Source organism: Amphibalanus amphitrite, unplaced genomic scaffold (assembly GCF_019059575.1).
Source record: "Amphibalanus amphitrite isolate SeventyFive unplaced genomic scaffold, NRLGWU_Aamphi_draft 000064F_arrow, whole genome shotgun sequence".
NCBI lineage: Eukaryota > Metazoa > Arthropoda > Thecostraca > Balanomorpha > Balanidae > Amphibalanus > Amphibalanus amphitrite.
The window spans coordinates 328,281-472,459 of record NW_024881560.1 but is presented as its reverse complement, the minus strand read 5'-3'; the positions used below and the strand labels follow the sequence as shown (position 1 = coordinate 472,459).

Sequence of the window (144,179 nt, the reverse complement as noted above, 5' to 3'; positions counted from 1 at the left end):
GAGGGGCGGGGGAGCACTGCCGACTTTCGGTCCCTTTCTTTCCATGCAACGCCCATAGGGCTAATGTTAACCCGCGCCCTGGTGGGGTCTGTTTATAACGCGACCTGGTGGGGGGGGGGGGGGCTATTTTTTGCCTCCCCTCGTATCTCCGAAACTACTGGACGGATCCACAAAATTCAAACGTCGTTCGAAAGTCCAGTCAAATCTGTCTTGGGAAATTTAATTTCATTGATCTCGGGTTCACTGATGAAGTCGCAGGTCAGGTCAAAGATAAGATGTTTTGCCGGTCACGGGTCTTGGGAATGCGCTATAACATCGAATAAAACGCATTTTATCGAAAATCAGCAATAGGGCGTCAGTTGCCTAGTGCATATGTTGCTATTAGAGGTCACTGATAACACCAGGTCAGGTCACAGGTCAGGTCACCAAGGGTCAGCACATGAACCCAACTTTACTAGGGCTGTGTGATGTATGTTTTATGGCCAATTTTTCATTTCAAACTAATCGATTATAAGACTATTAGGAATGGTTGGGGCATTTCCTGGTGGAGGTCAGGTCAATGCCAGGTCAAAAAAGGCCAAATTTCAAAGTTGATATTGCTGCATAAAATGGGTATTGATTCGATGCAGCTCGTCACGGTGAGCCTAATGGTGAACTTTGTTTTGCGCTACGTGGTCTAGAATTGCTAAAAAAAAAAATGAGTTTGAAAATTTGACGTCATCAATTTTGAACAGTTTTTTCGCTATATCTTGGCCAAAAGGAGAAATATCGATCTACAATTTGGCATGTGATTAGTAGTCGGTAAGGGCTATCACATATGTTCCGGGTTTTCGAAAGTCAAACAACTTTTTGGATTTTTTCGCTACACCTTGTAATTCTACACCTTGTATGTATTAAACGTTTTTCTGTATCTTCAACGCTATAGGCCTGACAGCTGACAGACAACAGCAAAACAGGCCTCAAGGTAGTGAAGGTTGCTCGTATATGAAGTCATGGATGGTATATAGGGAGTTGATTTTTCCCGCGTTGACTTATCCCTCGCCGGCCGAGTGGGTGGGCGGGTGCCGCCCCCATAGGTTTTTTTCGCGATAGCTCCAAACACGCTGGCGATAGAGAGCTGAAACATGGCATACCTGACCTTTGATTCAAGCAGGATCTTTTGACACCAACCGCATTTTTGGGTCAGGTCAGGTCACTGACCTATGACGTCATAAGTGAACCTCTGCACGGTCTTCAGATGTCGCAACTTCGCAACGCCCTCACTGCTAGAGGAGATGTCACAGGGAAATGAAACTTGCAGGATCTAGTATCCATTATAAGTCTCACAACTTGTTTATCTCAGATTTTTCCTAAAGGTCATATGAGGTCAGGTCATTTTCGTGACCTCACCATTACCTATAAGTCAATGGGGAAAAAATGAAAACTGCTATTCTGGCGCCGGGAACGATCTCCAACTATATCAAGCACACAGAATCGTGATTTGATGCACTCCTTGCAAGGTTAGATGCGTCACTTTTGCAATGCTGACCTTGTGTGACGTCATTTATGACGTCATCAAGGTCATATTAGTTTTTCGTCAATAACTCCCTCTCATATTGAGCAAGCGAGTCAGTCGGGAAGCCACCAATGGACTCAGGAAGACCTGCCGAATCGAATGATATGCGACATGACCTCTTTCGACCAACTTCGTGACCTGGGGGTGCTGACCTGACCTTAACCTGAGGTCAACACCCTAAGTTGATCTGGCCCGAACAAAAAGTATATCATTCGACGCGCCTGAGCAAGGCGAACACGATGCTGCCAAAATCGCGGCTCTGTGGCCGTTTTTTGCGAAGTTATTCACCAAAAACTGAACCATACCTTGGGGCACTTGACCTGACCTCAGAGGTCACCGGTTGACCTAGGACCTTAAAATTGGGTACCAATCTCTGCGTCTCGTAACGGCGCACACGCTCGTTTTTTTTCCGCGACGTGCTAGCTCCACCAGGGGCGAAACGGCGAGGGGGGTCGTACCCCTCCGGCCGGCGCGTATGTAGAAAACCAATAGGTCCGGCGAGGGTTATAATGAGGAAGTCGAGAAATTGACCTGAACTTAGGTCACCGATATCAAAATTCCGAGATATACAAATTATAACTACCAATGACCTAATAGCATCTTGCGACTTTCAAAGGCGTCCGTCACCTACTGTAGCTCTGGCACGGCGACAAAGTTGCAAAAAGTGACTTGAGGTTGGGTCATTCAAAGTGACCTGGTGACCTGACCTTAAAAGTTAGAAGGTTCAAACTTGCACACCATGTGTAAAATTTATTAAAAAAATAGTCATACTGAATTTCGTGACGCTACGCGCCGCGGTTTTCCCGCTATTCACGAAAAACCTCAGGGGGAGGGGGGCGATAACCGCCCCCCCCGTCGCGTCGGTGCGCGGGTTAAAATGGAAAAATCAAGGAGGGGCATGGTGCCTCGGTGCCCCCCCCGTTCCGCCGCCTATGCCCAAAACCCCCCTAAATATTGACTTAGAGTCACCAAATTTTCAAAAGGGCGACATCTCCTATCGATCTATGGATCGAGATATCTTATGGATACTATGGCGAGACCTACCCTGTAAATTTGGCGTTTCTAAGTGCCCTAGGAGCCAATCACCGAGGGGGTCGTACCCCCCCCCCCCCCTTCGCCGTCCGTGTTATGAAAGAGGCCCTCGCCTGGCGAGGGTTAAAAAGCCTTCTCTGCAAAAACATAAATGTTGACGGCAGTTCTGTCAGGCATACTCTAAAGGCATCATCCAGAGGACTCAGGATGCCTTTAGAGTATTGACCTTATAGGTCAGATATGCATTCTGCATATTCTGTGTTCTGTGTTATGTACTTGCACTAGCCTACTGCAGGCCTAGTAGCCCATTTACATCATGGAGTAAACCAGAAGACACAGCATATGCACACGACGATGAAGACAGCATATCACATTTACGTTCACTGAGAATGAGCGAGCCGTCGGATGTCCGATAAAGCAGAACACGATGGTGCCAACATGTCAACGGTTGGTGTATGCTGCAAGAAGCGGTTACAAAGCACAGGGGTACGGACAGTGAACCCTGACTTCACAATATTCACACGATCAGTTCTCTATATACCGTGACACGATCGAACGCTGCGGGTACATCTATGTCTGTCGAGAGATTCTATTTGGGACTGCTAGGGCAAGGCAATCTGTTGGGGGGCAGTCGATCCCACTGCAATGCACATACATTGAGTAGGAATGAAAGATCAGCCTGTACAAAACGGGACTTAATCGAGCACAGACCAAAGCGGTTCAGGAGACACGCGTTATCCAGACTGGAAAAATCTCCCTCGAAGTTCGATGCCACGACACATATAGAAGGATGCTCGATTCGATCGACTCTCGAGCCCCACATGAACGTGTTTTTTTTTTCTTCCTATGCTTCTGCGAGGTTTATATCTCCGCAGTATGCAACCACTGGATCGATTCATTGGCGCAGTTTTTTTTTTGTAGAGTAGTTTCGTCCTTTCTACCTAGTATTGAACTATTCCCGAAGCATGTGGGCGATCTCTAATACTTGTGCTACATGGAAAAAAGAAGAGGTGTCAGTTTTGTAACCATTGCATTACTTAGCCATAACTGGGCCGATTGCGCTGAAACTTGGCATGTGGGTAGGTACCCACCGGGAAATGCATTTCCATGTGCGTTTCCAAACTGTTACCTACCCATCGGTCACAGTTTGGGTGCTACTGCACGTGCGCACGTGCAGGAGTCGCTTCCAAATGTGGAGAACGACTGGGCTGATTGTGTTCAAGTTTGGCACGCGATAACGGACGGGCCGACAAGTAGGGTGCCGTGCAAAAGTCAGTTGCAAATGTTCCCTCGCAACACCACACGTGCAGTTTTCGCCCTCACGGTCGCTTGTTTGTCACCCTAAAAGGCGCCCTACTACTGGTTACGGTCATTTACATGACTTATCTGAGGAGTTACAACTTACAATGCCTCTAGCCATAGCGCAGGATATGTAACTTAAGTATATAGCCAATAGCCATAGACCCATACATACCGAAGTCTATGGTGTAACAGGATATAGTCAGTAATAAAACACTGAGCACAGCAAACGAGCTGTTGAATACAAAAGCGGACAAACCGACCCTCGCTTACCCCATCCAGTTTCGGGAAGTCCTCCGGATCCAAGTGGAACTCCCAGAAGTTGATGAACGGGTGCAAAAAGTGCTGCGGAAAGCCGCTCAGGGTGCGAGCCGACACACTACGCGAGTCTGCACCACCGGCCAGCACCAGCGGCACCACGGCGGCCACCGCCACCAGCCAGAGCGCCAGACGTGCCATGGTGACGGAGCTCCGCCTGCCGCACCTGCGCCACGACTGGCGACTGGTACGGGCGCGCCGCGCGCGGAAGGTGGCGCGGGGCGGGACTGTCCGTCAGCTTATCAGGACCGGAGAGACTGTCCGTCGGCCAGTCAGGACAGGCTGCCAGCCACTCAGGACCAACTGTCCGTCAGCTCAGCCACTCAGACAAACTGTCAGCCCTTTAGCTACTTAGGGGACCTAGCTGACATAACTCAGCTACTAAGAACCGACTGTCCGTCAGCTACTAAGAACTGACTGTTCGTCAGCAGCTTAGGACGAACTGTCAGACCTTATGCTACTTGTGACCGAGCTGACGGACCTCAGCTAAAGAAACGAATGTACATACGTCAGCCAGTCGGGGAAGACTGGCAACCTTAGCTGCTTAGGTTCGAAGTGACGTTTTGTCATTTTCGTTGCCAAGATCGTTTCGTCCGAGATTTACTCCATTTAAAAGAATGAACTGTCAAATGTCTTTTATCTTCTGTGCCATACTTGACACCATCACGTCTACTAAAGGGCACCGCTTGCTTGCACGTGCAGCGAGCGGGTATCTGCATTGTGCATACAGATTGCTGAACCCAGCTGACCAGCTAAAACACATACCTACAGTGGAATCTGTCGCGTTGAAAGTTGTCCGTCTTGACCTACTGACAGTGCGCGGGAGCTCAGTCAACCACCAGCGCGGCGGCCGGGACAGTACCGGATGGATGAAATCGAACAGCGCCAGCTCAGACAGGATGTCTTTATAAATGTGATTCATATCGGCCTGAGGTGGAGCCGAGATGCGTTATTTGTTCGGGCTCTGTTGTAAGAACCACTGACATACCAGCAGCTATAGTGTGAGGTAGAGGTGAACCATGAGCCTGATCACCTTATTGTGATATGCATCAGGGCAGAGTTCGAAGCGTTAGAGTTTGTTTGTCAAGTTCTCTGAGCGTCGGTTCCCTGCTGCCCTACATAAAGATCCCCGTGTCGCAGCTCATGAATATGCTAAGCGGATCTCTGTCCAAAAGTATTATCGGGCATCGGTGGGTCAGACGATGTGGGAGGAATTGTGACAATAATGACAGTGATGACGGTAGTGACAGCAGTGACAGTGGCAACACGCACGCTGCACCCCAGGAAGCGGGGGGGGGGGGGGGAAGCAAAACGGCCCCGCCGCGCCTTCTTCTTGGTACCTATCTATCTTCTGACGCAATGCCATTTTCGTATTCACCTCGAAGCTACCACACCTCGCGACGTCGTCTGCTCAATCTGTCCCACAGTCCTGTCGCAAACTGCAAAGCATGACTACGCCATCAACACCAAGATATCCGGTGTTGGTGCCGACCAGGTGCCGGTTCCATGGTGACAAAACGGGTCGGTACCAAGCATAGGTACCAAGTACTAACCACCTCCGCGACGCATCCCGGGAGCCGAGCTGCTCCGAACCAAACAAATTATCCACAGTGCTGTGGGAGGAGCCACAAGGAAAACACAGACCATCCCTGCATGACAATACACCGCTTCGTCCCTTCCATTTCGCTGAACCGTCTGTGTCGGATCGTCTCTCTCCTGGCTGGCGCCTGGACGGCTGGCTCCTGACACAGTTTCCCTGCGGCCTCACTAGGTATACGGAGTTCCGTCTGGCGGACAGCAGCTGCGGCCAGCAGGACACCTCGGCTGGGTGGGCGCGCCGGTCAGGTGTGCTGTGCGCGCTCCAGGACAGCCGTCACACTCCAATAACAGCTGGTGGCGCCGACCCACCGACCGACTGAAGCCTCTAACGGTGTCAGCGCAGAACCGACCGACCGGACACGGTGTGGGGATGCCAGTGAAATGAACACCGAGTCGCGGTGTAGAGGGCATGATAGCACTGACGGGGCGAGCAGCGGACACTGATCACGTGGAAAGCGCTGTCTACACTCTAAACAGTACCGGCCTCGGAAACCACCCGGGGACCTCCCGTCGTGGGTGACCAGGTCGGCGAGGCCCCAGACTCGGCCCGGCCGAAATGTCCTAAATAAGCACATAACATACATACATGGAGTCGGTACCCTGAATGCATAAATGATCACAACCGTTTTTTCCTTCGTATCATCACATTGGTTCTGAGGTCACAGAACTGTTGGTTATCGAAATTATTTTTATTTCAATATTTTTCGACGAATTGGAGCGTACCTAACTCGTAAACCAGAAGAGTTACTGCATCTCAGAAAAGCACAATCGAAATTGATAGGTGGCTTGAAGTTTTTTCATCTGCAGGTATGTCACCATTGTGTCCCAACCTAAGTTTTCGAACCAGCGTGTAAACGGTTTCACCTCCAGACTGCAAAAGGGGCATTCCACGTCAAATCGAACAAAAATGGGCTGTTTTGCACCTTACCATCAGCGATTTCATTACAAATTTGTGAGCGAGTTCCTGTGTCGCCCCGAACATTACATTGATTTTTTTTGCACATTCTGACCACAGGTCTTCTAAATATAGGGCATCGAATTTTTACAAAATGTTGCATCTTTATATTTTTGAACGACCATAACTTTGGTTGTACTTGTTTGATTTGAATGAAATAAACCTTACTGTTTAGGTAATTTCTTAAGCATTTGTTTAGAATTGCACCTACTTAAATATATGACCTTGAAATTTGCTTAACTCTGTTCTTAAGCACAAATATTGAAATAGCAAAAAACACGTCACCTTCGATTTGGCTAATTTTCATATATTTTATTGCCTACCATATTCTTAACAACCTGTGAAAAAATTAGAGTGGGCCATTCATAAGTTTTGAAGAAAATGGCACATATGCAAACGTATGTTAGCACGCGCAGTGGAGGGGGAAGAGTGAATTTCGCCCCACCCCTCCTGTTTTTCGCCAATATCTCATAGTATTAATGCGAAATTAATTATAGCTACCTGTCCAAAATTGAATTGCACATCTCATCGTGCAAGCAAGAAGAAAATCGGTTCACAACTGGTCTAGTAATAGCGGTGTAAAGTGAACATCCTGTCGCCGCGGCGACTCGGCAGCCGGCGCCGACCGCTAGCCGCCGCCTGAATTGTAGACTGTGCCGGGACGGAACGGAACGGTTCCGTCTTTACATCGCGCTCCTTACCGCTGATTACGTTCGATTCGCGTCAAATTTTGTGAGAAGACTAAGAAATGTACAGGAAATCTTATGGTGTAAGAATTTTGAAAATCGATTGGTAAACAATTGAAATATGAACGTGTAAACACAAAATTGTGATTGCTGCGTTTCCCGCGTCGGCCGATCCCGCCTCAGCCGGCGACATGTTACTCTTAGCAGGTCTCTAATTGCCATATTTATTATTGGATTAACTAGAAATTCCCCATACATACTCAAAAATGTATATTCTTTCGTATAGTCAAGATAAAAAGACGAAGGTATCGTTGCGTGATAATGTTTTCGTTGAATTTTTGGCTTCATGTCTCATGATGCATTTCCACACGGCTCAAAATTCACCGCAAAATAGTAAATACCGTTTGCCTGAGACACTTTTACTATGGAACTTGAATGCTTGACTACGATGACTATGTATTTCCATTCTCGCAGAGTTTAGGATATCACTAATCAGCAATCATTCATTTCAGAAAGTGTAGGGGAGAGTGGGGCACATTCGTGCATGGGGCACATTCGTTTTTTGCAGTTTATGGGAAGACGAGTGACTGCACGAGCTAAAGGTAAATTATGAAAATATGTCTATCATTGCCGCCCTTCGCTCACTGTAGAAGACAACACTGTACCTGCTGTCATGCTGGATAAAAACGCAAATTTGTAATATCCGTGCGCTTTCCAAACTTTTCTCATATCATCCATCGTGATCCTGACTCGGAAATGTGGGTTAACTTTTCAAAATTGAGAGCAAAGAAGCTCACTTTATTCACGGAACTGCTGCAAACTAGTTTGTTGAAAAACTGTCATTTTTTTCAATAAGAAATTTTGAAATATTTTACAAATAACGTTGTGGGGCAGGTTCGTGTACGCACTGCCTACGGCCACATTCCTCCATATTTTTTTTTTCGTTTTTGCGATTTATGACTTTATCTGTAGTAGTGACGCTCGCCTGACTCAGTCTCGGCTGCTTGCGACGTCGTGACAAGTAGTTCAGGTGTCCTTGGAAAGGTCACGGAGGCGGGTCCATGGCCGGCGGCTGGCACATTCTTGTTGGCCAGCCTATTCTTTCTACATATGTTGTGCAATGCATTCTTGTCGAAAGGAATCAAGTGAAAGGACCCCCTGCCAATTTCTGTTGATAAATTTTTGGCAATGCCCGGTAATTCCTCAAACTTTGCAGGGTGCACGGAAGTGCCCTACCCCTTGCACGAATGTGCCCCATAGGTGGGGCAGTTTCGTGCAAAAGTTCAGAGTTATTAACCCGCGCCCTGCTGGGGGTCCTGGATTTCCACGCCCTGCTGGGGGGGGGGGGGTGTTTGAACACCCCCCCCCCCTTGTAACTCGGCTCCTGGGCCACGTAGCGATACGCGGAAGGCGGCGTTCGAAAGAGCGTAAAAAATAATGACGAAATCACTTCGGTCAATTTTTTGGTCAGGTCAAAGGTCAGGTCACCAGAGGTCATTGAAGGCAAAATTTCGCCGATTTCCAGGTCGAATGTCGAAAATTTCCAAGAAGCCAACGCATAACTCGGGAACCAATAGAGCTACAGCGCCGCGGAAAAGCGCATTCGATAGCCCTATTAACGCCCTTTCTGAGTAATTCTCTCAGATTTGACCTAAGGTCAACGGTTTTGCCTGCAGGGGGCAAAAACTGCAAAAATAGCCGATATTTTCGAAAGTAGTTTTTCTGCAATAACTTTTGACCCAAGCCTTGTACGAGCTTACTTTTACCGGCATCGTGTTCCTCTCGTCAAGACGCATCGAATGAACTATGACTTGACCTTGAAAGGTCAACTTGAAAATTTGACCTCAGGTCAAGGTCATGACCTGACCGTAACGGGTCATGTTGCATATCAGTCGATCCGTATCGTCGAGCTGAACACATCTAAGGCGTTTTCATCGCTCTAGCATGCCTCTATCAAAAGTTATTTGCGAAAAACTGTTAGATACCATTCGTGACCTAAGATGACCTCAGGGCATAAACAAGGGTCACGGACACCATTTTCAAGTTCAGTGTGTCTAAAACACTTGTAATTCGGTGTTTGGGAGTGTGTATAATGTCTTTCATCCAAAAGAGGCGCATTTCAATTTTCTCCCATTGACTTATAATGGGGAGGTCGCAAAATTGACCTGACCTTAGGTCATCGATATCAAAATTCTGAGATATACATTTTGTACATGCTATTGCTCTTAGCAATCGCTGAAAGTTTCAAAGCGATCGGTCACTCGGTGTAGCTATGACAGACATTGAAAGTTTTTATGAGGTGAGGTCACTTCAAGTGACCTGGTGACCTGACCTTGAATGACCTTGGTCTGAAATTTTCACAACATGTGTAGAATTGATGTATGATAAGGTGTACCAAAAACGGCGGCGCTCCGCGCCGCCGTTTTTGAGATATTCGCGAAAAACCACAAGGGGGGGTGTTCAAACACCCCCCCCCCCAGCAGGGCGCGGGTTAAGTCATTTTTTCTAATAGAAGCGATAACTTTAGAGGATAACTTTAAAAGAGGAAAAATATCTGCAATAGTTCCTTTCCATACTACAATCAACAATTTTGCCATTGCACTAACCGACGAACAGATATATGGATTTATCCATTTTTTGCACGAATGTGCCCCACTCTCCCCTACACAAGCAAGCATGTCTTGACTCTGTCTTTCAAGGTTACGCGCGGTTGCGTGATGTTGATGCATGAAAACGGCGTTTGCCGCGAGAGTTATGAATGGCCCACTCCAATTTTTTCCACAGATGGTTAGGAACATTGTGACGGACATAATATGTAAAAATTACCCGAATCGAAGGTGACGTGTTTTTTGCTATTTAAATTTTTCTGTTTTAATTTAAGGTCAAATGCATTTCAAGGTCACTTCAATTTAATTTTATAATTAAAAATCAAAGCCTTATCAATTGCCTACAAGACCCTGTAAATATCATTTTGATACCAGAAAAGGAACCAGAGTTATAGACATTTAAAAAATTGATGTGTGGCATTTTTGGCTATATTCGATGACCTATATCTCAGCGATACTTTATCAAATTTCGAAAATATTATACGTAACTCAGTTTTGAACCATGTCCAGTCTGTCTACAAATTTTCAGAAAAATCGAAGGGGATGACGGATTTCGGTGTTTGATTTGACGTGGAATGCCCCAAAAGCCAATAGGTGTTGACATTTTATGGGAATATGTTTACTTACGTTACTACGTTACAACGAACTACGTGCCTACGTTACTATGTAAAAAAAAACACTATTCAAACGTTAACATTTCCAACGTTTATTTCAATTTATTTGTTTGTTTATTTCAAACAGCATGTGGTTACGAACCTACCTACGTTAAAGATTTCCTGCATTGGCATTTGACTCAAGCCTTGTACGACATCAAATAGGCACGTATAACCTATTGTTACCAACCATACTCGCTTAGTGCTTCCTCGCTTCCGAGAGGGTGTCGAATGTCGATAAAGTCATTCGAAACGCGTCCACCCGAATGTGCTGTGTAACCCGTCTCAATATATAGGTACATTTGTCTATTGCTACTCAACTTGCTCCAGAAAGTCAAACTCAGCATAAAAAACTACACCATTCCGTCTTTGGCTGCTTCCGAAATAATTGAACGTGCTCGTTGCGTCGTTATCGTTTTATCGTTTATCGTTTCGTTATCGCTGTTAAAAAACAATTATCGTTATCGTTTTATCGTTTTATCGCTATCGTTGTTAATTGTTTTGAATTTTTTTTATCTTTTATCGTTTATCGTTATCGCAAACCTTTTTTTATCGTTTTATCGTTATCGCAGGTCCGAATATTAGTTATCGCAGAAAGCACTGCCTAAATCCCATCCCCAATCCCCATAGGCCCATACCTAGGGGCATCTCTTTCAAAAGTAGGTGCTCAAGTTCTATGACTTAGCAAAGAATATGAAATAATATTTTCGGAGTTTCTTGAGTGATATATATTGAAAAATTGATAGCAAATATTTCGATACTCGTAGTGGTACCTTTTTCAATGCGAGTGATGCACAGTGCGAGCTTTGTTAAGCACAACAAAATAACACAATTCCCATGCAATCGGTGGAGCTGGGTCCTCCAGTGCAGATAAAATAACCTATACGATACCGCCTTCCTAAGAACTTATACAATATCACTGTCTATCACGGAATTTTAATTAAATATTTAGACAATCAGCGCTAATTTAATAAAAAGAGCGTCACTTCAGTTACAGGTAAGTCACACTTACACAAGGTGACCCCCCCCCCTCGCGTGTTCGTTCAGCGTGCCAACCACTATTTTTTTAGCACAATGTCCCATATTGGGCTCAGCTGGACGCCACCGCTGTCGAGATTCATTGACGGGCGCAGCTGTCGGATCTCGATGGCCTCCCTGATTTTACGTTTTTTCCAGTGGCGTTCGATGGCTAGGGTTCTCGCCTCGAACGGGTTCAAGTCACCGCCACAGGTACAAAAGTGTCTGGCCGTCGCAGACGTATCGCAGCGTCCGTGCTTGATATCGGCGGTGTGCTCCTTCAATCTGTCCTGTTTTGGTCGCCCTGACTCTCCGATATAGCTGGAGCCGCACGAGCACTTTATCTCATATACGGCCCCTTTCTTCTTGCTCTGCTCCACGGGATCTTTGACGTTAACCAGGTGACCCCTCAATCGCTTGGATTTGTGAGCTACCTTGATTCTGTGTGGCCTGAGAACCTTGGCTATCCTTTCGCTGAGACCTGGGACGTAGGGCACTGCCGCATAGGCTTCTTGGTCTCTGGCGGCTCGGCCCCCGCCGAAGTTAGTTGGTAGCACTGCTGCTCCACGGCGTACATTTCCTACCAGCCCATAGGGTTTACATGTTAAATGGCCTGTTTTCGGCGAGCGATATCTCGGTCAACCTTTGAAGGAATCAATGGTTCTTAGTCTCAAATGATAGATCGATGAATTTTCTTTCGACAATTCCTCTACCATTTTTCACGAAACCCAGCCGATCTTCTACGGCGTACAGGGTAAAGATTTCTCTGCACGCCAGCACCCGCGATCCGCCTCTCCGATCGTCGGTTCGCGGTCCTCGGTAGCGCAGTCGGTAGCGTATCGGGCTACGGATCCGAAGGTCGTGAGTTCGAATCCTGGGAGCGCCGCGTGATTTTGGCTAGAATTAAATGATGTAGATTCTTGAATGTTTGCATAATCAATTATTAATAGCTAATTGAATGTATCTGCCCACTAATCGGCCCTTAAAACCTGTTATTTAAGAAATTAAAGAAATGATTGTCACGTGCGCGTCACGACTGCCAACCATAAGCGCTACCATATTCTAGATTGAACTAACTTTTTGCTAGTCCCGACCACATATAGTAGGTTTTCTAGTAGTTATACTAGAAATTCCTACCAAAGTTCGTCCTACCCTTCACTCAATATACCCTGTCTGGCGGCGGCTTCCCCCTGTACGGTCTGGCTGGCGTCACGGCGTCTCATAGCCCTCTTGATAAACGGCTCCGGATAGCCATTGGCTACGAACACATCCCTTAGCAAAGTTTTCTGAGTCTGAGTGATTGCTGTAAGAAGCGCCTGGGGAGACTTTAAATTGAAAAAGATCATTTCTTCGCATATTTCTTATTTCTAATTCTATTAGATTTCACTTATTTTCACCTAAAACTTGGGCAGCTATTTTTATTTGCAGCTGAGAATATGACGTCATCGGTTCCAGAAACAATCAAGGTGGTTATCATGTATCAAACGTAATAAATTTGTGATGCCAAATGCGGCGAATGAAAGCGCGTTACAGACATTTTGCCACTGAACGCATTTTGCGCAGCGCGCTATAGTTTCCCTATTCTGCCTTAAAAAGCAAGGCCCTATATACCTGTTAAAAAGTGGCCACCGGTCTCGCTTCACGAGCCGGATAGCCTCCTCCTCGCCAGGCCGAGGATATATAAGGCCACTAAAAAAAAAGAAAAAAGTGTTGGCTGCTGCTGTTTCACATTATCACATACATGTCCGTGAAGTTAGCGTCAGCAACAGCAACGAATACAGCGTCGGATTCAGAATCGCTTAAAAAACTCAAATTAAGTCAATTGGGGGACGGGGAGCAAAAATATGACCTTTATTTGGCCCTAGCTCTTACCCCTTACCCCTTAATCGGCTCTTAAAGGAAGGGGCGCGTCAAAAGTGCCTCAAGGGTTCGTCTGATCGCCAAAATAAGGGTCGCAATCGATTCCTCGGGTCAATATCTAGCCGCAGCCTCGGGTTCCAGATGTGTGCAACTTACCCCTTACCCCTTAATCGGCCCTTAAAGGAAGGGGCGCGTCAAAAGTGCCTCAAGGGTTCGTCTGATCGCCAAAATAAGGGTCGCAATCGATTCCTCGGGTCAATATCTAGCCGCAGCCTCGGGTTCCAGATGTGTGCAACTTACCCCTTACCCCTTAATCGGCCCTTAAAGGAAGGGGCGCGTCAAAAGTGCCTCAAGGGTTCGTCTGATCGCCAAAATAAGGGTCGCAATCGATTTTTCGGGTCAATATCTAGCCGCAGCCTCGGGTTCCAGATGTGTGCAACTTACCCCTTACCCCTTAATCGGCCCTTAAAGGAAGGGGCGCGTCAAAAGTGCCTCAAGGATTCGTCTGATCGCCAAAATAAGGGTCGCAATCGATTCCTAGGGTCAATATCTAGCCGCAGCCTCGGGTTCCAGATGTGTGCAACTTACCCCTTACCCCTTAATCGGCCCTTAAAGGAAGGGGCGCGTCAAAAGTGCCTCAAGGGTTCGTCTGATCGCCAAAATAAGGGTCGCAATCGATTCCTCGGGTCAATATCTAGCCGCAGCCTCGGGTTCCAGATGTGTGCAACTTACCCCTTACCCCTTAATCGGCCCTTAAAGGAAGGGGCGCGTCAAAAGTGCCTCAAGGGTTCGTCTGATCGCCAAAAAAAGGGTCGCAATCGATTCCTCGGGTCAATATCTAGCCGCAGCCTCGGGTTCCAGATGTGTGCAACTTACCCCTTACCCCTTAATCGGCCCTTAAAGGAAGGGGTGCGTCAAAAGTGCCTCAAGGGTTCGTCTGATCGCCAAAATAAGGGTCGCACTCGATTCCTCGGGTCAATATCTAGCCGCAGCCTCGGGTTCCAGATGTGTGCAACTTACCCCTTACCCCTTAATCGGCCCTTAAAGGAAGGGGCGCGTCAAAAGTGCCTCAAGGGTTCGTCTGATCGCCAAAATAAGGGTCGCAATCGATTCCTCGGGTCAATATCTAGCCGCAGCCTCGGGTTCCAGATGTGTGCAACTTACCCCTTACCCCTTAATCGGCCCTTAAAGGAAGGGGCGCGTCAAAAGTGCCTCAAAGGTTCGTCTGATCGCCAAAATAAGGGTCGCAATCGATTCCTCGGGTCAATATCTAGCCGGAGCCTCGGGTTCCAGGTGTGTGCAACTTACCCCTTACCCCTTAATCGGCCCTTAAAGGAAGGGGCGCGTGAAAAGTGCCTCAAGGGTTCGTCTGATCGCCAAAATAAGGGTCGCAATCGATTCCTCGGGTCAATATCTAGCCGCAGCCTCGGGTTCCAGATGTGTGCAACTTACCCCTTACCCCTTAATCGGCCCTTAAAGGAAGGGGCGCGTCAAAAGTGCCTCAAGGGTTCGTCTGATCGCCAAAATAAGGGTCGCAATCGATTCCTCGGGTCAATATCTAGCCGCAGCCTCGGGTTCCAGATGTGTGCAACTTACCCCTTACCCCTTAATCGGCCCTTAAAGGAAGGGGCGCGTCAAAAGTGCCTCAAGGGTTCGTCTGATCGCCAAAATAAGGGTCGCAATCGATTCCTCGGGTCAATATCTAGCCGCAGCCTTGGGTTCCAGATGTGTGCAACTTACCCCTTACCCCTTAACCGGCCCTTAAAGGAAGGGGCGCGTCAAAAGTGCCTCAAGGGCTCGTCTGATCGCCAAAATAAGGGTCGCAATCGATTCCCCGGGTCAATATCTAGCCGCAGCCTCGGGTTCCAGATGTGTGCAACTTACCCCTTACCCCTTAATCGGCCCTTAAAGGAAGGGGCGCGTCAAAAGTGCCTCAAGGGTTCGTCTGATCGCCAAAATAAAGGTCGCAATCGATTCCTCGGGTCAATATCTAGCCGCAGCCTCGGGTTCCAGATGTGTGCGACTTACCCCTTACCCCTTAATCGGCCCTTAAAGGAAGAGGCGCGTCAAAAGTGCCTCAAGGGTTCGTCTGATCGCCAAAATAAGGGTCGCAATCGATTCCCCGGGTCAATATCTAGCCGCAGCCTCGGGTTCCACTTCCAGATGTGTGCAACTTACCCCTTACCCCTTAATCGGCCCTTAAAGGAAGGGGCGCGTCAAATGTGCCTCAAGGGTTCGTCTGATCGCCAAAATAAGGGTCGCAATCGATTCCCGAGGCTGCGGCTAGATATTGACCCGAGGAATCGATTGCGACCCTTATTTTGGCGATCAGACGAACCCTTGAGGCACTTTTGACGCGCCCCTTCCTTTAAGGGCCGATTAAGGGGTAAGGGGTAAGTTGCACACATCTGGAACCCGAGGCTGCGGCTAGATATTGACCCGGGGAATCGATTGCGACCCTTATTTTGGCGATCAGACGAACCCTTGAGGCACTTTTGACGCGCCCCTTCCCTTAAGGGCCGATTAAGGGGTAAGGGGTAAGTTGCACACATCTGGAACCCGAGGCTGCGGCTAGATATTGACCCGGGGAATCGATTGCGACCCTTATTTTGGCGATCAGACGAACCCTTGAGGCACTTTTGACGCGCCCCTTCCTTTAAGGGCCGATTAAGGGCTAAAGGGTAAGTTGCACACATCTGGAAACCGAAGCTGCGCCTAGATATTGACCCGGGGAATCGATTGCGACCCTTACTTTGGCGATCAGATGAACCCTTGAGGCACTTTTGACGCGCCCCTTCCTTTAAGGGCCGATTAAGGGGTAAGGGGTAAGATGCACACATCTCAAACCCGAGGCTGCGGCTAGATATTGACCCGGGGAATCGATTGCGACCCTTATTTTGGCGATCAGACGAACCCTTGAGGCACTTTTGACGCGCCCCTTCCTTTAAGGGCCGATTGAGGGGTAAGGGGTAAGTTGCACACATCTCGAACCCGAGGCTGCGGCTAGATATTGACCCGGGGAATCGATTGCGACCCTTATTTTGGCGATCAGACGAACCCTTGAGGCACTTTTGACGCGCCCCTTCCTTTAAGGGCCGATTAAGGGGTAAGGGGTAAGTTGCACACATCTGGAACCCGAGGCTGCGGCTAGATATTGACCCGAGGAATCGATTGCGACCCTTATTTTGGCGATCAGACGAACCCTTGAGGCACTTTTGACGCGCCCCTTCCTTTAAGGGCCGATTAAGGGGTAAGGGGTAAGTTGCACACATCTGGAACCCGAGGCTGCGGCTAGATATTGACCCGGGGAATCAATTGCGACCCTTATTTTAGCGATCAGACGAACCCTTGAGGCACTTTTGACGCGCCCCTTCCTTTAAGGGCCGATTAAGGGGTAAGGGGTAAGTTGCACACATCTGGAACCCGAGGCTGCGGCTAGATATTGACCCGGGGAATCAATTGCGACCCTTATTTTAGCGATCAGACGAACCCTTGAGGAACTTTTGACGCGCCCCTTCCTTTAAGGGCCGATTAAGGGGTAAGGGGTAAGTTGCACACATCTGGAACCCGTGGCTGCGGCTAGATATTGACCCGGGGAATCGATTGCGACCCTTACTTTGGCGATCAGACGAACCCTTGAGGCACTTTTGACGCGCCCCTTCCTTCAAGGGCCGATTAAGGGGTAAGGGGTAAGTTGCACACATCTGGAAACCGAGGCTGCGGCTAGATATTGACCCGGGAAATCCATTGCGACCCTTATTTTGGCGATCAGACGAACCCTTGAGGCACTTTTGACGCGCCCCTTCCTTTAAGGGCCGATTAAGGGGTAAGGGGTGAGTTGCACACATCTGGAACCCGAGGCTGCGGCTAGATATTGACCCGGGGAATCGATTGCGACCCTTATTTTGGCGATCAGACGAACCCTTAAGGCACTTTTGACGCGCCCCTTCCTTTAAGGGCCGATTAAGGGGTAAGGGGTAAGTTGCACACATCTGGAACCCGAGGCTGCGGCTAGATATTGACCCGAAAAATCGATTGCGACCCTTATTTTGGCGATGAGACGAACCCTTGAGGCACTTTTGACGCGCCCCTTCCTTTAAGGGCCGATTAAGGGGTAAGGGGTAAGTTGCACACATCTGGAACCCGAGGCTGCGGCTAGATATTGACCCGAGGAATCGATTGCGACCCTTATTTTGGCGATCAGACGAACCCTTGAGGCACTTTTGACGCGCCCTTTCCTTTAAGGGCCGATTAAGGGGTAAGGGGTAAGTTGCACACATCTGGAACCCGAGGCTGCGGCTAGATATTGACCCGAGGAATCGATTGCGACCCTTATTTTGGCAATCAGAGGAACCCTTGAGGCACTTTTGACGCGCCCCTTCTTTACGGGCCGATTAAGGGGTAAGGGGTAAGTTGCACACATCTGGAATGGAACCCGAGGCTGCGGCTAGATATTGACCCGAGGAATCGATTGCGACCCTTATTTTGGCGATCAGACGAACCCTTGAGGCACTTTTGACGCGCCCCTTCCTTTAAGGGCCGATTAAGGGGTAAGGGGTAAGTTGCACACATCTGGAACCCGAGGCTGCGGCTAGATATTGACCCTAGGAATCGATTGCGACCCTTATTTTGGCGATCAGACGAATCCTTGAGGCACTTTTGACGCGCCCCTTCCTTTAAGGGCCGATTAAGGGGTAAGGGGTAAGTTGCACACATCTGGAACCCGAGGCTGCGGCTAGATATTGACCCGAAAAATCGATTGCGACCCTTATTTTGGCGATCAGACGAACCCTTGAGGCACTTTTGACGCGCCCCTTCCTTTAAGGGCCGATTAAGGGGTAAGGGGTAAGTTGCACACATCTGGAACCCGAGGCTGCGTCTAGATATTGACCCGAGGAATCGACTGCGACCCTTATTTTGGCGATCAGACGCACCCTTGAGGCACTTTTGACGCGCCCCTTCCTTTAAGGGCCGATTAAGGGGTAAGGGGTAAGTTGCACACATCTGGAACCCGAGGCTGCGGCTAGATATTGACCCGGGGAATCGATTGCGACCCTTACTTTGGCGATCAGACGAACCCTTGAGGCACTTTTGACGCGCCCCTTCCTTTAAGGGCCGATTAAGGGGTAAGGGGTAAGTTGCACACATCTGGAACCCGAGGCTGCGGCTAGATATTGTCCCGGGGAATCGATTGCGACCCTTATTTTGGCGATCAGACGAACCCTTGAGGCACTTTTGACGCGCCCCTTCCTTTAAGGGCCGATTAAGGGGTAAGGGGTAAGTTGCACACATCTGGAACCCGAGGCTGCGGCTAGATATTGACCCGAGGAATCGATTGCGACCCTTATTTTGGCGATCAGACGAAACCTTGAGGCACTTTTGACGCGCTCCTTCCTTTAAGGGCCGATTAAGGGGTAAGGGGTAAGTTGCACACATCTGGAACCCGAGGCTGCGGCTAGATATTGACCCGAGGAATCGATTGCGACCCTTATTTTGGCGATCAGACGAACCCTTGAGGCACTTTTGACGCGCCCCTTCCTTTACGGGCCGATTAAGGGGTAAGGGGTAAGTTGCACACATCTGGAACCCGAGGCTGCGGCTAGATATTGACCCGAGGAATCGATTGCGACCCTTATTTTGGCGATCAGACGAACCCTTGAGGCACTTTTGACGCGCCCCTTCCTTTAAGGGCCGATTAAGGGGTAAGGGGTAAGTTGCACACATCTGGAACCCGAGGCTGCGGCTAGATATTGACCCGAAAAATCGATTGCGACCCTTATTTTGGCGATCAGACGAACCCTTGAGGCACTTTTGACGCGCCCCTTCCTTTAAGGGCCGATTAAGGGGTAAGGGGTAAGTTGCACACATCTGGAACCCGAGGCTGCGGCTAGATATTGACCCGAAAAATCGATTGCGACCCTTATTTTGGCGATCAGACGAACCCTTGAGGCACTTTTGACGCGCCCCTTCCTTTAAGGGCCGATTAAGGGGTATGGGGTAAGTTGCACACATCTGGAACCCGAGGCCGCGGCTAGATATTGACCCGAGGAATCGATTGCGACCCTTATTTTGGCGATGAGACGAACCCTTGAGGCACTTTTGACGCGCCCCTTCCTTTAAGGGCCGATTAAGGGGTAAGGGGTAAGTTGCACACATCTGGAACCCGAGGCTGCGGCTAGATATTGCCCCGGGGAATCGATTGCGACCCTTACTTTGGCGATCAGACGAACCCTTGAGGCACTTTTGACGCGCCCCTTCCTTTAAGGGCCGATTAAGGGGTAAGGGGTAAGTTGCACACATCTGGAACCCGAGGCTGCGGCTAGATATTGACCCGAAAAAATCGATTGCGACCCTTATTTTGGCGATCAGACGAACCCTTGAGGCACTTTTGACGCGCCCCTTCCTTTAAGGGCCGATTAACCCTCGCATGTGTAGGGGGGGGGGGTCGGATGGACCCCCCCCCATGGTTTTTCGCGAATAACTCGCGTAAAAAGCGGCCGATCGCGACGAAACTTTCAGTACCCTCGCATTGATCAATTTTACACCTACCCTGAAAATTTCATGACCCTGACCCAAATGACCTTTGACCTGTGACCTCTTTTCCGAGACCATGTTTGGCCGGAATCGCGATTTCGCGTATGTCGGCTCGCACTAGCCGCGTGTTTGCAAGCTTTTCGTGGTTTCAAACGTTCAAACATGTGATTTGATGTTACTCCCGTGTGTGTCAAGGTCACCTGAAGGTCAGGTCAGGTCATTGACCTTTGGTGACCTCGGGTGACCTCGGGTCACTTTTTCGAGTTTTACATGTTTCTAGGCTAGTTTTTGGAGCTGAATTCGAATTTAGCAACCATTTGAACATTTACGAAGTAGTTTTGGTGACTTCGTTACATGTTACGAAGCTGTCAGAGGCGGTTGACACGTATTACGAATACCCGTCACGACGCCTACTGGATGACCTGACCTGACCTGACCCGACCTGGTCTAAATGTTTCAAGACATCATCTGTGATCAAAACTAACACGATATTCGTGATCAGCACCCCGAAAAACCCCTTAGCAGCCACACTTTACGACTTTCTAATAGGTCCCGATTTTCCCGACTTTGGGTCATTGACCTGACCTGGAAGGTCAACCAATGACCTAGGACCTTAAAATTGGGTATCATCGGCTTCCTCTCGTCACGGGCAACACGCTCGTTTTTTCCGCGAAGCTCTAGCTCGATCAGGGGCCAAACGCAAGGGGGGGGGGTCCAACCGACCCCCCCCCCTACACATTAGAAGCTGGCAAACGCCGCACACATGCGAGGGTTAAGGGGTAAGGGGTAAGTTGCACACATCTGGAACCCGAGGCTGCGGCTAGATATTGACCCGAAAAATCGATTGCGACCCTTATTTTGGCGATCAGACGAACCCTTGAGGCACTTTTGACGCGCCCCTTCCTTTAAGGGCCGATTAAGGGGTAAGGGGTAAGTTGCACACATCTGAAACCCGAGGCTGCGGCTAGATATTGACCCGAGGAATCGATTGCGACCCTTATTTTGGCGATCAGACGCACCCTTGAGGCACTTTTGACGCGCCCCTTCCTTTAAGGGCCGATTAAGGGGTAAGGGGTAAGTTGCACACATCTGGAACCCGAGGCTGCGGCTAGATATTGACCCGGGGAATCGATTGCGACCCTTACTTTGGCGATCAGACGAACCCTTGAGGCACTTTTGACGCGCCCCTTCCTTTAAGGGCCGATTAAGGGGTAAGGGGTAAGTTGCACACATCTGGAACCCGAGGCTGCGGCTAGATATTGTCCCGGGGAATCGATTGCGACCCTTATTTTGGCGATCAGACGAACCCTTGAGGCACTTTTGACGCGCCCCTTCCTTTAAGGGCCGATTAAGGGGTAAGGGGTAAGTTGCACACATCTGGAACCCGAGGCTGCGGCTAGATATTGACCCGAGGAATCGATTGCGACCCTTATTTTGGCGATCAGACGAACCCTTGAGGCACTTTTGACGCGCTCCTTCCTTTAAGGGCCGATTAAGGGGTAAGGGGTAAGTTGCACACATCTGGAACCCGAGGCTGCGGCTAGATATTGACCCGATGAATCGATTGCGACCCTTATTTTGGCGATCAGACGAACCCTTGAGGCACTTTTGACGCGCCCCTTCCTTTAAGGGCCGATTAAGGGGTAAGGGGTAAGTTGCACACATCTGGAACCCGAGGCTGCGGCTAGATATTGACCCTAGGAATCGATTGCGACCCTTATTTTGGCGATCAGACGAACCCTTGAGGCACTTTTGACGCGCCCCTTCCTTTAAGGGCCGATTAAGGGGTAAGGGGTAAGTTGCACACATCTGGAACCCGAGGCTGCGGCTAGATATTGACCCGAAAAATCGATTGCGACCCTTATTTTGGCGATCAGACGAACCCTTGAGGCACTTTTGACGCGCCCCTTCCTTTAAGGGCCGATTAAGGGGTATGGGGTAAGTTGCACACATCTGGAACCCGAGGCCGCGGCTAGATATTGACCCGAGGAATCGATTGCGACCCTTATTTTGGCGATGAGACGAACCCTTGAGGCACTTTTGACGCGCCCCTTCCTTTAAGGGCCGATTAAGGGGTAAGGGGTAAGTTGCACACATCTGGAACCCGAGGCTGCGGCTAGATATTGACCCGGGGAATCGATTGCGACCCTTACTTTGGCGATCAGACGAACCCTTGAGGCACTTTTGACGCGCCCCTTCCTTTAAGGGCCGATTAAGGGGTAAGGGGTAAGTTGCACACATCTGGAACCCGAGGCTGCGGCTAGATATTGACCCGAAAAAATCGATTGCGACCCTTATTTTGGCGATCAGACGAACCCTTGAGGCACTTTTGACGCGCCCCTTCCTTTAAGGGCCGATTAAGGGGTAAGGGGTAAGTTGCACACATCTGGAACCCGAGGCTGCGGCTAGATATTGACCCGGGGAATCGATTGCGACCCTTACTTTGGCGATCAGACGAACCCTTGAGGCACTTTTGACGCGCTCCTTCCCTTAACCCTCGCCGGCCGAGGGGGGGGGGGGCGGGTGCCGCCCCCCCCATAGGGTTTTTTCGCGATAGCTCCAAACACGCTGGCGATAGAGAGCTGAAACTTGGCATACCTGACCTTTGATCCAAGCCGCATCTTTTGACACCAACCGCATTTTTGGGTCAGGTCAGGTCACTGACCTATGACGTCATAAGTGAACCTCTGCACGGTCTTCAGATGTCGCAACTTCGCAACGCCCTCACTGCCAGAGGAGATGTCACAGGGAAATGAAACTTGCAGGATCTAGTATCCATTATGAGTCCCACAACTTGTATATCTCGGATTTTTCCTAAAGGTCATATGAGGTCAGGTCATTTTCGTGACCTCACCATTAAAAGTCAATGGGGAAAAATGAAAACTGCTATTCTGGCGCCGGGAACGATCTCCAACCATCTCAAGCACACAGCATCGTGATTTTATGCACTCCTTGCAAGGTTAGATGCGTCACTTTTGCAATGTTGACCTTGCGTGACGTCATTTATGACGTCATCAAGGTCATATTAGTTTTTCGTCAATAACTCTTGATCAAATTGAGCTAGCGAGTCGGGAAAGCCACCAATGGACTCAGGAAGACCTGCCGAATCGAATGATATGCGACATGACCTCTTTCGACCAACTTCGTGACCTGGGGGTGCTGACCTGACCTTGACCTGAGGTCAACACCCCAAGTTGACCTGACCCGGACAAAAAGTATATCATTCGACGCGCCTGAGCGAGACGAACACGATGCTGCCAAAATCGGCGCTCTGCGGTCGTTTTTTGCGAAGTTATTCACCAAAAACTGAACCGTACCTTGGGGCACTTGACCTGAGCTCAGAGGTCACCGGTTGACCTAGGACCTTAAAATCGGGTACCAATCTCTGCGTCTCGTAACGGCGCACACGCTCGTTTTTTCCGCGACGCGCTAGCTCCACCAGGGGCGAAACGGCGAGGGGGGGTCGTACCCGCCCCCCCCTCGGCCGGGGCGTATGTAGAAAACCAATAGGTCCGGCGAGGGTTAAGGGCCGATTAAGGGGTAAGGGGTACCGGGTAAGTTGCACACATCTGGAACCCGAGGCTGCGGCTAGATATTGACCCGAGGAATCGATTGCGACCCTTATTTTGGCGATGAGACGAACCCTTGAGGCACTTTTGACGCGCCCCTTCCTTTAAGGGCCGATTAAGGGGTAAGGGGTAAGAGCTAGGGCCAAATAAAGGTCATATTCTTGCTCCCCGTCCCCCAATTGACCTAACATGAGTTTTTTTAAGCGATTCTGAATCCGACGCTGTATTCGTTGCTGTTGCTGACGCTAACTTCACGGACATATCACATACATTGTTTTAAATCTGAATCTATCAATATTTTTAATTTTATTCAGTTAAAGGGACCCTCCCACCTTCAAAAAAGTTAATGGATTGGCATGAAAGTGATGTCGCTCGGTTCAGAAAGAGCAAAAACGAATATCTACCAAATTTCATCGAAAAATATTCACCGGTTTTCAAGATATCAGTCCCACGCACAAGGGGGAAAAGCTCAAAAAATTGAGCGCTCAAAAAATTGAGCGGGCCCCATTATGAAGGAATAGGCGAAACGATGGTATTTTACAATGCCTTTAGCGTCACACTACGGCAAATATCGTATCCAAATAAGGTATCAATGGCAAGAGAGAGCAACAAGGTTTCTTCTCGAACACTCGCCGTGATAATTTATATCGGTGTTTTTGGAAAGAAAATGCCCTAAAGACGCTCAACTTTTTGAGCGCCACTTGTCGTTCGGGACCGCGATACTCAATAAATTGAGCGCCACGACAGACGACAGTCAGCTGGCACTAAAAAAATTGAGTGCCGGCCAGCATCTACACTCAATTTTTTGAGCGTTCTCCGTGACAGGTGAAGCCGGTACTGGCTGCCATTTTTGATGTTATGTTCGTTGAAATACGTTAAACTGAGTTGAAACAGAAATGCAGGAAGTTGAATGCTACGTGGTACCTAAACTTTTCACAAACCCATGGCATCATGTCACATTTTCCGCTAGTAGTTGTATCGGTCTTTCGGATTCGGTACACCTCAAATAATTATACAAGGCTTGAATAATCCGTATGAATACTGTAATTAATATCCTCTGACTGTACTGGGAGAAGGGAATACGTCAATACAGAGATATCCACCCACCCTTGAATATTGGAGAATTATAGCAGGAAAAACTGTATTGCCACGGTTACAACTTACAAGGCCATCGGCCGCAAACAAACAAAAATACTATACAATGTGGGTTAGATTCACAAATATCATCAAGTGTGGAACACAGAGACGAGCAAAACAACATCACATTATCGCATGCCAACCCGACCACATTGGAACCGGGTCCGGGTGACCTGCGACCGGAACCTGCGTCTTGCCAGCATACATCACAAAAGCAGGAGGCAGTGTCGTACTGCTTTGATCCAAAATATGCCATATAACAAATGATATAAACGACATAAGCTCGGACTAAGCTTATCATTATCAAATCCTTAACATGTAAAAGACGAATGGAAACATCGAGTCTCAGACCAGCAGTAGCAACGATCACAGTAGCAACATCACAAAGAACACGCGGCATTATCAGACAGCCGTTTTGTTATCGGGCTACAGGCGGCGACGGCGTGGTTGCAGACCAGCTGCGAGGTAGCGGCGTGCGTGCGGGCAAAAGGCGCGGGCACACCTCCATGTGGCCGTACGGACAGTGCGCGGTCGGCGTCGCATAGTGGGCGGCATCGGGCTGTCCCGGGCCGTCGAAGCCGCACAGGTTGTCGGCGCATGTGGGCGCGCGCGGTCACCACGGCCAGCTGCTCACCGCCAGCACAGACTGCGCAGCGTCGCCGCTCCGCCGGCCAGAACACGCAGACAACCCTTCTTGCAGTCGCACAACACGTCGCCAAACTCATTCACCTGCTCCACCATGTTGTTGATGTCACCGAGTCGTTCGAGTTGTGGCTCGTGCCGTCGAGCATGACCTGCCCGATCGGACACGGGTCAGCGGCTTCTGCTCCAGCGAAGTCTTCATCTTAGTGACGTCTTGCTGATCTCCACAAAGGCTGAGCAGATGACCTTACCCACAGAGACGGCCGACGTCCTCGCCAGCGACCGCTTGGTTGTGCAGACCTGCCAGAAAAAGAAAAGCTGTTTGGTGATCTCAAACGATTTTTTTCTTTATGCAGTGGAACAAAACGGAAAATGTCATACAACAGGAACTAAAAAAAAGATGCAGCCTAATCCGTCTAAGAAATGGGTGCAACATTGATAAAATTATTCATTGAATGACTTCTGCAAATGCTTTTGATAAAATGTGTGGTGATTATAAGGAGACCACTTTACTATAAAATTGCTCAGGATTCCCTATCTGGACCTGTCAAAAAATCCTGACTGCACACCAACAATGAGCATTAAATCCAAAACCTCTACCAGGTACCTAGGGATAATCAAATTCTGATTCAGGAAAATATTTCACATCATACAAATAAAAACCTTTACTATATTGAAACTGAAAATGTGATGCTGATCCAGTGACCTAAGGGTCTCAAAGTATAATAATGAATTAATTGATTATAAATTTGGTGGTGACTGCCGACTGGCGTCTGGCGGCCTAGACCTTGAGGCTTGAAAGTGGCCTTCATTTCCGTTGACTCCGATCCTCCAGATGGAAATGATATAAAGGATCATTTTTATCTTATTTCATATGAGCGAGCCAGTCAGCAAAGTGGCTATCCTGTTTCAGCATTCACCCACACAATAGTTGACTGTCAGTCTGTCATGCTGTCAGTGTTGTGAAGTAATGAAGGAGTTGAGTTTTGTTGATTATAAATTGTGATGTTATGTAAAGGACTGGAAAATGAATGTGAAAACTATGGAAACATATTGGCAGAGTGTTGTCACTTACTATCAGGACATATGGATAGAGAATACATTCAAATTAATAAGAAATGCCAAATATCAAGGTACTCAATCACTGATATCAGTGGACTATCATATGTTTTAATGTCATTTATATGAAAGTTAAGACTGAAACTACCTTTTACCTCATCATAACTAATGAAAAATTGTGTGAAGAAAACATTCACAGCCTCTTTGAAGCACTTAGACCACTAAAAAACAAAAATTTTCACGTAAATATGTTGTGTCTCCTTCCTTCAAAACATCATATCGGATGGCGCCACTTTCGTCGACAGTTACTTATCTGCACGCAAATCGAGGAAAACGTGAATTGATTGACGTTTACGTGTCTCCAAATTTAAAATCACAGCATATTCAAACTTTTCAGTGTACCTTTTAACATCTAAGTACAACTAAAACGATAAAAACTTACCCTCAACACAAGGACGACGATAACCACGCGACCGGAGACATCGCGACGAAATAAACAAACGGCGCCGCCAAATGAAAAATATTCTCCGATACGGGTAATGTGAAATTGAATCGCAATCATTTTGGGTAGTATGAAAAATGCTCTTTCCAACAGAACCCTAGTAAAAAACGTGAATGGACAAAAAATAACTTTTATTTCGACATAAATATTGGCCTTTTTTTTAAGTCGTCCTGGTATGCCGTAAGATTTCGACCTATAAATTGGTGTTCCCCCAATCATTGAAGCTTGAGCAGTGAAAAATATGAAAGCCTAATCTGTTTTGCATCATTAGTGATTCTCCTAGGGTGTTGCCATTTCTCCCTAGGTGTTGCGAGTTGCTTTTGCAAAACGTGTTCCTGAAACGGCTCAATTTTTGAGCCCTCAGCATTACGCCTATGGGAGCCTCTGACGTCACACGCTCAATATTTTGAGCGCTCAATAATTTGAGCTTTTCCCCCTTGTGCGTGGGACTGATATTAGACTTTGGGGAATATTTGTTTCTGGTCCCTAAAAAGCTGTTTCTGGCACCTAATTGCTGATCAGCCCCAAAATGCTTATTCGACCCTAATATCTGAATCTGGCACCTAATTGCTTCCACACAGCCTAAAGTTGCCAGATCGTCTAGTTGAACTCCGTATTTGCTGTTTGCTGATTCAGCACCAAAACCAAAACATCCAGCACCTATTTTATTCCACGTTTGCCTACCTAATTCGCGTAATCTTCCTGATTTTATGTATCCTAACAACATGAACGTTGCATTCGGTGATGTCAAGTGCCAGGCTCTCAGGTCATTAACTGGAGTAAAGCAAAATGTCAACTCTGAACAGACATGCCACGCAACCGGCCCTCTTTTCAATATTATTAGCTTTCTGCAATCATCGTCTGACTCCATCTCGATCAAACGCAGCATCCGGTTTCTACATGGGCGTTTGACTGACCGGCCACACAATAACCAAAAACAAAATCAAAGCTTCATGCACACATATGACATAAGTAAGAAACGGATGAAAAAGGCACAACCACGGCACAACTCTGCGCGGCAAACAACGGACAATGTCCCACGCAAGATCCCGCGTTTCTTCAGCGGCCTTGAACGGAATGAAAACATTACATTTCTTTTTCGGAGCTATTTGATGACGTCAAAAAATGCAATACCCGTTTTAATGGTCAAAATCGAGACAATTACTCACAAAAATGTTTCCCTTTAAGCATTACAAATAAATACTTTTAAATATTTAAATGACATTGTTTTTTCAAACAAATCAATATTATTTGCTTACTTAAACGTCATATACAATGCTGAGATCACTACGGGGCTGTCTTAGAGTGTAGCTGCACTGGCAACCTTTAGGCTAGACTCCAGGGGTCATTATACCAGAACAACATGATTCTACCAGCCAGTAGTTCATTTTTCTGCTAGATTGGTGCTACGCTCAGCATTTAGGTGCCAGATTCAGAAAAAAGAGTAAGGCGTACCGATGAATAGGTGCCAGAAACAGCTAATTAAGGTCATTTTCCATGATTGGTGCTAGTATCCACCAAATAGGTGCTGAGGACCAATTTTGGGGCGAGTCAGCTTTTAGGTGCCAGAAATAGCTTTTCTGGGACGCAATTAAATGGCGTCCTTAGACTTTTACTTTTGTTTACTTTTTGGGATCTCCGCTGTTCCTAAGCGACTTTATTTGAAAGTGCGGCATTTGTTGCGCGCAAAGCAGCATATAACACCGCGTGCTACAAAACGTTTTAGTCAAACATTTAAAAATCGGTAGATATCTGCGCTGACGTCACACATTCAGAGGGGTATTCCTATGCATTAGCCCCTCTGAATCAAAATGCTGCAATTTTGAAATTCAATATTTCCGATTTTAGGCATTTCTCGATGTTGTGAGTGCCGAAACCGGTAATTGTGAGCCAGGGACCCCATTTTGGCTATCTCAACTCAAATCTAATGTTAAGGTGGGAGGGTCCTTAAGGTGCATTGTATGCTGAGCCTGAGATCCTTTTCTTGTGATATCAATATGATTCAGATTTTCCGATAGTCCACCTCTCACGCTTGCTGTCACGCTGCCATTTGGACTTTGGAGTGGACTGAGTTCAATAATGATTTTGTCACTATTACCTATTTATACAAAACAGGAAACATTATTTACATATGCCATGGCATTACGACTAGGACTATTACTCATAGATATTTGACACATCATTTTAAGCTCATTTGACTGATGAGCACTTTAATTAAGACATTTTCATTGAAGTTTTCTTGGAAGTCGTAAAGCAGGCATCACACTTGTTTTTGCAACCAAGGAGAGGCGCTATACCAGATACCCAGGTATTTGTTTCCAATAAAACCTAACCAAACCTTACCTAACCCTTCATACAACCTAAAAAACATACAACCTACAATCTAAAACCTAAAACCTACTACCCAAAACCTAAAACATACAACCTACGATTTAACCTACAGCACCTCTCCTCGGTTGCAAGAAACAAGTGTGATGCCTGCTTTACTATTACCATTTTCTTTCCTTAGCTTGTCGTTGGCGGCCTTGGAAAATATTTGGATACTGTTAACTGTATAGGCATAGGTACTCTAAAAGGTAATCCAATTTAAAAGGAAATTTACTGAAATTTGGTCTCTTTTTAGTCATTTGTAATTGTGCAATTTGACTAAGACCAAGGTCCAAGACACATTTTGAATAGGTTAAGTTAGAAGTTTTCAATACCTAGGTAGCGTAATGTAAAGAACAAGTTTTTTGAAGAGGCAGGGAAAAATTATCCAGTGCTTTTGGATTTGATTCTGGTCATGAGTCAGGAGAGGTGACAAGTCGGATGAAACCATATTTATAAAGTCTGATGGCCAAGAGTTGCGAACGAAAATTATAATTAAAATCTAAATCTTTTTGTATTTCAGACGTTTCGACAACACTGTGCCATCGTCAGTAATTGATATAAAATATTTCCTAAAGTCACAAATCACATTTTAAAAATAACGAATTTTAAAATGTGTTTTTAAAATGTGATTTGTGACTTTAGGAAATATTTTATATCAATTAGGTACTGACGATGGCACAGTGTTGTCGAAACGTCTGAAATACAAAAAGATTTAGATTTTAATTATAATTTTCGTTTGAAACTCTTGGCCATCAGACTTTATAAACATGTCTTACAATATTGAACATGAAACCATATATTTGTTTCTGCTGTGATCTGCTCTCTGCAGTTGAATGAAGGTCTCAACTGTCTTTCAAGTTAATATACGTAGGTACTATACAGTAATTCACTAAAGATACTAATCTAAAGATACTAATATATAATCACTAAAGATACTAATTCAGGATTTAGTATCTTTAGCCCTAGGCTTAGACTATCAGTTGGGTACTGGCCCTTAAGATAGCCATTAGTATCACCAAAAATGTGTAGCCTGCTTAATCTGCTTGGGTACTGTAATTGTGTCCAAAAATGTATTTCTTGAGCCACCATTCAAAAACCTTCAGCTGTCATAACCATGCCACCCTGTCATGATGTGACATTTCCCATTTCCCATGTGTTGTAAGTGATACTTTTTTAAGCTGTGTCCATTAGATATATTTTTGTTTTTGTCTGGTCAACTGCACTCTGCAGGTTTCATCTGTCGACTATCTCGACTATCCTCAAGCAAAACAAAATGTTTGCAGCTCTAGGTGATGTTCAGGTCAGTTAGCACCTGATGCTTTAACCTTTTTTCTGCTCCATGCCATATGTTCCAGGACCAGCACTAGTGTGTGGCTATTGGTGAATCCTTCAGCCTGTTTTGCCATTGTCTGGAAACGTAGGTACTTTCTGGCCAGTTATGTACGAGTGCGACGACGTGTTCACTCACTCAACCCACGAGCGGATCAGCCGGCTGGCGCACGAGCCGGGTCCGCCTCTGGACTGTCACACGGCCGCCAGTCTGGGCGACGGCGAGCTGGTGCTGCAGACGGCGCGCGAGCGTCCCGGCCAGCTGGACCGGCCCAACCGCGCCGGCTGGACGCCGCTCATGTACGCCTGCTACTACGGGCACGCGGCCGTGGTGCACTCGCTGCTGGCGTGCGGCGCCGACACGGCGGCCGCCGAGCCGCGCGGCCGCACCCCGCTGGCGCTCACCGCCTGCCGCGGACACGACGACGTGCTGCTCACGCTGCTCGGTCGCGGCGCCGACATCGAGTGCCGCGACGCGCGCGACTGGACACCGCTGCACCTGGCTACAGACGCTGGTCACCGCGCTACCGTGGAGCTGCTGCTGGCGGAGGGCGCCAACGCCAACGCGCTGGACCGACAGCGCGGCTACACGCCGCTCCTGCTGGCCGCCGCCGCGGGCCACGAGCTGATCGTGTTCGCTCTGATCCGTCACGGTGCTAACGTGCAGCTGCGTCTGCCGAGCGGCGCCAGCGCGCGCGAACTGGCCGAGACCGGTGGCCACGAGCGCGTCAGCCAGCTGCTAGCAGAGTACGACGCCAGCGAGCCGCCGACGCCCACAGCGCGGCCCGCCGACGGCGCGGCGTTCGCGGCGCTGCGCCGAGACGCGCCGCCGGCCGGGGCAGCGGACAGCGGCCGGACGGCGGCTTCGTCCGATCAGCAGCAGCAGCCGGCCGACCTGGCGGCTCTGCTGGCCACCGTCGGCCTGCAGAAGTACCAGCCAGTGCTGGAGCGACAGGAGGTCGACCTGCAGGTCTTCCTGGTCATGACCGATGACGACCTCAAGGAAGCCGGCATCACGCTGCTCGGGCCGCGCCGCAAGATGACCAGCGCCATCGCGCGGTGGCACCGAAACGCGCCGCTCACGCCTGGCCCCGAGCGAGCGTACGCGGACCGCGTGGCACGAGCCGGCGAGGCCAGTGAGCGCCGTCTGCGCGAGCTGGAGCAGCGCCGCCAGAGCTGCGACTGGACCGTCAGTCAGGAGCGGCAGCTGCGCGCGCTCACGGAGGGGCTGCTGGTGGAGGAGCGCCGCCGTCTGGGCCGGCTGCAGGAGGGCTGCGCCGACCAGCTGCGGCTGGCCGCCGCGCTGGCGGCTGGGTTGGCGCGCCTGGGCGCCGCGCCGCCGACCGGGCCGCTGCCGGAGCCGGTCGCGCTCTGCCGGAGTCTGGAGGAGCCGACCGCCGGCCGGCAGCAGCTGCTGGACGGCTGCGCGCGGCTGGCGCTGCTGCAGCACCAGCTGACCGAACAGCTGCGCGACACCCTCAGCGGCATCTCGGGCAGGATGGAGCGGGCCACCAGCACCGGCTGACCGCAGCGACACCAGCGGCGACGTCACCAACCGACGGTGCGCGCTCTGACGGATAGACGGTGCCTTACACGTGAGTTCCTACGTTGATAGTGGTGACACTAGTCTGCTTTTTACTTATTTTGCAAGCGTTTAACGATCGATACTGGTTCTAGTCAGTTTGAGATCTCGTTTATGGCCAAGTGACCAAGTTTTTCATTAGAGGTAAAGTGGCAGATCTTCGGAGGTTTTTTGCCCGTCTGCTCGGATGGTTTTCAGACGAAGCTTCCTAGCTATAACTCTTGCCTTTCATTTCACTGATCTCACTTGTGATAGCACAGGACTACGCTGCATGTGTGGCAGTAGTTGAAACTGGGTGCATTTTTAGTGACATGGTTAGTTCCATTGTGCAATTGATGATGACTTGTGGTTTTATGATGACATTTGTCTTATCGTGTCCGTTTGACGATTGAGGTGCAGTCCATACAAAGCGTGTTTTTACACAATAAATGAAGCCGATATGTTACGATTGACAGCTTTATACCTTGTAGAGTTTATTCCATCCGACCATTTTCTTATCTGAGATCGTGTGGAAGGAATTCGGGACCCTAAAGATTTTCTGCAAATGATACTGCAACTTGCCAATTTCAATCATGAAAAACGGCATCAGTCGATCACTATGCCTGCAGATGCTGGATATCTTGGCGATGTTTATTGTCTCGGCTATTGTATGTCATCAGTTACTCCCAACCCTCACATTTTCCTAGTGAGTAGGGATAGGACATGTCCTGCATGAAATGGCAGGCGTCCTGCTAGTTTGTTGATGTGGTAATTACTTCGCTGGGCAACCAATCCGAGCACCGTACCCATATCCTGACAACAGCTCTAATTAAACACAACATTGTACATTCGGACGTCCGTGTACACAATCACCGTAAACCTGTCTGCCGTCTGTGAAACATGAGACGGTTGTGACAGTTACGTGGAGGCGCTCCGCCCGCGGCCGGCGCCGCCTCGCCACATGCCTGGCTGCGTGGCGGCTCGGCAGACTCACAGAGAAGCGGCTACCGCGCGCTGGCCACGCGCCGTGTCGTTTGGCAGAGCGGCACTCGCAGGAATCCAGGGCGGAGTCCGGCGGCGAGACGTGCTTCCAGATGTGACACCCTGTCCACGGGTCTGGTTACCAGCTCGCTAGTCCACAGCGCCTGTAAAAGGATACACACATGTCCTTTATACACCTTTTTTCAATCCGAATCGGCATCCGGTCAGTTAGTTTCGGCAGATCTGCATTAGGAACGTCAGCCGGAATGCGCTTTCGACAAACCTCGCTCCAAACTCGGCATAGTGCAGAGGCGTGACATGGGGCATTTAATTTCGACACTGGGCGTTGTTTCGACACTGGCCAATGGATTTCGGCACACGGCATAGGACTGTGGCATCGGGCATTGGAAAAAGGCAAATTTCATTTTAAAATGGCAATGGTCATTCAGTTTCGTTGCCGTTATAACAAGCAAAATCAAGCAAATTTCATACCACATTTTGTATATTGATGTGTTTCCAATGCTTACCACTTGAATTTATGGCATTTTTCTTTCGTTAGACTTCCCTGGGATTAATGGAACACAAAATACGCCAAGGCCGTGGTTTTAAGGTCTAAACGTTTTTTTCTTCTGTGAATGGAGGGTGAGTAGGCTAGCAAGCCACGTCAGAGTCGTGAAATGAGAGGATAATGCGGAGGAAGCATTTGGGTGAGTCTACCAGTGACCGGTGAGCTGCGACGGCTGACAAGGCGCCGGTATAAAACTGTCCCGCTACGGATATGCAGCCAAAGCGATCGATGGGTCAGCCCGTAGGGTTTCCACCTTTCCAGAGGGCAGTTTTTTTTTTTTTTTTTTGTCCGGAAATACAGTTGACCATGACTGACCACACCGCCGTCCTGCAAACATTGTTGCCGCTCTCCGGTGACATGCCTATTCCCATCTCAGCAGACCTGAACCATCCGCGCTGGCGGTCAGCGCCACTCACAATGTGTCGACAGATCGACGCAAATGAAGAATCAATATTTTTGTTTTTCATGCAAGAATTATGGCTAAAACATTGTCAACTTTTGAGATGCGTTGAAAGGAGCGAGGCCCCGAATGACCCCCGTCAACCTTTGGATTCGCCAGGAGCGTGGGCCCGAATGACCCCCGTCGCCCTTTGGATTCGCCAGTGCTTCCACATTGTCACAGAGGATGGTGACCTCGAATGAGGTCAGCTTGTGTGCCGGAAGCGGTTGATGTTAGGGACGAACCGGTGTTAAGGTTCCAGAGCGACTGACGAAATTAGGTGCCCGTTGCCGTATTCCAATGAACGGTTGCCGATTCGGATTGAAAAAGGTGTGCCGTTACTTAGCAACCAAGCGCCCATATGGAGTGTCTCTTTACAGTACCGTATAACATTTTAACGCACATTCTTAACATGCCTTTCCGAAAAGATAAGAGTTGCTTAATTCACTGATGAGATAAATTGACCATTGTCTAGCTTGGCTGCAAGCTGCCGACTTAAAATGCAATATGACAAAACAGAATGCCCTTTGTCGATATTAAATGCCCCTGCTGTTTTTTAATGACCCTGGTCGAATATCAACAGATGCTAGTCTAAATCCGTGAAACGTGTCGAAATGCGTGCTCCAGTGTCGAGTTGTTGGAGTGCCTGTCGAGATAAGGTGCCCGCTGCCGTATTTGAATGAACGGATGCCGATTCGGATTGAAAAAAGGTGTACAAGGTGACTGAGAGCCCAGCAGCGGTGTTCGGATCGTAACACATGGAAGTCAGTAGCGGCGAACACCTTCAATTAAGGGGGGGGGGGGGGCGGGGCACTGCTAACCTTTGGTCCCATTCTTTGCATGCAACGCCCATAGAGGTCATGTTAAAATGCTCTAATCAAAGGGGGGCACGGTACCCCGGTGCCCTCCCCGTTCCGCCGCCTATGATGGAGGTGGCAAGGTGGGGGCGTTTTGATGCTCACACTGCTCATCGACCTTGTGACAAGCGATGAGGGACGTTCAAAAGGTTATCAGAAATCATGACAAACTACACCTACTTGAGCCCGAAAATAAATATTAAATGCAGCGATGACCTTTCTGAAGTCATTGGTCTAACATCGCTATAAAACTGCTCAGCGCGGTGATCGTTTGATCGTTGTTAAATTTAGGTAAATTGGATTCATAAATTGTCCATCCTTTAGTTGCACCTCAATCATTATTAGGTCAGGTTTTCATGGGTCACCAAAGTCCTAATTTACCCGCGCATTGATGGGGGGGGGGGGGGGATAACCCAGGCCGGATGCTTTTCGTAAATTGCGGAAAAGCTGTGACGTAGAGCGCCGCGAAATTTTAGTTGTTCTTGTGTGGAAGACGGAAGTGGTGGCTTCCTATATTCCAAGGCACGTCACCAGGTCACATCGCTTTTTTGCATGTTTGTAACCGTGTTGAAGGCACAGTAGATGACCGAGTCTTTTGAAAGTTGTAGGATGTAATAAAGCCGAGTGAGTCAACTACCTACAAGACGTATTCTCTCGGTGTCTATTTTTTCCGGCCGAGTGAGTGAACTTCCTACTTTGTGAGTGACCGGCAGTCAGTACCTGGCCCCTGAATTGTGCAAAGGGGTCACGCCTCTCCGGTCCTACACCAAAGAGTTCCGGCTGCAGCAGTGGTCACCGGCTGCGGTGCCTATATTTAGAGCCGGCGTACGGAGCCGTCAGAGCGCCCTGGTGCTCCGCTCAGGAGAGAGGAGCCGCTGGCCATTTGGCCCGGCTCGACAATGGGGCGCGCGGCGGATGGCGGGCCCGGGAATCGTCGGTCGTCACTGCGCTCAGTTACCCGACAGAGGACTGACAGCGGCCAGACAGTTCAACTAATGGCACGAATAGCTCGAACCCATCACTGTCTCGCTGCCTCTGTCCTCTCTCTCTCTCTCTCTCTCTCTCTCTCTCTCTCTCTCTCTCTCTCTCTCTCTCTCTCTCTCTCTCTCTCTCTCTCTCTCTCTCTCTCTCTCTCTCTCTCTCTCTCTCTCTCTTTCTCTCTCTCCCCTCTCTCTCTCTTCTCTCTCGCTTTCTTTCTCCATCCCTTCCTCTCTCTCCCTCTCCACACCTCCCTCTCTCCCTCTCCACACCTCCCTCTCTCCCTCTCCACACCTCCCTCTCTCCCTCTCCACACCTCCCTCTTTCTCCCTTTCCCTCTCCCTGTACGTTAGCAGAACTGTGAAAACGTCAACACGGGGAGGCTAACTTCTATCGGTGTGATTGTTGTTACGCGAGTCAACGAATGCCAATTATTATTTCTTTGGATACGCTAAGAATTAACAAAAAAAAAAAATACACCAGGAGAATATGCGGACTTTTGCTGTTGCTTATCCCTCTGGTCTCACCGTCGTCTCTTCATAAAATCCATCTTTAGCTCCGCCGGTTGAGTGGCTGGTGCCACAACACATCACCGGAACCATTTGTTCGCGGCGGAGCTGTCAGCCTGTCACCACAAACGGTCTCTCTGCGGACTGTCTGCTGTCATCTGATGACAGACTGAATCACACCGCTGTCACGCGCCAACAGGACACTTACAGAGGAGCCGACGAACAGCGGCAGTTTAGGCGGCGACGGGCACCATTCTGTGGCAGATTATCGTCTAACGGTGTGTGTCATGGTCCGGCTTTCAAATGATTATTTAAATGTTCCGGATGGGGTCCGGGGTGACAGGCAACAGCTGCAGTTGGACCGCCAAGAAATAACCGGCGCTGGTTTGTGTAACTGTAGAATCCGCGCACCGACGGGGGTCTGCGCCAACTTCGCACCGACGGGGGATCATCGTGATCCTCTCGTCAATCCGCATCGAATGATATATATGTTGACCTCGAAAGGTCAAGGTCAAAGGTTGACCTCAGGTCATGTGACCTCGAGGTCATCTTGTATATCATTCGATGCGTCTTGACGAGCTGAACACAATGAGACCATCCACGCGGCTGTATCTTGTTCCTGTACGGAGTTATTGGCCAAAAACCTTTGGTGACCTTTGATGACGTCACATGACCTTACAGCTGCCCAACAGCAAAACAGACCTCAAGGTAGTGAAGGTTGATCGTATATGAAGTCATGTATGGTATATGGGGCCATTCCGACCCGTTTTAGTGGTAAAACCAGGGAGTTTATTTTTCCCCCATTGACTTATAATGGGGAGGTCGCGAAATTGACCTGACCTTAGGTCACCGATATCAAAATTCCGAGATATACAAATTGTAGCTACTAATGACTTAATAACATCCTGCGACTTTCAAAGGCCTCCGACATCTACTGTAGCTCTGGCACGGTGACAAAGTTGCAAAAAAGTGACGTGAGGTTGGGTCATTCAAAGTGACCTGGTGACCTGACCTTAAAAGGTAGGAAGTTCAAACTTGCACACCATGTGTAAAATTGATGAGGAAATAGTCGTACCAAATTTCGCGGCGCTACGCGCCGCGGTTTTCCCGCTATTCGCGAAAAACCTCAGGGGGGGGGGTGGATATCCGCCCCCCCCCGCCGGTGCGCGTGATAATCGACTGGAGCCCTTGTTAGCATATCAATGTTAACCCTCGCCCGCACATGGGGGGGGGGGTGGTTGCCACCCCCCCCAGGCAGTCTTGCTGCTCTGCACTCAACATTTTTAGAGCTAGAAGGCTGATTTTTTGTATAGCTGCTCGTCTATCCTTTCTTGATGTCCACTGAAAATTTCAAGTTTCTGTGATTTTTGGTTCCGGAGATATGACCTTGTTTTTCAGGTCATGTCATGACCCAAATGGCCAATTCTCAACATCTTGCGTTTGCCATGGGCCTTGTGAGCTTTTGACACCCTGATTTCGGCCCTTTTTGCCAGTCTTACCTCCCACCTATCATGGAACATGTTGTTCGACGATGTACAGGGGTCAAGGTCAGGGTCAAGGTCAACCTAGGTCATCTAAGATAATTGCGTTTTAGGCAAGCTGAATTTACTTTTTGTGAAGTTTTTTGACTGCATTTTTGGTAAAGGCTTCTCAGATCATGATTTCATGTGATATGGACCCAAAAACAATCGGTGCACACATCAGTATACACACAGACACACACAGACATACAAACACATATAATTGACCTTGACCTAACTTGACCTGAAATGACCTCAGCAGCAAAATTCTGGTCGGATAGTGTGACAAAGAGGTTCTAGCTGGCTTGGCACCAGAAAACAGCATCGTCATCGGTATTTGATAAGCAGCGCACTTGATATCCAACGGTGACCCAAAACAGCAACATTTTTTAGTTTGACCTGACCTGGAAGGTCAATGACTGACCTGAGAAGGTAAAACTGGGTATCATTGGATTTGTCTCTTCCCAAAGAATCTTTTTGGTCTTTACTGCTAAGCTCTATCTCCAACAGGAACGAAATGGCGCGGGGGGGGTGGCAACCACCCCCCCCCCCCCATGTGCGTTCTAGGATGGGAAAATGACATGTGCGGGCGAGGGTTAACAAATCGTACAACTGGGATGCAATGGACACTGGAAACAATCATTTGTCATCAAACAACATTTATCACTATTTGCTCTATCTGGCTGTTTTACGATACACTAACACGAGTCAGAAGATGAGGGAGGGGAGTCTTCTTAGAGCAGTGGAAGGGATAAAAACGGTGACAAATGGCCTGTCTCGGGGTCCCGCCGTCGACCCGGGTCATTTCCACGGCGCGCGGTCGGGGGTGCCGGCAGTCAATTAGAGGCGTCTTCTGTGGCCAGCCGGCGGCCGGTGCCAGCGTTTTTCTCCGCGGCCGGCATTGCATGCACTGGGACCTGGCAGCGGCGCCGGCGCCGGGGCCGGGGCGCTGCCAGACCCGCCGACATGTCGCCTCTGTCGCCGGGGCGAGCCGTGGAATAGCGGCCGCCAAATGGAGCCGGCACCGTTCTCCGGCTGGCGGCGGGTACTGAGTAGCCTACAGCTGCCGCCTGCCTGCATGGTGCAGGATCTTGCGGCCTGGCGGAGCCCGCCCCGGTCCAGCAGGATGGGTCACACAAACTGAGGGAGACGCAGATGAGCCGGTGCGCTCAGGCTGGCTCACTCTAAATTTGATCCTGACTAAGAAGTGACCGTAGTGTGTAGTGTCATTATTGAGTATTGACATATTGGCGATCTGTTAAACTGTCCTTCTGCTTCCGCTGTGTTGTTTTACAATTTGAAACACCGGCCGTTATGTGGTCACTGGTCCTGCAGAGCCGAGTCAAAACTGTAGTGGGGTAGGGGAGGGAAGGACTTGAAAATGCGTCCGTCTCGAGAAGTTATAATTAGGGTAGCCTGGGGCAAGACGCCCCAGATAATTTATTTTGCTACATAAATTTTGTCCCACATCACCTGGAAGGCCAAATTTGTGCTCAATGCGTTCTATGGACACTTTACTTTAAATTGCACCCCTCAAATTCATTCACTTATGATCGGACTCCAAGCTAGGAAGTGATTTGTGAAGCAACTGCAAATGGGGCATTTTGCCCCAATCCCAGGGCAAAACGCCCCACGGCCTGGGGCAAGTAGCCCCATACTTTAGATTAAAGATTTAACATGGTAGTTGGCTAAATCTTATGTGAGAGGTCCGTTAGACCTCTGGAGGCACGGCACTGAAGTTAGCACATTCCATCCTGTCAGGTGTTCAGCTATGGCACTGTTGTATGAGCAGGTTATTCACCTACCTCATATGACCAAATAATAAATTATTGCAATGCAAATGTTAACAAAATACTTCCTTTGTCATCCAGTTGCTGAGAAAAATACACATAAAGGCATAGAAACTTACTGTTCGCCAGCTACCGAACATTAGAAAGTGGGTAGCCCGAACAACACATGAGGTAAAACGCCCCAGGGGCTTTTTGCCCCGCGACCTACTGGGGCGTTTTACCCCATCACGTAGTTCGGTCAGAGAACAACGCCTTGCACTCCAGCAAGACATAATTTAACACGAACCAACCCGGCATGATAAGCGTTAGACAATAGTTGTTCAAAATACATAAAAGTCGTTAACCTGATGTGGACCATAAAAGAACGCCGTGCTACATAATCTGACAACAAAACATAAAAATCACTCAAAAAACACATTTTTGGCTATATCTCCCGAACGAGTCATCACAATTTCTTTCCAGTCTGCTCATATAATGATCATATAGTGCACGTTTTATAGAAGAGATGATGTTTCCCCAGAACTCTGCCAGTTCCGAGAAACATCGGTGAGGCGTTTTACCTCGGCGGGGCGACTTGCCCCGGTCTACCCTAGACCAATGAAGTTGCAGATTTTTAGGAAGGTATGAAGTCATTAGAGCGAGTGGAATCGATTTGGAGCCGCTAAAGCAGCTCGCAAAATAAGTTACGTTATACGTTTTTCTGTTTGTCCGGCTTTTAACCCTCGCCGGACCTATTGGTTTTCTACATACGCGCCGGCCGAGGGGGGGGGGGGGCGGGTACGACCCCCCTCTCGCCGTTTCGCCCCTGGTGGAGCTAGCGCGTCGCGGAAAAAACGAGCGTGTGCGCCGTTACGAGACGCAGAGATTGGTACCCGATTTTAAGGTCCTAGGTTAACCGGTGACCTCTGAGGTCAGGTCAAGTGCCCCAAGGTACGGTTCAGTTTTTGGTGAATAACTTCGCAAAAAACGGCCGCAGAGCGCCGATTTTGGCAGCATCGTGTTTGTCTCGCTCAGGCGCGTCGAATGATATACTTTTTGTCCGGTCAGGTCAACTTGGGGTGTTGACCTCAGGTCAAGGTCAGGTCAGCACCCTCAGGTCACGAAGTTGGTCGAAAGAGGTCATGTCGCATATCATTCGATTCGGCAGGTCTTCCTGAGTCCATTGGTGGCTTTCCCGACTCGCTAGCTCAATTTGATCAAGAGTTATTGACGAAAAACTAATATGACCTTGATGACGTCGTAAATGACGTCACGCAAGGTCAACATTGCAAAAGTGACGCATCTAACCTTGCAAGGAGTGCATCAAATCACGATTCTGTGTGCTTGAGATAGTTGGAGATCGTTCCCGGCGCCAGAATAGCAGTTTTCATTTTTCCCCATTGACTTATAATGGTGAGGTCACGAAAATGACCTGACCTCATATGACCTTTAGGAAAAATCCGAGATATACAAGTTGTGGGACTCATAATGGATACTAGATCCTGCAAGTTTCATTTCCCTGTGACATCTCCTCTGGCAGTGAGGGCGTTGCGAAGTTGCGACATCTGAAGACCGTGCAGAGGTTCACTTATGACGTCATAGGTCAGTGACCTGACCTGACCCAAAAATGCGGTTGGTGTCAAAAGATGCGGCTTGGATCAAAGGTCAGGTATGCCAAGTTTCAGCTCTCTATCGCCAGCGTGTTCGGAGCTATCGCGAAAAAAACCCTATGGGGGGGGCGGCACCCGCCCCCCCCCTCGGCCGGCGAGGGTTAAAGTAACACCGCATTTGCATAGAAGCTTCTCATTTTTATTCGACGCTTCACTAATACTAACCCTCGCCCTGGCAGGGGGGGGTCGATGCGACCCCCCCCCCCTAAGGTTTTTCAAAGATAGCGTAAAAACGGCGGCGCGCAGCGCCGCCAAATTTGGCACAGCCTATGGGGCAACCTTTTTACATGTGACCTGAAAATTTCAGGTCCGGGTGACCTTGGGTCAGGTCACCAGGTCAGAAAAACCGGTACAAGGTCATGGTCAAATTTCAATTTTCTTTTCGCACCTGTCCTGCTCACAGTTTTGAACTGATTTCCTTCAAACTTTCAGGGTGTGCTAAGTTCACCGAGTTGTATAACATATAGTTCGGGTTTTTTGAGGTCACTGACCTGAGGTCAGTTAGAGGTCATTACGTCGTAATGTTAAGCCTATGGGAAAATACTAAATTCGGAAAATACTGGAGATATCCGCTTCATTCCATCACTTTTGTGCTTTGAAACCACAGTACTTAACAGCAGGTCACTTGGTGCTTCTTTGTTTGGTGTACTTATCCATGGGTCAGGTCAAATGAGGTCAACTGAGGTCAAATGACGTTTTTGCCAATAACTTGGCACACAATGACGCTAGAGCTTAAAAAATGGTATCATTGTGTTCCTGGTGATCAGCCGAATCGAATGATATGCGATATGATGCAATTTGGTTAACTTGAACTTAATTGATTAATTAAAGTTTACTTAAAAATTAAGAAAAACTTTAAGTACACGTAAGAAAGCTAAAAAGTATATCATTCGACGCGCCTAGACGTGCTGAGTTCACTGGTGCTTTTCTTTTTGCTCTATCTTAATTAGATCAAAAGTTATAAGCGAAAAACTTTTGACCTGTTTTTAGCGAAATTTTTACATTTATACCCCCAAAACCCCCCTAAATATTGACCTAGAGCAACCAAATTTGCACAGGGGCGAGAACTCCGGGGGGCCCATCTACCTACCAAATTTGGTGTTTCTAGGTGCCATAGGGGCCAATCGCGAGGGGGGGGGTCGCATCGACCCCCCCCCCCCTGCCAGGCCGTGTTATGAAAAATGCCCTGCCAGGGCGAGGGCTAATAGTAACAATAAAAAGAAGCATCACCTTCCCTTCCCACACAATACACATAGGTACACATATGCTCGATCTTCCTCATTTCAGATTGGTCCCATCATTGACTGCGACTGCGTGTTCGTCCAGACTGGCCAAAAAAGGTGTACAAAATTTGTATTTATAGCCAAAATGTGAACAGTTGACATCTGTATGTAGGTACGATGCCTACTTAGATTTGCCAATAGGTACGGGCTGGTTGATAGGTAAATCATGGCATCAGTCATGATTCGTGTGCATGGAGCATTGAGCAAAGCGCGTCTTCGTCTTACATTAACTTACATACTTTCTGATTTGCTCGGCGGGCTATTCCTCAGATTTTTTCGAATGCAAGAAACTCTACTTACCTCGCTGTGAGCCGGGAGTAGTGAAAACGTCTGGAAAAGTCTCATGCTCTATTCTTACTTAGTTAACGGAACATCTGACCTGAACCGTTTGCACAATAGTTCAGTGATAAACTGGTAATTGGTCGGTGACATGCGGAGGAGTTTCTATTTTTACCTTCCCTCCTGAGCCCTGTGAGTGATATTTCCTCGGCGGCATTGACCACTGCGGCCGGGTCACACACGCTCGCAGGAGGGCCGTTGCAGACGGCGGTCGGCCTATTTCGGGTGGGTCTGGTCGTCGCGGCAGGCGCCGACATTGGCCAGGTACTCGCGGCGGTGCCGGCCGCCCCTATATAAGCGCGGTGCGCCGGTGTGTGCGCCGGCGGCGGTGCTCTCTCCCTCTCTCCCTCTGCCGGTGAGGAGCAGTGTGTCGGTGGCTGGCGGGGCGGCTGCAGCACGGGGTGACAGCAGCACCAGGGAGGCAGCGGCAGCGGCAGCAGCAGCGGCGCGTGCAGCGACAACAGCAACAGGTGAATAGTGAGAGACCGTGCGGTGGACAGCGAGCAGCGGCGCCCGCCCGCACAGACGGACGGGACTGTCCGGCGACCGCTCGGGTGTGGTCTGGACGGACGAGAGGGACCTGACGGCCGTAGTGGTCCCGGGTCCGGACCATAAAGGTGGTCCTGACCAGGCACGGACCCGGACGGACCATAGGGAGAGACCGTTCCGGTGGCTGGCTGACCGTTCACCTGTTGACAGTCGGTCAACAGACAGGCGGCTACTCAGTGAACCTTATTAAAGCCCTTCGTCCTCCTGGGAAATGTGCACGATGTTAGAACAACGATCAAAGTTGAGGTCCATTGACTCAATCTTCGCATGCTTGATGTTATAAGCAAGCATGTAAGATGAAGACGTTCCTATGAAAATCAAATTAGATTGAATTGAATTGGCCCGCGCCCCACGGGGGGGGGGGCTATTCATAGCCCCTTCTCGTTTTTCTGTAATAACTTCTAAACCGCTTGACATATCGACACGGTACGTTTGACACCTTCGGCTGCATCAATTTGACACCTTATGTCAAAATATGAACTTCGTAAATACCATAAGTCGGCCGGAAATGACGTAAAAGTGACGCCATGTTCGACCGATTTCGACGAAAAACATAAACTCGCGCATGACTGGGGTATTTTCCATAACGCGAGTGATGGGGGGGGGGGCTCTCCCCTCCTATCTCCGACACTACTGGGCCGATCGTCAAAATTCAAACGGCGTCTGATAGCCCTGGAAAAATTGTTGAGTAATACCTATTTTCATTGAACTCGAGGTCACTGATGACGTCACAGGTCAGGTCAAAGTAAAAATAATCGGCATCTTTGCTTGCTTACAATTTAGGCTCTGGCCGCCGGCTGACAAGTCCGATCAGGTTCATTTTTGGTTTACGCACTTCTTGCTATATGCCTTAGATACTCTGATTACGGAGCGAGCGAAGCGAGCGGAGTCTCATACTGAATTAAGGGAAAATTCTGAGTATGAGCGGCCGGCCGGCCGGCCGTGGGGACGCTCTTCAAAAGCTAATATCTTAGGAACGGGACATCCGATTGACAAGCGGTCTTCTTTACTGAATGTCACTTGGACGTAAAAGTTCTGTGGTGTGATGGCCACCATGCGTTCTTGCCAACCGCCGCACGTGGCGCGTGGTAAAGTTGGACATTTTTTAAGAACCCCCAAAATTGCAACCTCAATAACGGCACAACGGTTGGGCCGATTGAATTGAAACTCGGTACACAGTTAGGTCTCCATCAGATAATTCATCTGCATGTGTTAAGGTTGGGGTGCTACAGCACGTGCGCACGTGCAGGGGGCGCTCCCAGATCTCGAGAACGGCTGGGCCGATTGCGCTCAAATTTCGTACACGGTTGGGGACCAGTTAGTAGGGTGCCGTGCAAAAGTCAGTTTGGACCCCGCTTGCACGTGCGCACGTGCAGTGTGCCGCTTCCAGATCTCGAGAACGGCTAGGCCGATTGCGCTGAAATTTGGCACATCGCTAAAGACCGGTTAGTAGGGTGCAGTGCACAAGCTAGTTGGAGGTACCCCCTCGCAATTTCGCACGTGCAAGGCCCATCCTCTCGCTCGCTCCGTTGGTCGCCCAAAAAGGCGTTTTACTGGTACATAACTTTAAATTCAAATTGTTAGGTCAAGGCCAGGTCATTCTAGGTCACGAAAAATGTATATCATGTATCGGTCACCTGACGCATGTTTCATGGTCCATTTTACACGTCGATTTCGAATGTCGTCTGTGTCATTTGAGGTCATTTTCAGGCCAGCTGAATTTACCTGAGGTCAGGTCAATTTCAGGTCAGATAAGATCAAATTTTGAAAATGAAATTTTTCAACAAAAAAGGTGCCTGTCAGATGCAGTTTGAGCTCAGGAGCACGATGGTGCCATTTATATTGCTGTACGATGTCAAAAACGGACTGAAAAATGGTTTTGGAAAATATATAATTGTAAACTTTTGACAATAATGCACATAACTTGGCTATTTTTGAAGATATTGGGCTAAAACCTGCTAGGGTAGTCCATCAGTGTGTGTTCTATCACATATACCGTAAAGTGGGGCTATTTGAGACAGTGGGGCTATTTGAGACAGTAAGGTAGTGGTTTAGTAAAATCGTTGTAAAATGAAAACCGTTAGATATTTTTTCGTCATTTTTGCTTAGGCTGATGTGGAATTGAACAGTGAATGACCTGAATAACCTTTTTGAAAATTTCGAAAAGTTTTGAAAGAAATTTGGCATAAAATACGAAATACAGAAAAACGCAAAATTTATGCTGCTCCAAAAGAACCCCTACCTGCAGCTTAAAATAGTTGAAATTTTAACAGCTTCGCCACTGGATCTATCGTTACTACCGTTTTAGCATATGCCGGAGTATGTCTTTAGCATTAGCGCGAGCGTGCGGTAAAAGCTTTTTGGATTAAACCGCATAATGTTGAAGTCAATTGAGCAAAGGTTTCGGCCCATGGGCAAAACATTTTACCAGCGAACTTTTGAAGCATTTCCTGAGACGGAGGAAGGCGCTGGAAAAGAGCTTAACTGATATAAATCTAACGTTAACTGATGTGTTGCATTTGGTCGCTTTGAACTATTGAAGAGATTGTAAATGTTGGTTTTCAATAAGATAATATTTTAAATCTTAATGTACTGACAGATTAATTAATCACCTACTGTAGCGCCAATTTCATGCCTTTTACATGTGTAATGAATTGACAAAAAAACGCATTTCACATTGATCAGTAAAAACTTTATTCATATTGACATGGGTAGAAAACCAAGCGCTCACTTCACAGGATTGTAGGTATACCTTCCACTCTTCTCTAATATTGAAAACGAACGTTACTCTAGCTTCTCATATGACATAGATTGAAGTAGATGTTCTTGGTTTGATAGAAATCCAACTCACAGCCAGACACAAGGATGAGTCGGCTTGGTTTATTATCTTGGTCAGGGAATATGTACATTTTTTAGTTCTTGATATTCGGTCTTGGTTTTTCCACTTCTTTCAAGCATGTAAAATTGTTAAAGAAGCTTAAATATGGAAATTAAACGGCATATGCTAAAATAAATATCACACTTGGGCCGGAATGTTTCGTTCAGGACCTCGGGCTTTGTTGAATTTTCCGCCCTCGACCTTCGGTCTCGTGCGGAAAACTCAACAAATCCCTCGGTCCTGAATGAAACATTTTACCGGCCCCGTGTGATATTATATATTACTTATAGGCTAAGCACATTTTTTCATGAAAATATTATATATTGTTAACGGTACTGCCGATTACATAACCCATTGTCTCAGAATCCCGATGATGCCCACCTGGTCAAATCTCAACAGATATGCCAAATAGCTACTGATAATGGTGATGCGATTGCACCCGAGAAGACTTACCACCATCTACCTGAAGTGCATCGAACGTTCGACATGAGCAACACCGGTGAATCGGTTGTGGTCATAAACGTGCAGTGGGTTCATGCTGGGTACTTTTAGGCTTTAGCGCAGCAAGCAATATTTACATGTTCGTAGTATAACATAATGACCCTTTAGCTGGTGACCAAACTAGTTATTCTGATGAATACGTGCTTAAAATGTGCTTTATCAGTCACTGACTTAGTCGGCAATCAACACATGTCTACCTTGGTTGACCAAAAAACACCATTTAACCCTCGCCCTGGCAGGGGGGGGGTCGATGCGACCCCCCCCTAAGGTTTTTCGAAAATTGCGTAAAAACAGCGGCGCGCAGCGCCGCCAAATTTGGCACAGCCTATGGCGCAACCTTTTTACATATGACCTGAAAATTTCAGGTCTGGGTGACCTTGTGTCAGGTCACCAGGTCAGAAAAACCGGTACAAGGTCACGGTCAAATTTCAATTTTCTTTTTGCACCTGTCCAACTCACAGTTTTCGACTGATTTCCTTCAAACTTTCAGGATGTGCTAAGTTCACCGAGTTGTATAACATATAGTCCGGCTTTTTTGAGGTCACTGACCTGAGGTCAGTTAGAGGCAGGGTTGTGCTTGACTCATGAGTCGAGTCAGAAATTTGACTCAACTCTGACTCAAATGAGTCAGATTTGAGTCGAGTCGGATAAAATGCTGAGCTGTTGAGTTGAGTCAGAGTTGAGTCGGACAAAAATATTAAGGCGTTGAGTTGAGTCAGAGTTGAGTCAGTAAAATAACTTTTGACATTGAGTTGAGTCAAAAACATTTAGGAACATGAGTCAGCTGACTCATCTTTCTAGAAACAATCTACATAAGCTTTTCATTCTCCCCCTGCTTAACAACTTAGGCCTGGCCCTGCTGCAGGATTTTTTTCACCCCCACCCCACGCCCAACAACTTTTTTTATCTGAGTCAATTTTGAGTCAACTGACTTGACTCAACAAAAATTTGAGTCAAGTTTGAGTCAACTCGTATTTTCATTGAGCCGCTTGAGTCATGAGTTGAGTCAAGGGGAAAAATCAGCTCCTTGTTTGAGTCAGAGTTGAGTCAGGGCTTTCTGAAGTTAAATGATGAGTCGAGTCGGCAAATTTTTTTGAGTCGAGCACAACCCTGGTTAGAGGTCATTACGTCGTAATGCTAAGCCTATGGGAAAATACTAAATTAGGAAAATACTGGAGATATCCGCTTCGTTCTATCACTTTTGTGCTTTGAAACCACGGTACTTAACAGCAGGTCACTTGGTGCTTCTTTGTTTGGTGTACTTATCCATGGGTCAGGTCAAATGAGGTCAACTGAGGTCAAATGACGTTTTTGCCAATAACTTGGCACATAATGAAGCTAGAGCTTAAAAAATGGTATCATTGTGTTCCTGGTGATCAGCCGAATCGAATGATATGCAATATGATGCAATTTGGTTAACTTGAACTTAATTTATTAATTTAAGTTTACTTAAAATTTAAGAAAAAAAACTTAAAGTACACTTAAGCAAGCTAAAAAGTATATCATTCGACGCGCCTTGACGTGCTGAGTTCACTGGTGCTTTTCTTTTTGCTCTATCTTAATTAGATCAAAAGTTATAAGCGAAAAACCTTTGACCCGTTTTTAGCGAAATTTTGACATTTATACCCCCCAAAACCCCCCTAAATATTGACCTAGAGCAACCAAATTTGCACAGGGGTGAGAACTCCAGGGGGCCCACCTACCTACCAAATTTGGTGTTTCTAGGTGCCATAGGAGCCAATCGCGAGGGGGGGGGGTCGCATCGACCCCCCCCTGCCAGGTCGTGTTATGAAAAATGCCCTGCCAGGGCGAGGGTTCAGATTATTTAGCACATGAACGTACTGTTAGGTGAGCCTATGCAAGTACTTGATGTGGTAGGGTAACCGGCCAATTGATACAGCATGCAGCGATCGAGGAAAATCGGCATAAAATCAAAGTCGCTTAACATATTTCTGTTATTTCTTCGCATGAAGATGTGCAATGAAACAAGGAATCATGTAGAACATTCACTTAAATGTTTTGGGAAACCTTCTAGCTCGTTTGATTCATTACGGTGTGCTTCATAAGGTAGCGAGCCTGTCTCAAATAGCCCCACCGACTTTCAGTATATCTGTTTTCACGCCACCAGGGCTACATACAAAAACTTACTTTCAAAAAATTTTCTGTCGTTGACTTTAAAATAGCCCTTGATGATCATCCTGTAATTTTGAAAGTTTAGGGTCACATCACATAATGATAGCCTTAGCATATAGTGATGCAATTTATAACCTACCGAAATGAAGCATCCTACGAAAACGGAAAAGATTGAATATAAAGGAAATATAACAATCTTTGCAAAAACAATTTTTGCCAGAATGATTAAAATTTAGTTTCCAATCGCATGGCGTTTAAAAAATTATATCTAACCGATTTTCTTCAATTTCTTTGTAACTAAAACCGTGTCTCAAATAGCCCCACCCTATGGGCCTATTTGAGACAGGCTTTGACGAACAAAGTATCCTGAATAATTATTATTAGCTGAACAAAAATGCGCCTATATGAAAGAGCTCACAGGGAACTACATTTTTGCAATTTACATGCTATAAGAAATATGAACCGTCTTGAAGAGAGAGGCCAAAAAATTGTAAAATCCGTTTCAAATAGCCCCACTTTACGAACTTTTTGAACAAATCAAAACATATTTTTTGTAATTGAAAACACATATTTTTCAAAATTTTCAAAATTTCGAAAATTCGAGATAGCAGTTTGATAGCTACGTGTACTTGTAATCCACTGATGCAAAGAAATTGGATCTAGCTTTAAAACTGGGCTCTTGAGAGCGTTTGCCGTAATCCAATATTTTGCATCAAAATCGGCCGACATGACGTCACTCTGACGTCATGAATTTGGACGAATTTGACAAATTCGTCCAAATGAATTGAATTCGTCCAAATGAATGAATGGGAATTTGACACAAGGTGTCAAATTGATGCCGCTGAGGGTACTGCAAGTTTCGTGTTGATTCGTTTAAAGGTTTAACCCGCGCACCGACGGGGGTCTGCGCCAACTTCGTACCGACGGGGGGGGGGGCGGATGACCGCCCCCCTGAGATCTCGAGAACGAAGCAAGATAGCGGCAAGCGGTAAACGGCATCGCATACGCACAGACAAGGTCTACAATTTTTACAAAGGTCATTTTCAGGTCAGGTCAAAGATGACGTCACAGGGGTCGAAAAAGTCAAAATGGCGGCGCTAGATAAGGAGAGAGTTTTTCTCGAATAACTTCCGAATTAGTCATGATAGGAACAAACTAAGGGCATCATCGTGATCCTCTCGTCAATCCGCATCGAATGATATATGTTGACCTCGAAAGGTCAAGGTCAAAGGTAGACCTCAGGTCACGTGACCTCGAGGTCATCATGTATATCATTCGATGCGTCTTGACGAGCTGAACACAATGAGATCATCCGTGTGGCTGTATCTTGTTCCTGTACGGAGTTATTGGCAAAAAAACCTTTGGTGACCTTTGATGACGTCACATGACCTTACAGCTGCCCAACAGCAAAACAGACCTCAAGGTAGTGAAGGTTGATCGTATATGAAGTCATGTATGGTATATGGGGCCATTCCGACCCGTTTTAGTGGTAAAAACAGGGAGTTGATTTTTCCCCCATTGACTTATAATGGGGAGGTCGCGAAATTTGAAAATTTTGAAATTTATGTATTAAGTCTCAAAATTTGTATTTTTGTCTTTCTTTCAAAAAGTTTTTGATTTTTCGGAAAACCGGGATATATGTGATAGAGCACATGCCATGGATATAGGTACTGTAGCAAGTTTAAGCTGGATATCTTCAAAAATAGCCAAGTTATACGCATCAGAGAAAAAAATTACAATTATATTTTTTAAAATCAACTTTGCAGAATGCATTTGACATCGTACACTAAGATAAATGGCACCATCGTGTTTCTGAGCTCAAACGGCATCCGATACACACCTTGTGTGTTGACAAATTTCCACTTAAAAATTTTACCTTTTTGGACCTGAAAGTGACCTAACCTCAGCTAAATTCAACTCAAAATGACCTCAAAGGACATAAACGACAGAGAATTCGAAATATATGGCCTAAATGAACCATAAAACATGTGGCACGTGACCGATGCATAATATAATATGTCCGTGACCTAAAGCATCTAGTTACAAGTATGTACCTAAAGCAAAAATGAGCCTGATTTGACTTGCCATCCGGCGGCCAGAGCCCAAAAGGTGAACAAGTCTAGGATTGATGATTGTTACTTTGACCTGACCTGTGACGTCATCAGTGACCTTGAGGTCAATTAAATTAGTTTTCGCTCGACAGTTTCTCCAGTGCTATCAGACGCCGTTTGAATTTTGACAATCGGCCCAGTAGTTTTGGAGTCCCCCCCCCCCCCCCGTAGGGCGCGTTACACGTAGACATCAGTAGGGCGCGGGTTAAATGGCAGAAGCAGGAATAAATCACATAGCAAGGAGCTTAGAGGTGAACTATTAAACACAAAGTAATCGTAATGATCGTGTGATTATGAAAAGCAGATAACAAAGTGTCTATCAAACAGCTCTTTTACCGTAAAAAACCCTAAATCCAATTAAGACACGGCATCGTGCAGCATAATTAAAAAAAAAAATACATATATATTCATTTGATATATTCAGTTAACCATAATTAGGACTGCGAAGTAAATACACTTTTTGGTGACCTCGAATCTGACTTCAAATATCTCAATTCTCGTTCAGGCTCCAGCTGCGACTCCGGAAATTTCTCTTGAACTTCATATCATGATAGCAAAATACACGTCGGAGATCTTTTTATCTTGCCTAAAACGATTTTTTAGCATTTCAAGGCCTTATATGTAGTGCAAGTATACATACATACTTAATTAATAAGTAGCATGCATAATTAAAAACGAGGTCCGGCACAGGCTCTGTTTTACAGCCTTTTTCGCTGAAAAAATCATCCAATTGCATCATTTATGCATCGCGATGCAACACTTATCTTCTTACACATAACTTCAGTGACAATTAAATGGACGTTATTAACGAATTCTAAATTAATTGCACGCATCGGTCACAGCATCGTTGAAAATACGCCTTTGCGTCGGTCTTTTATTTTGACACCCTCACGGCCTAAATTACATGCTCGTAAAGCATGCTGTAATTACTATTGACCTTTGCCGATGGCAGGAGTCAAGACGTGGCTGAGGACACACGTTCCGCATCGACCGAACAGGCCGCGATCGATGAGAGCTATGTGGAAATTCACAGAAAATGAGTTGAGCTACCCAGCCTCTGCACGAACCAAGACTCAACTCGTGGTCAAACCTTTGTTAACTTAACACGAAAGATACAACCATTAATTGTCCCTACTTGGTGCAAACAGGTGTCAGGGATCATCTGGTCCTCAAGTCAGATGGGAGCATGACACTGTCATGTGATTTCATTTGCGCCAACTACCAACTTAATTAATTTGCATAGCAGTGCTCCTTCGGACCAGAATAGAGCCTTATCCAACACGGCGCTGCAGACTCTCGCTGGGTAGTGTGACCTTCTTCAATAGGTTCGTAATTCTGCTGCCTGACTAATGAGGTTATTTCTCATCGGTGACTGGGACAATTCATTGTCAGGTCGACCACCCAGCCAACGGCTGCCCGAGTTTAGTCATAAAGGGTGTGACTGCTCCTGGCTGTGATGAGTGCTGCCTATTTTTCATGACGAAATGTGTGTCCACTGTCCCCTTCTGTCATAAGCTACTCGTATATTAGCTGACTCGTACTGCACATGACAGTTGCAAATACCCTACTGGAAAGTTGGCTGTTTTAATAAAAGGTTATTCTGGTGAGTCAATTGCAATTATTATTGATTTAGTTCGTGTCCAAGATTTGTCAGTGGCCGTTTTGTCATTGCAAAAAGGTGCAATATCTTCAATGGAGGTTGTTAATATTTTCATGTTGCAGCACAGGGGACAACCGCGCCTCAATGTGACAAATTTCCCGTCAATTGTTCGTTTCATTCGATCCCAGCCGTCACAGAGTAAGTGCCGTTTTTCCACGGGCGTTCACAGCGGCTGACGACTGCCCCTGTGCTGTTTCAGAGATGGCCTACAGCTGGGATAACCGGGTCAAGTTCGTCGTCCGGTATATGTACGGTAAGTTGGCGTCTCGTAGTCAGTGCTGACAGAACGGCAGATATCTCTTTGATAGGACGCATCGGCTGCGCAACTTGAACTAAATGCAAATGTTTCAACCAGACCTATGTAGGTCAAACTTGGTCGCATTTCGGAGCTGACCAGTGATCAAAGCTCTCCCTCCAATTCACCAGTCTCCGTTGTCTCGCTGCCGGGGCCCCGGCTGGTCGTTCACTGTTGACGCGCAACAAACATTGGCCAGCTAAAATGGCTGAATGACTGACAGCTGACCCAAGATTCTGATTAGAACTCGTCCAGTTAGTAGGCGCCAACTGTAAAAATTTCAGCGTGCCTCTCCATATCCATACCGGCGCTGATAATTTTGCTTGCCACAAACCAACATTGGCACAGCTTGGTGACCTGAACGTATATGCTTTCAAGTGACGTTCGAAGCTGGTATTCAAAACACCCACCCAGGAAATCACTCCTATTTGATTATTTTCTGTTGGGCCCAAGCGAACCGCCCAACTCTGGTATCGCGTAGGATGCTGTGCCGGCGGGCGGCAGTGTCGGGCGGCACAGCCTACAGAGTCGGGGGGCCGTCAGCCCTGGCTGCAGCGATGCGCCCCAATACACCGCTCGCAGTCTTGTTGCTTTTCTTTTTCATTTTTTTTTTTGCCATGGCGTGTTTGTACTGTGTAGGGGGGGGGGGGGACGGACACCCTTAATTTTTCTTCTTCTTCTAATTATAATTAAGCATACCTAATCTTCTCCGCTGACCGCTAACATTCCTTCAATCATCCATATGTTTAGAAATAAGAAATGTATATCAATAAATTGTTACTAAACACATATGGTAGTTCTGATAAGCACTGAAACTAAAAAAAAAAAACTGATAGAGCTGTGTAGCGAAGGAATCGCAAAACAATGGAACCAGTGAAATAAGCCCTCTGCATTGCCTATACGACTATACGTGATAGCAGAATTAATTAATACCTTGGACGCAACTAACCAGACTCTGTTTTCCACCTTCAGACATTGACAACAACGGCTACCTCGACAAGAACGACTTCGAGTGTCTGGCGGTGCGAACGTCGGTCATTGAGAGCAAGGGCGAGGTGAAGCCAGAGAAGTATGAACAGAACAGGAAGGTCATGCGGAATCTCTGGAATGAGATCGCTGACCTTGCAGACTTCAACAAGGTATGTCACACATGGGGCTTGACAACAACACCTACGTCATATTAGTGACATTATACAGACTATGGATCGGGATAACTTGGCATATTCTGTTTCCATTCCCTTTTATTATGAGTTGTTTTGTTTCCGTTATCATCATATTTTCATTTATTAACCCTTCACTTTGTTGCATGACTTTTGCTCAGAGCATTCCGATGCAGGCTACACGGTCCGTCTTCCTAGCTGCAATAGCATTGCAGCAATAGGTTATGGCTGAAATAAAATAATTGCTCATTACAGGACGGCGTCGTTTCGATTGACGAATTTAAAGCCGCCGTAAAAAAGGTTTGCGTTGGAAAGTCGTACAGCAACTTCCCTCAGGCCTTGAAGGCTTTCGTCGACAAAATGTTCGCTTCAGTCGACCTGAATGGTAAGAAAGATGGTGCGCTCAAACTAAAAAGTTGTCAAAGTATTGTGCCGCTTTTCAGCTACTTACATGTGCTTACATTTTGTGGCTTCTGTTATTAACAGCTTACATATGTAAATAATTGGCATTTCAAAGCTGCTTGTAACAGTTGTAAATAGTTGTGGTAAAAATATCAGAACAATGTAGCCGCATGATGAACAACGTCGTTACCGTTGTTTGCCGCCCTGTCTATCACGGCAGTAGTCAATAGATTTTAGCTTGTAGTCATGTTGATTGCGTGTTTATGCTAAACTCGCAAACATTACACAGCACAAGCATAGTTGATCACATCAGCAGTCCTGTAAAACTGAAAATTTAGCGCAACTGTGGCGCATCTCTGAGTGAATCTATCGAAGATACCACAGATAACAGTAGTACTACTGTTATCTGTGAAGATACCAATTGCACAATCACACCAAATAAAGCTTCATTGAATACCCTTCCTAAGAAACGATTCTATGCACATTGCACGGTTTCACCATTATTTTGTTTATTGATCTTCATTTTGTTTACCATGGGGTAACTTGACTCAAATTTTTATATAGTCCCTATCTAATTTCTCCCCCCCCCCCCATTAGCGTTTCCATAGATACATTATAGGCATTTCTTTTGAGATAGACTATATGGGTGCATTTGAAACCCCACTATGCAAAGTCCTTCTTTTTGGATTTTCTTTGCAAGTTATATTGCAATTCCCTGGGTTTTCTTTTGTTAAGTACAAAACTAATTTTCTATGTAGGAACTTCTATTTTTATACTAAGTAAAAACTATGTTAAAACTCGTTTTCCTATCACGGCCGCAAAGCGACACATTTGTTTGACAGCTTCTTGCCATCTGCAGGCAAGTAACATTAGTGTCCTGTTGAGCTCTCTTATGCCTTGCCATGACATCATTAGGTAGGTATGTATATGCACAGTGAGTTATGTACATCTAACCATAGGTGTGTCTGCCATTCATTGATTAGAAGTAATGGTGAATGACTAATTAAAAGCAGTGTGCACTGTACTCGAATCTCTAACCACTGTAATATATCAATCGGTTTACCATAGCGGATATCCTGCCCCCGGACGGGTTTGGACTCCGAGCTGACCACGCTCAGTGACCGTAACTGACCGCCACCGCAGGATGGTCAGGTCTCAGTCGAGGAGTTCAAGTCGGCCGTGAAAAACGCCTGCGTCGGGAAGCCGTTTGACGCATTCCCCGGCGCGCTAAAAGCGTTTATCTCATCCCACTTTGGCACAGTGGACGTGAATGGTAGGCGAGCACCCATGCGACTCGGATGACAAGGAATGAGACTAGTGTCCCGGAATGCCGATCGAATGCACCCGAATGTGGTCGGAATGCGACCAGAATGCGTCCGGAATGATAGCACCAACCCCGAATGATCTCTGCTCGACCCTCGAACCCAAAGGCTCGGCCAATGTCCAAATGTTGAGTTTGAAAGCTTGACATTTGGCGGACTCTCTGCAATTGGTAGTGAATAAGCTCTAAGAGGCAGTTCTGTTGGACTGTTGTGAAGGAGCTTAACAATATGCAATGCCGTGTAACGACAAACGTTGTGCTTTATTTTGTGAGCTATGAAGTCTGTTTCTGTGTGTGTTTGTGAAGTGCATTGTTGAGTCATGTGTGCCGGCAGGTTCCGTGTTCTAAGTCCCTTGTGCTGTGTTACAAAAGTGGGTGCGTGGTTGCCTCTTGTTTATTGCCAAGCCCTGTGTCGCGCTGGGTCCCGTTGCACAATGTACAGTCTTGTCAACTGCGTCATCGCATGCTATTGGCTATGATAATCGAAGGTCATGAATCTGTGATCATATTGATCAATGGTCATATCATCATATGATCTTCTGGCCCAAGCATACCTGATATGAACAAGTCATATACCCATAACATTTCAATCTTCAAAATATCTTAACCCGCGCGGGGCTGGGGGGGGGGGGGGGGTAAATTTTACCCACCCTCGCGAATTTTTGCGATAACTCAAAAACAGCGGCGCGCAGCGCCGCCAAACTTTCAGTAGGGTAGACCGGGGCAAGTCGCCCCGCCCAGGTAAAACGCCTCACCGATGTTTCTCGGAACTGGCAAGGTTCTGGAGAAACATCATCTCTTCTATAAAACGTGCACTATATGATCATTTTATGAGCAGGCTGAAAAGATATTGTGATGACTCTTTAGGGAGATATAGCCAAAAATGTGTTTTTGGAGTGATTTTTATGTTTTGTTGTCAGCTTATGCATCATGGCGTTCTTTTATGATTCACATCAGGTTAACGACTTGTATGTATTTTGAACAGCTTTATCTAACGCTTATAATGCCGGGTTGGTTCGTGTTGAATTATGCCCTGCTGGAGTGCAAGGCGTTGTTCTCTGACCGAACTACGTGATGGGGTAAAACGCGGGGTAGGTCGCGGGGGCAAAACGCCCCATGGGGCGTTTTACCTCATGTGTTGTTCGGACTACCCACTTCCTAATGTTCGGTAGCTGGCTAACAGTAAGTTTCTATGCATTTATGTGTACTTTTCTCAGCAACTGGATGGCAAAGGAAGTATTTTGTTAACATTTCCATTGCAATAATATATTATTTGGCCTTATGAGGCAGGTGAAAAACCTGCTCATACAATAGTGTCATAGCTGAACACCTGATAGGATGGAAGGAGCTAACTTCAGTGCCGTGCTTCCCAAGGTCTAACAGACCTCTCATGTAAGATTTAAGTCAACTAGCATGTTTAATCTTTAATCTAGAGTATGGGGCTTCTTGCCCCAGGCCGTGGGGCGTTTTGCCCTGGGGTTGGGGCAAAATGCCCCATTTGCAGTTGCTTCATAAAACACTTCCTAGTTAGGAGTCCGATCATAAGTGAATGAATTTGAGGGGTGGAATTTAAAGTAAAATGTCCAAAGAACGCATTGAGCACAAATTTGGCCTTCCAGGTGATGTGGGACAAAAGCTATGTAGCAAAATAAATTATCTGGGGTGTCTTGCCCCAGGCTACCCTACCTTTTCTTACATCAATTTGACACGTTCCCTGAAAATTTGAGCGAAATCCGTCGGAAAATTTTTGAGAAATTGACGATTTAGTGACGTCATGTTCGCCATTTTCGCCTCAAAAACGGCAAAAGTTCAAACGCCGCTAACATCTTCATTTTTAAAGGAATCAAGACGTAACAAAAAAGTTTATACGTAATTCTACTTTGTCTATCAAATGGCTATCTCGGTTTTTTGAAAATTTTGGATTTTGGACAAACTTTTTTTTCTAAAAAAACTGACTTTTTTGGGAAAATAATTATAAAATCAAAAATTTTGAGTGCATCGAAAAAACCGGAATATATGTCAGAGTCTATGTGCACCTACATACCAATTTTTAGAAGAATCGGTTCAAAAATGTGGGAGTTATTAAAAATTTCATGACGTCACGACACATAACAATTTTGAAAAATGATTTTTTTGGAAGTTCTAGACCTCGAACCGAAACAAAAATAGCACCATTCGATTTGTCGTGAAAAACTGCATCAGATAGACACCTTTTTAGGCCTTAACAACCAACTTCAAAATTTGACCTCACTTGACCTGACCTTGACCTGACCTCGACCTAAAATTCATCTAGATGTGGTCCATATCACCTATTGAGTGTGCCCATTGAATTGTATGAATAAAATGACCCATAAATCATGTGTCGCACATGCCCTTTTCTATATTTTGTTTTTGGTGACCTGACCTGACCTGACCTGACCTGACCTTGACCTTGACCTCTGAATGATATTGTATGCAGCGAATATTGTCTTGGTAGCCTAAGAACACGTTTTGGGCAATCAGTCTCAGTCCATTCTTCAACTACGGTGCAAGGCCGATACTGTAGAAACTTGCAATTTGTACCCTTGACCTGACCTTGACCTTGACCTCAAGGCTCAAACTTTAAATTAAGTACATGTTTTTAGTTGTTCGAGATTAGATCTTTCGATTGGCGTTTGAATTTTCCAAATCGGACCATTAGTTCGGGAGATAACAGGGGGGGGGGGTAAAATTTACCCACCCCCAGCCCCGCGCGTTTGGCTGGAGACCCCAGCCCCGCGCGGGTTAACATGAGACAATACATCAGTAATTTGAGAGACTATTTTTATAGCCTGTCTTCCAGTTGAGTGTGCACGTTTTAAAAATGTGATGTTCAATGTTGTGTTGGTCACTGACCTTTTATGTCAGAGGTCACTAACCTCATAAGAGGTATCCGTGTTTTAACTGTACGTGCCGAGAACGCGATATTTTATCTGAGAAAATTTGAACGTTCTCTCGGCACAAACTGAGTGGTGATATAATTTGGTCTTGAATATGTAAGGCACTCGAATACAGGAATTAAACTAAACGAACTCTAAGTTACAACATAATGGCGACAAGGATGTTGAATTAATTAAGTAGAGTAACGTAACGTCAGATATCGAGTGTTATCATGATAATTTTTATTTGAGAGAAGATTGGTGCAAAGTAAGTTAACAGACGTTTGATTGAGTTGGAGTGAGGCTGAACGGTGAACTGAGTCGCGACTGTTGCATATAATTGTGGATATCACTGTGGACCCGGAACAGGCCACAGCAAGTAAATATGGCGCTCAGTCTCAGCACTCCAGAGAAGTTCCATGAAGGTGAAGACTTCGATATATGGCTAGATGGATTTGAAGTGTACCTGTGTGCTTTAGGCATAGAAGAAGTGACTCGGAAGAGAGCACTGCTGCTTCATTTACTGGGCACTGACATCCAACAGAAACTAAAGGATATGGCTGAAATTGAATCCGATTCAGCACTGCCAAATGACTATGAACGCACCAAAGCAAAGCTGAGACGTATTCTTAAACCCCAGGTCCGAACTCTGTACGAAAGGAACATATTCCACAACATGACCATGATGGACCGAGATGAAAATATTAGAGATTTTGTGGGGCGCTTGAAGAAACAGGCAGAGAAGTGTGACTTTACTCGGGAGCAGAAAACTGAGCTCATTCGTGATATGATAATCTCACGGTGTCCGCACTCTTCGCTGCAAGTCAGAATGCTTGAGGCACAGCACCTGACGGCAGAAGATGCAATCAAAATGTGGGAGTCGTTTCTGCAGGTCCGAGTACAGGCAAAGAAACTTCAAGAGATGAATCTGACAAAAGAAGTCAATCCGAGTCCGGAGCAGGAGCCGAAGAAAGAAGGAGAGTCGGCCTACCGAGTCGTCGGTGAAAGACGCCAGAAAAGTCCGTTCCAACACGGCGACAGAAAAGGCGGACAGAGTCGAGGCCCATGCTACCGATGCGGAAGGAGTTCGCACAAAGCGAGTGACTGTTTAGTCACCAGAGGGAAAACGTGCAACAAGTGCGGAGGCAAGAACCATTTTGCCAAGATGTGCAAAAGCCGCCAAGATGATGGACCGAGCTACAAGCGGCGAGTGAATGCCACAAGAGACGAAGTCGAAGCAGATCGGACAGTGAGTGATTTCGACGACTTTGCGTTCACGTCCGAGAGCAGCAGCGCTGAAGGACGTGGCACACTGACCTCAGTGCAGCTAAACGGTCAGACTGTGAGGGTTTTGGTTGACACAGGAGCCTCAGCAGATATTATAACAAGAAAGGACTTCAAAACACTGGTCGGTTTCAAGACAGTGAAGACCAATCGGCGTCTGCTGCCGTATGGCTCGAAGATCCCTCTGAAGCTGGATGGTCAGTTCTTGGCGACAACGGCGGTGAACGGCAGAGAGGTCCAGAGCTGCTGGCTGATCGCGGCCCACGGCCAAGTTTCGCTTCTGAGTGGAGTAACGGCGGAGCTGCTCGGACTGATATCCACCGGGAAACACGTCAATCAAGTAGCGGAGAACGGCAGCCAGCGCCTATCACTCGAAGCGATTCTGAAGGAGAACAAGGATGTGTTTGAAGACAAGTTAGGACAACTGGCTGACGTAAAGGCCCACTTGAGGCTAAAGGAAACGGCAGAGCCCGTTTTCAAGGGAGTCAGAACGGTCCCATACGCCCTGCAAGACCAAGTTGAGAGCGAGCTGAAGTGACTACAAATGCACTGTGAACCCTCAGCTTGAGGTTCCGAAACATCCAATGCCAACCTTAGAAGACATTCTGGCAAAGCTGCCAGATATGAAGTTGTTCTGCAAGTTGGATCTCAGCACAGCGTATTTGCAGATGACGCTGGACGAAGAGAGCCAGAAGATGACGGTGCTAAACACTCCGAGGGGACTGCTGAAGATGAAGCGGTTACCATACGGGATAGCAGCCTCTCCAGCTATATTCCAAAGCACGATGGAGAAGGTGCTTGAAGGCCTTCCAGGAGTGACATGCTTCCAAGATGACGTCCTTGTAGCGGGACCAACAGAGGCTGAAACATTAGAGCGGTTAAGTGAAACGCTGAAGCGACTGAAGAAGTGGAAGCTCGTCCTAAAAAGGAAAAAGTGCGAGTTCATGATGAAGTCGATTCGGTATCTTGGAGTGGAACTCAGTGGTGACGGCGTGAAACCAGTGAAGGAGAAGGTGACCCCGGTGTTGGACGCTCCCAGACCTCGGAACACGGGCGAGTTGAGAAGCTTCCTGGGAGCTGTGACCTTCTACGCCAGATTTGTGGCTGCCATGTCGAAAGTGGCGGCGCCGCTGCACAGACTGCTGAAGAAGGGCCAAAAGTGGAAATGGACGGCGACTGAAGAAGCCAGCTTCAACGAGCTGAAGAAGAGGCTCACTCAAGCACCCGTCTTGGCACATTATGACGGACGGAAGCCAGTGCGTTTGATCACGGACGCCAGTCCGTATGGCTTAGGAGCCGTTCTCGTGCAGGTGGACGGAGACGGAAACGAGAGGCCTGTCAGATTTGCCTCCAGAAGCCTATCCACAGCCGAGAAGAATTATGCCCAGGTCGAACGGGAAGGGCTGGCCGTTATCTTTGGTGTGAAACGGTTCCGCCAGTACCTGTGGGGCAGAAAGTTCTCATTAGTGACTGATAACAAGCCACTGACAACGATGCTAGGACCAAAGACGCCAGGCCCTGCTCTAGCAGCTGCCCGAATGCAACGATGGGCGTTGATTCTGGCAGAGTATACCTATGATGTGGAGTACAGAAAAGCAGCAGACATTCCCATGGCTGACTTCTTGTCTCGTTTGCCAGTTCCGGAAGCAGAGGAGACTGACAGGATCACAGATGAAGCTTCAGTGTGCTTCCTGGAGCAGTGGGACAGGATGGCGCCACTCACCTGTGAACACGTCAAGAGGGCCACTGGTCGAGACAGAGTTCTATCAAAGGTGGCACAGTACCTCCTCAGCGGCTGGCCGGAAAGGATCCCATCCGAGCTGCAACCGTTTGAAGCAAAGAGGAGTGAACTGTCGCTCACCTGTGGCTGTATTCTCTGGGGTAACAGAGTCGTGGTACCGGAGAATCTGCGAGCCGAGGTGCTCAGTGAACTTCATAGCAGCCACCCAGGCATCAGCAAGATGAAGATGTTGGCACGAAGTTATGTTTGGTGGCCAAAGATCGATGAAGATGTGACAGAAGCTGTAAGAGGCTGTGCAGGATGTCAAGCTGGACAAAACGAGAGACCAGCGGTGTTTCTACATCCGTGGGAACATACGAAGAACCCGTGGGAGCGGATCCATCTGGATTACGCAGGACCTTTCAGAGGTCAACATTACCTAGTCGTAGTAGACAGTCATACCAAGTGGCCAGAGATAGTCACCATGAAGACAGTCACAGCAGAAGCAACAATCAGTGAGCTCTCCAAGATATTTGCAAGGTGGGGAATTCCGGTGCAAGTTGTGACGGATAACGGAGCGCAGCTGACCTCGAGAGAGTTTGAAGAGTTTATGACAAAGCTGGGGATAAAACATATCCGAATCGCACCATATCGACCTCAGTCTAACGGACTGGCTGAAAGAATGGTGCAAACAGTCAAGCAGAAGCTCAAAGCATGTCTTCTGAGCGGAGATGACCGTCCGCTGGAACTACAGCTGTCATCGTTCCTGATGATGTACCGAAACACCCAGCACAGCACCACTGGAGTCGCCCCGGCAGAAGCTATGATGGGAAGAGTGATGCGTACCAAACTCGACCTGCTGAAGCCAAGGCCCGCTGACAAGGTGCTAAATGCACAGGCGAAACAGATGGAAAACGGCAGCAAAAGATTTCCAGAATACCAGTCTGGAGACAAGGTGCTGGTACGCAACTATGCAGGCGGACCAAAATGGAAGGAGGGCCATGTTATTGGCCGAACAGGACCAGTGTCCTATCAGGTGGCAGTAGACGGACTGACATGGTCCCGTCACGCAGGACAGCTGCTTCCGCTGGGACATGCCAGCAAGCCAGCCTCGAGAGCAGCCGATCCACGAGCACGCTCATCCGAGACACGAATACTTGGAACTGAAACGGAGTCAAGGAGGAACAATTCACCGCTTCGTCAGCGAGTAACCGAGATGTCCTCCCGCCCAGTGACACGACAATCGGTTCCAGCTGAACCGCGACCACAAGAGGTCAGCAGGAGCAACCCAACTGATGACGACAGGGTCCTTGATACGGGCACGACGCTCTCGGGAGCCGGGTCATCTGTTAAACATTCAAATGACGCTGAAAGGAGCACAGAAGGGAAAGATACAGCAGAAGATGGACACAGCGATGGAGACCCATCCTCTGGCCAGGATGTTACTACATACTCTGGCCGAACGAGGATATTCACTAGAAGTGGCCGAGAAGTACGCAGGCCTCTCCGTTTTCAAGCAGGGGAACCATAAAGGTCACAAGCGGAGTGGGGTCACATTTTAGGGGGTGTGAGTTGTTGTGTTGGTCACTGACCTTTTATGTCAGAGGTCACTAACCTCATAAGAGGTATCCGTGTTTTAACTGTACGTGCCGAGAACGCGATATTTTATCTGAGAAAATTTGAACGTTCTCTCGGCACAAACTGAGTGGTGATATAATTTGGTCTTGAATATGTAAGGCACTCGAATACAGGAATTAAACTAAACGAACTCTAAGTTACAACATTCAAGTCCTTAGATGGTCATTAAATTTCAGCATTTTTTTCTTACTTCAATAAAATAATTTGCAAACATAGTTAATTCAATGTTATCATAAACAAAGACCAAAGTAAATGATCAGTCACTTAATTGTTCATCTAATGATCTCTTCCAATTTTGTGCACGTTGTTGCATCGCGAAATTTTGATTTATAAAAGTTACTATATAAATGGCCTGTTATGTAAAAGGCCGATCATTTTCCTCGAACATTCGATATTTATGTTGTAATTTGGTTGTAATACACGATTGTTCTTATATTATACGCACTACTATTTTTATTCATTAAAGTGATTCAGGCACCGGATCCTCCACTGTGAATGCCATGCATTTTTGTCATGCAGAATATCGACATCATATTCTGGCGTGACACGGCATCGACACCTCACCTGCGCCGCCCAGTCGTGGCAGAACCATAACGCTATCATTTTCACCTGCATGTCCTATATAATCTGGTATTCGAATACTGACCAGCATATGCATACTCACCAAGACTACATCCAAATATGCATGCCGCACTAACTATAAACCACCCACAGGACTTTCTTCACTCACCGACAACGCTACTAACCCCCGCAACGGAGGGCCTCCCTCGCGGCGCCAGAGGTCTGTGCGTGCCGTGTGTGTGTATGGGAGGGAAGGTGTGTGTTCTGGTGTGCTCGCATGCAGGCGTGCTCCCTGCTCGCGTGTGCTCCCGCTGACTGAGAGCACTTCTCTCCAGGACGGCCAGGTCTCAGTCGAGGAGTTCAAGTGTGCCATCAAAGACACGTGTCTCAATAAGGAGTACGACGAGCTGCCCGACGCGCTTCGAGCGTTCATCGGCTCTCTCTTCTCCACAGTGGACGTCAACGGTATGGTGGCGGGCTGGAGGGTAGGGATGGCTGGATAACGGCAATGGACTGTGGGATGTATGGACAGTATGACAGTCGACTGGATTGTGGACATGACAGCGGACTGTGGTGGCGACTGGCGACTGGATAGTATGACAGCCAACGTGTGGGTAATAGGCATGACTGAGGGGCGAGTGGATAGTATGACGGCGGACTGCACAAATATGCCAAACACTCCACTAAAAGCCAAATGGCATTGAAAGGCAGCGAGTCAGCAAAACCTTCTTGCCTCAAATACCTTTTCACTCACTGAAGCCGCTGTGTTTACATAATGAAAACTTCACCCCGCCAGATTCTTTTTACTGCTACGATTCTTTTCCTTTTCACGATCTCGTGCATTCGGATAGTAACCCGTTAGCAATGGAGAATCATTTATCACACTAGCTGCGCGTAAAAGAGTGAATGCTTCCCAATGACCTTTCCAATAATTCATCAAAAAACTGTCGTTTTCTATGACGATAGCTGTATCGAAACATTGCAATGCATAAATGCCGCTTACGCTCGAGCCAGGATTGTCACTGGCCACCTTGCCGGTAAAATCTGTCATCCTTTCAGCACCGTTTGCCATCCTTGACAGCCCTGAATTATTGCGGCCATCTCTCTCGTGACTGTCATCGACTGCTGCCTCCGGGCTCTGCGTGCACCGGCTGCGAGAGGCCGGCGGAGTCCGGGGCGCGCCGCGCTGGCCGGTCAGATACAAACGCGCTGGCCCGTCGCCGGGAACGCGGCTGTCATGGGACACCGACGGAGACGGAGCGATCTGCTCAGGTTATCTGGCGGTATCTCCGCTGTCAGAGAGCCGCTGAAGAAGAGCTGTCAGAAGTCCAACGCAGAGCTGTCATCGTCGCTTCAATGGCAGGTGCTCCCTCTTCGATCTCACATGAGAGCCGCTACATACCGTCCTCCTTCTGGCGGAGCCGCTAACTCCCGGTCCTTTTCTGAGAGGCTCGGTCCCTCGGCCTCTCCGCTCTTACCTATAAGGGCCCCTATCTGGTCACCCTAACCTGAGAGACACTCCCAGTACTCATCCTGGCAAGCCGCTCCATATCTGATCTCACCTAGTCCCGTCCTCACCTCCCCTTCCCCGATTCGCTCTCGCAGCGTCCCCACCAGCCTCTACGGACGGCCCGCGTCGCCTCATCTCGTCATCCGGGCCGATCGCGACAGGTGCCCGGAGGCCGATTCGCTCCGATCATTCGGACCCGTCGCCGGCGTCCGCAGTCGACCGGTGCGGACCTACATCCGGTCTGTCTGCCCGGATTGGGTCGGGGCGGGGAGGGGGCTCGAATCAACCTGAGGGGCTGCTCGAGCCGGCAGCGCTGCACCAAGTTCAGTCGACGAGCAAATTAACGAGCTGGCGTCCGAACCAGGCGGCGAGACGACAGACGGGCATTGCTGGGCGGCGGGGGAGAGCGGGAGGGGAGATGAGAGGTGGGAGGGGAGGGCTGAGGGATGAAGAGGGCGGGGGAAGAGTTGAGGGCTAAAAAGGGTGGGTGGAAACAGTTGAGGACTGAGGAGGGTGGGAGGGAGAGCTGAGGACCGGGGAGGGGAAGGTTGGAGAGCTGAGGGCTAAAGAGGTTGGGAGGGAATAGTTGAGGGCTGAGGAGGGTGAGAGGGAGGGCTGAGGGTCGAGGAGGGACTTCATAGAACTGGGGGAGCCGAATTTGTAAACTCCAGGGAACTGGTAAAGCTGAGGGCTGTTAACTCTAGGTAGCTGCAGGGAAGCTGAGGGCTGTTGACTCTAGGGAGCTGGGGAAGCTGAGGACCGTGAGCTCCACCCCCTCCCCCCTCCCAGGAAGCCCTCAGATGCGAATTAAGATGCCGGCGAGAGTTAAAGAGAATAATAAAGCTGTCTGGAGGTAGAACTGGGAGTGGGAGAGCTAATAACAAAGATAGGACTGGGCTTGGAAAAGAATATGACTAAGAAGCCACTGCTGGGGATGGGAGAATCTGGAGCCGGGTTACGACCCCACGGGGGTGGGCAGCTGACGACCAGAACCGGTCAGCAGCGGGGGATGAAGCTCTTCATGGGTCAGGAAGACTGCCTTTTATTTACAAGTCAGCCAAACACGGTGGTTTAAATTGTGAAAGTGCTTTGCATGTTGCATTCATCAAGGGTCAGTGATTCCTACTGGATGGGAGTGTCCTTTGTCAAGCTATAATGAATTTCAAATGAGAAAAGAAAGTGCAGTGCGAGACAATTGATTTTAACCGTACAGTTGATTTAAAGACCAGAAACAGCGAATGTAACGCCTGCGACTGCTCCTCCGGCTATGTCCCGAGGCGAGAATTGGATCGACACGGCTGGCCGATGAAGGCTCCGCTCCACAACAGATCCGGGCCGCTTCAGATGACGGTCGGAAGCCCCGCAGATCCGGGGGAGGTGCACCGTGCGATTGGTAACTCAGCTCAGCCCCGACAACTCCGCCAGCGGAATTCGCAAGAGGAGATCGGATAACATCGAGCACCTTATAGACCGCTCCACTTTATTTAAAACGGTACTCATCGTGCAACTTTCAGCCTCAAAAGCATCACGGACCGTCAATGCGGTGGGTTAGCAGATCCACTTTCATCTTTCCCTGTGTTCATTCTCGGCAATCCCACTAAATCCTCACAAGACCTAAAAAAGCTCATCAAAGACTGAAGTTCCACCATGCCACGTCGGCTTCGTTCGCGACCAATATGTCGAAACTGAGTCAAATGGGAGACGAAGGGGCTGCAACAGAAGTCTTCCGCACTCAACTGCACCCGAACTTCCGATAATGTCAACAAGTTCTGTCGGCCGCTGGCCTCCGATCAGCGCAGTACCGCCCGGCCGGCCGACTCGCCCTGGCGACCGGAATCGGCTAGCCAGGTGGGATCGATCGACACCACCCAGCCTCACCCACCCGGGCCCGTCCCGTCCCGTCCCGTCCCGTCCCGTCCCGTCCCGTCCCATTCCATCCCATTCCATCCCGTTCCGTCCTTCTCGGGGGTCGCAGCTGTCGTTCGCTCTCTGGTTTAGCTTGTCACAGCCATAAACGGGGATCAAGTGCCGCCGGGAGCGGCTCCGCGCGCCAGTCGCAGGTTGAGGTGCCTGGTGGAGATGGGTGGCACCGGTCGAAGGGGAAGGGTCACGGAGAGGCAATCTTTGCGCCGGGCCGACTCTCGGCGAGCAACAGCTGATCAACTGAGTCGATGACAGGGCGGGGTAGGAGGGACAGCCAGCGACGGATCAATTCATGTGGCAACGGGGGTTAGTCTGGGACAATTTTATTGTAACAGTAATGCTGAAATTAAGTTTATTACGCCCAAAAAGAAATGTTAGTAATGGCTCATCTATTTTAGCCCGACATGGATGCAGTTGCAGAAAGATTCTCACCGCGACATACAAAAGTAAGGTAGAGCACAGCCAATTGGCGGTATTGATGAGTGAAGTCAGAAAGCTTTCTGCGGCAGGCCGCCCGTAACCTGTGACCGATCGAGTGTGACGCTCGACGCCAGTGCAGTGGCAACAGACGAGGACCTGGGATTAGAATCACCGGCACACTCGTATAGAGTGAATTGATGTAAAATATTGCAAAGTAAGGTTCCAGCTTTGGAGATAAGCAACCTGGGACCGGAATCAATTACGGCCGAGGCAAGTAGTTAGGTCCTCTGAGGTTTCAGTTTCTCGGGACCGATGGGGTCCAGACCGGACCGGACCGGACCGGACCGGCGCGGCGGTGACCGGTCAGTACCGGTGCAGACTACGGACCGCCGCTCTGCGCAGTGGGCGGGGCTGGTGGCGGTACGGGGCAGAGGTCAGCGGCGGGTGAGAGTTGCAGAGGGGCGATAGCAGCCCGGCGCGGCTCGGGGGGCCACGGCCGCGCCCGTGAGGTCAGGGGGCTCGGCCCGGCCGGAACTGACGCGGCAGGCCGCATACTCGGTAATCGTGTATTGATCGGGTTACCGTTTGTCCTACACACAACTCGCAGCTGGTCGCCACATTATCGTGTTTGTTCGGGTGTGATATTGCTTTTTATTGCTTAGAGGAAAGGGATAAAGGGTTTATGGTCGTGAAAGTGGTCTTACAGATTAGCCATATTTGTCATTATTATCTTCCATGTAATTACGTCATACACCCACTTGTAGCAACTCAATACATTTGTGGATACAGGTGGTATAAGCATTTGTCCTTCGGAAGTGTTTAAAATGTTATCATTGAAGAATACTGCATTGGAAACAGAGCAAACTATCTTCAATACATTTCAAGAAGGAGTGTGACGATTTCACTTTTAGCATGCTATGAAGCATATTTCCAGGCGCCTGATGTTGTTCAAGGGTGGAGGATGCCTAGCATGCCGACTCTACGTCTGAATATCGTTTCATCACGTTTGAATCGCGCCAACACTAACGATATGACAAACCACTTTCCGGAAACATTTGATTATTTTCGTTTGACAGCCCGTGCTTGTCCTAGTCTTGACTCATGACCGTTAAGTTCAAAGGTTTTCCACGCTCAAGTCAGTTCATATCTGGAAGGTCGCGGGGGCGTTACGCTTTGAAGCATAGGTATATCAAATATCATGGTGTGTCGTTTCGGGAACTAGCGAATGAAGTTTAGTACCGCCGTTCACCGGTGGATGGCGCTAGCTGGTAGTTTCGGCGAAAACTCCGTCTGAGATGTTTGAACGCTTCCCTTAATCCCTTGTTCAAACATGGACCCCGTCAGCCCCGGCAGAGGTATTTGTCCAGTGTACCTACACCGCACCTGAGGACGGGTCAGCTGAGGGAGGGGAGCCTAACTATTGTGGCCCGAGGAATGCCGCGCCGGTCGGGGGACGGGGTCGGGAGGAGGGAGGGGGGGGGGGGGGGTAGGTAGCGCCGTTCTTGCGGTGACGGGCTGGCTTGTCGCCTGGCTACGCTCAGTCGGCGAGGCGCTGCGTATGACCCGGGAGCAGCTGAGAGTCCATATAGACAGCTGGCCAGTTTGTAAGCACGAACACTTGGAATATTGCTGGTGCAGAATTTTAGCATAGGATTAGGGACGTTGTTTTTTTTTTGCCAAATTTTGTGTAGGTAGGTACATGTAGGGAATTGATAGAAGTTTATTGTGACAGTTTCCAAAAAAAAAATCAGTACAAATTTCGTTGAGATATCGAGGTTTTAGTGACGTCATGATTTGAGTTTTCGACAAAAAACAACACATGTTTAAAAAAAAAATCATAGGTAAAAAATCACAGAATAGACACAAACAGACATGCCGTAAACGTCATTGGACTGCCAATACCTACCATGAACAATCAAATTGCCATCTTCGATTTTTGATTACCTATCGTTCTACGGTTTCCAAAATCTTGAACGGAATCTTGGCAATTTCTTGTGACTACTTCATGACAATGATGCATGCATTTCATAACCCGCACCCCGCTGGGGGTCCTTTATAGAGATGTCAATCGGATACCAACTTTTTGGTATACCGATGTTAGAGTGAGTTTGCGAAATTTGTGGATCCGCGGATTTCCTAGGGAATCCGCGAAGTCCCTAGTGGCTCCGCGGATGAACATCAAGTCTAGTATATTCGCGGATAAACGGGCGGGGATCCGCGGATGAACAAGACTCTTCAGGATAACCGCGAACTCCCTGAAGAGTTGACGAGATCCGCGAACCACCCGGGGATTTTGCGGAGTAACGATTCATTCTAGTGAGTTTGCGAAGTTCCTATGCGTTTCATACAGCTATCTAGACTAGAATGCATGTGATATTGGGTAGATCATCTGCGACTTAACCCGCGCCCCGTTTGGGGTCTGCCGAGCAACGCGTCCTATTGGGGGAGGGGGGGCATTCCCCCCTAAGATCTCGAGAACCACGTAACATAGCGACAAGCCGCAAACGGTGTTGGATAGCCCCAGCGGGGAACTACCTTGTGACCCAATTTCATTGACCTAGGTCAAAGCGATAACGTCACAGGTCAGGTCAAATGTCGAATTTTCACCGTTTACAGGCATTTCAAGAAATGTGTTGTGCTTGTAAAATCGAGTAAAATGCATGTCACTGAAAATCAATGATGGGGCATTGTTCTTCAAACACATATTTTGCTAGTTCAGGTCACTGATGCCAGGTCAGGTCACAGATGGTCACAATATGAAAACATGATGTGATGCATGTTTTATGGTCCATTTTACATGAAAACTGCGATTATGTGGGTAAGGCAGCCTTTGGGGCCAGTTTAGGTTATGCTCTGGTGAAGGTCAGGTCAAGGTCAGGTCAAATTAGCTCAAATTTCAAAGTTGATATTTTTACGCGGGTTCATAGGTACCTACGTGTTGGGTTCTCGTATCGGAGTTCAACATTGCCCCTCCAGTCAAAATGTTCCCCAGAATAGATATACTGCGGCGCCGGGCTGGAGCGGCTGTAAGCGCGGTGCTGGCCGGTCGGGTCAGGTCGGCTGTGGCAAAAGGGCAAGTTGGGGGGAGGGGGCAACTGCCCCACCAACTGTACAGGAAGCTCCGCCTCTGAGGAAGAGTGAGCATTACTGTTATTCATACACACTTGCATACACGGGTGTCACTTTCCGAACTTTATTGGTAGGGCTTTTATGGTTAATTTTAGGATACCAAGCCATTCTTACCATGAAGCGCCCTAGGATTAATGTAAAAATTCTGAAATTATTGGTAGGGCTCAGGCCCTACCAAGCCTATACAAAACGACACCCATGCTTGCATACATTCACATGATCGCTCAGATGCCTTTCCAGCTTTCCATTCATGGTTGGGAGAAAAGTAAGCAGACTGGTCGCAGAAGTTCAACCACGCCAAAAATGGCTTACCGACTACCGTCTATTATTTAATTGCATATTGATATTTGCGAGCGACGTCTAAGCTCGGTACCAACTCCGCGAATTCCAACAGCAACTGGGAAAACACCAATAGGTACGGGCGAGGGTTAAGTCGCAGACGATCTAACCAATATGCAGTTGCATTCTTGATTCTTGTCATAAGATAGCTGCATGAAACGCAAAGGACCTTCGCAAATTCACTAGAATGAATCGTTACTCCGCAAATTCCCCGGGTGGTTCGCGGATCTCGTCAACTCTTCAGGGAGTTCGCGGTTATCCTGAAGAGTCTTGTTCATCCGCGGATCCCCGCCCGTTTATCCGCGAATACATATACTAGACTTGATGTTCATCCGCGGAGCCACTAGGGACTCCGTGGATTCCCTAGGGACTCCGCGGATCCACCGATTTCGCAAACTCACTCTAACATACCAAATACCAAACCGATACCAACTTGGTATTTGGTATTTCAGTCCTAATGTACTTGGTATTTTGTTGGTATTATGAGCCCTCACTAATGTATAAGAAGGCTGAGAAATTGGTAAAAAGTCGGTATTTCCCTGATGTTATGAAGTTGGTTCGGTATCGGTATTTCCTTACGATTTATGTTGGGACTTGGTTTGGTATCAGTATTCAGATGTTCTGTAATTGACATCACTAGTCCTTTAGGTACACGCCCTGCTGGTGGGCGGGGGTGTTTGAACACCCCCTTTTAACTCGGCTCCTGGGCCATGTAGCGATACGGGGAAAGCGACGTTCGAAAAAGCGTAAGGAATGATGGCGAAATCACTTATGTCACTTTTTCGGTCAGGTCAAAGGTCAGGTCACCAGAGGTGTTTTGGACCCATGCTACTTAAAGCCCAATTTCATGTGTTTGACCTGACCTTGACCCGACCTGTGACCTTGAAATTCAACTTTCAGGTACTCATCGGAAGTGTCTCGTCGCGTTCTTTCGTTTGCCTCCTCGTCCGTTTTGCTGCGTCTAAATTGGTTCTTGAGTTATCGGCTGGGTAGCTCTATTGGTTCCCGAGTTGTGCGCCGCTTTTTGAAGAAAAATGTTGACATAGGCAAAATTTGACCTTTGGCGGCCTGACCTTTCACCTGGCTTAATTAACAAACGATTAACTATTTTCTTCATTATTTTTTAACGCTGTTTTGAATGCCACTTACCACGTGTAACCACGTGGCCCAGGAGCCGAGTTAAACGTGTGAAAACGCCCCTCCCCCTCAGCACGACACGGTGACCATCAGCACGGTGCGGTTTAACTTGTGTCACCACGTGGCCCAGGAGCCGAGTTAAACGTGTGAAAACGCCCCTCCCCCTCAGCACGACACGGTGACCATCAGCACGGTGCGGTTTAACTTGACAGTTGAGCTCATCAGTTATCCGCCCCCTTCTAGCCAAACGCTCATCCTCTGTTTTAGCCTGCGTCAGGGGAACTGAGGACGCCGAGACCCCGGACTGGTGGCTGCCCTGGCCCCTCAAGCAGATTGATGCCGAGTTGCTTTGCATCGTTGATATCGAGTACATCAACGATGTACCCGGTCAATTTTATTTCGCCTCCGACCTGAATATTATATGGATGGTGTTGGTCTGGCAGGGGGTTTGAGTGAATTTCTCTTTGGCCATACTGTACTGTTCGCCCGAGAGCTACAGTGGCGTCACAGAGGTCAATATTTTTATTATTATCCCTTTCCACACAGTATTCATTTTATTACATGGCCAGTGATGGCCCACTCCAACACGCTGATAAATCGACGCTCAGAAGAAAAATGACAAAAAATTCAGACGCGCGGATTGCTATTGGCAGTTGTCGTGGACTAACAAAAATATGTAATCCCTCAGAATGAATACTATATTGATGAGAAACCGTCAAGTGCCCCAAGGTACGGTTCCGTTTTTGGTGAATAACTTAGCAAAAAAAAAAAAACGGCCGCAGAGCCGCGATTTTAGCAGCATCGTGTTCGCCTCGCCCAGGCGCGTCGAATGGTATACTTTTTGTTTGGGTGAGGTCAACTTAAGGTGTTGACCTCAGGTCACGGTCAGGTCAGCGCCCCCAGGTCACGACATTGGTCGAAGTACACTGAGAAAACAGTGTCCCGATTTTCGGGCTCAGAGACCAGTTTTCGGGCTAATGTACCATATTCAAAACAGACAGCACATTTCGAGAATACTTTCTGAGCTAGCGCCACATGGGCTCATACGATCCCTTAAATCGGTATCATTGATCGCAGAAACAGAGCTCAGTCAGTACCCATTATCGGTGTCAAGCTCTAAAACTAGTCTCACTATGATACCAGTTTTCAGCCTGATCCCCATTTTCGAGCTCACCTGATTCCAGTTTGAGGGCTCAAATTGTGTGGTGAAGCCAATATTAGGGCTCACGTCATCGCTTTTCGGGGCTTTGGTAAAAGCTGGATTGCGTCAGCTGGCTGGCCAGCTGGCGACGCACGAAAGGTATTTAATTTTAGATATACCTAAGCGCGGTAGTAGGATGGACATAAATATTTCAAATGGCTTTAAATGAAAAATTGATTGGTAAATATTCATTCTTTTATATCTAGCATTGATATGTAAGAAGCTCTGCTAGCGCCACCATACGGCGCCAGCTGGCAAAAAATCCAGTTAATACCAGAGCCCGCTTTTCGTCCGATGCAGCCCCTCCTCCCCCCTCCCCCGTGTCCAGCAGCTGCGAATAAGACGAAGCCGCGGACAAACTTTTTTTTTGCTCGGCCAGCCTAGCGCCAGTCTCGAGCGGTGGGACAGTTAACCGGCAATTTTGGCCGGGATGCAAAAGTTACGTTAAACCGGTTTATGTTAACCCGGGAGCAAATAACAACGTGGGAGCCTATCTTAGGTGTGGCAAAGCTAACGGATTACTTACTTGTTGCCGAGGTGCCCAAAGAAGGTACTGGAACCGAAAACACAACATTGGTTCATGTATTTATTAACATTCATACACACAGTCATACTTGTGCAAGGTGTCAGTGTTCGGTTGTGGGGTGTAATAGCCAGGGAAAAGGTTCTATGAACTGAAAAACCCGGCGCCTATTACTTCGCAACATGGTTGTGTATTCAACATGAACTGCAAGGAGTGCAGACGACATTGCCTGTGCTAACTTAACGTCTCACGGGCAGCGCCGCGCTCTGACACCTTGGTCCCAGAAGCGGCGGCGTTTCTGACCGCAAATCGCCGGAGAGCCGGTCGACGCCGTTGAGGGGACTGAGCAGGCCGCTGCCAGCTCCACCTTCACGTCCGCGCGGCGCAGCTCGGTGTGCGGCGGCGGCTCATCGCGCGGGCCGCACCCGTCCGTCCGCTGCAGGAGCCGCTTTTCGATCCGACAGCGCAACACCGGCACGCCATTGTGCTGGCTGAGCGGCGGCAGCGGCACGTAGGCAACAAAACAGTAGAAATCGATGGGCCTGGATCGGCGTTGCCAGCAACGCCGGCAGCGGCGCGGCGGGAGGCGCCAGTGCCGCCGTCGGGGACGTGTGCCCTTCGCTGCGCTCATTCGAGTTGGCCGGCCGGCCGCGCGGCGTAGTCCTTTTGACACGGTGCGAGAAGAGCCGGATGAAGGTGGACTTTTTATTGGCGTTGCTGGTGCTCACGCCGCCGGCGTCCAGTTTGGGCGGCAAGTCCGAGTACCAGGAGTCGGACAAGTCCCGCGCGAACGCCGCCAGCCGGTCGTCGTCACTGCTGGCGGCGGCCCGCCGACGGCGCTGCCTCAGAATCGGACGAGTCGGTGGTACTGAGCACCTCGCGGGACGGGTAGCTGGGAGTGGGCCGGCCGCGGCCCCTGCCAGGCCGCGCCACCTTCACCGGCGCAGCCGCCTTCAAACTGCCCTTGCTGGGCGGCGGGTTGGTCGGCGGAGGCGGCAGCGGTGCCTCGACGTCAGTCCGAGTCGCTGTCACTGGGCGGCCGCCGCGGAGACGGCTTCTGTTTGACCCGCAGCCGGCCTGGGCCGGCTCGGCGCCCTCGGCCGGCGGCGCGCGCCGTTTCGAGCGTTTCACCTTTTCACTGTTACTCTCGCCTGGTCCTCAGCGTCGAGCGGCTCGGCGCTGTTCGGTTTCATGTGGCCCATGCTGCTGGGAAACTCGGGTGGGGACAGCTTTCTGACTGGAGTGCCGTCGGAGATGGAGGAGACGGGGGTGCTCGCAGAGTCCTTGCCCAATGCCCATGATAGAGCCGAGGCTCCACTGGACGCCCAGCTTAATCGGGCTATCGCCGCCCTCCTTCTATGGTGGATTCTTCGGCCCCCTACAGCCACTAGGGCCATCATATACTCCCAGATGGCGGCACCTAGGGGATGAGGGGGGGGGTGTCTGGGCCACTTGTCCACCTCGTGGCGTCGCCAGCGACGCCTGCGAGTCGGAGCAAATGATTATGGGGTCTTCCTCGAAGGACGGGTGCTTCAGGAGATGTTGCTTTGCCGTTTTGGGCGCCACCATCTCAGATCGGTAAATGGAGCAAATCCTCCCCGCCGCCTCCCGCAGTACCAATGTTGTACTGTCTGGGTGCTCGGTGAGGACCCCAGCGCCGCCTTCCTATTACTCCCCCGGTCGCAGACCCGTCGACCCAGGCCCACGTCGCACGCTGGGGGAGCGCTCCCAGTCACGCCTCCGCAGCACTCCTCCTCGCTGTCGCGGACGCCCCGATCGGCAGCAGGTCCAGGTGGACCGTGACGCCGTCTGTTGGCGTCTACGGGGGCAGTCTCGTGGATAAGCGCGCCTCGGCGGGCAGCGCCACTCCAGTGGTCCCACACCGCTCCCCCGCGCTCTCTCCAGCCGGTCACTGACTTCAGTCACGGTTGGGGGGGGGGCTTCCGCCACGACGCGGCGGGTCCTCCGACGGGAGGGAGAGCGCCTTCGCCAGTAGGCGCGATGCCAGCGCATCCCTCCTCATCTCTCCATCGGCACGACGCCCGCCTCGGCCCTCACGGCGAGTCTTGGAGCATGGAAATCGGGCAGCCAGTGATGACTCATGCCACCATCAGCATCTCCGCCTCCAGGACGCCAAGATGTGTGGCCGCAGCCGCAGGCAGCCACGCCGACCCCGCTGCCCGCATGCCCAAGTAGTCTCGAATCGCTGACACCTCTCCTGAAACAAGAGTGGTGTCGTAAACTTAAACCCCTTGCTGGAGCCCGCCAGCCGCGACAACACCGCCACACCAATTTTTGTGACCCCGGAACTTCCGTCCCGAGCCTTATTTCACGGCACTATGCTACAGTGCGCTACACGTATTGTGGTATTCAGCTTCCATGGAAACATCAACTAATTTGGACGCTCAAACATGGGAGTCAGGAGTGGTTAAGGCCCAGAGCGTTCTGTCTGGTTTATAAAACCTTGGCCAGCAGATGTAAACGTGCTTTTTGTATAAGTGGCTTAATTTTGACGCAAAAGGGCACTAACCTTCGGCGCAAATAATGCAGAAATTTCAGCGCAAATTGCAAAATAGCTTGCGCCGAACTTCGGCGCATGACGGCTTCACGGGCGTCCGGCGTACCATATGGATGTTTTCCAGTTTGGGCTGCAGGTTTTAGCTCTAGGTTTTAGACTGTAGGTTTTGGGTTGGGTTGGGCTGGGCTGGGCTGGGCTGGGCTGGGCTGGGCTGGGCTGGGCTGGGTTGGGCTGGGCTGGGCTGGTTGGGGTGGTTGGGTTGGGTTGGATTAGGTTAGGTAAGTTTAGGTTAGTTTAGTTTAGGATAGATATGAATACCTATTTTTTGTAAGTTGAATTATTTTTTCATTTTGTAGCATCATATGCCTTCCATCTTTGAACTGCCATATTCAAGCACCAGAATAAGTATGGACTTGAACCTTTTCCAGTCTGGATGCCTGTATGGAAGTTGTGCAAAATCATGCAGTTGAAGGTATTGTAACCACAAATAAGAGCTCATGACTCAAGTCTCAACTTGTCCATAATTGGTTATCTTGATGTATACTTGTAGACCCTTCCTCTTACTTGGCACACAGGCATGGTGTCACAGTGTTCTAAAATTGGATTTCAATTGGGTGTCCCAATAAAAAAAATCTGAAGACAAAATGAGATAGATTTAGTCTTTCCGCAAAACTGCATAATGCCATTTTTACCTCAGATTTTGTCAGAACCTTCACAGGATCTGAAATGAAATGATGTAGAGTAGATGCATCAACTGTCAAGTCATGGGTAACCTGGCAGCTGGCTGTTGAATCAAACTTTTGACATATTTTTTTAGCAAAGATGAAATAAAGCCACTTGTCATATTTTTAGGATGAAAACATTTTCCCCATCATGTGTGGTTATTCACCTAAAATTCTGAAACATGGAACACTGTCATACCAGCATTCCATCATGTCAACCAGCATTCCGCAGCATGTTAGCAGAAGCAGCAGCATGTTATAAGTATATGAAAGATCCAAATAGGTTGTAGGTTGGTAGGTATTGGTACTAAGTTTAACTTAATAGGTTAGTAGGCAAGGTTAGGATTAATTTTAGTTGAGCATCAAGATAACCATTACGAACAAGTAACAAAATCCTTACCTACCCTTGAAAGCATTGCTTCAATCACATCATCACGAAGAACCAGACAAAATTTTTGCACATTCTTACACTATTTGACATCCTGAATCCAGATATGATGCTTTCATGTGGCGCAAATACAAGAAAAACGAATAATCAAACCCGTGCGTATTCGTATCAACGGCGCCACAATTGTAGATCAGACCTTTTCTGAACAAATGCCACCACAATTTTAATTGATAAGGGATTAAAATGGCATGAGCATCAACATCTTGATTTTTTCTAAAAGATAGCGATAACTGATAACTAATAACTTACCATTCATTTTGAAATCACGGCGGTAGGTACACCAACACACGGCACTGAAAACAGCAAAAGACGGAATGGCGGAATGTCGTATGGAGCCCTAAAACGCAGCTCGAATTGAGCCCGAAAAGGAAGACGAACTGATGCCGCTTTCGGGGCTAATGTACTTTGAGCCCGAAAAGGGCGCCTAACTGATCCCGATTTTAAAATCATACAGATTTGAGCCCTGTTTTGGCACTCATATGAGCCCTTATTCAAAAATGTTCTTAAAGTGTTTTCTGAGTGTAGGTTATATCGCATATCATTCGATTTGGCAGGTCTTCCTGAGTCCATTGGTTGCTTTCTCGACTCGCTAGCTCAAATTGCTCGGGAGTTATTGACGAAAAACTAATATGACCCTAATGACGTCACACAAGGTCAAAATTGCAAAACTGACGCATGTTTCCTTGCAAGGAGTGCATCAAAGCACGATTCTGTGTGCTTGAGATAGTTGGAGATCGTTCCCGGCGCCAGAATAGCAGTTTTCATTTTTCCCCATTGACATAATGGTGAGGTTACGAAAATGGCCTGACCTCATATGACCTTTAGGAAATTCCGAGACATACAAGTTATGAGACTCGTAATGGATATTAGATCATGCAAGTTTCATTTCCCTGTGAAAGCTACTCTGGCAGTGAGGGCGTTGCGAATTTGCGACATCTGACGACCGTGCAGAGGTTCCCTTATGACGTCATAGTTCAGTGACCTGACCTGACCTGAAAATGCGGTTGGTGTCAAAAGATCCGGCTTGAATCAAAGGTCAGGTATGCCAAGTTAAAGCTCTTTATCGCCAGCGTGTTTGGAGTTATCGCGAAAAACCCTATGGGGGGTCCCCCTCGGCCGGCGAGGTTTAAACGTGTAGGTACTATTGTAGGAAAGAATGGGGTTATTTGGCCGTTTCTTTTTAAATGATGTAACTTAAAATTGAAGATATATTTCGGCATTTCCTCAACGCTGGCAGGTGTCGCATTCATCTTGTTTTACTGGACACTGGACAGTAAACTTGAAATGATAGGGTAACTTTTATATTGAAGTTGTGGCGTAGGTATTACAAATGTCTACAAAGCGGCTAAATTGCCCCACCAGCAGGGTTATTTGGCCGGGGTGTGGGGCATTTTGGCCGGTGTTACTTTGAGGTCGGGATTTCTTGTTATAGGCGAGTCAGCTTCAGATTAAGCAATGACGTGTGTCCTATGACGCAGTTGACGCATTTTGGAAGTTGACTCAGCGGTCATAGTTTCCAAAAAATCGGTCACAAATAGTCCAAGGGGTTGACCTCAGGTCACGTTACCTCAGGTCGCTTGACCTCAAGGTCACGTGTCTTCAAGGTCATCATGTATATCGTTCGATGCGCCTTGACGAGCTGAATACAATAATACCATTTGCGCGGCTGTATCTTTTTCTGTACGGAGTTATTAGCAAAACAAAACGTTTAATAACATTTGATGACGTCACATGCCCTTACAGCTGCCCAATAGGAAATAAGGCATGAATGGTCCATGTCGTTAAAGTTGGTCATGAATTATGTCATTTATGGTATAATTGACCATGACAACTCGGCTGTCCCAGCATAGTGACCTTGGGCGGTGCGCCCAAGGTCAAGCTGGCCCGCTAGTCCCAGCCAAATAAACCCACATTGCCATTCTGAAAATTGTGTAAAGTAGTCATGGCTGTACGGAACTAGATAATATTGCTCTTGGAACCGCTGATCACCCCCAGGAATGGCGCTATAATGTCGGAGTTCGTTTACAGCCCAAATACTACATGAAATACAACTTTTAAAACAGAAGTAAAGCTTACCATTTTCTAAAGAAATTCACGTTTTATTACGAGCGAGCGAGCGCAGCGAGCGAAGCGAAGTCTTTTCAATATAACGGAAAAATCTCAGTATGAGCGGCCCGGCCCGGCCCGGCCCGGCCTGTAACGCTTTTGAGAGGCTTATATCTCAGCAACCGCTGGATCGAATAGCCTGCGGTCTTTTTTGCTGGGTAGCCCCATCCCTTCTACCCCGTAATTGACTACTTTTGATACATCTCAGTGACCGCCGTGGCACGTGCCACGTGAAAAGTCAAGGGTGCTCAAGCAGTTTTGCAAAAGTAATAATTTTGAGAGGCCCATATCTCAGCAGCGGCTTGAGCGATTGTCTTGCGGTCATTTTTATAGGGAAGCTGCATCCCTTCTACCAAAGGTTGGATACTCTTCATCTATGTGAGTGACCCCCACTGCACGTGCAAAATACAACAATAAGAGGTGCCAAATTTGTTCCCATTTCAGTAACTCGGTAATTACTGGGGTGATTTCGCTGAAACTTGGCATACGGGTAGGCACCCACGAGGCAATGCATTCCCATGTGTTGCGGTTAGGGTGCTACTGCACGTGCGCACGTGCAGGGGGCGTTTCCAGATCTCGAGAACGGCTGGGCCGATTGCGCTGAAATTTGGTACACGGTTGGGGACTGGTTAGTAGGGTGCCGTGCAAAAGTCATTTTGGACCCCGTTTGCACGTGCGCACGTGCAGAATGCCGCTTCCAGATCTCAGGAACGGCTGGGCCGATTGTGTTCAAATTTGGTACACCGCTAGCGACCGGTTAGAAGGGTGCTTTGCGCAAGTCCGTTGGAAGTACCCTCTCGCCCTTCCGCTCGTGCAGGGCTCACTATCTCGCTCGCTCGTTCTTCGCCCAATCGTTCTTCGCCCAAAAGGCGTTTTACTGGTAATATGTATTATCCTTCGCCCGAGTGGCAAGGGCGGAGGGAGGGGGCGTTTTGGCCACACCTGCCAGTTTTTGCGCGTGCAACGAAACTTTGTATCATACATCAATTTCGCATGGTGTGTGAAAATTTTGATCCCAGGTCACGTAAGGTCAGGTCACCAGGTCAACTTAAGTAACCATACCTCTAAAAAACTTTGTGGTTCTGTCATTCCTACAGTGTACATCCCAGAAGTTTGAAATTCGTTTCAAACTTTCAAACTTTTGCATGAGGAAATCAGTATACATCTCGGAAGTTTCATATCGGTGACCAGCTAAATTTTGCGACCTCTCCATTATAAGTCAATGGGGGAAAATTGAAATGCTCTTTGTTTGGCCGTAAACAACCTCAAACACCGTGACATAGGTAAGCATGACACACTGAACCGGAAAATTGTACCTGTGAACACTTCAATTATGCCCGTGAGGTCATCCCAGATCATGAAACGTTACTAACAGCTTTTTGACAATAACTTTAGAAAGAAACATGCTAGAGCGCTGAAAACACCATAAATGTGTTCAGTTCAGCAAAAGGAGCCGAATGACATGCAACATGACCTTTTCAGTGATTTGACCTGAGGTCAAATTTTCAAGTTGACCTTTTCAGGTAAAGATATAGTTCATTCGACGCGTCTCGACGAGAAAAACGCGATGCCGGTAAAATCAACGTCATGCAAGCTTGGAGTTAAAAGTTATGACACGGAAACTTTTCCGAAAAACGTCCTATTTTGATAGTTTTTGCTCTCTGGAGGCAAAACCGTTGACCTTAGGTCAAATCCGAAACATTTTTTTTTCAGAAAGGCTTTTGAAAGAGCTATCGAATGAGTTCTTTCCGCAGCTGTAGCTCTATTGGTTCCCGACTTATGCGCCGCTTTGTGAGAAGTTGTCAAAATCGGGTACAACAATCGTGAAAATTTTATCTTTGGTGACCTTCAGTGACCTACGCGATAACCTGATCAAAAATGACCTATATGATTCTGAAAGATCTTTCAGCGAGCTATCTATAGCTTTTACTGTGTCTTTCTAGCTTGCTTTCTTTCTGAGGTAATCTGGTGTGGCCAAAAAAGCCCCCCACCATGGCGAAGTTGGCTGAGATGCCCACCCGGGCGCGGGTTAATTGTGAACAAAGCTACGAGGGGAAAATTTTGACATTTGTCCTCGAGTTAGTTCTACCCATGACGAATGAATAGGGACTAGAGTTAATTCATTCACTTTTATCAGACGTCGTACAGGTGGGGGAGGTCAATTTACACCATGGGCCAAATTACCCCATTTTCCCCTACTCAGTATTTTATTTTATGTTACGCTGTTTTTTCATTTAACTGATTTTAAGCCTGACTTCGCCTGCAAGTGGAGATAGCTCTGTTTGCGATTATGCAAATAAATAAGTAAACAAGTAAATAAATGAATAAAAAAATAAAACAGATTGTAGTAATCAATGTAGATTGGTGCAAAAGCATAAATTCGGGACGTGTTAGAAATTCATAAAGTGAAGCTGTTACGGAGTTTTTGGGGTGCCGATCACGTATTTTATGTTAGTTTTGATCACAGATTATGAGTTCATGCATTTAGGCTAGCTCGGGTCAGTGCAGGTCAGGTCAACCAGTAGGCGTCCTGCCGGCTATCCATAGTAGGTGTCAACTACCACTGACGGCTTCGTAACATGTTACGAAGGCACTAAAACTACTAAGTAAATGATCAAACGGATGCTAGGAACATGTAAAACTAAAAAAAGTGAATCAAGGTCCTCAAAGGTCAATGACCTTGACCTGACCCTTACGTGACCTTGGCACTCACCGTAATGTATGGGACGAACATCATTTGATATGCTGGACGTTTACAACACAAAAAAAGACTGGAAACGCGTTGATAATATGATCTGAAATACGCTGAATCGCGATTTCGGTCAAACATGGTCTCGAGAAAAAGGTCAGGGGTCAAAGGTCATTGGGGTCAAGGTCATGAAAGAAAAAGAGTTATGTGTAAAATCTATCAGCTCTGGGGTACTGAAAGTTTCGTCGCGATCGTCCGCTTTTTGAGTGAGATTATTCGCGAAAAACCGAGGGGGCGGGTCCTGTCCAACTACCCCTACACATGCGTGACATGCGAGGGTTAAAACACTAAAATAAAGTCATGATATGAAGTATGAACATATTTGCTGTAAAAGAGTTTTTTTTTTGTAGATTTAGTCCATATGTTACAGGGAGTTTGAGAAATCCGTGAGTTTGCAAACTCCCTAGTGAGTTTGCAAACTCCCTGACCCATCAGTGAGTTTGCAAACTCACTAGGGAGTTTACAAATTCACTAGGGAGTTTGCAAACTCACTGACCGGTCAGGGAGTTTGAGAAATTTCAGAGTGATTGGGCCAAATAAAAACAAGTGTGCAGCATGTGGGTGGCATACGTGCCGCCCGTGATGTTAAAACAAAGGAGGCTAGCTGTAAGGCCTCGCACGCTGACAGAAAGCTTATAGATCATATGCACACCATAAATACCTTTTTCATTTTAAAATGTTCAGTGATTTACCCATGCATGTACTGCCGCTTTATTTAGTTATACATTTATTTAGTTTACGTCCCAATTAGACCCGTTCCACTCAAGTGTGGCTATTCCAGAGTCAGGCTAAATATATCAAAGTAGAAACAGCTGACTATTGGTCACTTATGCTAAAGTACAGGCACACGCATCAATTCACGCCCATTCCCACTCCGCCATAGACGTGTCATCGAGAGCCGGCGCTGCTGGCAGCCAGCCCAGCTGCGACTGGCGCACGCTGCTTGTTTGTTTTTGTTTAGTTGGGTCTGACTAAACCCTTTCGGTCTGACAAGACCATTTCAGAGTCGGACGAATGATAGGAATTATAGGGGGAGACATTGGTCTGGGCAGACACCCTATATGCAGAGTCGCCGGGGCTGAGCCCGTCCGAATTGACAGACCGACCAGCCCCCCAAGCACTCTTTGCACCCGGCTACGGGGTGCGCTCCCCCGGGAGCAGCGGTGCCGCTCCAAGGGAGCAGCCCGCATGAGATAAAGGTGCCTGTCCAGCCCGGAGTGGGTTTCGGCGTGGACGAGAAGGATTTCAGTATCCTGATTCCTGAGGATGGAAACGACGGAACGGAGGAGCACGTTGCTCCGAACCTCCCCTTTACATAGCCGCGAGTAGCTTTTTTCGGTAAATCAATGAAGGATCTGTAAGCTTTTTGTCAGCGTGAGACGGTTATATAGGCCGTACCACTATTCGCTTTTGTTTTAACATCACGGACGGCACGTATGCCACCCTCATCTTACACATTTGATTTTATTTGGCCCAATCGCTCTGGAATTTCTCAAACTCCCTGACCGGTCAGTGAGTTTGCAAACTCCCTAGTGAATTTGCAAACTCCCTAGTGAGTTTGCAAAGTCACTGATGGGTCAGGGAGTTTGCAAACTCAATAGGGAGTTTGCAAACTCACGGATTTCTCAAACTCCCTGTAACACATATATTACATAAGTCCACTAGCCAGAAAGCCCGTCGTGAAAACGGCTATTTTTCGGCAGACTGGCTTCCGCTTCGGGTAGGTATGACTTTGAACCATTCAGTTTGCGATTTCGATTCTACTCCGGAGTCGGAGTTGGTAAGATTTTGGTGACTCTGGGTCCAACTCCGATTCTACTGTCCTGGCTCAGACCCATTCTAATCTTGCTCCAACCCATCATTCAGATCGCAAATTCTAAGATCGATGGAGATCCTATATCGATAAAAACACGCATCGATCTAATGCGAAAAGGCTCCAGACCGGTCACACGTGGAAGAAATGATACCATGGAGCAGTATGTTTTTCCCTTGCGGCGTTTCAAGCTAACAGTCCGGTTCGGGTTACCTGTGTTCGCGCAAGTACCTATCTCTAGGAGACGGATTGTTGACGACACGTGCGAAACGTCAGAAATTAGTGAAAAGCCTGTGTGAATACCACCGTTACTTATTTTCCTTCTCAGTAGCAGTAACCTTGGCAGTAACAGCGGGAGGTCTTGGAGAGGGTCAAAGCGTCCAACCCTTCCGACGCCCGAGCCTTCGCTATCGCTTCCAGGAACACGCGCGCGGCCGCGTATTGTGCGCCCGTCAAACCCAAGCCCGCCCTTTGACAGCGGGCGGGTCATCAGCGGTCCGCCCGCGTCCCTTCCTGTGACGTCACTACGGTCCTGGAACGCAAGCGAAGCGTAGCCCAGCGGTGCATTGTTGTCATTGTTGTGGGTACATAGGCATTACAAACAATCAGTTCTAGCATCATGTCTCTCTCGTCCAATGGTGTAGAATGGTGTGTAATTTAACCTCCAAAGATGAACATTTTTTAAGGTCGAGCTCATGACCTGACCGGTAAAACTCATGTTGCATCCCAATCGATTGCCTATTGTAAAACTGGACGCATTGCAGCTGTTTGAACTGCTCTTCCATGTCTCAATAACATGTCAATTGTCCAAAAGTGCTTTTTTCGACTGCTTAACTCTCGCCGGCACAGGGGGGGGGGGGTATGCAATCATCCCCGGAGGTTTTTTCGCGAATAAACAACTCGCGTAAAAAGTGGCCGATCGTGACGAAACTTTCAGTCCCTCGCATTGATCAATTTTACACCTACCCTGAACATTTCATGAGATGGACCCAAATGACCTTTGACCTGTGACCTACTTTCCGAGACCATGTTTGGCTGGAATCGCGATTCGGCGTATGTCGGCTCGCATGCCGCGCGTTTGCGCTTTTTGTGGTTTCAAACGCTCAAACATGTGATTTGATGTTGCTCCCATGCATTTGGGTGGATGTCAAGGTCACCTGAAGGTCAGGTCAGGTCATTGACCTTTGGTGACCTCGATCCACGTTTTCGAGTTTTACATGTTTCTAGGCTAGTTTTTGGAGCTGAATTCGAATTTAGCAACCATTTGAACATTTACGAAGTAGTGTTGGTGCCTTCGTAACATGTTACAAAGCTCTCAGAGGCGGTTGACACGTATTACGAATACCCGTCACGACCCCTACTGGTTGACCTGACCTGACCTGACCCGACCTGGTCTAAATGCCCAATGATATCATCTGTGATTTTTTTTTTTATAAATTAGTCCGAACCTTTTGATAGGAAGGATTCACAAAGACAGAACCACCGCTAAGCGAAGCTTGTTGCGGTGGCACTGCCCTCTACCCTCCGATCGCGCGATTCCAGTTCTATGGCAGAATTTAGAATTCAAAGTTTAACGTGCGCACATAGCCGCGCACGGCCGGTCCCCTCACTGACTTCGCTTGGCCACGGCCTGCCACCAACCGCAACCAACCTGTCAGGAGGCTCATAAATGTCAAGCGCCCGTCGCGCTTCGAACCCGGACTGTTATAACCGTGAACGCGTGCTCTCACCACGCGGAGTCCAACGCTCTACCAACTGAGCTACGGGACCGGCTACTAGAAAGTTTTAGGTCTTTCAAAAGCGCTACTTCAACAAAACAGCTTTCGCGTGACACGTGCCACCATGGGTGGAGCTTTTCCGGGGAAGTTGGTGGGGCGAAAAGGCATCAAACCTACACTGTCCGACTGTCAAGTTGAATAAAATGAACACTGAATCAATTCCAGATTCCTGCAAATGTAAAATTTTGCATAACACAGACATTCCAAAGCTCCTCAATGATTGATTTGAAAAGCAACAAAGTCCTGCAAATCAGCTTAAGTTGGTGGGGCAAAACACTTATTGGTGGAGCAAAATGGCAAGTTGGTGGGACCGCCGCCCCACCAACTGTACAGGAAGCTCCTCCCCTGCGTGCCACGACGATCACCGGGAGACCCGGGAGGTATGGGCCCCCTGGAGGTATGGGCCATCGCAGTTTTGAAGAAGTGTTGCGTATTTTCACACATTTGGCCGCGTAAAAGGGTAGCAGCCATTCCGTTATACAACCCACGTGATTTATAAAATTTGCATCAGTCATCTTTGGCAATGAGCAGTGATAAAGCGTTTTTGCCCTCTTCGAGTAAAATACGGTACATACAGAAAATTCGTGATATATTTGAACCAGGCTCGTTTTATGATGTCAGAACATCGGTAATATAAAGTTTAAAGCATGCAAATTAAGACTGGATAGATAATTTGAAGCTTTCTTGCAAGATTATGAGCCCAGATGCTACGCACATTCTGGCGTCCTAACCGGGAGGTTCGGGCCACCCACCCCCGTTGATCCTAAATCAATAAAATGATGCTTTCATTTAATGTCCTCTTCAATAAGTTTTATTTTTGTCGCGCAAGGTCGAACATTTAACAACAAATTTCATTCGAACAAAAAATATTATTTATCTTATTTAAAGGGAGATTATGACCTTTTTCCACAAAATCTGAGTTAGGACCATTTTCTGACAAAACACAACAAGTTATAATGTAAATTAAAACCATTTTGCTCAATTCGGTACCTTGCCGCAAATATCTCAACTTGAAGTCACGTTAGCGGGGAGCGCTGAAAAAGACCGTTGAATAAGTACTTACATCACTTTTTGGTACTTGCATGTAATTTTGTAAAATGAGCGTATTCATTACATTTGATCTTCATCACATCTAGTTAGTTAATGGTCGTCTATAGTGCCTTCAAAAGATATTCATGGTTTGGGGGTGGTTTATGTCTAAATTTACGCAACTATTTTTCCTGTTCATCATCTGTCGCCATATGCTGCTATTTTAGTATAGCAACGACTCAATTTTGAATCGGTCCCGCCGACTGCACAATAAAAGAAGATAGATACAACACTTTTGCGGCATCACTGAAAAACTTATGCAGTACTGTTATCGAAATTCTCATAACACCGTTCGACAAACCTGAGGCCTCTTGCACCAAAATCCTCTTGCACCAATGCTTGGATTATTTTGCATCGTATACCCAGTCCAAGTCCCAAATGTAACAATTTGCGTGCAAAATTTAGCAAGCACATGTAGGATTATGTATTGGGCTATTGCAAACAAATTTACCACCACTAGATTAGCTTATTCTGAAACCGGTTTTTTCGATTTTACCTAGCTAGGTAGTTTGGTGCAAGAGGCCTCTGAAGTCTTTTTGAAATAAATATGCTTGTATTTTTCGCTTCAGGCTCTGAGGCCAAAATAATGAATTTCGTAGTCGCAATCGCAAGATTTGGCTGCGTTTCTGGCGCTTGCCGTTCATTTGTGGCGCAAAATAATACTTGGAAACAAAGAAGAGTAGGCACTATGTACCCCCGAATTAGAATCTAATTAATTCTAAACCGTATTAACTCTAATTCAAATTAGAATCCTTACAACCAAGCAACGACAAGGCGATAACATAAACAAAAACCCAAGCGTCGCTGTTTGAAACAAAAGCGCCATATACTGCGACTTTTTTATAGAGAAGGACAACGCATTTCGGTGGGTGTTACAAGTACTGCAAGTACTGCTTCTTTTTTGCAAAAATAAAACCTTTTTCACATACGAAAATGTGCTAGGAAATTTTCATATTTTATAGAAACTACAGTAGAAATAGTATAGATGTCGAGTAATTTTTATTTAAGAAAAAAGAAAGCTCATTATCTCCCTTTAATGGAGAATCATTGAGTTTACCGAAATACATATCAGTGCCCACGTGACCCCCATGAAGTAAGCTGTTGGCCGCTTATGCGGTTCATTGGCTCTAAGAGAGATCAAGGTAGATACCAGCTACGAGTATTGTTCTCAGTATCGAGAAAAGAATATGAAAAAGGGCACCGGCCCATACCTCCCGGGCCATGGCCCATATCTCCCGGTGTATTTTGATGGATCGAAAAAGCGCATGATTTAAAATTCGTGATAGATTTGAACCAGGCTCGTTTTATGATGTCAGACTATCGGTAATATCAAGTTTAAAGCATGCAAATTAAGACTGGATAGACAATTTGAAGCTTTCTTGCAAGATTATGAGCCCAGATGCTATGCACATTCTGGCGTCCTAACCGGGAGGTTCGGGCCACTCATCCCCCGTTGATCCTAAATCAATAAAATGATGCTTTCATTTAATGTCCTCTTCAATAAGTTTTATTTTTGTCGCGCAATGTCGAAAATTTAACTACAAATTTCATTCGAACAAAAAATATTATTCATGTTATTTAATAGAGAATCATTGAGTTTACCGAAATACATTTCAGTGCCCACGTGACCCCCATGAAGTAAGCTGTTGGCCGCTTATGCGGTTCATTGGAGAGATCAAGGTAGATACCAGCTACGAGTATTGTTCTCAGTATCGAGAAAAGAATATGAAAAAGGGCACCGGCCCATACATCCCGGGCCATGGCCAATATCTCCCGGTGTATTTTGATGGATCGAAAAAGCGCATGATTTAATGAAAGTTATCTCGAGACAAAATAGTTGATCCCAGATGCCTAATATCAGGCACACTTTGCAGGCGAAAGGCAATTTCTCGTACACAGAGTGAAAAACCGGGTCTAGCCACTTCCCACTGGAAAAAATTGCCTTTTCACAAAACCGGCCCATACCTCCCGGGTCTCCCCTATGTAGATGTATTAACCCTCGCCGGCACAGGGGGGGGGGGGGGTTGATGCACCCCTAAGGTTTTTTTTCGCGAGTAACTCGCGTAAAAGCGGCCAATCGCGACGAAACTTTCAGTACCCTCGCATTAATTAATTTTACACCTACCCTGAAAATTTCATGACCCTGACCCAAATGACCTTTGACCTGAGACCTCTTTTCCGAGACCATGTTTGGCCGGAATCGCGATTCGGCGTATGTCGGCTCGCATTAGCCGCGCGTTTGCTTAAGCTTTTCGTGGTTTCAAACGTTCAAACATGTGATTTGATGTTGCTCCCATGCATTAGGGTGGGTGTCAAAGTCACCTGAAGGTCAGGCCAGGTCATTGACCTTTGGTGACCTCGGTTCACTTCTTCGAGTTTTACATGTTTCTAGGCTAGTTTTTGGAGCTGAATTCGAATTTAGCAACCCTTTGAACATTTACAAAGTAGTTTTGGTGCCTTCGTAACATGTTACGAAGCTGTCAGAGGCGGATGACAGGTACTACGAATACCCGTCACAACCCCTACCGGTTGACCTGACCTGACCTGACCCGACCTGGTCTAAACGCTTAACGACATCATCTGTGTTCAAAACTAACACAATATTCGTGATCAGCACCCCGGAAAAGCGCTTAGCAGCCACACTTAACGACTTTTTAACAGGTCCCGATATTTCCGATTTTTGGGTCATTGACCTGACCTGGAAGGTCAACCGCTGACCTAGGACCTTAAAATTGGGTATCATTGGCTTTCTCTCGTGACGGGCAACACGCTCGTTTTTTCCGCGAAGCTCTACCTCCATCAGGGGCTAAACGCGAGGGGGGTCGTACCAACCCCCCCCCCTTGTGCCGTCGAAGGACTCAAAATGGCCTGTGCCGGCGAGGGTTAAGAGCAATTAATTACAGGCTAGAAGAAATAGGCTTTCCTCAAAAAGGGTGGCAGGTCGATCAGCCCAACCACTGCAACGGTTACTGAGGCATGAGATATATGCCTCTTAAAAGCGTTACAGGCTGGGCCGGGCCGTTATAATATGTAAATGCTGATATCTTTCCGTTATCTTAAAAAGATTTCGCTTGGCTTGCGCGGTCCGTTCGCTCGTAATAATATTTTTCCTTTGTTTTAACCCTCGCCCGTATTCGTGTTTGCCACCGTCTAACGTATAGGGGAGGGGGGGGGGGTCCGTTGGACCCTCCTTACCGTTTGGCCTGTGATGGAGCTAGAGCTTCGCAGAAAAAACGAGCGTGTTGCCCGCGACGAGAGTAAGCGAATGATACCCAATTTTATGGTCTTATTTATGTCATTGGTTGACCTTCCAGGTCAGGTCAATGACCCAAAAATCGGGAAAATCGGGACTTGCTGAAAGTTCGTAAAGTGAGGTTGAAAAAGGAATTTTGCGGGGTGCTGAACACGTAGTTCATGTTAGTTTTGATCACATACCTATGATGTCTTAATGTATTTAGGCCAGGTCGGGTCAGGTCAGGTCAGGTCATGTCAACCAGTAGGAGACCTGCCAGCCATCCATAGCAGGTGTTGACCACCATTGACAGCTGACAGCATGTTACGAGGTCATCAAAACTACTTCATAAATCTCCAAATGGGAATTCGAAATCAGCTCCAGAAACTACCCTAGAAACATGTAAAACTCGAAAAAGTGAAGCAATGTCATCAACGGTCAATGACCTTGACCTGACCTTCACGTGACCTTGAAACCCACACCACAAAAAGATTGGAAATTGCGCGGATAATGTCAGCCGACATACGCCAATTCGCGATTCCGGTCGCATGGTCTCGAGAATCAGACCACAGGTCAAAGGTCATTGGGGTCAGGGTCATTAAATTTTAACAGTATTTGTAAAATTGATTAACTCGAGGCCCGAGGGTACCAAAAGTTTTGTCGCGATCGGCAGCTTTTTGCGCGAATTATTTGCGAAAAACCGGGAGGGAGGTCCGTTCGACCCCGCTGTAAGTGCGAATGTGAAGTCACTAAGAATCTGTCTTTAAAGGTAGTGTGCCACCTTCCAATGATTTCCCATTTTATTTTTCCTAGGATAAGGAGCTTCTGTTTTTATTTAATATCGAAAAAATCAAAAATGGGCATGGAATAGTGCCTTTTTCGCCTAAAAGTTTATCGGTTTTTCGATATGTATAACAACTGTAGTGGGCTGACCTGCAAACAGGCGCCGGCAACAATCGCGAATGCGGCGCACATGTGACAAAAAGCAAAGGTCATTATAGAGTTACGACGTACGGGAATGAGTTATCAGCTGTCTAATCGTAGACAACACAATGTCGAACTTAGACTGTAAGCCTGTATTGGTATTGTTTCTTTAATTTGGCTGTCGAACATTAATTTATGGTTTGAAATATGATTTTATGTAAAATAATTGATATGAAACAGCCGTCTCTTAAGTTATGACCCCATTTCACCACACGCAAGTGGCAGAAATGACAATGATCAGTTGACGCATTTTTCTAGGCCGAAGTCAGAGCGCGCGGCCCGACGCACCACGCGTATTTGGAAATTCCGACCTCGACGAGCATCAGAAGCCAACTAACAGGCGTGTTCGAAACCGCAGGAGATGATGATGAACGGGTTTATCGAAACTTGATTGGATGAGCCTATCGGTAATAGCGATTTTAGTGTGTGCATTTATTGTTCATGGTGGTGTGAAATGTGGTTGGGGTACGACCGACAACCCGTCGGGGCGAATTTCGCACTGGGGTACTCAAAATTTGAAGAATTTAAGACGTTTCCATGAGTTTTGAACTAGGTATGGATAAGTTCTAAAAATCCGGTTCTCCTTATCCGGGTCATTAACTCCATATGATCCAAGAAAGCTGGCACACTACCTTTAAAGTAAAAAAGGTTATTCCTCGAGCTGAGAGGGCAAAGTTGTACAGTTGGAGTACTTTGACACATCATGTAGGTATGTACTTACGTGCATACATTCTCGAATTAAACATCAATAATACCTACTATAGGTGGGCATATTGCTCTTTGGAACGTCGCTTTCGGTATGGGGATATCATGGGTCTGAGCCAGCTGACACGGGTGACACCCCTTCAGTGGGGTTCTGACTTCTGGCATGATCTGCGTTGGATCATTCACCACCACAATGGGCGGTTCCTCAAAACCAGCGTAATTGACCGGTGTGAGGCGGCGACGTGAGGCACGCGAGTGCGGGACCGTCCTCATGCCGTGGCGGTCCGGGTCAGGGGAGCAGCCCCCTCCCCGCGCGGCGGGCGGTCGCCCATTCATCCGCGACCCCAGCCCCATGACTGAGGGGTTGACAGAGGGCAAACATCACGTATTTAAACTGGGCAAACAGACGGTGTTCTACGCTAGGGACATCTCGCGGCTGTGATTCACGATACTGCTTCGCCAAACTGCCTTTAGATGGTGGGTCAGTCGGTGTCCGTCTGCTGCTGTGCGCCGAGAATTAGCCCTATAAATTACGATGAATTACACGTTCTAGTGTGACGATACCGTCACATTATCATATAGATCGCGTTTAGATGCAAATGAAGAAACGACTGCGTTGAAAAAATATGCCATTTCATCGAACGCTGAAATGCTCGAAGTGCTCGCTAAAAAATAAACTCGCTAACTGAGCCCTAAAGGTCGGCTGTCGTGTTGCATTGCATTTAAGCTAAAAACGCGGGCTGGGTGTAAGTTGTCGAGAAACAATTTTTGGTCTGAAGTGTTCTCTAAAGTATTATCTACATAGATCCAGGGAACATATTTGCTATCTATGATGGTTTAGGAGATATTGAATCTTAAGTCCTCCGGTGTACCCTGTTTTGCGGCGGCCCACGTGTTAAAAGCTGCTGAACATTTTTACTTTGACCAAAAAACGCGGGCACAGTTTTGTCTGTGCGAAAATGACTCTTGTCCTATCGCATTCCACGTGGGCTGAAAATTCAGAAACCAGGGAACATATTTGCTACGACCAATACTTTTCACGATTCAGACCGAAACGTGAAAAAATAGCCCCAAAACCCTATGGCGGGCACCTCTCCGCGGCGCCCGGCCGCGGGTCGCTAGTTCCCGAAACGACACACCATGAAGACATATGTCAGGCTAGTCACCTGTCAAGTTGTCAGTATCAAATAGCTTCACTGGCTTCACTGTACCTATGTGGTCTGGCACTGATATTTTTACATTTTATATACTCTTATCCTCGGCTTTTGTGTCTTCAGGATTTGCCATTTGACATGACCCATGTCAAGATCGAACAGTGACCTGAACCCCGGGTGATGGCAGGCGACGGTCTGACAGAAGGTGACTGTCTCATAGTATGTCGGGCTGACAATGTGATGGTCTGACAGCAGACGGCCTAAGTGTTTGACAGGCGACGGTGTGATGAGGTGACAGGTCTGACGGTCTGACGGTCTCTGACAGTCTGATGACCTGCAGGTGACGGTCTGGTGGTCTGACAGTCTGACGTCTGACAGCCTGATGGTCTGGCGGTCTGATTGTCTGACGGTCCCTGACAGTCTGATGAACTGGCAGGTGACGGTCTGACAGTCTGACAGTCTGACGGTCCCTGACAGTCTGATGATCTGGCAGGTGACGGTCTGTTAGGTGTCGGTACAGTGGTCTGATGATCTGACAGTCTGACGGTCTGGTGGTCTGACGGTCTGACAGTCTCTGACAGTCTGATGACCTGACAGGTGACGGTCTGGTGGGTGTCGAGGAGTACCGGGTCGACTGCTGCAGTCGGCAGGCCTACAGCGACATCAAGGAGATCGACGACGCCTACAACAAACTCTGCAGCGTGAGTCTCCTCCGCACACAGGGGCGCCAACAGTCAGCCCAGAAATATACCATTCCTAAAACAAACATATAATGACACCACTAAAAATGGCAATACAAGTAATGTTAGAAATTAAAGTAATGATGATCCTAGATAAACAAGCTTATCACAATCATTGTCATCATTATCATGAAACATCCTGATAATTTGATGGGGATATTAGCGTATCTATGACCACCACCAATCGATGGATAATGCATGCTCCTCCATACTCCATGCACTTGTCAGACCGTCTACATACAACTCGGATCGGAGATCCTGGCAGGTGGTGGACACTGAATCAGAGGCCCATTTCTCCGCGGACCCTGTTCATGGTATTCACGTTCTCCTCGGACTCATGGTATTTACGTTCTCCGGGAGGGTCTCCAATGTCATTGGTTAGCTGATGCACCGTCTTTCAGGCAGGTCAGGCAGGCAGGCCGTCTCCGTGTCCTATAAAGATGTCAAAGGCCAGCATTGAGACTTGAGAGCAATGTTAGCGTAGGTCTCACTGTCTGTGCAGTGTGCACTCAGCGCCCACTCGCCATACTGATATATTTAGGTGTCATGCATCGATGCTGCCCTGCTGCCACTCTGTATATCTTTCCATAGCCTATTTTTTACATTGAAATGCGGGTATTATAACAATTATACTGCCGATGACATTATCGTATGTCATAAGAGTACGTTTGTTATTCTAATTGAACCATTATTGGTCAACAGCATCAGTTGGATTGGGCATTTACCATCACACCATCTCCCATTCCATTATTAGTCTGCAGTGACGTTTTCTTACTGCGCTATTGGCAATCGTTGGTATTTCCTTCGTTTACCACTGTCCACTGCCTGTACCTGCCGTCAGTCCAGCCTACCTCTCGGCGTGTTCATCCCTTACAATTCACTTGTCGACCGAGTCCCACCAGCCCGCCGCGGCGCGACCCAACAGGCGGGGGCGGCCAACTTGCGGCGGGTTCATTTTCTCGGCTTCTCTGGGCAGAAATTCGCCGGGCGGACGCAGTGGGGCACACGCTGCGAGTGATGGGCCGGCGACACGGTCTGAGACGCAATTAATAAACTCCCGCTGCTTACTTTGCCGGAGTCTTCGAGAGAGACGCTCCCCAATAAACTTGTGCAATATGTGACGATCCAGCTCTGCATTTCTGAAAGGAAGCATCGTCGAAAATGCATTGCAAGTTGATGGCCAATTCTACTTTTTAGAACTTCATCGAGTTCATTAATCGGCACTAATAACGATTTTGGGTACGGCTAAAGGGCACCCGTGAGTCAATGCGGCCAATCAGTGAGTCTGTGCGGCGCCCATAGTGACCTGTGAGTCAGTGCGGCGACCATAGTGGCCTTTGAGTCAGTGCGGCCCCTGGCTGGTGACTCCGGGCGCCCGCCCTGCCCCTGCCAGCGGCCGGTACCATCGATTGCCGGCTCTGTTCCCGGTCGACTGCGACCGGTCCCCGGCCTGTGGCTGTCCCTAATGCGAGCCGACACCGGCAGCGGTCTCTGCTTACCAGGCCGACCCGGTGGACAGCGCAGCCGGCGTCTGGTAACGCTCCTGGGACAATCTGGCAACACTTTGCCAACAATCTGGGCGCCGGTCTGGCAGCGGAACATACCCGGCACGCGGAGCATTCGGGAGCGCCGCGCACCGCCGCCGTTTGGCCGGCTCAGTGGTGCACACAAGGACACGGGACAATGCCAGCGCTGTGACACAGCCGGCGCGGCTATTTCTGTGGTTATACCAGTCCCCGACCCGACCTCATGATAGCTCGGTGGAAGCTGCCGGAATTTCGCCTAACTTGGCCGCGCGGAAAGTGGCTTTTCGAGGTCTCTGAGAGCGGGACTGTCTCCACTTTCAGCGTCCGTGCCGTGCTGGCTGGGCTAATTGAGCTTATCAGCTCTGTGACTTCCAGTTGTCAGCGGCTAGAACGGTCGAGCAGAGACGTTATTTCACTGTCAGATATAGCAGTGGGAGGTGACAGGAGCACGCACGCCTCCGCGACACCTGACATCTGCTGCTGTCAGCCTGTCGGCGCCGACTCGGGCGGCCGGTGACTGTCAGTTGGACGGCACAGAACCCCGTGAAGAGCGCTCAGCGGTGGTTGCGGCCGAGCTACGAGAGCGGCCCGGGGCAGGACGAACCTGTTTGTATGCCGCAATGGCCGACGTTTTTTACATTTGACAAAGACGACACAACTGTAACGAACTGTACTGCTGCGGGGGCTGCAATTGCTTGTCCATGCAAAAAGCTGGCAAATGGAGTAATGTCAATATTTGCGTTCTAAGGGTGCATGTTTTGCTTACTGAAGTGTTTGTCCTTCCACGTTGTGTTTCTGGGGCATTCCAGGACAGCTCAACCACAGCCGAACACCCTCATATTTTTAAAAATTCTGAAACTTTGTGTATAGGGTAATCTGACACGCTGGAGACGGCCCTGCCAATATTAGACCTCTCTGACTAAAGGTCACAGAGTTATAGCCTCCGGCATTTTGGAGAGGTCACCCTAAAGACCAATCTTTGAGGGCATATATCTCAAAGAAAAAATATTTTATATATGAAAAATATATACCGATGGACTCAAAATTGATCAAAAAAGATTTTGGCTATCTCGAATTTTTTTTTTTTAAATTTTCAAAATTTTTGATTTTGTGACCAATTTTTCAAAGACCTGACTCGACCTTTTCCTCATCGAAATTGTACTTTTCGTCTATAGACAAAATGTTTTTTGATCAATTTTCTTTCGATAGCAAAAATAAAAAAAATGGGTTCTGCCTTTAAAATATATTTTTCGCCACACATAGATGGCGCTGCTGACGCTGTTTTTCCTGAATAATTACTGAATTGAGATAATAAGATGCAGATGATGATCAAAGTGTGTTTCCCAACAACAGCTCAAACGGCGTTCGATAGCCCTGTCAAATTTGTCGAAAGAAACCAAATTTCGTTGACCTAGGGGTCACCGATGACGTCACAGGTCAGGTCAAAAATAAAATGTTTCACCGTTCACGGGGCTTCTAGGGAAAGCGCTATAACACCGAGTAAAACGCATTTTGTCGAAAATCAGCGATAAGGCGTCAGTTGTCTAGTACATATGTTGCTATTAGAAGTCACTGGTCATACCAGGTCAGGTCACAGGTCACAGGTCAGGTCACCAAAGGTCACCACATGAACCCAAGTTTACTAAGGTTGTGCGATGCATGTTTTATGGCCAGTTTTTCATTTCCAACTCAATGGTGTTGGTTATAAGACTATCAGGTACGGAATAGGTCACTTTCTGGTGGAGGTCAGCCGGTCAGGTCAAGGTCAGGTAAAAAAGGTCAAATTTCAAAGTTGATATTTTTGCATAAAATGGGTATTGATTCTATGCAGCTCTTCACAGGGAGTCTAATGGTGGTCTTTGTTTTGCGTTACGAGGTCTAGAATTGCTGAAAATTGAATTTGAAAATTTAACGTCATCAATTTTGAAGTTTTTTTCGCTATAACTTGGCCAAAAAAAGAGGTATCGATCTCAAATTTGGTATGTAGATAGAAAGCGGTAGGGACTATCACATATATTCCGTTTTTTCGAAATTCAAAAAACATTTTGGATTTTTCGGCTATTGTATTCAAAAAATCTATTTTTTGATTTTTGGGGGTCAAAATAAAAAAATCGAAAAACCGAAATAGCAGTTTTGTAGCCCTCTTGATTCCACACCTTTTATTTATTAAACATTTTTCTGTATCTCTAAAGCTGTAGGCCTGACAGCTCTTCCCGCGAAACCTTTTTTTGGGTCGAAAATGGCAGAAATGACGTCACTCTGACGTCATTAGCGGCCAACCTATCATAGCCTTTGGAAAAAATGTTTGGTCACCATGTGCGCTAGCTACTCCCGGGAGGGTACTGAAAGTTTGGTGACGATCGGCGCAGCGGTTCTCGAGATATATCGAAAAAACCAAAGGGGGCAAAAATGCCCCCCCCCCCCCACCGCCTCGAAGGTTAAATAGCCACTCAAAAGGGTCACAGTGTCTTATTTTTTGTTAGAAAACACGCATCTGTCATGAACTGTATCTTATCATCTAAATTCCGTAATAATATAGGAAAACAGCATCAGCAGCGCCATCTATGTGTGGCGAAAAATATATTTTAAAGGCAGAACCCATTTTTTTTTATTTTTTCTATCGAAAGAAAACTGATCAAAAAACATTTTGTCTATAGACGAAAAGTACAATTTCGATGAGGAAAAGGTCGAGCCAGGTCTTTGAAAAATTGGTCACAAAATCAAAAAATTTGAAAAATTTTTGAAAAAAAATTCGAGATAGCCAAAATCTTTTTTGATCAATTTTGAGTCCATCGGTATATATTTTTCATACCTAAAATATTTTTTCTTTGAGATATATGCCCTCAAAGATTGGTCTTTAGGGTGACCTCTCCAAAATGCCGGAGGCTATAACTCTGTGACCTTTTGTCGGAGAGGTCTAATATTGGCAGAACCGTCTCCAGCGTGTCAGATTACCCAATACACAAAGTTTCAGAATTTTTAAAAATATAAGGGTGTCATTTTTTAAAAAAATTGGTCGTTTTGTCTTGGAATGCCCCTTCTCCCAAAAATCGACGCACGGGTCCGTGGGCAGTCCTATCCAATATGTTTGGGGTCGGGAAAGTGGATATCGTATTAGCGATGAGTACCGTAGATGCCGTAGCAAGGACGATTAAGTGCTAGAATCATCAGGTCACTCCTTGGCAAGTGTTTGTCCTTAGCCAAAGGCTTGCACAATACACATACTTACTTACCCATTACCCATTTCACGCATAGGTAGGTACCGCACCAACTGCATGCCTATCATACTGTGTGTTTCTCAACAAATACATGTAGATAGGTAAGCCTGCTACTGTACCAATTGCAATAGCTTAGTTTCGAAGGTAGGTAGGGGAAGTTGGGGGAACGCCGAAGACTTTTTTTCTGACGCCCGTAGCACGCAAGGTAGACAACATAAGCTATTCTTGTTGGCGTCATTCGAGAGGCCAGTCTTTTGCCTTTCAAACATACCAGGCGCATTTGATGAATTCGCATACCGTTAAGCGCACAAGCTAAAAATATCAAAGAAGTGACTTTTTCGGCGTTGCCCCGAACTGCGGGGAAAGCCGAAAATGGGAGAAATGATCAACGGGGAATGCCGACATTGATGTTTTGCCATTTTATCTCAAACTTTATCCAGAATTGATCAAAGCTGACACGCGTTTTAAGAGCTTGAGGACGCGGTGCACACTGGAAGTTATAATTGTGTGATATAATAAGAACATGCCAGGTAAATCATTCCTTATAGGTAACAGGCCGTTGTGTCGGTTGAAAGTGTAATTTGTGTGACTAAAAATACGCGTTGCTATTCTACAGCAGTAAAGTCCACGTAGCGTGCTTTTAACACGTGCGTAATCGCACGTTTTCGGCATTACCCCAGCCTGCCATACTTTCATTTGCAGGCCCATAACTTTTCAACGTGCTGTATAAATTTCAAATAGGCAGCACACTTATGCAAAGACATGCTAAAGATTACTTGACCGAATTGGCCAGACAAACGGTAGCATAATGAGTAAGAAATGCAGCTACAAAGGCGCATGTAGTACAAGGGAAACGTACCTTGAAAACGCTCTTGGCGCCCTCACAGTCGAAGTATTCCGAATGACGACTCGTAACAAACATGCGATAATTGTAGTCACTTAAGCTTCAGAGCATCACTGACAGGTGGCATCCATGTCTTACGGTTTTCGAAATATCTCGAATTTCGGCTTTGCCCCAACTCCGGCATTGCCCCAACTTCCCCTAACGTGTGTAAAAGATTCAATCTAATTTAGCAAATTCATTTTGGCACTCTTTTACCCACAGCTGCTGTTTTTTTTCGGATCTCGCCGCTGCCTGGCGTGAGGGGAATGGGGCACTAAATAATGATGGTAACTCCGCCATTTCTGACAGCAACCATTCAATTCACCAATACCAAATAGTCAAAGCCAGACTCACGAGACAATAGGCATTCAAAAGCTTATGACCAAATGTTTTATTGAGTTTGGACGGTTTCAAGATATTTACTAGGTCCATCGGTAACCTTACAGGAAATCTTTTCCGTTGATTTTCGAATTTTAGCAAATTCCTCACAGCAATAGTGGTATTACAGACCTCGAAGCGTTAAACTATACATGAGCAAAGTAAATAATAGGGGTTTCCTCACGCAAATATAATCCAAAACAACTCCTCCCTCCCAGCATCAGCTAAGTTATTTTGCAAATTGGCCCCTCTTCACATTTTTGAAAGCTACATAAGCGTAGGTTTCCCTATTTTGCTATCAATTAAGTGGACACCGGTCTCACTTCATGAGCTGGGTGTAGGGCCTAGGGGTCACCTCCTCGCGAGGCAAAAACGAAAGTTGAGGCCACTAAAAAAGTCATTGGAAACCCAACGGGAGCCGCCAGTGTAAGTACGTCTTTTGGGAGAATATCTCGATGCTAAGGGGCTCTAGTGCCAATATAAATCACGTTACCTCCTGCTATCGATAGGGCTAAGCAGGATTGACCTTTGGAATACAGTTCCCTTTCAGGGCTTGGAACGATTTCATGGCACCGACAGCTACTATCCCTGCAATATTTAGCAGGCAGACATTATCTCCAGCACGAAACGCGAGTTTACGATTGGATTGAGCAGAACTAAGCCTAAGTGGATCGCAAACAGATAGGCTGTATATTGAGCAGGCCTGTTTGAGATTGTGCTTATTTTCGATAACTAGCGCCCTGCAGGGCGTGGCGGACGGTGTTGGAATACTTTTTGCATATCAGGAAAGACAACTCGATGCCGGCGTTTTCGGCCTCAATAATTCAGTAGCCTATTTTATTTGAGCGGTAAAATGTCCGACTCTGTTCGCTTCAGTATAGTCACATCGTCAGACTGGTTCTTTAGCACATAACTTCACAACTGGAAAAATGAATACTTCCGTCTCACCAGCCAGTGCACTCCAGTTTACGGACTCGGCTCCAGCGGCGTAGTTTTTGATTACGCCGAATAGCTCAAATCTTAAAAGGAAGTTCGAATATGACTGAAAAGTTCGGACCCAGCGGCCATCTCAGCGTACTTAGCCCGGAGACATCTGTAAGAGCACATGCATATAGGTACATAGGATACGGTACCCACGAATTCTACTGCGTAAGTCGGGAAAGACCTAGACACGTCTGGATCTAGTCGGATAGTCTGATCCGTCTGATCTCCGCATCCGTCCAGACCCGTCCGGATTCAGACGGCGAAACGAGACTAATTCAGTCAAGAGCCTCTGGAGAATGGCCGCTAGTTTGGCCCTCGCTGCTGTCGACCGCCGACCAGCAGCGTGCCGCCAACCACCAGATGGGTGACGACCGCCGACCGAGTGCCGACCATCAGAGGACCGCCGACCGCTGACCCACGACCACCGACCACCGACCGCGTGAGAGAGAACAGTCGACCGCCGACCGACCGCCGACGGCCAGACGGGGATTGCCCGGGGATGACGGTGCGAAATTATGGAGAAGCTCTCACGTCGGCACTGAGATGTCGGGAGGCTGAAAGTGGATTCGATGATGATTTGATTGTTGAGCGGTGCGTTCGCTATTCGGTAACGCAGTTCTGCCGCCGCGCAGCCACACTGCGAGCTAAAGGACATCGGTATAAACCATAAAGTCGACTTGGCATTTGCTGATAACGTATCGTAATGAAACTCATTCCGTAAATGATCTCTCAGCAGTTTTGTTTCTTCCACAAGCAAACATACAATTGGAACGAATTGCCCTTAGAAAAGATGTTAGATGACAACGATTACTAGGCACCTTTCGTTTGAGCTTAAACTATCTACAATATCCTTATGTGTTGACCAAAAGAAAGCAATAATTTGTCTAAGTAACATCTTAAATGTTAACTACGTGCTATTTTCCTTTTTCGATCTATACGGAAGCGAAATTAAATCTTGCTGCATCGTGGCACCGGCTAAAGGCAGAAAATTGAGAGAAGTGGCATCGATCTTCCCAGCCGCTGCCCTCTGGAGCGGAGCAGCTGAAAACAAAACCACCTCAGGCGGAAACAAGAAGAAGCCTAAAAGGCGACTCACAGCAGACTGACACCTTTGTTAATGAGATATGGAGGAGCCGAGATTATTTCTTCCTAGCTCCTTCTCTGGAGCTGCTGTGAATTAGCCATTATATAGGCATACGATGCCTTCCTAAACCCTGAAAGGCTTGCAACCGACCAAGGTGTTTTTGTTTATAAGCTGCTCATTTCCTGTCGGCAATTGGTAAATAAACAAATAAACAGATAATAGTTGAATAAACTTTCCGCGATAGACATGTAGCGATGCCTCATAGGCCCATAGCTGCAATTTGAAACGGAAGTGTCTGGAAGAGGAGATTGAAAATGGGAGATACAGCTAATTTTCCAGCTTTTGCAGCTAATTTGATGTTCAATTCCTTGCGCTGCTATTCAGATGAATTAAAACCACGGTGGGTAGGTCAGCCATACTCGTATTGCTTCAGCGTTCGATCAGGGAGCGAAAACACAGAGCAGTTCCGTACACAAAATTAGCTTGAATTTATCGACCAAATAAATATTATCACTATCGGTTCCCGATCTCGGTTATTTTGGAGCGTGAGGTGCTGACGGGATGTTCATAGCGGTCCTCTCCGCGGCCCCGGACGGGCCTCGGCCTGTCACCCCTCTGACGTCCGCCTGTCACAACTCTGACGTCTGCCTCATGGCTCACCTGAATTTGACCTCCCGCCTGACTCAGCCACCTCGCCTGACTCGCCTCTGACTCTGGCTTCCCTCCTGACTGACTCGCTTCAGACTCGGACCTGCCGCTCGCCTGACCAGCAGCTCTGACTCGAACCTCTACCCGCCTGACTCGCAGCTCTGACTCGGACCTCTCGTCTTTTGGCAGGCGGAGGACAAGAAGAAGGGCGGCATCGACCTGAAGCGGTTCCAGGAGCTGTACGCCCAGTTCATCGGCAACCCAGACGAGACGATCGGCGCCGTCTACCTGTTCGGGCCGCTGCAGGAGCTCAACTGAGACCGCGGGCCGAGCCGAGGGACCGTCCCGGGGCCGCCGCCAGCACTGCCCGCCCAGCCCTCCTCACACAGCGGCGCCGACCGGACCCGGACTGACCCGACCGCGGAAGCTGTGGCGGCTGCGTCCTCTACTGGTCCGCAGACGGGCGCAGCATGGCGCTCAGCTGCCCGCCGTCAAAACATCTGTGACATTTTACATCACTTGGTATCGCCAGTTTGTCCTACAGCCTCCCCGCGAGCGCACAAGAACTTGTCCCATTTTGGATTAGATTAACCCAAAATAAGAATGGAAATAAAGCCGATATGATTTGATCTATAAAATTAAGGGAATATAGCAGCAGCTAACTATGTAAATTGTCTCAGATGGTCAGCCTATCGACTCCTTCTGGGAGTGATCAGCATGCTTGCAGCGACAATGTTTTCCACTCAACTATTGAGTGCGGCTGTTCTGCCCCTTCCAGTCCTTGTGACTGTTATGTACATACCTATTTATGAATGTATCCCATACGTGTTGTACATGCTGATAGGTCGACAGGCTTCTCTGACAACGTCGCTGCATGCTCGAGTGAAGTCAAATACATGCTGCTCGGTCTGTGTGAGGAGACGTCTTTCGAGTGGCATGGATTCGTTTCCAACCGACCAACCGACTGAAGTCGGCCGCCCCTGCTGACAGCGCCTGTCGATATCTGAAATACACAGCTGAAGTGTCACAAACTATGCTTCAATGAGTCAGTATACAGGTCATACGATTAACCCGCGCGGGGCTGGGGGGGGGGGGTAAATTTTACCCCCCCTCGCGAATTTTTGCGATATCTCAAAAACGGCGGCGCGCAGCGCCGCCAAACTTTCAGTACCTTTTCTTACATCAATTTGACACGTTCCCTGAAAATTTGAGCGAAATCCGTCGGAAAATTTTTGAGAAATTGACGTTTTAGTGACGTCATGTTCGTCATTTTCGCCTCAAAAACAGCAAAAGGTCAAACGCCGCTAACATCTTCATTTTTAAAGGAATCAAGACGTAACAAAAAAGGTTATACGTAATTTTACTTTGTCTATCAAATGGCTATCTCGGTTTTTTGAAAATTTTGGATTTTGACCTAAATTTTTTCAAAAAACTGACTTTTTTGGGAAAATCATTATAAAATCCAAAATTCTGAGTCTATCGCAAAAACCGGAATATATGTCAGAGAAGTGGTCTATGTGCACCTACATACCAAATTTTAGAAGAATCGGTTCAAAAATGTGGGAGTTATTCAAAATTTTATGACGTCACGACACACAATTTTTTTGAAAAATGACTTTTTTGGAAGTTCTAGACCTCGTACGGAAACCAAAATAGCACCATTCGATTCGCCGTGAAAAACTGCATCAGATAGACACCTTTTTAGGCCTTAACAACCAACTTCAAAATTTGACCTCACTTGACCTGACCTTGACCTGACCTCGACCTGAAATTCATCCAGAGGTGGTCCATATCACTTATTGAGTGTGCCTATTGAATTCTATGAGTAAAATGACCCATAAAACATGTGTCGCACATGCCCTTTTCTATATTTTGTTTTTTATTGACCTGACCTGACCTGACCTGACCTTGACCTTGACCTCTGAATGATATTTTATGCAACGAATATTGTCTTGGTAGCCTAAGAACACGTTTTGGGCGATCAGTCTCAGTCCATGACTCCATTCTTCGGCAACTACGGTGCAAGGCCGATACTGTAGAAACTTGCAATTTGTACCCTTGACCTGACCTTGACCTTGACCTCAAACTTTAAATTAAGTACATGTTTTTAGTAGTTCGTGATGAGAGCTTTCGATTGGCGTTTGAATTTTCCAAATCGGACCGTTAGTTCGGGAGATAACAGGGGGGGTAAAATTTACCCCCCCCCCCAGCCCCGCTCGTTCGGCTGGAGACCCCAGCCCCGCGCGGGTTAATATTCGCTATAAGCAGTGGACCATCGAGTACCCCTAGCGGTACAGACGGACCGCTCCACCACCCGCCCTCTCAGCCCGCCGTCCTGCGGGTGCAGCTCGGCGCCGCAGCTGACCGCCGCGCCGACCGCCTCCCCATCCTTCTTGTCTTCCCTCGTCTTCCCTCGGCGCGCTCCGAGAGTCCTTTGATGTGCTAATGCTCGGCGACACACCGCCGGCCGACCGCTGACACCGCACGTATCCAGACACCGGCCCGCCTCCCGCCAGCAATGCTAATGGGGTGCCGACTTTCCGCCACAGCAGCCGCTTTGAAAGTGACCGTTTCTTGTGTCCGCTCAGGCATATCTCTGCTCGCTACATTTTTTTTTTTTTTGCTGCAGCCTTAGGAGTGGAACATTGGTGCATTCAGGTTCATCGATATTCGGAACAAATCTCAATGTCGACGAAGGTCATCGATCTTGGGACGAATTTGAATGTTTACGTGTGATTATGGTGCAACTATACGCGCATTCAGTGACCACCGATCTTTTCGGGACAACACTACTCGACCGCAGTACCTGCCATTGCAGCAATTCCATAACTCGGGAGCCATTGGTCGATCGGAACGAACGAAACTCCATTCGAAACAGCGAAACACCACAAATTCGATTCAGCGGATACGATTTTACCAGCCAATTCGAATATGTTGACCTCAGATGACCTCGGTGACCTCGAAAGGTCAACATGACGTTTACGCCTAACGCAGCCATTCTATACCTAACTCGGGATCTACTCAGCCGATCGAGACGAAAATACCACCAGTCGGTTCGCCGTATGCGATTTCATCATTCATAATGAGTTATAGAATAGCCGCCATAGGTGAAAACGGTTATGTGACCTCCCAAGGTCACCGAGGTCACTTGAACGTCACTATGTTCGGCTAATGAAAACGCATGCGGCGAATCAACTGGTGGTGTTTAGTCTCGATCGGCTCAGTAGTTCCTGAGTTATATAATAAAAGCCCACCAATAGGTAGGTACCTACCAGTTAAAGCCCTAATAGGCGCGTAAAACGTCAAGTTGACCTCTCAAGGTCACCGAGGTCACCTGAGGTCACCATATTCGAAACGACTGATAAAATTATTTGCGCGGGCAAATCGACTGGTGGTGTTTTCGTCTCGAACGGCCTACAGTAGGTACCTAGTTCCTGAGTGAGGTAGATATAAAATGGCTGCAATAGTCAAAAAACGTCAAGTTGACCTTTCGAGGCTACCGAGGTCACTTAATGTCACCAAACTGGAAACGGCGGGTGAAATCGCATACGGCGAATCGACTGATTGTGTTTTCGTCTCGATTGGCCCAGTAGCTCCAGAGTTAGGTACCTACCTAGGTAATGTATATCATGGTTGCCATTGGAGAAAAAAAATGTGTGACCTCTTAAGGTCACCGAGGTCAACTGAGGTCCCCATGTTCGAAACGGCTGATAATATTGTATGCGGTGAATCGCCTGACCTGGTGTTTACGTCTCGATCGGCCCAGTAGTCCTTTGTGTGACCTTGTGACCTTTCGAAGTCACCGAGGTCACCTGATGTCACCATATTGGAAACGGCAGATGAAATCGCATACGGACGGCTGATGGACTGATGGTGTTTTCGTCTTGATCGGCCCAGTAGTTCCAAGCCCAAATAGGTGCGTAAAACGTCAAGTTGACCTTTTGAGGTCACCGAGGTCACCTCAGGTCACCATATTCAAAACCGTTCATGAAATTGCATTTGGCAAATTGACCGGTGGCATTTTTGTTCCAATCAGCCTCGTAGTTCTTGAGTTATGAACATGGGTGGAGAATGTTTGAAAAAGTTACCCCGGCCGGCGACCGATAGTCGCGGGAAGACGATATACTCACGTTGTTCTCAACGGTCATCATCAAACCCCTATTCTGACGCATTGAATAGGATGCTGTGTTTGCTCAAGGATGAGCGTTGTATCCGACACCGTATTATTCATAACATTTTTGGAATGATCGAAAAGGCAATTTCCTTTTAAATTATTATTTCTTTTTGCTTAACCCTATTCCTGGCGGGGGGCCTCAGGAGCCCCCCCCCCTGAGGTTTTTTGGTTATTTCTCCCAAACGCGTTGAGCTAGGAAGCCCAAATTTTCTGACTTTTCCTAAAAGGCTTCTATGCAACATGTCTGAAAATTTTGAGTTGATCTGACCTCAGGTCAGGTCACCAGAGGCGGTTTGGTGACCCTACCTCAGAAAAGTTTGCAATCACGCCAGAGCTAGAGTTTTTGACCGATCAATTTCTTCTCTTCAGGCTTTAGTTAGGGTACCAGTATGTGCAATTTGTATATCTCGGAATTTTGATATCGGTGACCTAAGGTCAGGTCAATTTCGCGACCTCCCCATTATAAGTCAATGGGGGAAAAATCAACTCCCTGTTTTTACCACTAAAACGGGTCGGAATGGCCCCATATACCATACATGACTTCATATACGATCAACCTTCACTACCTTGAGGTCTGTTTTGCTGTTGGGCAGCTGTGAGGTCATGTGACGCCATCAAAGGTCACCAAAGGTTTTTGGCCAATAACTCCGCACAGGAACAAGATACAGACGCGTGGATGGTCTCATTGTGTTCAGCTCGTCAAGACGCATCGAATGATATACATGATGACCTCGAGGTCACGTGACCTGAGGTCAACCTTTGACCTTGACCTTTCGAGGTCAACATATATATCATTCGATGCGGATTGACGAGAGGATCACGATGATGCCCTTAGTTTGTTCCTATCTTGACTAATTCGAAAGTTATTCGAGAAAAACTCTCTCCATATCTAGCGCCGCCATTTTGACTTTTTCGACCCCTGTGACGTCATCTTTGACCTGACCTGAAAATGACCTTTGTAAAAATTGTAGATCTTGACCGTGCGTATCCGATGCCGTTTACCGTTTGTCGCTGCGATGTGTAGTTTTTGAGATCTGAAGGGGGAGCCGAATCGCCCCCCCCCCCCCCCCCGCCAGTTTCTTGTCCCGGCGGAGCCCGCCAGGAATAGGGTTAAACTTGCAATTTCACACCGAACCCAAACCCATAGGCGTAGGAACAGGGGGGGCCAGGTGGGCAAGTGCCCACCCACTTTTCGAGGTGGGGGGGCCAACCATGTGTTTTGGCCCACCCACTTTTTACTCGAGGCCCCTCGTCTCGATTTGAGAGGACGTCGTCACCTTCCAGAATAAACAAACTCCGTAAAAATAAGTTCCACGAATCCCCACGCACGGACTCCAAGGGGCCGTGATGGATCCAAGGAGGCCCTCTGTTCATACTTGTCAGTCGAAGCCCCTGAGACTGATGGCCTGAGAGGCCCTAGTGGATCTGAGGAGGCCCCAATATCCACACTGGTCTGGGGAGGCCCCTGACACTGGCAGTCTGGGAGGCCCCTCTATCCACACTAGTCAGATGTCTGAGACTGGTGGTCTGGGAGGCCCCTCCATCCACACTAGTCAGAATAGGCCCCTGACACTGGCGGTCTAGCCGAGGCCCCCTACCCTCACTAGTCAGAGGAGGCCCCTCTATCCTCAATAGTCAGATGAGGCCCCTGAAATTGATGGTCTGGGAGGCCTATCCATCTACACTGTAGTCAGAGGAGGCCCCTGAGACTGATGACCTGAGAGGCCCTTATAATCACACCAGGCAGAAGAGGCCCATGAGACTGATGGACTGAGAGGCCCTTCTATTCATACTGGCCAGAGGAGACCCCCAAAACTTTCTGTCTAGGAGGTCCCTCAATCCGGCACCAGCCAGAAGAGTCCCCTGAGACTGATGGCCTGGGAAGCCCTTATATTCACACTAGGCAGAGGAGGCCCCTGAGACTGATGGTATGAGAGGCCCTCATATTCACACCAGTCAGAAGAGGCCCCTGAGGCTGATGGCTGTGAGGCCCTTCTGTTCATATAACTGGCCACTGGAGGCCCCTGAAAGCGGTGGTCTGGGAGGGCCCTCTATCCACACTAGTCAGAAGAGGCCCCTGATACCGATGGTCTGAAAGGCTCTTATATTCATACTGGCCACAAGAGGCCCCTGAGACTGATAGTCAGAGGTCCACTCCTAATGAATCTGAGGGGGCCCTCTATCCACATTTACACTTTTCTAGGGAGGCCCCCGAGACTGATGGTCTGAGAGGCCCTTTTATTTATACTGTCCACAGGAGCCCCCTGAGATTAATGGTCTGAGAGACTCTTCTATTTATACTAACCAGAGGAGGCCCCTAGGATTGATGGTCTAACAGGCCCTTCTATTTATACTAGCCAGAGGAGGCCCATGAGACTGATGGTCTGAGAGGCCCTTCTATTCAAACTAGGCAGATGAGGCCCCTGAGAATGATAGTCCGAAGAGCCATGCGGCGGCAACTGGCCGTGGCCATATTACGGCTCGGTAGGGCCCCACAGAGCTCATGAGAGCACCTCAAGGGCTCCTAAGTAGACACGCTTATCCCCATAAGGATGCCACGCCGGCTTCTGAAGGCTCCTTGTAGGCATCTAAGGGCCCTTTCCGGCCTCTAACGGCTCCACCCACCTGTGATGGCTCCACGCCAGTGTTTATGAGCGCCACACAGCGGCGCCTTTGAGGGTCATACTAGTGTCTCTTAGGGCCCTATATCGGTGGCTCTGGGGGCCCCACACCGGCGCCTCTGTGGGCCACCACACCTGTGCATCTCAAGGCTCTATAGGTACATCTGAAGGACCCACACCGACACCTCTGAGGGCCCCACACCAGTATCTCGGAGCTCTGAAGGCCCCCAGTGACTCCGAGGACTCACCGGCTCCTGAGAGCACCATGTTGATGTCTACAGTCTAACGGCTCCACAAGGCCACTGAAGGCAACACACAAGCTCTCACTGAGCTCTAATGTCCATGTACCGGCCTCTGAGCGATTTAAGCCAGCGCATTCATAGCCCCACACCAGCAATTGTAAGAGCTTCACACTGAAGTATCTGAGGGTTCCACACCAGTGTCTCTAAGGGCCACATACCGGCATCTCTGAGGGCCCCATACCGGCGTCTCCGAGGGTCCACATCTGGCGGGCACCCATCAGCGACTGAAGGTCCCACACTGTCGACTCCGAGAGCCCCATCTGCGTCTGGGAGCACCTCTAAGTCTAATCTCTAAGAACCACAGCGGCTCCTCCGTACGAAAGATGGGCGTCTGCATGCCAAAGGGGAGCGGTTCTGAGACAGTAGGGCACCTACGTGCAATAGAGGGGCGCCTATGAAGCCCATAGGGGCGCCTCAATGCGAAAGAGGGGCGCCTCTGAAGCCTACATATATGGGCGTCCACATGCAATAGAGATCTGCAGACTGCAATTGATCAATGCCATGGGGCCTGGGGGTGCATTCATACACTGGCGGATCCAGGCTTGCGTTTTGGGGGGGGCCAACTCATGCTGGAGCCAAACCTAGGGTACCCCCAAATCCTGTTTTCTCATCGGATTTAGGCCACTTATTTTTCGTCACAGCCCCGACACTATGATTTTTTTTTTAACTAGAAAGAAAAATATATAAATGGTAGCCCACCCGACCCATGCCTTTATATTACTTTGTAAGCACTTACCATTGCTTTTGTCGACCAGTTAACCCGCTTCGAGTCAGTGCTTGGGTCCCTTTGCGGGCCGGGAGGTGGTAAAACACCCCCTGTCTAACTCGGCTCCTAGGCCACGCACTGATTGAACTATGTTTCATTATCGTTTGGGGGAGGGGGCAAACGGGTCACTTTAGACCTCTGGGAAGGTGGCATGGCCCTAAATGCCCCCTCCCTGGATCCGCCAGTGTAAGAGACCATTGGAGCTGCAGTTGGGTACCTCAGACGTCAGGGTACGCCCTCAGATGTATAGGACTCGCATGGAGACCTCTTATGCTATAGTGGACTGAAAGGACCCAAAGGAGCCTGTCAAGGGCTCCCGGAGATAGACGTGGGCCCTCAGGAGCCCGCCAGAGCCCCCAATAAGGGATAAGTGAGGCATACCAAGTGCCTGCAATTGCATATTGCAAAAGCCATAACGCCTTTACAAATCAATATATTATGTATCAGTGGCAGATCCAAGGGGGGCCACATGGGTCATGACCCCCCTTGGTGCCCGGGGGCACCACATGCTTGTCAGGGGCACCACCGGCCTAGCAGGGTCACCACCAGCCCGCCAGGGGCACCACAGGCCTAGCAAGTAGCAAGGGCACCACGGGCCTGTGAGGGGCCCCACAGGCTTGTCAGGGGCACCCCAGGTCTGTCAGGGACACCAGAGACCTGCCAGGGGCGCCGCCGGCCTCGCAGGGGCACCATGGGCCTGTCAAAGGGGCACCAGAGACCTAGTAGGGATACCACAGGCCTTACAGGGGCACCACCGGCCTTACAGGGGCACCTTGAGCCTGTCAGGGGCATCACAGTCCTGTCAGGGCCCAGGGGCACCAGCGGCCTAGCAGGGGCACCACAGGCCTGCCAGGGGTACCACCGGTCTAGCAGGGGCACCACCGGCCTCGCAGGGGCACCATGGGCTTGTCAGGGGCCCCACCGGCCTCGCAGTGGCACCACCGGCCTCGCAGGGGCACCATCGGCCTCGCAGGCATCACGGCATCACGCAGGCCGCAGGGGCACCTTGGGCCTGTCGGGGGCATCACGGGCCTGTTGGGGGCACTTAAGGCTTGTCACTCATGTCAGGGGCACCACAGTCCTGTCAGGTCCCAGGGGCATCAGCAGCCTAGCAGGGGCACCCTAGGCCCGCCAGAGGCACCACAGGCCTGCCAGGGTCCAGGGGCACCACAGGCCTAGCAAGGGCACCACGGGCCTGTCAGGGGCACCTCAGGCTCCCGTGCTACCCCCCCCCCCGGATCCGCCAGTGATGCCACACCACGCGAAACACCGCCAACTACCAGCTGCCGCGCCATAAACACGTGCCAACAACAGTCTTTTTTTGAAGGTCGACTCCGCTCGCGCAACTTTTGACTGACCCTCACTGCTACCATATTGCTTCCATATTATGCTGTGGAAACTTTACTTCACCAAGTGGCTAAAAACCTCCATCAAGGTATATTTTCTTAGAAATTTTTCTGACGTTTTGGGGGGGGCCAAACAGGCCACTTTAGGCCTTTGGGGGGGGGGCCATGGCCCCCGTGGCCCCCCCCCTGGATCCGCCAGTGGAGGGTGACATCATCACTTTGAGGGCCACCACCGATACTGTTCGGGGCGCCATCGACACTATAAGGGGCGCCACCGACACTGCCAGGAGCACTTTGACCGGCGTTACTATCACATATGGGCGCCGTGAGCACATTGGGGGGCGGCACCATCATGACGTGGAGGGGCGTTACGGAAGGTTTGAGGGGCGGCAACATGACATTGAGGAGCGCCTCCGACACTTCGAGGGACACCAGCATTTCTTTGAGAGGCGGCACCTTGACTTTTGAGGAGACACCACCGACACTGTAAGGGGCGGCACCATCACTTTGAGGGGCGCCACGGATGGTTTAAGAAGCGGCACCATTATGTATATGGAGGGGCGCTACAGAAAGTTAGAGGGCGGCAACATTGTATTGATGAGTTCCTCCAAAACTTTGAAGGGCGCCACTGACACTGTAAGGGGCGGCACCAGCACTTTTAGGGGCGGCAGCATCATTTTGAGGGGTGCCACCGACTCGTTGACAGGAGACACCATCACATTTAGGGGGCGCCACTGGCACTTTGAGGGAGGCACCATCACCTTAAGGGGCGCCACCGATACTGAAAGGGGCGGCATCATCTTTTTGAGGGGCGGCATTATCTGCTTGAGGGGCAGCTCCATCACAATGAGGGGCTATGTGGATACCTAGAGGGGCGGCACCATTATATTGGTGGGTTCCTCTGACACTTCGAAGAGCGTCACTGACACTATAAGGGGCGGCACTAACACTTTAAGGGGCGGCAGCATCATTTTGAGGGGCGCCACCAACTCGTTGGCGGGCAGCACCATCACATTCAGGGGCGGCATCATCTGCTTGAGGGGCGGCTCCATCACAATGAGGGGCTATGTGGATATCTAGAGGGGCGGCACCATTATATTGGTGGGTTCCTCCGACACTTCGAAGGGCGTCACTGACACTATAAGGGGCGGCGCCAACACTTTAAGGGGCGGCAGCATCATTTTGAGGGGCGCCATCGACTCGTTGGCGGGCAGCACCATCACATTCAGGGGCGCCACCGGCACTTTGAGGGCGGCACCATCACATTGAGGGGCGCCACCGATACTGAAAGGGGCGGCATCATCTTCTTGAGGGGCGGTATCATCACATTGAGGGGCTCCACAGATGCTTAGAAGGGCGGCACCATTACATTGAGTGGGACTACTAACAGATTTAGGGGCGGCACTGTCACATTGAGTTGTGGGATCATCACTTTCTATAGACGGCTGCTTCACTTTAAGAGGCGGCATTATCATTTCGGAGGGCAGCAGCCTCACTGTGAATGACGGCACCTAGCCTGCATGTGCGTGCTGCATCCGCGGATACGGATTCTGAGCAGTAATCGCCACGCACTTTGTATGTGGATCGCTCTTAAATGTAAATACAAATACAAATACAAATACATCCTAGAGGGGGCGGCAACTGGGTCGGCAAACGGCTGTCACTGGGTCGGCATTCTCCGTGACTGGGTCGGCAATTGCCGACCCAGTTAACATGTTAAAATACGCCCTGGCTGACGACAAAGGCGCACTGCTCAGTGATACTTGTTAGCGTAACACTCACGTCACAACTCACACGCATCTTCCCTCGGAACTCGGAAGCTCCCTCGTTTTTGTATCTATAAACTCACGCGTGGAAAGTAGATACCTAACCGATCCGAGCTTTCTGTGCCCCGAGCAAATAAATCATACCTACCTGCAGTCTGCACCTTGTCTGAAAATTTCAATAAGACACTTGACCTGAGTAGTGAGACGTTTTACTCGACATCATGTGACATCACTCGACATCATGTGATGGAGAATCACGATTCGACGCATACCTATTTCAGCGCACATCATCTGCGCGTTTCCCGATTTATTTTTGTTATAAAATATGCCAACCTGTATAAACATGCTGTTTAATGCTTATCCCCTGGATTATGGTAGGTGTTTGAGGTCACGTGAGGGTAAAGTCAAGTTCATTGACCTGAGATCAACCTTGCATTGCCTTGCATTCAAGATTACTAGAACATATCTGCTTGCATTGCAGATTGAGATTGTTATACTAACCCAAAACCCCCGCCCAGTCTCCCAAAACGGGTGAAGAGAAGTAGGTAGGGGAGAGAGGTCATATTGCGCCATGTTCTTAAATGCGCCACACCTTCCTCCTGTCCAAAATTCGATTCGAAGGAATGCTCGAATGTGTGCATTTACTTCACCACACTGGCGGATCCAGGCTTGCGTTTTGGGGGGGGGCCAACTCATGCAGGAGCCAAACCTAGGGTACCCCCAAATCCTGTTTTCTCATCGGATTTAGGCCACTTATTTTTCGTCACAGCCCTGACACTATGAATTTTTTTTTTTAACTAAAAAGAAAATATATAAATGATAGCCCACCCGACCCATGACTTTATATTACTTTGTAAACACTTACCATTGTTTTTATCGACCAGTTAAAGGGACCCTCCCACCTTAACATTAGATTTGAGCTGAGATAGCCGAAATGGGGTCCCTGGCTCACAATTACCGGTTTCGGCACGCACTCACAACATCGAGAAATGCCTTAAATCGGAAATATTGAATTTCAAAATTGCAGCATTTTGATTCAGAGGGGCTAATGCTTTTGGATACCCCTCTGAATGTGTGACGTCAGCGGAGATCTAATGATTTTTTAATATTTTACTAAAACGTTTGGTAGCATGCGGTGGTATAGGCTGCTTTGCGCGCAACAAATGCCGCACTTTCAAATAAAGTCGCTAGGAACAGCAGCGGATATCCCAAAAAGTAAACAAAAATAAAAGTCTAATCTCTTGAAAACCGGTGAATATTTTTCGATAAAATTTGGTAGATATTCGTTTTCGCCCTTTCTGAACCTAGCGACATCACTTTCATGCCAATTCATTAACTTTTTTGAAGGTGGGAGGGTCTCTTTAACCCGCTTCGAGTCAGTGCTTGGGTCCCTTTGCGGGCCGGAGGTGGTAAAACAGCCCTGTCTAACTCGGCTCCTGGGCCACGCCCTGATTGAACTATGTTTCATTATCGTTTGGGGGAGGGGGAAAACGGGCCACTTTAGGCCTCTGGGAAGGGGGCATGGCCCTAAATGCCCCCTCCCTGGATCCGCCAGTGTAAGAAGAAACCATTGGAGCTGCATTTGGGTACCTCAGACATCAGGGTACGCCCTCAGATGTATGTATAGGACTCGCATGGAGACCTCTTATGCTATAGTGTACTGAAAGGACCCAAAGGAGCCTGTCTATATGGGCTCCCGGAGATAGACGTGGGCCCTCAGGAGCCCGCCAGAGCCCCAATGAGGGATAAGTGAGGGATACCAAGTGCCTGCAATTGCATATTGCATAAGCCATTACGCCTTTACAAATCAATATATTATGCATCAGTGGCAGATCCAAGGGGGGCCACATGGGTCATGACCCCCTTGGTGCCCGGGGGCACCACAGGCCTGTCAGGGGCACCACCGGCCTAGTAGGGGCACCACCAGCCCGCCAGGGGCACCACAGGCCTAGCAAGGGCACACGGGCCTGTGAGGGGCCCCACAGGCTTGTCAGGGGCACCCCAGGTCTGTCAGGGACACCAGAGACCTGCCAGGGGCGCCGCCGGCCTCGCAGGGGCACCATGGGCCTGTCAGGGACACCAGAGGCCTAGCAGGGGTACCACAGGCCTTACAGGGGCACCACCGGCCTTGCAGGGGCACCTTGGGCCTGTCAGGGGCACCACAGTCCTGTCAGGGCCCAGGGGCACCAGCGGCCTAGCAGGGGCACCACAGGCCTGCCAGGGGCACCACCGGTCTAGCAGGGGCACCATGGGCCTGTCAGGGGCCCCACCGGCCTCGCAGGGGGCACCACCGGCCTCGCAGGCATCACGGCATCACGCAGGGGCACCTTGGGCCTGTCGGGGGCATCACGGGCCTGTTGGGGGCACTTTAGGCTTGTCAGGGGCACCACAGTCCTGTCAGGTCCCAGGGGCATCAGCAGCCTAGCAGGGGCACCCTAGGCCCGCCAGAGGTACAGCCCACCGCTAAAGTAATGCAGGGTTTTACCAAATTCAACGGTTGGCTTTGACTGGCGATTGTTTAATGCGAAGTGATTGAAAAGAAGATGTCAATAGCTAAAGTTGCAGCTGCAAGGGTGACGATACATATAAGCTACATTCAAAGTTTCATTGTAGTCTGGCTAATCGTTCCTAAGCTTCAGAAGCAGAACATACCCATGACTGAAACCCCACATTACTTCTGCTGTGGACTGTACCACAGGCCTGCCAGGGTCCAGGGGCACCACAGGCCCAGCAAGGGCACCACGGGCCTGTCAGGGGCACCTCAGGCTCCCGTGCCCCCCCCCCCTCCCCCCACCCCAGATCCGCCAGTGATGCCACACCACGCGAAACACCGCCAACTACCAGCTGCCGCGCCATAAACACGTGCCAACAACAGTCTTTTTTTTAGGTCGACTCCGCTCGCGTTACTTTTGACTGACCCTCACTGCTACTATATTGCTTCCATATTATGCTGTGGAAAGCTTTACTTCACCAAGTGGCTAAAAACCTCCATCAAGGTATATTTTCTTAGCAATTTTTCTGGCGTTTTGGGGGGGGGCCAAACAGGCCACTTTAGGCCTTTGGGGGGGGCCATGGCCCCCGTGGCCCCCCCCCTGGATCCGCCAGTGCATTCATAAGAAACAGGAGCGCCGGCATGGCAAAGAGAGGCGCCTTCAAGTGTCCATAAAAGAGAGACGTCTATGATAAGCGCACATTGTATGCGACAACGGGGCGACTGTGGGACATATAGGGATGTCTCTGATGACTATACATAGGGCGCTTATATGCCAAAGAGGGCGTCTATGAAGCTAATGGGGGCACTTGGGAAACGAGGAAGACATTTGTGTAAGGGTTTTCAGGGGTCATGCGCCGTTTGCGGCAAATAGATTCTAAAAAAAATCGGAGGGGGAATAAGTTTTAAAAATGGTGCGCGGACTTTCCACACTGTTCGCTTAAGCGGTTACGCCCCTGGGTACATCTGCCCGAGCTCAGAAGCTAGATTTGGAGGTCATACTTGAAAGCAGCCAGCAGGACGAGGCAAAAGTTGGAGGCCCCTGAAAATAGGAGGCCCCCTGGAAAAGGAGGCCCCTTGACAGGGCGGCCCACCCACTTTTCATGACGTTCCTACGCCCGTGCCCAAACCAAACCATATGCCATTTTGAGTACCTATGTAAATGTTGCGTTTTAATCTTTTTATTGTGTCTCAAAATAGCTACAAAAAGACAACTCACCATAGTAGAAGCTTTACAGAGAAATTGACAGATCGAACCAAGCAAAGCACTAAAATAGGTCACTGACATCCACGGGCGTAGCCTTTTTCAATGTTGGGCGGCTCTTATAATACAAACAGGGAGTCGATCCAGGAATATCGACCGGTCCCGGTCTCGTAGCTCAGTTGCTAGAGCGTTGGATTCCGCGTGGCGAGAGCACGCGGCCCGGTTACAACAGTCCGAGTTCGAAGCATGATGGCCGCTCGGTGTTTATGAGCACCCTGACGGGTACGCTCATAAACGGGTGTGGTTGCGGTTGGTGGCAGGTCAGTTGAAGGCAATGAGGTCAAGCAGTAGTTTTGAAAAAGTGCGCCGAAGGCGCGCCAAAATTTCGAAACTGAACAGGATTTGAGAGCTATCTTGGCATTGGCGACCACACGCGGGTCTTAGGGTTGGAGATTATGGTAAGTTAACCCTCGCCCATGTAGGGGGGGGGGTTGGTGCAACCCCCCCTGAGGATTTTCGGAAATAGTGCAAAAACGGCGGCGCGCAGCGCCGCCAAATTTTGGGTACCTTATCCCGCGCCCTGGTGGGGTCTGTTTATAACGCGACCTGGTGGGGGGGGCTATTTTTTGCCCCCCCCCTCGTATCTCCGAAACTACTGGACGGATCCGCAAAATTCAAACGGCGTTCGAAAGGCCTGTCAAATTTGTCGCAGCAAACCAAATTTCATTGACCTCGGGGTCACCGATGACGTCACAGGTCAGGTCAAAGATGAAATGTTTCACCGTTCACGGGTCCTCTAGGGAATGCGCTATAACACCGAGGAAAACGCATTTTGTCGAGAATCAGCGATAGGGCGTCAGTTGCCTAGTAGATATGTTGCTATTAGAGGTCACTGACAATACTAGGTCAGGTCACAGGTCAGGTCACCAAGGGTCACAGGTCAGGTCACATGAGGCCAACTTTACTAAGGTTGTGTGATGCATGTTTTATGGCCAATTTTTCATTTCCAACTCAATGGTGTTGGTTATAAGGCTATCAGGTACGGCTTAGGTCACTTTCTGGTGAAGTTCAGGTCAAGGTCAGGTCAAGGTCAGGCCAAAAAAGTCAAATTTTAAAGTTGATAGTTTTGCATAAAATGGGTATTGATTCGATGCAGCTCGTCACGGGGACCCAGTAAACATGACGACGTCGGCCCGACGTCGGGCCGAGGCTCGGCCCAACGTCGGCCCAACGTCGGTTCAACCTCGGCCCGACATCGGCTGGACGTCGTATATGCCCGCATGTTCCGACGTCCAGCCGAAGTCCAGCCGACGTCGAGCCGACGTCGGGCCGAGATCGTTTGCCGAGGTTGACGAGATCGTTTGTCGTTGGACCGACGGGGCCGACGTCGGCATGTTTATTGGGACAACGCGCCAAAAATATCAACCGGCGGCGGGATTCGAGCCCCCAGTCGCCGACGTCGGCATGTTTACTGGGACAACACGCCAAAAACATCAGCCGGCGATGGGATTCGAACCCCGTGTCATCCGAGCGCGAGGTTAGTGCGCTAACCACTACACCACGCAGCCAGCTAATGATTTTGGTTTGTTTTGTTGGGTTATGCCCTTTCGGTCTGACAAGACCATTTCAGAGCCGGAAGGAGCATAGGATGGAGACATTGGTCTTCTTGGCGAGCACCCTGGGTCCAGTTCATATAGTCCCTGGTCCCATTGCTCTTACGTGACACTTATTGGAAAGGGCGACCCCACAATGGATTCATATAGCCACTCTTACACACCTGCACCAACGTTTCCCAAAATGTCCCTTTGATAAGTGGCACTTTGGCAAAGTGACACTTGCCGACTGGCCTTTCTATCTATATGAACTGGGCCCGGCCCTGGTGAGTTGCCGGGGCTGAGCCTGACCAAAGGATAGGCCGAGCAGCCCCCAAGCACTCACCGCACCCGGCTACGGGCGAGCTCGGCTTACGGGCAATCCCAAATGGGATAAAGTTTCCCGTCCAGTCCGTATGAGGGGGTTGCGGAGTGGAGGAAGATTTGAGTTTCCTGAGGATATTTTGAATACAGAAGCTCTTTATGAAACATGAAACATGTATTTTATATTATATTAATGGTCAAAACAGCGGCCGATGTCGGTCCGACGTCGCCCCGACGTCGGCTGGACCTCAGCAATTGATCTCGGTCCGACGTTGGCCCGACGTCGGCTGGACCTCGGCTGGACGTCGGAACATGCGGGCATATCCGACATCCAGCCGACGTCGTGCCGAGGTTGGACCGACGTCGGGCCGACGTCGGCATGCCGATGCCGAGTTGCCGACGTCACCCCGACGTCGGCCGACGTCGGGCCGACGTCGGCATGTTTACTGGGGAGTCTAATGGTGGTCTTTGTTTTGCGCTACGGGGTCTAGAATTGCTAAAAATTGAGTTTGAAAATTTGACGTCATCAATTTTCAACAGTTTTTTCGCTATAACTTCGCCAAAAAAAGAGGTATCAATCTCAAATTTGGTATGTGGATGGAAGGATGTGAGGACTATCACATATATTCCGGTTTTTGCGAAATTCAAAAAACTTTTTGGATTTTTTGATCATTATATAAAAAAAAATATTTTTTTTGATTTTTGGGGGTCAAAATCCAAAAATTTCAAAAACCCGAGATAGCAGTTTTGTAGCCCTGTCAATTCTACAGCTTTTATGTCTTTACCATTTTTCTGTATTTGCAAAGCTATAGGCCTGACAGCTCTTCCCGCGAAACCCTTTTTTGGGTCGAAAACGGCAGAACATGACGTCACTCTGACGTCATTTCCGGCCAACCTATCATAGCCTTTGGAAAAATTTTTGGTCACAATGTGTAAAATTGATGTCCGGGAGGGTACTGAAAGTTTGGTGACGATCGGCGTAGCGGTTCTCGAGATATATTGAAAAGTCTGGAGGGGGGGCAAAAAATAGCCCCCCCCCACCAGGTAGCGGGTTATGGGGCAAACCTTGCGCATCTTTTGATAAAAAAAAATTTGACCGGGTCATGTCAGGTCACGGAGTTATGACGTCACAGAGGGAGCAGCCTCCGGCCGGATTTTCACAAACTGAGTGCCAACGCCCGAGGTTTCCTGCCGGTGGTACGGACATCGGTTGATGGATCGTGATGAAACTTCCCATGCATGTTGGGGCAAGTATTGGCTATCATATGGTATAAGAAACTTGACCGTGTCAGGTCAGGTCACGGAGCTATGCCTATGACGTCACAAGAGGAACAGCGTCCGGTACTATTTTTGAAAAGCGCCCGAACCACTATTTTGCTAATTCTTGTCACCTCAATGGGAATATGCAGCAATATTAGCTTCTATAGGGAGCAAATGGACCTCCCAAATCCAAAAATACAATCATATTTCAAAAAATTAAATTTTGATTTTCCGAATTTCTGCCGCCGACTGTGACCTTGCCGACTTCCGGCGCTCCCAACGCGCCATTTTTAGAGCTAGGGAAACGAAATACATACCAAACGATAAAAAATTGATCAAGGAACACGATACCCAGTAAACATGACGACGTCGGCCCGACGTCGGGCCGAGGCTCGGCCCGACGTCGGCCCAACGTCGGTTCAACCTCGTCCCGACATCGGCTGGACGTCGGATATGCCCGCATGTTCCGACGTCCAGCCGAAGTCCAGCCGACGTCGAGCCGACGTTGGGCCGAGATCGTTTGCCGAGGTTGACGAGATCGTTTGTCGTTGGACCGACGGGGCCGACGTCGGCATGTTTATTGGGACAACGCGCCAAAAATATCGACCGGCGGCGGGATTCGAGCCCCCCAGTCGCCGACGTCGGCATGTTTACTGGGACAACACGCCAAAAGCATCAGCCGGCGATGGGATTCGAACCCCGTGCCATTCGAACGCGCGGTTAGTGCGCTAACCACTACACCACGCAGCCAGCAAACGAATTAGGTTTGTTTTGTTGGGTTATGCCCTTTCGGTCTGACACGACCATTTCAGAACCGGAAAGATCATAGGATGGAGACATTGGTCTTCTTGGCGAGCACCCTGGGTCCAGTTCATATAGAGTCCCTGGTCCCATTGCTGTTACGTGACACTTATTGGAAAGGGCGACCCCACAATGGGTTCATATAGCCACTCTTATACACCTGCACCAACGTTTCCCAAAGTGTCCCTTTGATAAGTGGCACTTTGGCAAAGTGACACTTGCCGACTGGCCTTTCTATATGAACTGGGCCCGGCCCTCGTGAGTTGCCGGGGCTGAGCCTGACCAAAGGATAGGCCGAGCAGCCCCCAAGCACTCACCGCACCCGGCTACGGGCGAGCTCGGCTTACGGGCAATCCCAAATGGGATAAAGTTTCCCGTCCAGTCCGGATCAGGGGGTTGCGGCGTGGAGGAAGATTTGAGTTTCCTGAGGATATTTTGAATACAGAAGCTATTTATGAAACATGAAACATGTATTTTATATTATTTTAACGGTCAAAACAGCGGCCGATGTCGGTCCGACGTCGCCCCGACGTCGGCCCGACGTCGGCTGGACCTCAGCAATTGATCTCGGTCCGACGTCGGCCCGACGTCGGCTGGACCTCGGCTGGACGTCGGAACATGCGGGCATATACGACATCCAGCCGACGTCGTGCCGAGGTTGGACCGACGTCGGGCCGACGTCGGCATGCTGATGCCGAGTTGCCGACGTCACCCCGACGTCGGGCCGACGTCGGCATGTTTACTGGGTAGTGAAGGTTTCAAGTCGATATCTCCCACCGTTTTGCCGCAATCGCCGCGGAAAGTTGAAAAAGGTCTATTTTTCCGAAAATTTAACCTTGGACCGGTCAAAAGTAGGTCAAATGTTGACCTAGGACCAAAAAATATACCACCAATCGCGAGATCTCGGCGAGAGCAATCCGTTGGTCTTTTCCGCTAAGCTCTACGACGCTCCGTTTTCAAACGCCAAGGGGGGAGTCGCACCCCCCCCCCCCCCTGCATGGGCGAAGGTGGCAGATCGCCGTTTACGGGCGAGGGTTAAGTAAATGGTAAATACCTACCTGATTTGCAATATTACGCCCATGGAAGTCAACATTCGAAGAGCGTGAGTTTTCTTTTCTCGTATGGAGACAGCTTTTAGGATTTACAAGAGTAGAAAAGTTACCCCGGCCGCGCCGGGGTAGGCTGAAAGTTACCCCGGCCACGGCCAAGGCGCCACGGCCGGGGTGGCCGGGGCAGGTTCTCCACCCATGGTTATGAAATAGCTGCGACGGTAGCGGTCGAGTAGTGCGGTTCTCTTTTTCGTTAACCTTGAATGGTGCAACCTTGATCAAAACGAAAACAAAACACGACAGAGCAAAACTTGGAGCAAAAGTGAAAGACACGGTATATAGAGAACTAGGTAAAACCGGTTCGAAATTACAACAGCCCCGTTTACATAGGAGTTGCCAGATTCACATGCCAGCTCGATCTACTTTCAGGTGTTCGGCCTCCGCCATGTCGACAAATGCTGCGCAGCAAATACAAAATCTAGAAATGTGGTAATGGAGTTCTGGCCACCAAATAGAAAAAGCCTGCCAAGTTTATGATGCTCTTCATGTTATGTAGTTTTGATAATAAACGACGCATGGGCTTCAAATGAATTGTACGTCGTACATTTGGGCATCATATGAGTGGAATATTGCAAAGTTTTTACCCAACATTTAAGCATAAGACTAAGTTGTTTCCATGAAAGCGATGAAAATAAAGCTGATTGTTGAGTTCGATGCACTCCTTGCAGCTTATATTTAGTGGATTGCATTTATTCATATTCTGCATTCATTTATAGAAAGATCAAATATGTAACACCCCTTTTCCCGCTTACCTTCAACCTCTGAGCAGTGACATTTTCTTGATCGATTCAAAAGGCATGGAAACACCAAGCAGAAACTGAGTGCGTAAGATATTTGGTAGCAAGTATCACATACGCTCTAAATGACTTTCTAAGCAGATTCGAGAGTCAGTAATTACCTATTTAATCACGTTGCGCTCATTCATCAAGTCAAACAAATACCTAAACCGATTGGTAGCGTCATCTAGGCGATCATAAGTGCCAAACTGCTAGTTGAAGACTTCTATTATAGATGGCACTGCTAGACAAGCCAGAGCATATGCCAGAGGATTTTACCACCGCCGTGAAAAATTCCTAACCAAAGGCGCACTCCGGTCCCCTCAACATAAAACTCCCGATATTTCTCTGACCAATCAGAGTAAGCCTTGCTCGGCGCTGATTTGCTTATCAGAAAATGACGTCATTAGGGAGCCACGGCGTTCAAGCTATTTTGTGGCGGTTCAGGTGATCCACTTAGAAGTCATATTTTGATGTTTTTAGAAAAGTCTGATGAATCCTTTTATATTTTCAGAAAAGAACCCTTAATGCTGTTGTTGATAAACCCAACTTCGCTATTTTTGCCAATAGTAATAAGACAGGAAATAATCTGTTGGTGGGTCTTCACGCTAAATCTACCACCCCCAACTACGTCATCATCGTTCCTAAGCATGCTGTACTTGGTCATAACTTCGTTGCCCAGCACTAGTTAGCCTTGATTTCCACCAATCAGAGTGCAGAGCTGTCTGCCGAGAGACAGCAGTACTCGATATTAGTGGTGGGCCAAATACTTGTTTTCTAAGATGTTTTTCTTTACAGTCTTTTATATCTTACTTTTGTTTATATTATATATCGCTTTATATTTTCTTTTTGTAAGGAATATCTGCATGTATTGTGATTTATATAGCTTGATTTAGCTAATATGGCAAAGTGTTTACGAAGGGGTGCAGGGAGATATGGCAGCAGATATGGTGCTTGCAAGTAGTCTTTGTACGCATGAAATAGTACCCTTTTTTCGAGCCGAAAATATCCTATTTATTGCAATTTATTGATGTATCATGCCTGAATTCCGAAAAAGTGCTCCTCGTAGCATTGAATACAGTCACTTGTGTAGTTGCAAAAGGTCACTGGCCAATTTTGTGATATCTCTAGGCCAGCTAGGGAAATGTCTAAATGCTATGTAAACAGGGTTAACACTAAGGTATTTTGACCACTATTTTCAGCTGACCTTTTAAGTTTAAAAAAGAGAACTAAGCAACAGATTTCAATAAGTTTTATAGTTTGTATATATATTTTTGATTTATGATCACAGAGCACGTCATGTATGAACCTGTGAAGCATTAACGAAAATAAATTGTTGGCTATCTCCGCCATTTCAAAAATTATATATCTTAAAATGCAAAGATTGTTCATGGACGAAATTAATTTTTCACAATCAAAAATTAAAATTGAATGATAAAAAGTAATATCAAAGGCCGACACTCTTTCATTGAATTTCGAAATTATTATGGTTCTGAGCTGTTCAGCCTTCCGGACCTGCCAATGCTCCACCCTGAATTGTCGAGTAATTTCAGTGATGTGGGGTTTAAAATATGGTCAACAAATATCAAAATTGAAATATCTTTCAGATTATGTGTGTTTTGTTGGCTTTTAAACATTTGAAACTGTATTTAGTTGATGTTGAAGACACAACCGCCATTGGTGTCCTTGGTCACCCTGTCCCACTAAATGTAATATTTGTTGAAAACAAGACCGAGTCGGCATCTAAATGAATCACTAAAATAATAAAAAATACTCACATTATAACATATCAAAATATCAAAGCTCATCTAAATCGGGAAATTTGGCTATTGGCTTCCGAATATGAAACTTAGTTTTTTTAGAAACTGAACAGTCCTGAACAAAAACAACAATATTTGGTAAAGCTGTCGGAGGTTGGCGTGCAAAAGGACTTCTTTGAAATTATAATTCAATTTGCTTTCCAGATATGCATGTTTTATTGCAGTTTTGATGTTGCAAGCTACATTTTTCTGGTCTGGAATGTATTAGCGTCCTTCCTGCTAAAGGTCTCACAGTAACATTCAATAGAATATTACTAAAAAACAAGACCGAGTCGGCATCTATTGAAGTCACGATATTTAAGCAAATTAAATTCTCTATCTGATTAGATAACTTTTAAGACCAATATAAATCGGGAACTCGCAGAATTCGGTGTTGAACCCTGCGGGCCATGATTTACAGCCACAAGTTGCGTACTGTAAATGCTGCTAATACTTACGTTTGTCGCTAGCAGACGCACGACGTTGTATTCGATTGGCTAAGCGACGTTTTATTTGCTGACAGAGAACACTTTTTAGTTTCAACATGTTTTCTGACTTGGTTTTTGTTGATATTGGTTTATGTTGATGGGAAACGGATAGGTAATTTTAAAACCTGTTTTTTCATCGTGGGAGATTATCAGTGACCGGTTGGGTGATTTTGTGTTTTAGCTTCTTATCTGTGATATTCAAATAGCTGGGAATGACTCAAGTTGGCCTCTAGAGCAGTGAGGTCTGAGACAAAAAGAACCATGAAAAAATGTATCAAGCAAGGCTATGTAAATTGTAAGCCATATTAAGTATATTCTTCATTAATGATTATAAATGTTATTTATATACACTGGATAAATGTTTTGTCTCACAGGGAAGACGTCTTGGTATCGGTTAAGCGAACATAGCACGAGCTGCCATTTGGGCGGGAATGCGTATTACCTACAACCTGATCAAAAGGACCATGAAAAAATGTATTAAGCAAGGCTATGTAAATTGTAAACCATATTAAGTATATTCTTCATTAATGATTATAAATGTTTTGTCTCATAGGGAAGACGTCTTGGTATCGGTTGGGCGAACATAGCACGAGCTGCCATTTGGGCGGGAATGCGTATTAACCTACAACCTTGAACCTGTTATTGGCTACGCGCCCTAATCCACGAAGAAGAAGAAAGAAGAAGCTTGTGCTACGTCTGCCTTATCGTTACCAACGTCTTCAGTGAAACACTTTCAGCAGTGCAGATGAGAAAAATTAATTGAGCAAATATAATGTCGTAGGTACATATCACATATAAACCAGGTTACCATCAACATGTCGGGTGTAACAGGCGGATTGCGCTGAAATTTCAGCACAGTGTCCAGAGTAATGGTGAAACTTCAGTTTTTTACATTAAAGATTATAAAGAAACACAATTTTGATGAAGAGTAACCAATGAACTTGAACAGTGAACACTAGAGTAACTAATTCAACTACTTATTTGTTGTTATGCAGACTGCCCGCCAGCGGACGGAGGCCAACCGACGGACGCCGGCTCAAAGGCCAACAGTGGCCCGCCCGCCGGCCGACACCGGCCCGCCGGCTGACGGTGGCTCGTCGACCGACACCGGCCCGTCGGCCGACTACGGCCCTCCGGCTGATGGTGGCCCGCCAGCCGACGGAGGTCCGCCGGCCATTCGTGGCACGCCCGCCGACGGCAGCTCGACTACACGTCCTGGCTATGTCACCCCCAAGATTACTTCGCCCCCCCCCCCCCCCCAAGTCCCTAGGTGAGTGGCTGGAGAGTGGAGAGAACTTTGTGTGTTGCCGGGACGGGATGCCTGCTAATGCAGGTGCCGTTGCAGGGATCGTGACGTATGATGGGTCTCAAACTCGGGCTACGACTTTTGAGTGATAAACGTATAAACAGGCTAGTGTATTGCAATTACGGCGAAGTGTGCGACAGGAAACGATATGAGCTATGAGTTGTCGTCGCCGTGGCGGAAATTTGACGACCGTAGCAACCTGTGACGTCGCCGTGACTGCTAATTGACGATCGCATTGGCTCGTGTGTAACGGTCACTGTGCCTGGTATGTGACGGCCGCCGTGACTGTTTATATAACGGCCGTCGCGACCGAAACGGGACGGTCGTCGTGAGACCTGACGTGTCGCGACTCGCTGTGTCACAGGTCACCATTTGCGGGCGCTTCATCTGACGGTGTCGTCCGACGGCTCCACGGTGACCAGCGCCGCCACTGCGGAAACCATCGGACCCCGAAAATGCTGCTAGCCGTACACGAACAAAGGCGCCAGGCACCCAGGACCAGCGCCCTGCTCCGAGGCGGTATCTAAAGAAGGCCGCATAGTGCACTTGCTGTGCTAAGGCATAGTGCGCGCTGACTGATAGGAACAAATGACGGTCAGTTATCAGATCTCAGTATGGAACTCAAGATGGTCGGAGCCGACCTGGCCCGGTGGATGGTGTGCCAGGGTTGATTAAGTGTCGAAAGGAGTGAGACGCCCAGATATGTGAAGGATACGTCGATACGAGCCCCGGCTTCGACTCCCCGTCCCAAAACGATGTTGGCGGTGATTGGAGTTTGGTATCTTTACGGATTTCCCCCCTCCCCACCCCTGAATTTGTGCTATGTAATAGGACGATAATATGTCGTGGTCTCATTCTGGCTCGATATGGTAATAGGTACTTAATTGGACAGATGTTGATGGTATTGGTGGTGGATGTAAATGACAGGTTTGGCGAGCGCGAACTAGTAATCGTGAGTGCACTAGCTGCAATCAGTCGCGCGCTTATTGCTGAGCACCTGTGAGCAAGAAAATGGTATGAAAGTGGTAGTTCGTCGTGAAATCTGTGTACTTTTGGATTAAGTTTTCAGAACGGAAGTGTATTTTTGCCGTGTCCACTGCAGCTCTGGAACAGAAACATAGAGATCGGCTGTGTGCTGTAGCAGGGGCAAGTAGTCCGTGCCAAAAAATTAAAGGTGATATGTGAATTTAAGTGAATATACCTCGCTTTATTTTCAATTTTATTATAACAGAACAAATGCGTCGACTGCTGATTACCCTCGGCTCCTAACAATAACGTTTGCAATACTGGAAAGTACATAGACAATAGATACCCTTGCGACCGACTGGCGCGATCCGAGAATCTCTCTCACTGTTTTTGCTGACCTACACACGAAAACACGGCCGAATAGCTATGAGCGAGAGCACGGAACGATGCTGGTGACTGACGGACCAGCGAAAACAGAGCTCCCGTCTACGCGCGGAACAGCGCTGATTGGCGCGGCTCACAGACTCCATTGGCTCATCAGAGTTCAGACTGTTAACGGTTGTTGCTCCTCCCTCCCCTCCCCGAGAGGGCGTAGCCAGGTAGCTTAGTTGTGTGCGCAGCTGGCAGCCACCGCCCAGTCGTCTTTTTGCATCTGTGTAACCGTTGAGTGGATGGTATCCAGACGAGCTAGGCGTCGGCGTCGCCCATCCAGCGGTCGGGCACCGGGCACGGGGCAGCGCAGGTGGACGGCCGCGGATGGTCCGCCACCGATCTCGGCACACTCTGCAGAGTGCGGCCGGACGCTCCACGGAGTTGCATATTGTCGATAGGCCGTATGGTGTCGTTGTCGTAATTATAAAAGCGTAAGTAGAAGGCTGACGCAAGATAGAATGCCTAGATCATCAACGCAAGCTTTATGTGCTGCTAACGATATGTGCGCGCTGGTTGCGGCGGTAATCGTCGAAGAAATATATAATTTATGAACGTTTCTTGATCATTGAATGATAAACATGGCAATGTTTGCCTGTTGTGAAGAAGACTCCTATACTGCCGTTCTATCGTCCGGAATTATTCGTGTCTGATAACGGCGATTCCGCCACTCTATCAGCTGATTTTTGTTTCCGAGTCACGTGACCAACCGGTGTCTCCCTGGTGAAAGACACGGTATATAGAGAACTGTGAAAGAGTGGAGCGAGGCGCGAGCGCTGCTGTATTTCGTTTTTTTTTTTTAATTTAAACTCAAGGCCGTAATTGAATTCTTCAGGTGATACTGAAAATATAACAATATTTTTAGAGCTTTTAGCTTTTTAACTGCAGAAGATCAGTAGTTTGCTGGGTGTGACAGTGCAAAGTTGGTATGTGACAAAAGTCAAGAGCGTTGCAGTTTTGCCTCAGTTTGAGGAGTTTGAGTTTCCGCCTGTGTTTAGATACCTTTCTTTTTTGGTAATGACCTTTGTGTCAGCTTATTTAAACATTAAACTCCAAATGCTCTTTTTTTCATGCATAATAATGTTGTCAGGAACAGACTTGTGCCAAGGTCCCAAAAAGGTCCGAGATCCAGGGTTCGCAGAGTCCAAGGTCTGGGACCTTGATGGATCCTGGACCTTGCATTGTCATTTTTGTCGTGAGACCTTGGAAACCCAGGACCTTAAAACATCCATGTGCCGCGAGACCTTGGAATCCCAGGACCTTAACATTTGCATATGTCGCGAGACCTTAGAATCCCAGGACCTCAACATTTGTATATGCCGCGAGACATTGGAATCTCAGGACCTCAACATTTGCATATGTCGCAAGACCTTGGAATCCCAGGACCTCAACATTTGCATATGCCGCGAGACCTTGGAATCCCAGGACATCAACATTTCATGTGACATCAACATGAGACCTTATAGAAACCCAGGACCTCAACATTTCATATGCCGTGAAACCATGGAAACCCTGAAACCATGGAAACCCAGGGGGTCAGGACCTCAAAATTTTGATATGCTGCAAGACCCTGCAGAATGCAGACCTTCAGTCCCAGTTTTATTATTTGTCATGGGATCTTAGGAGAAGGGTCTGGATCTATACCATCATATTCTTGAGGGACCTCAAGAATCCTGGAAGCTGGACCATGAGGTTTATGTTGCACATGGCCACTAAGGACCCTGCACTAGGTTTTGTCTGTAAACACTTCAGCAAATATCTATGGTTGAGCCGCTGAGCGACCAGCTGCAAGGGGCTAATATAGATACATGAAGAGAAAATGAACCAGACTGTGTAGACATATACAGAGCCAAATCATTGTCATGGCTGTGAGGCAGAACTGAAACAAGAGACCTGGTAGCTTTTTACATTATCAATGTTATGGATTATGAAACTGTCAAACAGTGGACAGTGGTGGTTTGGAAAGTTCTTTTCTAATCTCACCTCACATATTTTCTGGGCCTTGTTTTCTGGGTTGTGATATGCCGGGCTTGAAGCTACTTGGAAGCTACCCTGACCCACTGACCAAGCAAGTGTCAAACTTATTCGATTTGCAAGTCATCAAATCACCATTGCGCAATGAGCATCCAATATAAGCAATGATTCCATGAGCATGACAGTTCAACTTTTCCGTTTAGCAGGTTTTCGTCGGACAATTTTTCGTCTGCAGATTTTCGTCCGCAGACTTTCGTCTATGCATTTTTCGCCTGTGCATTTTTAAGTCCGCGCATTTTTTTCGTAAGGACATTTTCCGCCTCGTCCAGACGAAAAAAATGCCGGACAGTAAAACACTCCGACGAAAAATGCACCAAATCAATTCGTACAGACCAATAAATGCAAGACGAAAAAGTCCAAGAAAAAGTCAGACGAAAATCTGCCGACGAAGAACCGTCTGACGAAAAAATTGTCAAATGGAATTTTGTTCAGAGCCTAATGTGAATGAACAGTAAGTAAGGTTTGCGCTCGCTGATACTCTAATTCTATTGGCTTAATCGATCAGTGTTTTTTTTTCTGTGAGCGCTCGCGCAAACAAGACTTAGAACATATTTGAGTTTTTATCCAGGGCCCTGCTCGGTCGCTGTTTTTATATCAGCGTGCTGTCGGTTATTGCTGGCGCGGCTTGGCCTCTTATTGGTCTAACGAATAGACCACTTGAATTCGACCAATGAGGAGCCAAGAAGTTAGCAGCATGGTCGCAGCCTGCTGATAAATAAACGGGGTGCGAACAGAGCTCTAGGTATTATGTAACTGAATGTGCAGAAAATCGAAAGCATATACCTATCCAATTCAATTTTCCATTTTTTGAAGCCTGTAGGTTTTATTTCTGGTTTTTTGATCTTGCCTGAAAGAATACTTGGATTTCTGTCTTCAATAACTGTAAGGTGCTATCATATCCTACATTCCTAATGATCAGGTAAGATTGATTTGAAAGAACATGACAATACAAAATGCAAGGTACCTATTACCTACCTATATTTTTATGACTTTGTCCGGCTAAAGAAGGAGAGATTGATATCATGATTCATCTTTAACTTTGACTTGTGTTGAAGCTCCCCCTACCTATGTAGTATGTTGGTAAATGATAAAACCGCCACAGGTTTGCATAGGTTCTGCCCCTTTCAATGTTGCTGGGCATCTGTTGGCAGAATATTTAGAAGTAAGCCTGCTCATCAGAATGTTAGTTTAAGTTCTTGTTGTGGGACGCTGAATACTTTGGATCCTGAGATGTATTCTTGCCGTGGGACCTGTAGGACTGTGGACCCTGAACTCTGAAGTGTATACTTATCATGGGACCTTGGGGACTGTGGATCCTGAAATTCACGCTTGTCGTGGGACCCTAGGGACTGTGGATCCTGCAATGCATTCTTGTCGTGGGACCTTGGGGACTGTGGATCCTGCAATGTACATTTGCCGTGGGACCTTGGAAACCTTTGATTCTAGAAATTGAATTTGCCGTGGGACCTTGGAAACCTTGATTCTAGAAATTGAATTTGCCGTGGGACCTTGGAAACCTTGGATTCTAGAAATTGAATTTGCCGTGGGACCTTGGAAACCTTGGATTCTAGAAATTGAATTTGCCGTGGGACCTTGGAAACCTTGGATTCTAGAAATTGAATTTGCCGTGGGACCTTGAGGATCCTGGATCTTGATTTTTGGTCACGGCACAAGTCTGGTCAGGAATTATTGATTAAAGCTGAGCATTATTGAATCTGTAAAGCATCTCAATCTTGGTCTGTTCCTCAATCCTCTGCCCTGTTGTGATCATAAAACTTAAATTGTTTGTTAACTGTGAAGCATTTTTTTCATTTTTATGATTTTTCATACCCGAAGGTAAAGGTTTGTTGTCAATAGTAAAACGCTATTCGTTAGAATTTTGTTTTTTTTTCTATTAACCCTAGCCGGACCTATTGGTTTTCTACATACGCGCCGGCCGAGGGGGGGCGGGTACGACCCCCCCCCCCTCGCCGTTTCGCCCCTGGTGGAGCTAGCGCGTCGCGGAAAAAACGAGCGCCGTTTCGAGACGCAGAGATTGGTACCCGATTTTAAGGTCCTAGGTCAACCGGTGACCTCTGAGGTCAGGTCAAGTGCCCCAAGGTACGGTTCAGTTTTTGGTGAATAACTTCGCAAAAAACGGCCGCAGAGCCGCGATTTTGGCAGCATCGTGTTCGCCTTGCTCAGGCGCGTCGAATGATACACTTTTTGTTCGGGTCAGGTCAACTTAGGGTGTTGACCTCAGGTGAAGGTCAGGTCAGCACCCCCAGGTCACGAAGTTGGTCGAAAGAGGTCATGTCGCATATCATTCGATTCGGCAGGTCTTCCTGAGTCCATTGGTGGCTTTCCCGACTCGCTAGCTCAATTTGACCGGGAGTTATTGACGAAAAACTAATATGACCTTGATGACGTCATAAATGACGTCACGGAAGGTCAACATTGCAAAAGTGACGCATCTAACCTTGCAAGGAGTGCATCAAATCACGATTCTGTGTGCTTGAGATAGTTGGAGATCGCTCCCGGCGCCAGAATAGCAGTTTGAGTTTTTCCCCATTGACTTATAATGGTGAGGTCACGAAAATGACCTGACCTCATATGACCTTTAGGAAAAATCCGAGATATACAAGTTGTGAGACTCATAATGGATACTAGATCCTGCAAGTTTCATTTCCCTGTGACATCTCCTCTGGCAGTGAGGGCGTTGCGAAGTTGCGACATCTGAAGACCGTGCAGAGGTTCACTTATGACGTCATAGGTCAGTGACCTGACCTGACCTGACCCAAAAATGCGGTTGGTGTCAAAAGATGCGGCTTGGATCAAAGGTCAGGTATGCCAAGTTTCAGCTCTCTATCGCCAGCGTGTTTGGAGCTATCGCGAAAAAAACCCTATGGGGGGGGGGGGGCACCCGCCCCCCCCCTCGGCCGGCGAGGGTTAAAAATCAAATCTGAGTTCCCTGACAATTTGGCAAAAGCTGCCTGAGATTAAGCTTGGGACTGCTATCACAGATATGTCAATACTATGGATTTTGAAAAAAAAATAACAAATGAGCAGGCAGTACCAGTAGCTAGGTGGTACTCCAAGTAGAACTGAGTGGAGACAATGCAAAGAACATCAGTTTGCTTTTTTGTTCAAGCTGGTAAATGAGTTGGTAGGTACCCAAAATACTAGAGACAAGACAAAGAATGTAAGTTTTCTTTTTACTTCAAGTTTGTGAAGCTTTAAAACTGGCACACTCATCTAGTGTTCAAGTCAACTGTATGGGGTTCCCGGTTCCCTGGGATGCCGGTGAAAACAGGGCGCCGGAGGGCATTTTAGTCACGTGACATTTGGAGCTTCTCCCCCTTCGTGGGCCTTCTAGATGCTAAACGTCACGTGTGAATTTCACGAACCTTATCAAATCGCCCCAGGCGCCCTGTTTTCACCGTCGTCCGTTCCCTGCCTTCCAGAGTAGGTACAGGCACAGGGGATGGGCATATGATATGTGAATTAAGGGAGGAAGGAACCCTAGCAGAGAAACCACAAGGGTGTGCTGCCAAGCTGGGAACAAGAACGTTGTGACAACCATGATTTTCCCTATAGTTAAATGGTACATACAATGACAGATTGTATAGATTTTGATTATATACACCAGCAGCCAAAATACCAGCAATCAAGATCAAATAGATCTGATGTTTTGAGTAAAGCTCTGAACTATTTGCCCCATGGTCACAAATCTGATGTATCCATGACATTCCTCAATGCTCATATCGCATAAATATTATGATAAATTTTGTGTTTTGTAATCTTTTGAGGACCTAACAAAAAGTATTAGAATATTTAAATGTATTATGAGTGCTGTTTAAAGCAGTATTTGTGTAATTGTATCCTAACTTATATATAAACTGCTCTAATCAAGTCATGTGATGCTACCAGATTCTTTGTTCAGACAGCACCTTTTTCAACATCAATTTTGGGCACTTTATAACTTCTTTGAGGCCAAATGATTGGCCTTTTGAGATACACAATGAAACACTGAATATAGTTATGCCAAAATTTTATAATTTTTTGTGTTTTCAAACTCGGATATCCTGGCTCAAATGTTTGCTCATTTGTGTGTTAAGCCTATGGTGAATGGAAGACTTTATGCCCAGCTTAGCCAGAATATACTTCATTTTTTATATCTCAGTGTTTGGATCTTTCGCTGCCAGTGTGTCCATGTTTTAACCACACAAAGTACCACCTCCACCTGCCTCGGCGGGGCTCCGGCTGACCATCTGTGTTTGTTTCAGCACTACCCGCCACCCAGGATGGACCGGTCGCGGCGGTACGAGCCGCTCGATGACGCCTCGCAGGTGGTGGCCGATGAGCCGCCCGGCGCCGCCGCCTCGGCAGCCCTCGTGGTAAGGGCGCCACCGCAGGACCAGAGTGGACGTTGGATGCGGACACAGGGGGATCGGTGGGGTGAAAATGAGCCGGAGAAGTGTCAGAAAACGTCAGCGTTAGGTTCCGTAGGGCGGAGTGTCCCTTGTTCGTGACAGCAGACTGGGAAGTTTCAGTCACGTGGTGGCTCGTCTCTGGTCCGTGACTGCAGACTGTGAGATGTCAGTCACGTAAAGTACTGGGTGGATGTGTCACGTTTGCTGTGGGTGTGTACTGTGTGTACGTTCGTTCGCGTGTAGTGTGTACGTGTGTACGAGCCGCTGTACTGGAGGTCGATCGATGACCCTTCATCGTGTCATGTCTGTTATAACATCCCTTAGTCCGAGTTATCATCGAAGTCGGCTTCTGTGATTCTGTCTGTAAATTTACGCGCACATCCGGTCTAACTCGGTACACTTGAAAGTGTGCTGTCCGCTGCTCCGTCCCAGCATCCCTCCCTTTGTGTATCGCGGGCGTGCTCGTGTGTGTCGTAATCGGCAGTCAGAGCAGTGAGCGGCCACGGTGGTCGGCGCTGGTGACCAGACTCCAAACCACCCCCGCGCCCCGGCCGCACCGCAACCACACGGGAAAACTGGCTGACGCTGCTCGTGATATGACTCGTCACCTTCCGGTGTCCGTCGGAGAATCGATGTGATGAAATATGAACAACAAAATTACCGAGTAAGCCGGTAACTGCGGATTCCTTGGTTTTGCCAGTTGTTTTGCCAGGTCCTGCCGTTAATGAGTTGGTTTTGCGTTGCATTCTGTTCGGCCCACTGTCTAGACGGCTGTGTCCCGATCTTCTCAGCAGGACGTGGCCGTATCGGTCAACTATGAGCCGGAGGACGAGGAGCTTGCGGGAAAGGGGTGGCGTCCGCGCAGCAGCTCCGTGCGCCGGCCCGACCCAATCATCCACGAGAAGCAGCTCAAAGCCGGACACTACATCAATGCCGAGTATGAGGTCAGTCAACCGGGGCTAAAGTTGCGGTTAACATGCTCAAACGATGCAATTAATCCGTTTTCATTCACCGTCATTAGTATGGGAATGTGTTTCATTCACTGAATGACGCCATTTATCGTGTCGACTGTCGTTCTTTGTCGCTCTGTGTGTTGTCGAATTGAGCGTTAGTTGAGTGTCGAAACCCATTCATACTGCGTTGTTTTTGGCTCGCTGTGCTATCGGCCATTGGTCTCTGACGTCCAGGGGTGGGCTGGTTGTCTCTGCATTCCAGAGATGTGACAGTGTTGATACTTTGCCGGCCGTTTCAAAGAGACAGTGTCGTCCGGCCATTCCAATGTGTTTACTCCAAATGCGCAGCGGAATGAGCGTACTTGACTGGCGTGTTGCAAAACTCAATGCCTGGTGTCCGCTGGGGAGCCGCCTCATAAGCTGTTGCGTAATTTGAAAACGCTGTCGTCCATTTTCCCTTGTTGTCTTAGATCACTGTTGATTTTATGCTTGGTAGGTTTTTATCTATCTGTAATGTAAGGTGTGACGAATGAGAGACGATCAGTATTCAATGATTCACTCGAGCGATGCCCTCCACTCGCGGCTAACTCATACAACGCCCATATTTCGCAGTGGGAACTGCTTTCAAAGTCCACAGCAGATTCTACGCGCGTTAACGCCTCCCTCCCCACTGGAGGGTCCGTCGTTCACTGACCGCTCCCCTCACTCCCTCCCTCCCTCAGAGCCTGGACTACGAGGTGGTACACAGTGACATGAACATCCGCCACCAGCTGATCGTCTCGTCCTACGGCACCGTCTCCACCTGGTTCAGCCGCACGCTGGCCTGCGCCATCATCGGTGCGTCAGGGAGAAGGGAAGGGAGGCTGAGCGTTGACCTGTAGGTAAATCGGTCAACGCAGAATGTCTCGTCTTTTACCCCGAGCCATCTTTCATTCTGATATCACTGCTCTATCAAGGCAGCTTACATTGTGATTTGACGTTAGGTCTGTTATCTGCGGGCATTTCGAACAAAATACGTTTATACTGAAGGCCACTACCACATCTCTCCTTTAACTGCCGTGATCGTCTACCAGACACTCATTTACCGTTGCGCCCCTGTCCGTGTGAAGGCCCTGTCTGACATTACCGTCCGCTCCGCCAGGTGTTCTGACCTCCTTCTGTGCGGTGGCGCTCAGCTTGGCGATCGACCACACCGCGGAGGGCAAGTTCGGAGTCATCAGGAGCTGTATCCTCTTATGGCTGGTTTGGGGTCAGCTGGGAGGGTGTGGACGAAATGAGGTGCTGGGGAATCGGAGCCGTTGTTGGTGACTTGTGTGGTGTAGCTAGGGCTGCGAACTTCTGTTCATACCTGCGTAGTGCTGATTTTATGAATTGGGAGAGGCTGCTTTTTCGGCCAAAGTATGCTAAACGTTTGGTTGGTTTTAATCACCAAAAAGTAAGTTAACGACATCACATATTTTGCTGCAGCTGAGCTAGATGGCGCCAGAAAGAACTGGGAAGTGCCAACACTCTGAGCAGCATGGATTCCAAATGGATGTAGCTTATTGTAGCCTCTTTAGTAGAAAGTAGAAACTATCGATAGGTCGGTGTGAATTCGCCTTGTACGTGACAAAACGTAAATGCGATTATTGCCGTAGCCTGTGGCCTGTTTTCCCTTAACTAGTCATCTGGCGGGCACTGCCGATAGCGTTTGGTTTCCTTGACAGCGTCCGTCACAGACATGCTGGACTGCACTGGCTGGCGCTGTCTGGCCGTCCCTTTCAGCATTTGGCTGGCGTTCAACCTCGCCTTTGCCGTCATCGCCTTCCTCATGGTCTATATCGAGGTATGTAGTAGTGTGCTCTGTCGCACAGGGAGGATCTATTGCCTAAGGCCCAGCTGGGAGGGGGATGCTTTCTATCGATACGAGACGGGATGGTGCCTGGTGGTGCCATTGATGTGGGAACTGGAAAGGTTTTACATGGACCTGTTTCGTGACCAGTGCTGAATGAGTGAAGTATTATAACCAGAGTGACGTCTCATTGTAGCACTGCCAGAATGAGGTGATAATCAATGGGCATAATGCCCTACGTGTCTGAAACACGCCTCGGTTGTTTGACGCAGCATCAAGTCGATCGTTGATATAAGTACCATCAGGCCTATGCGTGACACTCGTTGCTCCCATCACCTCTGACCTGCCCCCGTGTGCCGCTGTCGCCGCCAGCCGGTGTCGATCGGTAGCGGGATTCCGCAGGTCAAGTGCTACCTGAACGGCGTCAAGATCCCGCGCTGTGTCCGGCTGCGCACGCTCGTGGCCAAACTGATCGGCGTCTACGCCTCCGTGATGGCCGGCCTGCCGGTCGGAAAGGTGCGACTGGGGAGAGTTTTGCCAAGTCAATGTCACATAGGGGCTGCTTGCGTATGCTGTACGAGGTGTTAATATTGTATTTTGTATCACACATGAATCCGGCTCAATCCCTGCGCATTTCGTTCGCTAATTTGTGATCCACCGTCCGCAGGAAGGGCCTATGATCCACTCGGGCGCCGTCATCGCTGCCGGCTTCTCTCAGGGAAAATCGTCCTCGCTCAAATTCACCTCGCCGTTCTTCAAGTAAGTGCTGACCGACGATACATACTTCGTCTACCAAATGAAGGTCGTCGTGTTCGGAGCTGGCTTCCAGTGGTTACTATATCTTACCGTCTTTCTGTGTCTTCTGCGTCTTCTGCCTCTCCCATTCCGCTGACCCGACCCGCTCCGCCCGTGTCCCGTCAGGAATTTCCGAGAGGACCACGAGAAGCGTGACTTTGTGGCGTGCGGCACCGCGGCGGGAGTGTGCGCAGCATTCGGCTCCCCGGGAGGTGAGCTCCAGAGAGCCGAGGACTTGTCTGGAGTGCTGGGCTGTTTGGAGGGTAGGACTGTCCTGGACATTCCCCTGCCACGCCTGCAATGTGAAATATCATCAGTTTTCCAACATAAACCGGTTTCCTGTGATCGGTGGGAACTGGGAGGGAACTATGGCGTATTTTGTCCTCGGTGAGACAGTTTGCTAGTTTGTGTTAGCTGTCACTATCTGTTAGTTGAACGCAGTACCCATCGCAATTTCAATCGTGAAGCACATCGCACAGCTCGGCAGCCGCCGCCGGCTCACCCACAGTTCCCCGTGTGCCCGCCAGGCGGCGTCATGTTCGCGATCGAGGAGGGCGCCAGCTCTCTGCACCAGGACCTGCTCTGGCGGTTCCTGTTCACATCCTTCCTGGCCTTCATGGTGCTCAAAGAGGCCCTAACCTACATCTACGGCCAGCCAGGTACCGTGGGGTGGGGCAGAGCATTACAGGGAGAGGGGTTGGAGATGCGCATACTGCTGATCGGTGTGAAATGAGGCGCAGGATCATGGGGATTGCAGACACTCACAGAGTAACGTCTTATCAAGGTATCGTTTGTTTTTCAACTTTTGTAACCGATGGACAATTCATGCTTTTGTAACGGGGTCTGGTGAATTATAATTATTATTGGTGCCATTCGCTCGTCTGTGTCTCGGACAGATTAGGGGTTATTGCGGGCCTAACAGTAAAATTATTTGCACTGAAACACGACTTAGAGCCAGTCAAATTTTAGTCACCCTCGTTTTGACAATTCCCCGCGGTTCCAGTTCCCTCGATCTGACCTGACCTGCCTATCTGATCTATCACACCGCCACCCGTCCGCCAGGTCACCTGCTGTTCACGGGCCTGCTGGATTTCGGCTCGTTCGGCCAGGCGCGTATCAGCTCTCTGGGCTACGAGGGCCTGGCGTACGGGCTGCTGGCCGCCTTCCTCGGCCTGCTCGGCGCGCTCTTCGTGGCGCTCAACGTGCGGATCAGCCTGATGAGACGCAGGTGAGAAAAGAGAAGGATAGGGAATAGGGATAGATAGACGGGGGATACGACCAAAGGGACCAGGACAGGGACATACAGATGGGGCATGGGAATAGATTAAACAACGAACAAGACGGCTGGGTGGTTTCCGTTACCAGCTATTTTGGTGCAGTGCCGTCTGTCTGTCCTGACTTTGTCATTGGTTCAGTCTCGTGGCCGTCCTGTGTGCTACCTCTGTCCGCCGACCTCAGATACCTGACCTGGTCGCTGCGCTGCTCAGAGGTATGTCTCTTGTTGTTGTTGTTGGCGTTCCGGCCGTCCCGGGAGGGCCCCAGCCCCCCTCGGGGGCGACACTTGCGACGTGCGCGCAGGGAGGGCAGCAGGCCTCCAGACGGGTTCCGGCGGGCTCAGACGCCGGGTAGGGCCGGAAAAACCAGCACCCCGCCAGAGTGTCTAGCGCCGTGGGCGCTCTATAGTCGGCCCAGGCGCCACAGGAACTTGTTGTTGTTGTTGTTGTTGTCGTTCCGGCCGTCGGGCCCGGTGGGCCCACATGGGGGGCCCGTGAGGGCCCCAGCCCCCCTCGGGGGCGACACCTGCGACGTCCGCGCAGGAAGGGCAGCAGGCCCCCGGGCGGGTTCCGGCGGACTCAGACGCCGGGTAGGGCCGGAGAACCCGGCACCCCGCCAGAGTGTCCAGCGCCGTGGGCGCTCTATAGTCGGCCCAGGCGCCGCAGGAACTCGATAACCCGGCATGGGTCAGCGAAGACCTCCCGCAGCGTCGGGTCCTCTCTCCCGAAAACGTCGTGACGGACGCGGGCCGTCGCGGGGCACGACGTCAGGAAGTGTTCCGCGTCCTCCCTGACTCCGCCGTCGCAGGTCGGGCACCCATCGTCCTCCTCCGCCCCGATGAGGTGACGGTAAGCTTGCAGGGCAGGAGAGTGGCCGGTCCGGAGGCGCGCCAGAGCGGTGCCCTCTCTCCTAGACAGGCCGAGCCTGTCTGCCAGCCTGACCCTGCCCGGGCCAACGACATCGTGGTAGTCGTGGCTTAGGTGCGGGCGGGTCGCGGGAGCCGGTCGGGAGTGGCGCGTGCTCTCCACCCACTCTCTGCTCACGTGGCGCTTCAGCAGGCTCTTGGCCGCCGCGAAGGTGATGGGCGTCCCGTCCTGCGGCAGCTCAGCGGCCTCCCTGGCCACGGCATCGGCGATCTCGTTGCCGGCGACTCCCGCGTGACCGGGAACCCACTGAAGGTCCACGCGGTGGCGTCGTCCTAGTCGCCGGAGGGATAGCCAGACTTGGTCAGCGACCCGTTCAGTCTGGTTGGCCGGGCCTTCCCTCAGACGCATGAGGGATGATAGGGAGTCGGTGCACAGCTGGATATTGAGTGCAGGGTCTTGATCGGTGAGGATGGACTCGATGTATTTGAGTGTCTCTCGTAGAGCGAGAAGCTCCGCTGTGTAGCTCGACGTGAAGCGCCCCGCTGGCGCTCGGATCCTCTTCACTTCCCTGCCGCTCCTATAGACGACTGCCCCTGCTCCGCCTCGTTCTGTGCCGGCTGTGGCCGAGCCGTCCGTGAAAGCCTGGACGTCCGGGTTCGGCAGTCCGGCTAGCGTCTCCTCGGCGGCAGTCCGTCGCTGTTCGGCGGGGGCGTTTTGCGGTAGCGGCCTCACAAGTCCGGTGTGGAAGAGGACCGTTGGAGGTGGCGGTGACTCCCAGGGAGGGGTGCTGGCAACCACCAGGAACGGTTCGCGTGGGAAGTCGTCTAGGCCGGCGTCTTTGGATATCTCTTGGCCCGTCCGTGCCCATCCTCTGTCGTAGCGCAGACGTTGCCGGGGGCGGTTCTCAGGGAGGAGGATCCGCTGCACAGGGTCGCCTGGTAGGTCCCGGGAGTGGCGCTCCATCGCCACAGCCGCCAACTGCCTCCGCCGCGCCGAGAAAGGCAGGAGATCCGCCTCTCTGGCCAGGGCGTCCACTGGTGTGGATCTGACACATCCGGTGATTGTCCTGCACGCCTGTCTTTGCACCGTTTCCAGCTCCCTCAGGCCAGACTCGCTGAGGCCGGGCATCCAAGCGCCGGCGGCGTAGTCGGCGCAGGCGCGAGAGAAGGCGAGGTATGTGCTGCGCAGATCAGACGGTGAGCAGCCCCACGTCGTGCCGCTGATGGCCCGGAGGACGTTGTTCCTTTGGAGCATCTTGGCCTTGATCGTCTTCACATGTCCCGTGAAGGTGAGGCTCCTATCGAGGGTGATGCCCAGGAACGTCGTGGTGGGGGAGAACTTCACTGGTTGGCCCTGGAACTGGAGCGCCGCTTCTCGCCGCGCCTCAGCTGGGTCAAGCGTGAAGATAGTGGAGGTAGTCTTCTCCAGGCTGACCACCATTTTCCAGCGTCGGGCCCACTCCTCCAGGCTGTCCAGGGCACGCTGCACCTTGGTCTCGGCGGCAGAGACGTCACGGTCGCTGCACCAGATGGCCAGGTCGTCGGCGTACAGCGACGCCGACACGCCCGGTGGGAAGTCGTCGGTGATGTCGTTGATGAATAGGTTGAACAGCGCCGGGGATGTCACCGCGCCCTGGGGGGTGCCGTCGCGGAGAACCCGGAACTTGCTCCTTGTGTTGTTTATTCTCACGCATGCTTGACGGTCCCGGAGGAAGGCCCGGAACCATGCTACGTAGCAGCGGGGGAGCCCGAGGCGGGACATCTTCCAGAGGAGGCCCGTGCGCCATGCCTTGTCATAGGCTGTGGAGAAGTCCACCGTCACCAGCAGGGTCCGCTTCCTTTCTTCAAGGCCATCCGCCGTCGCCTGTACCAGCCTCAGAATCTGATCCTCCGTCGACCTGTGTTTCCGGAAACCGGCCTGGTTGGGGTTCAGGAGTTGGCGGTGTTCCAGCAAGTACATCAGGCGGCGGTTGATGAGGCGTTCCAGCAGCTTCGACGTCGAGCTCAGCAGACTGATGGGGCGGTAGGACTTGACCTGGTCGGGTGGTTTGCCTTTTTTCAGGATCGGGACGATTTCTGCCTTGGTCCAGATGGAGGGTAGCTCGCCCCTCATCCAGGAGAAGTTGAGGAGTTGTAGGAGCCTGGCACGACCTCTTGTCCCCAGACGGACCAGCATCTCGTTAGCGATGCGGTCCAGTCCGGCGGCCTTCCTCGCGGGAGCCGGCTCAGTTCCTCCGTCATTTCCGCCTCGGAGAACGGGGAGCAGCATCCCCGTCTACTGTGGCCGCACTGGGTGCAGGGCGTGCGGAGGAAGTCCGTCAATTCGTGGGTCACTCGCCGGTCCTCCCGGACTCGTGGCGGTAGGTGGCTGACGGCGCTGTACACGCGCATGAAAGCGTCCGCCTTCTCGCTGTCCTTAGAGGTCCGGCGGTTCCCCACCCGGAGTGTGGCGTCATCCCTCCTCGTAGTGGCGGAGCGGCCGTCTATGGCTCGGATGGTGGACCACACCTGGCCCACATCGGAGCGGAGCGACAGCCCGGACGCAAACGTCCGCCAGGACTCCTGCCGCGCCTTGGTGATGGTGAGGCTCGCCTCCTTGGCCGCTTCTCTCCAGGCCGCGCCGGCCGCCGGATCTGCCTTGGCCTGGGCTCGGAGCTCGTCCCGTCTCCTGACGGCCTCGTCCACCTCCTCGGTCCACCACGGCACAGGGTCACGCCTGGCGCCACAGGGGATAGCCCTGGCCGCCGCAGTGATGACTAAGTCATTGAACTGGTAGGTTGCAGCCTTTAGGGGTGTGTGTTCGTCCCACTCTGGGGAGGCCGCCAGTTTTTCTTCAATGATCTTCTCGAACAGGGCCCAGTCCGCTTTCTTGAAGGACGGCTTGGTCTTTCGCTTCTCCTCTTTCTTCCGTTTACCCACCCGCACTTTGACCAGTATCGGGAAGTGGTCCGACGGTAGTGCTGTTAGGGTCTCCCACTCCACCCGGTTTGTGAGCGACGAGTGGTGCAGCGTGATGTCCGGCGTTGAGAGGGCGTACGGGGGGGCCGGGCTCTGTCGGGTGCCACAGGAACTCGATAACCCGGCACGGGTCAGCGAAGACCTCCCGCAGCGTCAGGTCCTCTCTCCCAAAAACGTCGTGTCGGACGCGGGCCGTCGCGGGGCACGACGTCAGGAAGTGTTCCGCGTCTCTCGTGGACGTTGTGTAACGCTGCGTTATTCGGACAACCTCAGGTACACTCGGGGGCAG

The 144,179-nt window shown here is 48.7% G+C and overlaps 4 protein-coding genes and 1 long non-coding RNA gene across 12 annotated transcripts in view; 4 read left to right on the top strand and 1 right to left on the bottom strand.

The window, feature by feature from the left end:
* LOC122378734 overlaps positions 1-4,377 on the bottom strand; it is a 13,686-nt gene extending 9,309 nt beyond the window's left edge. The window contains exon 1 of the mRNA XM_043360181.1: positions 4,160-4,377. Coding sequence (XP_043216116.1) covers positions 4,160-4,345 — 186 coding nt within the window. The 5' untranslated portion in view covers positions 4,346-4,377. The remainder of the gene's footprint in view (positions 1-4,159) is intronic.
* Positions 4,378-30,420: 26,043 nt separating this feature from the next.
* LOC122378733 (ankyrin repeat and SAM domain-containing protein 3-like) lies at positions 30,421-32,752 on the top strand. Its single transcript, XM_043360179.1, has one exon. The coding sequence runs from the start codon at positions 30,832-30,834 to the stop codon at positions 32,245-32,247; it is 1,416 nt and encodes a 471-aa protein (XP_043216114.1). The 5' UTR covers positions 30,421-30,831; the 3' UTR covers positions 32,248-32,752.
* Positions 32,753-43,348: 10,596 nt separating this feature from the next.
* Positions 43,349-104,163, top strand: LOC122378731 (sarcoplasmic calcium-binding protein 1-like). Of its 5 annotated transcripts, none has more exons than XM_043360174.1 (6): positions 43,349-43,666; positions 53,228-53,281; positions 54,296-54,462; positions 54,739-54,868; positions 94,384-94,487; positions 103,437-104,163. In XM_043360174.1, the coding sequence occupies exons 2-6, from the start codon at positions 53,230-53,232 to the stop codon at positions 103,563-103,565; spliced, it is 582 nt and encodes a 193-aa protein (XP_043216109.1). In that variant the 5' UTR covers positions 43,349-43,666; positions 53,228-53,229; the 3' UTR covers positions 103,566-104,163. The 5 variants fall into 5 exon arrangements, with proteins under 5 accessions (XP_043216109.1, XP_043216111.1, XP_043216112.1 ...); XM_043360176.1 differs by lacking the exon at positions 54,739-54,868 and adding an exon at positions 64,642-64,771 and having other exon boundaries at positions 43,464-43,666; XM_043360177.1 differs by lacking the exon at positions 54,739-54,868 and adding an exon at positions 56,029-56,158 and having other exon boundaries at positions 43,529-43,551.
* A 21,909-nt stretch (positions 104,164-126,072) lies between these two features.
* LOC122378730 lies at positions 126,073-128,934 on the top strand. Its single transcript, XR_006256071.1, has 3 exons — positions 126,073-126,361; positions 127,062-127,336; positions 127,737-128,934. It is a non-coding gene; the product is annotated as an uncharacterized LOC122378730 (long non-coding RNA).
* A 574-nt stretch (positions 128,935-129,508) lies between these two features.
* The window catches only part of LOC122378729 (H(+)/Cl(-) exchange transporter 7-like), a 21,850-nt gene continuing 7,179 nt past the window's right edge, over positions 129,509-144,179 (top strand). For 2 of the 4 annotated variants that reach the window (XM_043360173.1, XM_043360171.1), the window contains exons 1-11: positions 129,534-129,693; positions 135,067-135,177; positions 136,008-136,157; positions 136,889-137,003; positions 137,308-137,391; positions 137,885-137,991; positions 138,370-138,513; positions 138,665-138,756; positions 138,919-139,004; positions 139,320-139,451; positions 139,855-140,020. In XM_043360173.1, coding sequence (XP_043216108.1) covers positions 135,085-135,177; positions 136,008-136,157; positions 136,889-137,003; positions 137,308-137,391; positions 137,885-137,991; positions 138,370-138,513; positions 138,665-138,756; positions 138,919-139,004; positions 139,320-139,451; positions 139,855-140,020 — 1,169 coding nt within the window. In that variant the 5' untranslated portion in view covers positions 129,534-129,693; positions 135,067-135,084. Of the gene's footprint in view, positions 129,694-135,066; positions 135,178-136,004; positions 136,158-136,888; positions 137,004-137,307; positions 137,392-137,884; positions 137,992-138,369; positions 138,514-138,664; positions 138,757-138,918; positions 139,005-139,319; positions 139,452-139,854; positions 140,021-144,179 lie in introns of all 4 variants that reach the window. The other 2 variants (XM_043360172.1, XM_043360170.1) reach the window with 2 other exon arrangements.

Bases quoted from the DNA above. Each gene is read 5' to 3' on its own strand.
- LOC122378731 (XM_043360174.1), top strand. From the start codon at position 53,230: ATGGCCTACAGCTGGGATAACCGGGTCAAGTTCGTCGTCCGGTATATG. The intron at 54,463-54,738 runs GTATGTCACACA...TGCTCATTACAG, and splicing joins ACCTTGCAGACTTCAACAAG to GACGGCGTCGTTTCGATTGA. The intron at 94,488-103,436 runs GTGAGTCTCCTC...GTCTTTTGGCAG, and splicing joins CCTACAACAAACTCTGCAGC to GCGGAGGACAAGAAGAAGGG.
- LOC122378733 (XM_043360179.1), top strand. From the start codon at position 30,832: ATGTACGAGTGCGACGACGTGTTCACTCACTCAACCCACGAGCGGATC.